Genomic DNA, 144,179 nt, shown 5'->3' with positions numbered 1-144,179 from the left:
GCAAAATCAAAGTTGGATTAAAAAAACTGCACTTTATTGAAATTTTCTGGCTCCCGGAATCTTATTTTAAAATGGGTTCAAGTGTATTAGAATACTTGAAAGAACAAAACGAAAACCAAGAAGAGCTTTGGAAATAAGTATTTTTTCAAGTTTTTCCACTGCAAGTGTTGAAAAATATCATTATATTAAAATATCTTTATTATTAAGATGCCATGGAGAAGGCATGATGATAAAATGGGTACCTTTCTAAATGCTTTTCTAAGATTTTGCTACTACTCATGCCCTGAATTGATGCACAAGGATCGGTTCGGCCAGTTGAGAGGCTCCACTTTTAGAATTCCACCACATGTTTTCACAAATGAATTTTCCAGTCTGTCAATTACTGGGGAGATAAAAATTGGTTCCAGAACAAAGGGTGACTCAGAGGCTCATTTGGAAATTTTGGATTTCTGGTTCTGCTTTGACAGATTTGGAAGAAGAGGCAAAACATTTCCTGTAAATACCATCACTGGGATGGATTCTCACTCTCCTGTTCCTCCATCAAACAGAAATCTATATTGTGCCTTGAGCTGAGCCCCAGAGAAATTATCAATATTCACACATCTGGCACAAATCTGTTGGAAGAAAAAAAGCCATCATGCCATCTGTATTTCTTCAATCGTTTTACAGCATGGCTCCAGTCTCTGGCCGTCATTTTGTCACTCAGTCTTGTTAAATATAAAGTTATATTACTTTTTGGCTTGTTTGAGGACACTGTTCATCATAAGGGGAGGATGAGGAGATGATGTCACTGCCAGGAAGAAGAAGAAGAAGAAAAAAAAAAAAAAAACTTTGCATTTCTCAATCCCCCACCTTCCCCAGAGTGTAGAGGAGCCAAATTTCATCGAGTTTGGCACAGTTGTAGGAATTAACATGACTGAAATGTATGCCAGATTTCAAAACAATTTCTAACAGTTTCTGTGAGACCGTGTAAGCAACTGAAAATTGACATGTTGTGTTGTGCCCGAGTCAGCCAACTGCTGTCACTGCATAATTAGATTTTCCTGCATGAGAGGAAAGAGTTTTCCCTTAAAAAATTATGAAATAAAGCAGAAGCTAATATAAAATAAAGTGGGCCCATTATTCGCAAAGAGGTAGCCTTCCGCCAAAGAATGACTTTGGACACACACACACACACGTGCATGCACACACACTCACACACACACACACCTCCAGGAGAGGCTGATGGCCCTAGTTTCTGCATCTCACATGCAACAAATGCTCTTTGCAAAGGGAAGAGGATTTACGGCACAGGCCAGATGGAAGTAGGCCCACTTGGCTGCCCAAGGAATGGCTGAAACCCAGAACCAGAACAGATTTGGAGCTAATGAATGTGCGGTTCCTTCCTTCTGATATGGAATAATAGATGTAGCAGAGTATGCTGGGTGCCCCCCAATACTTATTCTCCCCTTATTCAACAGTAACAGTTGTTTTTGTCTGGCACAAAGGCACCTAGCTAAAGGATATATTCTCCAGGCTCCCCTGCACCTCAGAATAACCATATAACTAGGTTCTGGCAAATGAGGTGTGAGAGGAAGTGGAAGTTTGCAGATTCCATGTCCTGTCTTTAACGGGAAAGGAGGGGGTTCCCTCTGCTTTCTCCCCTCTCATCTTCCTGAGGGTGGGAGCACAGGCATCTTTGTACCAGGAGGATGAGACCTATACCATGTGGACAAGAGCTGCACCCTAGAGGCGGCAGAGCCCTAGGCAGAAAGCTCGAAGTCCCTGGTAATTTTAAGTCACCTTACTGACATTGGACAATGTTCTGCACTGTTCCATGAGAGAAAAACCACTTACTGCTCATTTAAATCGTTGTATTTTGGGGTTTCATATGGCAGCAGCCTTCTCTGCATCCTAACTAATACTGCTCTCTTGAAAATGACCTTCAGAGTAGTCAGAGCTAGACCTTGCAGACGGGAGCGTTTACATCCAAGGACACATGTATCATTGTTTTCTAGTCATGCCTTTCAAGGTAAAGACCTTTTTGCAAACAATTGTATATGTTCAAAAGACAAATTATAACTCAAAATATCATTCTGTGTAATAAGGTGATTACAATTACTGTTACCATTTTACAAATGAAACTGTAGTTTAGAGAAATGAAAAAACTTACCCAAAATTACATGGCTAAAAATTTTGGGTTTTTTTTTTAAACATTACATGCTCAGGTGAAATTGGTCTGTAGTATATAGAAAGGCATTCAAAAAATATTGGCTAATTACCTGAATCAGTGACTACATTCTTAAAATAAAGCAGTAGAGCCAAACTAGAACTCAGGTCTCCTGCTTTAAAGACAGTGATTTTTAATTCTGCACTCTCTTTGCTCCCTGAGTATGTCTTAAATTAGGATACTTGGAGTTAAATTTGTGAGTAAACGTTTCAGTGCATCTGTTAAAAAAAGGATTAATTTAAAAATTTTTAATCTGTTTAAATCTTACATCAAGTTTTTCCCTCCCCCATGCCCTAGAGCCAATAACAGAAACCTTTAACTTAAACTAGCTTAATTATTAATGGGGTCTTGTTGACTGATGTCACTGAATCCCCAGAATATGATTTGTACCATCCCTCAGCACAGCGCCTCTCCAAGTTTGCTTCCCTCCCAGGTTCCATATGATATCAGCATGGCTGCCAGCCCCTCCAGGCCTACATCCCATCCCGTTTAATTCCAACAGAAAGGAGCCCTTCCTCCTTGGACTGATTGCTTTATAGGCCTGTTTGTCAACTAAAAATATGTCCTAGAACAGCAGTCCCCAATCTTCTTGGCATCAGAGCCTGGTTCTGAGGAAGACAATGTTTCCACAGACTGGAGGTTGGGGTTTGGTTTCAGGATGATTCAAGTGTATTACATTTATTGTGCACTTTAGTTCTATTATTACATTGTCATATTTAATGAAATAATTATACAACTCACCATAATGTAGAATCAGTGGGACCTCTGAGATTGTTTTCCTGAAACTAGATGGTCCCATCTGGGAGTGATGGGAGACAATGACAGATGACATCAGGCATTAGATTATCTTAAGGAGGGTGCAGCCTAGGTCCCTTTCATGCACAGTTCACAATAGGGTTTGCATTCCTATGAGAATCTAATGCTCTGGCTGATCTGACTTAGGTGGTAATGTGAGCGATGGGGAGGAGCTGTAAATACAGTTGAAGCTTCACTTGCTCACCCTTTGCTCACTGCCTGCTGTGCGGCTCTGTTCCTAACAGGCCATGGACGGTATGGGTCTGTGGCCCTGGGACTGGGGAACCATGTCGTAGAAGGTTCAGAACTCTGACTGGTCAGACCGCTAGCTCTAAGAGTGTAAGATATGTGGTTCCCAAGGGGTCAAACAGAGTGCTGTTCCCAAAAGGATAGGAAAAAGATACTGGATAAGCAACAATAACAAATGCCCGCTGCAAGACTCTTTATATATTCAGAGCTGCCCCATGATAGGAATCACTCATGTTTTACTATGCCCTTCCCCAACTTTGGCCTTGGCTGATTTCTAGTTCTAGACACATACTCATAAACATGTATACACTGATGTCTACACAATCAGTACACACATTCAGATACACACACACTGCTCATTCCTCTGCCCAGTGCTGTTGTAATTTCCCTGAATATCACTCATCTCTCGATGCAGCACTCTCCAGGGGCAATCCCACACCACAGTCCTGGGTTCCAACCACCAGTTGGTCTGTAAAAAATCTGTTGTGTAATCTTGAGCAAGTAACATATAACCTTTGTAAGTATTGATACCATCATGTGATAATGGGATCACAATCATCCCCACCTCATTGAGAGGATGAAACAAAGAATACACATAATACTCTAAGCCCAAGGCCTAAACTTACAGTGTATGCTAGTCAGTACAGGTGGTAGGCCACGGAGCCCCCCTCGCCAATCCCCCTCCTCTAGAGACTCCTAATTTCTGCAAACGATCTGGCCTGAACAATTCTTCTTTGAACTTCCATAACACTTACAATTGATGCAATGTTTATTGGCTCTGAGTCATAAACTATCTGCATTAGTTATTTGTCTTCCTAATAGATCAACTTCTGTGCCAGAGGTTGGCCCCATTCCCACACTGTGATTCTAACCTCTTTTTGAATGCTGAGCTTCATAGTAGATCTGGAGTAGGCTAGACCAAGGTCCAACACCCAGTTTTGCTGTTCATTAATGAGATCATAAGCAAGTTATTTGACTCATATAAACTTCAGTTTTCTCCCTGCAAAATACAGTTGATGTCAAAAATAAAGAAGACAATGTATATACAGTGCTTTAGTATGGTTCTACACACAGAGCAAGTACTTTAAATGACAGCCATAATTTTATATTACATCTATTTTAACCTGCTTCCTTGCTGCAATTTCCTACCTTAATCATCCTGAGAAATGGCCATAGAATGAGTTTAATTGACCTAAAATCCCACCTCTTCTGTGAATGATCAAATCAATCCCCTGACATGTTTGCAAATATCATTTGTCTACATGGTCACATCAGAGCAGAAGGTACACTCAGATTTTTGACTAAGGAAATTTTGCCAGCCAAGTTCAGAGCCAGAATAATGTCAGGGAACCGAGAAGAAATGAGTTCCTATTATGAACCGAAAATGCACTGGAGACTACTTTTGTTGTCTCATTGGGTCTTTCAATAATCCTGAATAACAAACCACCCATAATACATAGCGGCTTAAAACAATAATCATGTAATACTTTCACTGTTCAGTGGGTTGGCTGCATAGTTTCTCTGGCGTTTTATTTGGGCTCATTCATACAACTACATTCAACTAGATGAGCAGTTGTGCTATGATGTCCAAAGTAGCCACAATCATAAGTCTGGAAGTGGCTGCTGCCTATTAGTTAGACCACTTTGATTCTACTGTAAGTCATCTCTCACGTGAGCCAAATCATCTTCCTTGCAGCATAGTAGTCTCGGGGCAGAGTTCCAACAGATGGGTTCCAACAGGGCGAGCACCGGTGGGCTAGTGATAACAAGCCTCAGCTTGCATGGTTTATTCCAATGGAGAGTAATGTGCCACTGGCTAGAGCAGGTCACATAATCAAGCCCAAGGCTAATCTTGATAGGCACTTAGCCTCTACTATTGATTAAAGGTGTGGCAAAGAACCTTTTGGCCATTTTCAATCTATTACACAGAGTTTAAACAAGGTAACCAAAATGAAAACCAATTGACAGAGTTTAGAATCAAATTCAGGTTTGAATGTCCGTGTATTTCTTTCACTACACTGATATATAGTATCCGAATAGATGAAAAATGATAATTTGCATAATCACATAGATGTGTGTTTTATTTCTTGTAACACATATTAGGTCCCTACCATGTAATAGATACCATTCCTAGATCTGGGGATAGAGCAGTATACAAGACAACCAAAGACCCTGCCTTTTGTAGGATAAGAACATGTTGTAATGTAAGATTAATGGGATGACAGTAACCAAAGAAGGCAAGACTTTAGATTGATTGGTTAGGAAAGGCCTCTCTGGGGAAGCCTGAAAGAAGTGTGGAGAAAAGAAGGAAGGCAGCCATGGGAGAACTGTTTTTAAGCCAGTGCCTAGCAATTGCAAAATCCCCAAGGCAAGAAAGTGTGGTGTCCAAGGGACACAAATTTAACCAGCATGGCTAGAACAGAGAGGGCAAGAGTTTTGAAAAGTAGAAAGAGACTAGACCTTATGGGATCATTACAGGCACAGAAAAGTGCTTGAATGTTATTCTAACTGAAATGGAAAGCAACTGGAACATCCTAAGCAGGGGATTAATCTAGTTTACCTTTGACCTGGGTAACACTTGTTAAGGCACTACAGCTCTAGCTGCTAGGTAGTATGTAGATTACGAGGCAGGAGAGGAGAGGCGAACTCAATTGGAAGGTTAAGTGCTGACTGTGGCAGTGGGCATAGAGAGAGAGGCTATTCTGTGGCACACTTTGGCATAAAGGTTTATGAAACTTCATGATGGATTTCTTATGGGATGCTGGCCAGTAAAGATTGAATACCAGGAACAGATTTAAGAATGTCAGCAAATGCCACTCACCAGGGTCACAAATAATCAACAAAGGGCCTACCTAATTATAAAACAAAATGTCTTTTGTTTTACCTCGTTTTCAAATAACATGAATAAGAGTCTTTTTAGATTCTTTTCAAATTCTTACAGGTACAATAGGTGGAAAGGACAAAATGCTTTAGTGACGTGCAAAGATAGAAACAGGAATTCAGAAGTGCATACTTCCTGGTTGCTGAGAATGGTTTATATCCCAATCACCCTCTCTTATTAGAACATGAGCGTTCACCTATAAACCAAAAGGCAGTCAAATCTGATAATCAGAAAAGAAGAGATGACCATCACCTGGGTTGTATCCCATTGTCCATAAGGACAGTTAATCAATGATACATCCCAATACAGTGCAATAATCATAGCAAAAGTAATATTTCTCAATAAAATTGAAACACATTGCCTCTCCCTAATCTACATCCCAATCCCCATGGCTCCTCCAACCTCTATTCAGCCCTTTTCCAATTCACGAAATCTAAAATTGCCCTTGGCACATATATAAGTGGAGCAAACATCCAAGTTTTACATATACCTGTTAGCTTTGAAATACTTAAATCAACCCGTATGATTCAGGAGGCAGCTACACTGTGTCAAGGCAAAAGACCTAGATCCCCATCTTGTCTAATAAATTACATCTTGAGACTTAGTTCTCTGTTGTCTGCATATTTTTCCTGCATAAATCTTCCCCAAACAATAAATCATCTTTCTGCCTTACCCATCATGTATGGGCTCATTACTTCACACATCATAATTATAATCAACGAACAAAACTCAAGAAAAAAACTCTGAACAATGGAATGGTACTTTTTTTCTTACCATCAGTGCAACTTCACATGATCAAAGCCTGTAATAAGATAGATGAGTGCTTTGGATAATTTCATTGTAGGTCTTTTTACATTTTGCAGAAATTCTTAACAGGTCCAACCACCTAAGGAAAAAAAAGCTCCTTTTGCCTTTAAGACTTCTAACTCTGATTTTTTTAAGTGCACAGATAACTTTAATACCTAAATTGAAAAATGAGAAGAATATCCGTAGGGAAAAAGGAGCTTATTGCTGCCTCCCTGAAGTTCATCAAATGTTGTCACATATTTCTCTAACATTTTTGACTTGGTTAAGTGCAAATTTAGGTGAACACACTCTTTTCCCAGGGTTCATGGCAACAGGAATATAATATGTATTTTCTGATTAATGAGTGCAGCTCTACAGTCTGAGTGATCTTAGGCAAAAGGAACTTCCTAGAGGCAGAGGGCAGAACCAATGACCTCTCATTTCCATTATTTCATGACTTGGTTGTCCCTAACTTTTTGAACACTCTCTTCAAACTCCTTCTTAGGTATATTTGTGGGATATAAAGCCCCCAAATCCCCATTCTCAGAATTTAAATCATAAATGAGAGTATACATCAATTTCTGCTAAAACTATGGGAAAAAACTTGTTAGTTATTAATAGGTGAAAGGTTAAAAAAAAAAAGCTCACCTTTAGTCTCATCAATCAAGTTATTATACCACTTGGGAAACCAGTGAATTATAATTCATGCAATTAATGAAACACTGCCATACATATAAGTCCGAATCTTTATTTTAATGTGCGATTTTTTTTGCAGCAATGTATAATTCATTGATAATAGACAAGATTCCCTTGTCCATCTCACTTTTTATTTCATGGTTATTACTGACGCCATTTCATACGGCCTGTGGTTATCAAGGACAAACTGGAACTGACTCCTAGGTCATGAGAAATCCAGTCTTGGCTAGGAAGCTTATAAAACACTGACCCCACACAATAAGGCTGCCCCTGAGAAGATTGTATTTGCAAACCATGAACATCCCATTTTACGTTATAAAATATTTCTCTGAATCTTTCTCTCCTATTAGCTATGTTCCCGTGAGTATGAAGCTTAACCACTCTGTGCCTCAGTTTTTCCATTTATTGAATTTGGGGATTTTAGTTAGGATTCAATGAGTTAACACTTGCAAAATGCTTAGGATGGTATTTGGTGTTAGAGTATTGGTAGTGTTGTGACTATTGTTATCGTATTTCTTCATTTAGTAAACTTGTATTTGTTCTTCCTAACTTAACTGTTTACGCCCTTCTCTGAGATGGCTTCTTCACCTCCATAGGCAAGGTTAGTCATCTCTTCTTCTCTAGTTCCATATTTCTTTGATTCTTAAGAAATGTGATTATAATGTTTGTTCTTACATCTGTCTCCCACACTAATCTCTGTCTGCCACTTTAGTTGGTGCCTTTCCAGAGCAGACACAGTGTCTTCTGTGCTTCCACACCAGGTACCAGCATATCTCCTTGCATATGTAAATGAAGAAATGAATCTTACCAAGCGTATTGGTAAGTAATTTAGGCTGCATCTAGAAATAAATATAAACGTAATAAATCATCTTGCTTAGTTTTCACATTTTCAAAAGTTCGTTTGAATTAAAACATCACCATGTTGCAAGAATAAAGGAATCAAGTCAATGATCAAGGGCTGCTGTACCAGGAAAAATAGCTACAACTGGATAGTATGTACCTCCTGATGGAGAAACCAACACTACCTCTAACGTAGTTCTTTCTTCCCAAAAAAGAAGTGACCCTAAATTAGATTAAGCCCTTTCACCTGTTGATTTGACTTATAGAAAATACAGGGAACAGAGGAACATGTCATCAGACACAATGATGACAAAGTTAGTAAATTCCAAACTGTGACAAACTCTGCAGGGAAAACTGCAAAATAAATGATCAAATAAATTTCAGGTGAATAAAAGGAAAAAGAGAAAGCTGTAAATTGAAAGGGACTTAAGAGACATGTCACCCAATTGCAGTATGTGAAATGTACTTGGATCCTGATTTAAACAGGATCCAAATACTAAAATTCTAAAATAAATTAAATACTGCCTGAAGATTTGATAGTATTTCATTTTGGTCTATGTAAGGCTTAAAATGTTTTTGAATAAGTTGCCAATATTCAGAACTCATAAGATTTCATGTAAAAATCTATATTTGGGGCTTTCCTTTAAAAAAAATAGAAGATCTGGCAACACCGGGCTCATGTTTCTAGCAAGTCTTTAGAAACTGAAGTTCTGAAGCAGGAGAGAAATTTGCTGAAGGTAACATTTTAAGAAGTAGCATAGAGACTGCATTTAAGGGAAAAATACTAAAATCAGAAATGCTTTCAAAATCTGGTCTGATAATGAGGTCCCGGCCAACTCAGAGGCAGACAGAGTAGAAAGAAAGGAGGAAACATCCATGTACAGACATGTCAACAGGACTTGGGGACAGACGGACCAAGAAGTGAAGGGAGGAATGAATCATAATTAGCTCTAGGTCATATAACCTCCAAGACTAGAAGAATGAGGATTTGGGAGAAGGACCTTTGTCACACTGAGGTTCTTAGAAACCAGGAAGGATGTCAAATTTGTCTTGGCATATTCTGAGATATGGTGACACAAGAGGTCAATATACACAATTACTTAAACCAATTAATAGTGCAGTTTCCACCTGGACATCTTTTAGACACCGAAAAATATAGAAACAAGATTTATGTAAGAGGCAGGCAATGTAGATATTGGAGAACTGGTTAGCCCTCTGATGACTGCTTCAAAAGATACACGACCAAGGGATAATCAGCTCTCCAATCAAGAATGGTATTAAGATCAGAGGAAGGAGTATCCATGAATACTGGATGCACATGGCCAGTGTGCACCTGAGGAAGGCAAAGCAAAGGAATGTTTGTGTGCTCCAGAGAAATTTCTTGAAGGAATCACTTCTTCTTGAACCATCTCATGAAGAAATTGTAGACACAGAACAAGAATGTGGGATCAATAAGATAAAGTTTGCACTGACTCAACCAATATTTAATGAGTGTCTAAGTGAACAACACATACAACATACCTCTCCACTTGCTGTATTTTTCTTCACAGCACTTATCAATGGCAGACATCATATTCTATGTTACATATGCACTTACTTGCCTGATTCTCGCCTGTCTCCCCCAGTAGAATGCAAGCTCCGTGAGCACCAGGACGTCTTCAATTAATCAGCATATCTCCAAGGCTTTGAACAGTTCCTGAAACATAGCTGAGTTCTCAAGCAATATTATTTGGAAGTGTCCATCATCATGGAATCACAGCCAAAGTGAGGGGCAGAAAACTGAGCTGGCCACTACATGCAGTGTGAGCAGAGTGGAAAATTCACGAGATTGGGAAAGCACTCAGGCTTCCCCGAAGCATCACTGGAAGAAACACTTTTGTCCAATCCGGCAGACACTCTACCTCATGGAAAAAGAAACCCAGAGAGTCCATTCTCTTTGCATATTTATTAAATAGCAGGTGCTGAAAAACATACAGTCCAAAGCTACAGGGATGACAAAATCACACCAGTTATCAGCTTCTATATCCACACCTTATACAAATTAAAAATTTTGTGTGATTTTCTCACCAAATTGGTTGGTTTCTGGTAGCAGCACTTAAATGGGGGTGGGGACACACAAGCTGGAGATGAGTGTGTCCGTGCCATTTTATGAGATACACAAAATCAGCTTAACTTTGGTGGAATTAATTCAAAGCACTGGATGAGGAGTGTGTGTGTGTGTGTGTGTGTGTGTGTGTGTGTGTATGTTCCATTAGCTTGCATTTTCAGCCTTGTGAGGGAAATCAGGGAACACTCATCATGCACTACCCAGGGGGTTGGGAGACAGACGCTTCCCCTCTCACAGCAGCTAGCCAGTCTGAATATCAGGGTAAACACCACCGCCCATCTTATCGAAATGCTTCCGTTGCAAAGCAGCAAGAACTTGTCAGATACAGATGGTGATGCTGACTTCTCAATAGGGGAAAAAAAGGACCTAAATTAGACTTCTATAAAAAGAATATTGCATATTTATTTCCACAATAACACCCAGGAAAAACGTTAGTCAAGGAGCAAGCAATTGGGTGAATAAATAAGCTTGTCTTTGTTCTCATCAATTAAGTTATTACATCAGTTAGAAAACCAGTGAATTATAATACAGATGTTTAATGAAACACTGCTGAGCCTATAAGTCAAACTCCTATTTTGTGGTGTGATTTTGGCTGCATAGTTTTGTGTGTGTTAAACCGTATTTATTAGCTGATACCCATTATTATTTTGAGCAAGGTATAATTCAGTTGTCAGGCTCCATCGCAGGCAAGGAGATTTAATCAGTAAGAGGCGCTTTGCTACTGAGTATAAAACAATGTGGGTTTCATGAAGCAATCACGGCAGTGTGAAAAAATGGGATTAATTAGTATTGTACAAGAACAGGCAGCATGCTCATTAAAACCTTGTGAGGTGGCTCTTGATAAACTGCCACTTGATAGGACCGCATTAATGTGACAAGGCAAAGACTTCATTTCCAAATCCTTTCTGATTGTATCTCGCTTTTAAGTTACCTGAAATGACCTGCGTTGGTGTTTGGAATACAAAGATCAAAATGACTGCCAGGGATCCCCGAGTCACCTGGACCCAGGAAGGCAAGCATAGATGGGGAAGCTTCAAAGACAACTTTTTTTGAACTCGCAGTCAAACATGAATCAATAACTGCAAATGAGGCAGCGCCGGGGGTGGTGGATTTGCATTTGCACTCGGCAGGTTGGGCAGAAACTAATTTGACAATTGGCAACCCACCTTAACGAAGGCCACATACAAATCCTCTGTCTATTAGTTTACCCAGAGCTGGGGATGGATGGAAATGTACAGGCCCGAGAATCAATCGGGAGCTCCAGAGAGATATGGGGGATCTGGGAGGGGACCAGGAAGGTGGGAACTCAGAGGGCTGGTCTTTCACCTACCTCTCTCTTAGTGCTGGTGATAATTACAGTCATGTGTTGCTTAACAACAGGGGTAGGTTCTGAGAAATGCGTTGTTAGGCGATTTTATCATTGTGTGAATATCACAGAGTGCACTGACATAAATCTAGATGGCATACCTAAGCTATATGGGTTAGCCTCCTGCTCCTGGGCTACAAACTTGTGCAGTGCATGACTGTACTGAGTTCCGCAGGTAAATGTAACATCATGGTATTTGTGTAGCTAAACATGCCTAAATGTAGAAATATTATATATGCAATCCCTTGTAGACCAAAAAGTCGTTATGCAGCTCATGACGGTATTCGGATTTCCAGAATGCCTCTCCTGCTTCCTGAAATGTAGAGTCATTAATTATTTTGTGTTGTTTCCACAGGAAAAGCATCTGCACATGAAAAAAGCCCTGTGAGAACAATCTGCTTTGGGTAAGGAATATTTTTTGATGTGCTTTGGGCTCACTTTTCTCTTTGTGCATTCGATTTTATTCTCTTTCAGACGTGGAATGGTTTGGGTTGAATGTTCATGCTACAGTCATTTGGAGAGGGGTTCTGCTCTCAATTTAATGTCTGTGGAAATGCATTCTGAGCAGTTCACCAAATCCATACTTTCCTCAAAGGATCTTCTCTTACCTGTATCCCTCCAGCTTCTCACTTCCTTGGCGGCTTTAGTTAACATAACATGTAAGGCAATTGTACATATAGCACGACTATTTTTTGAGGGTATATCTAGGACTAGAAAATGCTGCTCAGAAACCTCAAAATCCCTGCACCCACCCAGCCCCAATCATTTTGCTAGAAAAAATTAAGCTTGTTACATCTCACTAGTATATTAAATTAATGCTTTCTACCATGAAGCTCAAGTCCTCAGCTTGCAATTACAGGTTGTTTGCAATTGAACTTGGGTAATTTCACTGCAATCTGCAGATTCAAGGCACTGGGCAGAAGTCAGGCTACCTGAGCAGGCTAGACGGGATTAAATGCACTGCTTTAGCAAGTGATGTGTTGCAATATTATTAATTTAAACCCTAACATCTCATTGTTGTGATCTGAGCTGCATGATGAAATGCAATATGACAGCCATTGAATTAATAGAAAATGGAATTCATCTCTCAAAATTTCACACAAAGTAAAGGCACAGAGACAGACAAAAATAAAGGGAGAAAGACAGACAGAGAAATATCTTGAATACCTTTTCTGTATTTGATTGAGTCTGTCTCTATCTGGTAGCATTTGGAGTATTTTGTAGCATCAGCCCATTTGCTGAGAGACCCTTGCCTTCTTATGTATTCCTCTGTAATGCAAAGGAGTGAATATGTTCCTATTTTGTTTCTTTTATTTTAGCCAGTGAATTGCATAGAGGTAATACGCTGTAAGTGGAGGTTCAAGCATTACCATTTATGCATGACACAGTAATAGGAAATTTTCTGCCCCTCTTAGCTTGATGAGAACCTTCTGCAAAGATCCTACAACTCCTTCAGGTAGTAGCCACCTACTTGATTTATAATCTTGCAGTGGCGGAAGAGGTTAGCTAGGTAATTTAAATCACTAGATTTCACTAATGAACTAAGGCCAGGGAGAAAGCACTTTATGTTGTAAAGGCTCCATTTCACCTTCCTTATGCCCCACATACTTTATCTCCAAATTTTTACATTATTTATATAAAAAGGGAAATGGCTCTCTCACAGGAAAATGAGTGAGCAAAGCATCTCTGCTGATGGGGTTATCTTCTACAATTCACTGCAAGTCAGATACCCTCTCCCAGGGCAATAGAAATTCACTGCAAGTCAGATACCCTCTCCCAGATTCAGTGACTCAAAATACAGGGGACCCAGTTAAACTTGAATATCAGAAAAACAGTAAAGAATGCAATATTGGAGATATTCATATTAAAAGTTATTTGTTGCTTATGTAAAATTTAAATTTAACTGGGCTTCCTGCATTTTATCTGGAGTCCTAAACTGGAAAGAAGGTAGAAAGGAGCCCTATTTAGCCCAGTGAGGACATTACATGAAATCTCAGAAGTAAATGCTCTGCAAAGGTTGGGAAACCGACTGTCCAAAGAAGCCTTCTGGCATCTCTTCCTCTCTGTGGAGCATTTTAATTCAGCAGATTACCAAAGGCTTCACTAAGTTTTGAAATAAACTGTTGCTCACTTTTTTCCAACATGGATAAGGAAGTTTGTTTGTTTGTTTTCTGTCATCCATGCTGAAGTGCAGTGACGCAATCTCAGCTCACTGCAACCTCCTCCAAGGTTCAAGTGATTCTCCTGCCTCAGCCTCCCGAGTAGCTGAGACTACAGGCATGTGCCACCACACCCAGCTAATTTTTGTGTTTTTAGTAGAAACAGCGTTTCACCATATTGGCCAGGCTGGTCTCGAACTCCAGACCTCATGATCCACCCTCCTCAGCCTCCCACAGTGCTTGGATTGTATAAAGAAAATATACAGTGGCTCTCAAAACTGAGAAATCCTAGAGCCTTCCACCATCACCACTCAAATATCAAATATCTTCACCTGTCTCCATAAACTTCAGTTCCAAAAACATCGATTTAATATGTACCCCAAAGAACTGAAACAGATACACAGACAAATCCATACAGATGCATGTCTATGGAAGCACCACTCACAATAACCAAAAGGGTTGTAGAAGCAACCCAAAGGGCCATCCACTGATGAATGGATAATCAAATTGTTGTCTATACCTACAGTGAAATATTATTCAGCCATAAAAAGGAATGAAGTACTAATCCATGCTGCAATGTGGATGAAGCTAGAAAACTATACTAAGTGGAATAAGCCAGACATGAAAGGTCACATATTCTGTGATTCATTTTACATGAAACATACAGAATAGGTAAATCTGTAGAAACATAAAGCACCTTAGGGGATTTCGGGAGCCTGGAAAGGTAGAGGGTGAAGGGTGGATGGGAGAGTGACTGCTAATGGATACAGGTGTCCTTTTTGGGAGATGAAAATGTTTTGGAACTAAGTAGAGGTGGTGGCTGCATGGCATTGTGCTAAATGTGTTAAATGATACTGAATTGCTCACTTTAAAATGATGAATTTTATGTAAATGTCATCTCAACAAAATAAATAAATAAATAACAAACAAGTTATCTGTCTTAATGCGAAAATGAGATTTGCTAGTCCGCTTTTAGAATCATTTTGAATTCTTTACCAGCTGTGAAAAGAACTTCTCATTTTCCATAAAGCTTATTAACTAAAAGACATTTCCATATAAGGTATTAACTAATATGAATTGAGCAGATATTAAAGAGTCACAGGTAGCCTTGCAGACCCTTCATGCAAATTATTAGAAAATGGTGCCCCACTGGGGGCCACTTGATGAGCCGAGGCTTTGAGGTTCATGTATAGTCTTTGTTGTATATTCTTCTTTGCTTTTTTAAAGAATAAGCTTCTAAAATGTAAAAAATCACTCTTTGCTCACAGTCCACACAGAAAACACTCCACAGGGTCTAACTGGCTCCCAGACAGCAATTTCCCAACTTCTTCTCTGTATCTTGATTCAGTGTTGGTTGCATGAATGGATATGTTTGTCAAAACTCATTAATCAACACATTTAAGACCTATGCTTTATACTACATGTATTCTCAATAAAATACAGAACAGTGCCTGACAGATGAGTTAATGCTCAAATGAATGTTAGCTAATGTTATTTCAGCTTCATATAAATGACATACTTTATTTTCAATTATAACAAATAAAATATTATTCTTCTGCATTATAAAACACATTCAAGCTATATATATGTGTGTGTGTATATATGTATATATACATATGAGATATATATGTACACACACATATAAATATGAGAGACAGAGAGAGAGATTGAGGAAGTGAGAGACTCACTCTGTCACCCACACCTAGGCTGGAATGCAATGTCATGATCTCCGCTTACTGTGACCTTTGCCTCCTGAGGAGCTAGGACCACAGGTGTGCACCGCCAAGCCCAGTTAATTTTTTGTATTTTGAGTAGAGATGGGGGTTCCACCATGTTTTCTAGGCTGGTCTCAAACTCCTGAGTCCAAGCCACCCACCCGCCTCACCCTCCCCAAATGCTGGGATTACAGGCCTGAGCTACTGCATCCGGCCTCTAGCAATATCTTTTAAGATCTCCATTGTGATTCCCTCAACAGCCTACCACTGCCCATACACACATTTCTGTTCCCTTCTCACAAAGAGAATTTGATTTATTAGGGCACTATCTTAAACCTGGGGGCACTCCAACACAGAAAAAATATTTTCAGACCTCAAGGGGTCCTTGAACCCTAGTCAGAGAAACAAGCATCTGTGATGGACCAGTCTGTTCCTCCTACCTGGTGCCTCAGTAAGAACTAACCATAAGACCACAAGGCTATCTTGCCTTTGATTAGCATGCTGGGCACCTCTTTTCCCAGTGAGAGCTCTTACTAGTGTCAGCATTGAGAGGAAGATGTTTCTGAAGAACGAGAATGTATTGCTTTTAGGATCTAACCAGATAACCATTTGAAACATTTCCAAAGGCTAAGACACTATTTTTGAGAATATTTTTCTGTGCATTCATATTTAATTATATACATGTTGGCATCACTTTTCACTCATGCTGAAGAATATTTCCTATGGAACCAGCAGTTCAAAACTGCTGAGCAAAACCGCATTAGAAAGTGTCATGAAGAAAACTCCATGTGGAGTGGAAAAGTTCTCATCTGTTTCCAACAATGGAAGCCCTGGTATAGGTGGCAAAAGGAAATGTGAAAGTCTTTTGCTAATTGAAGCTTATGAGAACACTGAGGCATGGCTGCCACAAACCAAATGATTGCAGTTTTTCTTAAAGTTCCATCAGAACTTTGAAGTTGAGAGATTGCTGGGAATATACTGTTCCTAGATTGGGCTTCTGATATGTACATTTCTTCTTTCCCTCTTTCTTTTTTTCTCTTTCTCTCTCTTTCTCTATATTTTTCCACCTCTCTTTCTTCCATATGCCATATAATTGGGATGGGGAACAAACTGCTTAATTAATGGAATACATTTAATTATACTGAACCATTTTTATCACTTTTCATGTCTATATGTATATGGTTGCCACACGTTATTTGGAAAGGGGAGAAAGAACAAAGAGGTGCTATCTACTGTCCTTGGGGAGCCCACAGACCCGTTGGGCAGATGAGATGACATTCTCACACCCTCATTACAGCAGATATAATGCCTGGCCTTGAACCTTAGGTGCCCTGATGCATTTAATCATCATGACACTGGTGGAAAATACATACTATTTTTACATGCTTCTCACAGATGCAACAACTGAAGCTAGTCAAGTAACCTGGCCAAGATTTGACCCGAGCAATAAAAACAGTAATGGAGCCAGCATCAGCACACAGTTCTACCTGATTCTAAATCCTACGTTCTTAAACCATATCTCTTTACTGAGTTCTTGAACATAACTGAAAACATAAGTAACTATGGGCCACATAGTAGCTAAAATTCCAGAAAAGAATCCAAGATGACTAAGGACTAAAATGGAAGAACAACAAATTAAGTAAGACTTTAGCTGCACCCAAAAATAGGAGTAACGTCTGAGTATGCAATGTTAGGAGAGAATGGTATTTCATAAGGAGATCCCAGCTTATCTGGGGTGGGTTCCTGGAACTGTCAATAAAAGAAATTAAATTCTCACAAGGGGACTTCATCCCAATTAAAACAGCTTCCATTCATTTGCTGTCAAGCATTATCTTTTTACAGATACCCTGATCTGTTAAAATTGATCAGGACATGAATATTGCAAAAAAAATCACTCTTGTTCATGGTTGGAACAGTGACAAGTCGTAGAATTTTGGGCAACTACTCACATTAGAATACTACAGGGAGCACTGCAATTTTGCCTCATAAATGTGGTTGGGTATCGTGTCTCAAATACAAGTTGATGCACAGTTTATGGTATATAGAGGTTGATGAAGAGAGAAAGGTGCAAAAGGAATGAAGAATTGCTAAATAATTCCAAAGGAATATCCATCTAAACTGTCGTTTCTCTCTTCTACGCTAGGTAATAGAGACTGAGTAACTTTTCTAAACTGTCAAAAGGGATATTGTTGGCAAACTAGCTGAGTGCCTGGGAAATGCTCTGCCAGCCCCACACCTGGGAGGACCATCTTGTTGCTATATCCTTGGCCAGAGGGATTCTGGAGAGCAGGAGGAGGAGCTCTCCTGGTGGCTTCTTGTGGCCTCTGTTACTATAGCAACCTTCCCCTTTGTTTCCCTGAATCCAGAGCTGTCGCCTCACTCAGCGACTGGCATTCAGGTGAGGCAGCTGTGTGACAGCATTAGGAAAATGAGGAAGTGGAAAAACAAACCTGCTTAAGCAAACACACACACATACACACACACACACACACATCCTGGCACTGAGAAGTCATGATTGGGATGAGTTTCCAGACCTCTTGCCATTTTCTCTTTAAGTCTCAGCATCACAGGTTTGCAATTGCTGTTGAATAATATGCTTGGGGAATTTTTGCTTTATTCTGGCTGTCATGTGGATGGTTACCTTTCACATGCTGTTCCGCTGCCTGCAATTCTTTGCTCTTCCTTACCCTGTTGAACGGTCACAACCTCTAAGAGGCTTTCCCTGGCTGCCACCTCCACCCTCCGCTCATATTCTCTCTCTCTCTTTCTCTCTCTCTCTCTCTCAACATCTGGTCTGTTCCTTCCTATCAGTGAGCACAATTTATGACTATTTTACTGACTGTCTTGTGTTCATCAGCTTTGGCTTCATCTTTCAAACTAGATTCCAAGCTCCATGAGGGGAGGAGCACTTACCACTTTTGCACAGTGATGTCAAACAAAATGTGCCATGCAAATGGAAAATGAATATGCATGGAATAAATAAATAACATGATAGTTTTGGAAACATAAGCTCGGGAGCTGGGATACTAAGTGCTATACCCGTTGCTTAGAGTCTCTCTCAATTCTCTTAAATGAACAATAAAATGAGAATGTGTATCATTCTCAAATATATGCAAAAACAACAGTATCAAACAAACAAAAGCCTAATTTTAAAACCTAAACAAAAGCTAGTGTAAAAAGATCTGTTAATTCCACAGCAGTGGCATACCAGAAGGTAAATCTAGAGATAAACTTCATGGAAAGGCAAAGTATCCTTCCTTCCTACCTCTAAAAATAGTTCTTGGAAGGGGAAGCCATGAGCCATCAGACCCCTGATAATTTGTCAGTGTTTATACTAGGGACAAAAGCAGAATTAGTTTGAGGAACTGAAGGCATATCTACCTTTTTTGAGAATCTAAAAATTATCTCCGATAAGATTTTCTAACTTACTGACTAATGCCATCATGGGTCTACATTGTTCCTTCTTTGCAACATTTCAGGCTTAATGGTCTCAAATAGGTATGAATGGCCCAAGTTTTGAGCTTATGTTACAAGCCTAGCTGCAAGAGAGCCAGGAAAATGAATATCTTGTCTTCAGGGTTTAAATGTGTATATGGGCTCTACCTTTCACCAACACTCATATTATGATATTATGGGAAATTCGTTAAGCCTACAAAAGAGATTAAGATTATGGTCAACCAAAATTAAGTACATATGTCCACTATACATATGGAAATGCATTAGGCTATGCAAGAACTGATGAGTCTCTTGACTTGAAACTGTTTAAGGAGAGGTTGGGTGATCCAAGGGGTTGTATGCAAATGTTTTTCTAGAAAAGCCCAATAGTAGATATTTTATGTTTTGGGGTCTCTGTCACAACTACTCAGCTCTGCCATTGTAACATGCCAATAGACATAGAAAATGCATAAACAAATGAGCATAGCTATGTTCTAATACAACTTTATTTACAAGCACAGGCAGCAAACTGGATTTCATCTGCAGGTGTAGTTTGCTGACCGTGGTTTAGAGCATGTGTTCTGGGATCTGGCTGCCTGGGCCTGACCTTCGTCACACTCATTACCAGTTATGTAATCTGGGGCAATTTCAATTAAATTTTCTTCTCAGTGTTCTCATCTGTATTGTGTAGCTCTTAATAGTGTAACTCACTTCACAAAGTTACTGTGAAAATTACATAATATCTGTACAATTAATGAAACTAAGCCTGATACATAGAAAGCACCAAAAAAAGTTCACAATATGCTGATATTTTAGAAGGAATTTAAGCATCAGATAGGATCATTATACACAAATTTACGTTGTCTCCTCATTATCCTTTCTTTGGAGGTAGCCCTCCTCTAATCAACAGATAGATCCTGCAAAAGTTATCTGGAGGGTGAGGTGGACCACATCATCTTCTTGATTTAAAGATGGGTGATCCCAATCACTTCAAATAGAGTTTCCTTCCTCTCCGGCCACAGTGAGTATTTTTTGGTCAGTACATGATCCAAGCTGAGTTATCCCTGAGACTTTTTTTTTTGAGACAAGGTCTCACTCTGTTGCCTAGGCTGGAGTGTAGTGACATGATCTCAGCTCACTGCAACCTCTGCCTCCTGGGCTCAAACAATCCTACCACCTCAGATCCTACCACCTGAGCAGCTGGGACTACCGGTATGCACCACCAGGCCTGGCTATTTTTTTAATATTCTTTGTAGGGACAGAGTATCACTGTGCTTCCCAGGCTGGACTTTAACTCCTCAGCTCAAGCAACCTGCCCTCTTCAACCTCCCAAAGTGCTGGAATTATAGGCATCTACCACCATGCCCAGCCCTCCCTGAGACATTTGTCTGTCAAAAATGACTTTAATAAAAGTAATATGAAAGGTCTAATCCGAGGAATAAGTAAAAACACGATAGATATGTAATAAATTACACAGAACCTATAAAGCTGTGATTCTCCGGGTGTGATACTTACCAGGCATACCTGGGCTTTTTTGTTTATTTGTTTCAAGCACACACTTGATCTGCTCCAAATAAATCTAATCAATTAGTATTCAAGAGAAGGGGATCCTGGCATATCTATCTAATTGTAAAGGAGTTTATAGAGATACTAGGTTGCTGTGAGTAATTGAACTATGCTTTACATTTTATTTGGATCCCCAAAAAATGATTATGTAGAATAAGATTATGGGAATTCATTCAACTGCAACTTAAAAAGCCTTACTTATAGTAAAAAGATTTATACCATAGAGCTATAGGATATATATTTATACCATAGAGCTATATGTATATAATTTAACAGATTAAAGTTAAGAATTATCAGAAATAAACAATCATATTAATCAGGATTCTTTTGGTTGCAAGTGACAGAAAACCCATATTAAAAATTTTAATTTAAAAAGGGATGCTTTATTGGCTCATGCAGCTGAGAAGTCCAGGGGTAGGGTTACCTTCATGTAAGGCTACATCTAGAAGGTCAGTATTATCCAAGCTGTCTCATTTCCTCTATTTTCAGTCCTGCTTACCTTTGCTTGGATGTATTCTTCAATGCTATGGGAGAGATGACCCCACAGACCCCACCCTCTAGGGTCCACTGTTAAAGCTCACCAACTCCAGTGGAAAGATTTCTTCTCTTCAAGGTCTATTTGTTAATCCCAGAGAAGACCCTAAAAAAGATGAACTGTTTAATAATTCACACCCGGAATAGCAAGGTGACAAAGAGAACGGGTCCTATTAGGAGAGGCCTATTTGGAGTCACAGTTCATAGAATGGAAGATCATAATTAAAATCCTCGCCAGATCACCTGGTATGAGGAAATAGAGATCAACTCCTTCCATCCCAACCCTGCAAAGGGGTGACAGGGAGATCAAAGCTAACGTATAACCACTACAATCACTCATAGGCTGGGTCCCACTGAAGACTTATCTTCATTCTTCATTCCCTATAACCTGCCAATGACTCCCAAATGGATTCGATACTTACCAAAAATAGAGAAACCTTATTACTGCTCAAGTGCAAATCAATGTGTACAGCACTGGCCTGGAGGGCTGTCAAGGAGAGCTCAGGTCTGCAAGAGCCATCCTCAATTAGAAGTGAGTCTTAGTGGACAGAAAAATCTGAGCATTTCAGATGACTGAGGCTTTACAGTATAGAAAGTTTCTCTTTTCTTCCAGTGAATGTAGTCTTCTTGGCGGTAAACTAACTCCAAGAAAAGGGAGGTATCTGAGTAAATCTCATGTCAGTTTTGATAGAAGCCAGTTCCAAACTGTTGAGTGCAGCTAGTTTAGGAATCCAATAAACTTGCTGTAAAACATGCCAAATATTGGTTTCTAAATCAGCTCCCAAGTGGAAATAACACCATCAGTGCAAATAGTTCAGTTTCCATGACGACTTTCAGCCAAAAAGTTTCACAAACAAAATTCTACAAAGTAATTCTGTTAGAATGATACCCCTTCAGATCACCTTCATCCACCACCAGCACCACCACACATACACTGCAAGCCCAACTGAGAAAGCACACGGTAAGAGTTCCAAATGCACCATGATTGGGAATCAAGGAATGTCTGAAACTCTGGGAAGAATTTTAATGTCTGAAGTGTCAGGAAACAGGTCCACTCCATCCGATTGGCCACATAAAGCCCACAAATGAAAGCATGGGTGGGCTAACGGGCTGTGAAGACAATGAACGAAGCAACAGAGAGTGACTACGTCCTCTGGGATTCATAACTCTCTACAGTGCAGAGCAGCCTTTTATTGTCCCATGGAGTAGAGATTCAGATGACAGAAAACTCAGTTCCAGGGACCATAATATTTGCATTATTTTTTATCAAACAGGGATATATTGTGAAGATTTTAAATCAGACTGAATCTAGGCTAAGTGAAATCTGAAGTAGAGGCTTGAGCTAAACTGTAAGGAAAACTCCTAATTAATTCCAGGTTTTTTTTTTTTTTTGGAGGCAAAGTCTCACTCTGCCAGGCTGGGGTGCAGTGGTGTGATCTCAACTCCCTGCAACCTTCACTTCCTGGGTTTAAGCAATTCTCCTGCCTCAGCCTCTTGAGTAGCTGAGACTATAGGTGCGTGCCACCACATGTGGCTAATTTTTTGTATTTTTGGTAGAGACAGGGTTTCATCATGTTAGCAGGATGGTCTCGATTCCCTGACCTTGTGATCCGCCTGCCTTGGACTCCCAAAGTGCTGAGATTGTAGGCATGAACCACCGCGCCCGGCCAACTCTAGGTTCTTTAACTCCAACATTTTTGTCTTACAAATAAACTAAAGATCTTCATTTAAAAAATTATTCTCCAAAGTTTCCAGTGAAACTATGGATTTTCTTTGCACTTCAAAACAGTAGAGTCCAATAGCACAACCACCACTTGGGAGAGACATTTTGGATCATTTATTTAGCCTATGTTTATGTAAGTTCCTAATATGCTATTATGTGTTTAGCATATAGTGGTCATTGACATCCATGATCTGCCATGGTAGGTTACTCAATAAATTACATTGCTGGCCTCATTCATCTCAAAATATAATGGAGAAAGATGCATAAAAATCCGGAAAGTAAATACATGCACACAAAAATTTAGGACACTACATTATCAGTCTCCTAAAGCAGGGGTTGGCAAACCATGTCCCCACAGCCTATAGAGTTGACCATTCTTGCTTGTTGACACATGGCTACTTTTGCACTAGAGTGGACAGACGAGCAATTGGAACAGAAACCATGTGGTTTAAAATATTTGCCATCTAGCCTTTTACGGAAAAAGTTTGTTGACCTCTTTTGTAAAGAAACAAAAAGGTCGACATATTGAAGTACCGGCAGTGGAAGTGAAGCAGAAGGTCTGGGAAGAACTCACTAAGGCGGTGGGTGGCATTCAAGTTGAGACCTGTGCAATAACAAGCTAGCCATGGGAAACCACGTGTTTTGGACAAACAGAGTGATATGATGATTTTGGTGTTTTTGGTTTGTTTCAGCAAAGTATGGTCTTAAAGCTGATGAACAAGTTTTCAAGCTGCCATACGCATTAGGCAAGCCTCAAGTGGTAAAAGAAACCTCAACCTTCAGCTTGTTTCCTGTGACGCGATAAATGCATTTTCTAGTCATCTCTGTATTCTCATTAAAAAGAGGGAGGTGAGCTCCTCACAGTTCAATAAGCAACTCTACAAAGAAGGAATGCTGTGGCCCACCCCTAAAGGAAAGCACTTATTTTTAAGGTCAAAGGTTAGAGCCAAACTCTACTTTCTTTAGGAAATCTTTCTCCTTGCTTTGCATGGGATGAACTCACCCTCCTCTATAGTTCTAACTCTCTTTCTCTCACCTTCATGCCTTTGTGCTGTTGTAACACACCTGCTTGAACCTTGCTGGGGATCTCTTTTCCCAGAAAAGGTATTCCAATATCATTTGGGAAGAAGCAGAAGGATCAAGACGAGGAGATCTAAGCGAACAAGATAATGAGGAAGTCCAGACTCTTGTCCATTTATTTGCACCTGCACCGTAAGTGGGCTTTGTTACCAGAGAAGGTGGCAGTCCTACCGGCCAGGGACTATTGTTCTTCTTCTGGAATGCTCCATGTCTTCAGGTGGCCCACTTCTCAGAAAAGGCTAAAAAACCACCTTGCCTTTTGTGCAGTATCTCACACCAATGTCCCTTTAACTCTCAATTCTAAAACCACGTTTGAAACTATTTCAGGTGGAAATCCACACTTAGCAAGCATGTCCTTGCCTCTATTAAAAATCTCATGCTCCAATTTCAGATATTTTCACCATACTTGTGGTGGTCTTGATGGATAAATTAAATCTGCTTCTCTCCTGATTGCCTTGCTGGCCCTCTTTGCAACTTCACTTTGTATTCCTTTCTGTTCAATACTTTTCAGAGTACTGAGAGTTTAAAGAGGTACAATAAATCCCAGATCAGTTTTTAATGACCACGGTAAGCCTGCTTGTAATATGTCAGTAAGCTGAACCTAAAAGCCAATGGGGAATAGGCCATTTCTGCCTTAGTAATTGCCTCCACAGAAAGATTTATAATGTCATTATCTGAATCTATAAGAAATAACTCATGGAGCTGAAATACCCTAAAAAAAATATTACAATTCTCTTAAAATCTAGTCATTCATAAATGCTAAATCATAAAACTTTTTTCAAGATGTTTTATGTTAAAAGTAAAACCCAGTAAAAATATAAATGCTCGTTTCTTAATCAGATTCCTCATTCTTTATGTATCTGTGTGTGGCTTTGCAGTTTTCTGGGATATATTTATAAACCTAACACCGGGCTGCCAGAATCTCCAACTACTACAAGAAGCTACTGCATCTGAAAAGGCATTTCTTCTTGCCTTTTTATCTCTGTGTGATACCAGGGAGTAAAGAGGAAGAGGGCTAGTTAGTATGGCAATAAAATTAATTTCAGCAATAAAAGTCACCCTTTTCCTTAATTTCTCCATGTAACACACACACACACACACACACACACATGCATGCACACACACTTCCTGCCAAAGGCTCTACAGAGATGTTTTAAGATATTTCTGCAGCGTCCCTTCCCCCTTAACATTTCCAAATCAAAAAAGAAACAAAAAAAGAAAAGGGGGGGGAAGATTAGTCACTTCTTTCAAATAGCCAAAAGCATCCTCCCCAATTTGTCCAGAATTTAATAAAGTCTTGATATTGCCATATCTTCTCACCTCCTTATAAAATATAGCAACATTTATTCGAATTTCTGTAGTTCTAAAATGTTGTTCGGAGTAGAGAATATATTACAATTTTTAAATGATCCTCAAGATGTTTTCCATAATTTGAGAAGTCCTACACTCTCCCTTTAAATATATTAACTTGCCACAAACTTGAACATTAAGTAGGTTTCTTTTCAAAATTACCCCCTTCCTTCATTTATGTACTCAAGGTTGGGAATTTTCTCACATTTTTAATATTTAGGATTGCAGCTAAGCCTTGTTGGGGGGTGGGTGTCTACAGAGTATTATTTGAAAGCATTTGGGAAAGAAGGGAAAGCTTGTGTCTTGTGTCCACTCCTATTGACACCTTGCTGAGCCAGCCATCATCACTTCATTCCTTGATTACTTTCCACTTTGACATCTCTATAAATGGTGACTTTCAAGTATCTTGAGGTGTCTTGAGTCAACATATCCAAAACTGAACTACCCTTCCAGGAGCCAGCTTACCTCCATGAATAATACCACCTGCCCATCTGTTCCTTAAAAACCAGAAAGCTGGGAAGAAAGCAAAGAAAACCCTTGTCTCCCTTTCTCCCACCATGTGCATGCAAAGAATCACCAAGAAAAATCCTACCTGCAAATGTCTTACACTTATAAATATTTTTTTCTTTCCCTACCCTAGCTTAGTAATTTCTCACACAGACTGTTGCAACTATCTCCCAACTGATTGCTGTATGTATGTGTAGATATATACATATATACTTCTTTAAATATATATATATCTGCCTATATTTTTGACTCCAATTAGCAACTCTATCTGTCCTGTTTGAATCTATATAATTTTATATATTTTATGTATAAATATATATTTATATATAACATAACTCCACACTAGCAACTCTACCTGTCCTGTTTGAATCTATATAAATTATTTTATATATTTTATATATAAATATATAATTATATGAAACATAATTATGTTATATATTATTTCCATATTTAGAGAAATAATATGTATACAATTTCTCTCTATATTTTTTAATACATATATATGATATATAATATATATTTATATGATATGTAAAGATAAGCAATATATAAATAACTTTATATATATGTTATATATAGAGAAATCATATATATATATATATCACAACAGATAGAGTTGCTAGTGTGGAAGCAAACAACAAAAAACTATATAAATAAGTTAGTTTTAATAGTGATAAGAGCTATGGAGAAAATACACCAGAATCATATGACAGTAATTCAAGGAGGTGGAATGAGCTTAGCCAGGAATGCAGAGAGGTAATGAATCACTGAAATATGCAGAGGAAGAGTGATCCAAGTCAGAGGCCAAGCAATAGAGGGTTCCCTTGATAGAAACAGGATTCCTGTATTCAAGAAAGAAGACAGTGTAGCTGGACATTGTGATTTGGGTGCAAAGATGCCTAAAATGAGGCTGAGACTGGATTGCAAAGGTTAATTTATGTATCAATTTGACTGGACTAAGGGATGTCCAGATATCTGGTAAAACATTTCTGAATATGTCTATGAGGGTGTTCCCAGAATAGATAAGACTTAGGAAAGAAAATCATCCTCCCCAATGTGGGCAGGCATCACCCAATCCATTGAGGGCCTGAATATAACAAAAAGGTAGAGAAAGGGCTAATTTGTTCTCTTTGAGTTGTAACATCCACCTTCTGTCCTCAGACATCAGAGCTCCTGGTTCTTGGGCCTTTGGACTCTGGGACTTACACTATTGGCCTCTCTGGTTCTCAAACCTTGAACTTGCACTGAATTACACCAGCGGCTTTCCTGGTTCTCAAGCTTGCAGATAGAAGATGGTGAGACTTCTCAGCTTCTATAATTCTGTGAAGCAATTCCCGAGGCAAATCCATTTATATCTTTGTTTTTACCTATACTTATACCTATGCCCATATCAATATCAATATACTATTGGTTCTATTTCCTTGGAGAATCCTGACTAATAAAACATGTAAGCCACACTGTGAGACACAGGTTGTATTTAAGAGCCATAGAAAATCATCTGACGGTTTTAAGTGAGGGACCAACATGATGAGATTTTTTGTTTTAAAGAGTCAGTCTGTCTGACTTGGGGAGAGGACATTAGATGGGGGCCATGAATGAAGGACGAGGTCCATTAGGAAGCTGTTTTAATTTGCATGCATGTTTCTTCAGTGACTATCCTTTAGTTTGCCTGTGAAACAAAGTTCCAGTTCCATGACATGACATTTAAAGTTCTCTAAATTCTGGTTCCTGCTACACAAATAGGCTTACCTTCTAACAGTCCATGATAGTCTCTCCAATACAGCTTGTCAACACAGCATCTTCAACCCATTGTAAATGATTTTCCTCCAGCCTTTGACATACAGAGTTCTCACTTTCTCCAGTTTCCCTGAGAATATATCCCTCTTTCAAATTCCGTCTGTTATATGAAGACTTCTGAACAAACCAGGTCATAGCAAACTTTATGTCTCCTAAACAATGGGCTGCATTTAAAAAAAAAAAAAAAAAGCAGCTATACCTCCTGCCGCCTCTTGGATAATTGCTTTGTATTTTCGTTTACCTTTTATTTAGTTATTTCATTTTCCATGTGTGTACATATGTCCCACTTTCCCAACCACAGTGTAAAACCCTTAAGGGCAAAGACCTTCCTTATGTTTCTGTGAATCCCCCGCAGTCCCTGGCACCATGCCATACCCAAAACATGGCACTGGGTATATGTTGATCTGCTGTGGAGGCAGCGCTAAAAGCCATTCTCAGAACTGAAACAACCATCACATTTTCTAATGACTAGGTAAGTAAAGGAGTTGAAATTTGGAGAGAGATTTTTTAAAGCCCTCTATTTTTTAATAGTTTTTTTTCCTGAAACTTGCTTTCTATAAAAACCTCCATGCTTTAAGTAGAACCGGATAGGAAATGTAGAATAAACTTGATGCACTGTTGAACATTCACTCTGTAATTCTAATCTGGATTGAGATCAAAGATTTAGAACTAAACTCCTCTGAAGGAGCAGTGCAGAGAAGCTTACTAAGGACAAGGCTGCATGCTAAAAGTGGCCCTGGATACATCCGACATTCATGCAATGCGAGGTTTAAAGGCAGACTGTAGATTACAGAATTGAGGCCAGAGAGAGGCAAACTCAGATGAAAAGGGAAAGATAACAACACAGCCTATTGCATTGTATGTGAGACCATCTACCTGTCAGAACCATCAATTTGGTTTGGGGAGAAGTGGGCTCTGGTTTCACATTTCTTTGCAGGTAACTTCATCTTTTATGGACAGGGAATTCTATTGACAGGTTAAGATTTTAATTGAGTGGCTCTCAGTAATGGTACATCTATTCTCTAAGGGCAGTTTTCTGTGTTGATCATGTGGAAAGTCATGAAAGGACAATGGGAACTCACACAGAGGAAGGGCAGGAGTTCTCTAGTCCCTTGCATGGAGAATGTGGAACTAGTGGCTACTGGAAAAATAACATTATTATCTAAGACTCTTTCTAAGAGGAAGAAAGAGGTCATTCAGGAGAGATGGATGGATGCAGTTACAAATTGCTTCCCTGAGATTTAGGAAGAAGGTAGAGGACTCTCTAACATCTTCTAAATCTAAAGACCTAAAAGCCTCTATTACTAGTGCAAGTTTTCGTACAGGATCCTTCAATCTTGGCACCATTGACATTAGGGGCCAGGTGATTCTTGGTTGTAGGGTACTGTCCTATACATCATAGGATGTTTATTAGCATCCTTGGGTAGCCATTAGATCGATCCCTTTAGCACTTACCTAACCCAGTTGCAACCTAAAAAGTCTTCAGATGTTGCTAAGTGTCCCCTGGGGTGGGGTGGGGTGGGAAGAGGAGGTCAAAAATGACCTCCAGTTAAAACCACTGGACTACAATCAGATAGATCTGAGTTTAGTCTTCAGATAGTCCATTTTCTCATCTGTAAAATGGGAATAAATATCAGTCACAAGTAGTTTGGGGAACTCTTTAATAGATAAGGCATGTAAACCACAAGCACAGTTCTGGCAAGTAGTAAGAACTCAATAAATGTTAGCTATCACTATTATTGTTATTATTATTTACTGACCAGGGCCAGGGCAGATCATTCTACACTCTGAATATTAGTTTTAACTGTTTAAACAATTTAAAGAAAGCCATTTTTCTCCATGTGACATTATTTCTCATCCTGCTAATGAGGAACAATGCATCTCTCACCATGTGATTTGTTACAGACAAGCTCAAGGCACCTGAATTCTCTTAAGCTCACATTACAAATAACTCAGGTGTGAGGGGAATCTTCTTATATTTGTCTCTTTTTTAAAAAAAGAGAGGGAATGCTCACTTTTTCTCATCTTTAAGTCAGTTTTTAAATGAAACAGTAGACAAATGTCACGCATACCAATTATCTAATTGTGAAACTGATCTTCACTTAAAGTGTCCATGTTTTTGACATAAATAGTCATGAAGTGGTAAGTTTTCAGCATGATCGTTAAGCTGATTGCAGAGTGCCAGATACCAGAGGCTGAAGGAGGAACGAGTTTAAGAGATGTATTGTACAGCATGGTGACTATAGTTAATGATGATCTATTGTTTTCTTGTAAAATGCTAACAGAGTAGATGTTCAGGGTTCTTACCACTAAATTGATAACTATATGAAGAAACACATCTGCTATTAGCTAGATTTAACCATTCCACATTGCATGTATACTTCAAAACATCGTGCTGTACATGATAAATACATATATGTCAATTAATGAATAAATAAATTTTAAAAATAAAGTGGTTTTAGCCTTGAAAATTACATTAGCATTTTTCAGTTGAAAGAAAATCACTTTAAGTCAATTAAAATAATGTCTTCAGTGTTGGCCCAAGGTAGTCACTGACCTATGTGTTAGAATCAGTAGTCTTGTGACAGATCAGAAAAGGATGCCCAAAAAAATCAATTATGTTTTAGTTCTTCCATGGCTGATTTTGTTTTGTTTTGTTTTTAAATTGAGGACGAGATATAAATAAAAGAGAATGAATGGGTCTCTAACTTGTGAACAAACATTTTCTCTTGTATGTGAACTCTGCAGCTAAGCTTGCCAATAAATGGTAAATGTGTGAAGCTAAAAAGAGTACTTTCATGCAAAACAATTAGATGTGTGGAAATCCCAAAAAGAACACCAAAAAATGCATCGAGGTTAAGGGTTGGCAAACTTTTTCTGCAAATGGCCAGATAATATGTATTTTAGGCATGTGAGCTGGTATCGTCTCTCTTGCAACACTCAGCTCTGCTGCTGTAGCACAAGAGCAGCCAAAATAATAAGTAAACAAGTAAGTGTGACTGTCTTTCAATAAAATTTTATTTATAAAAAGATGCAGCAGGCTGCATTTGACCCAAAGGCCCTAGCTTGCTGACCCCTGATTGAGGTAATGCCCCAATAAAGGCTTATCCTCAATATCACTGGTCTTTATTATGTGTATCTGTCCCCTTAGTGTGTCTAAGACCCTTTCTGGGCAAATACCCTTAGGGAAATAATAAATACATAGAGACCTTTTCATGTTCCTGTAACTCGACAGAGTGATCTTGAAGTGTGCTCATTTTATCAAAATTATTCCAACGTCTTTGCAGACTAAATAAGCTCAGCATAAAGCAGCACATTTAATTTAATTTTTGTCCTCCAAAATAAAAAATCAGTAGTATTAAGAAATTCCATCACTCAACGCTGAGAGGAAGCTCCTTCAAGTCTACGGTGCTGTAGTAATTACTGGCAAAGAACCCCTGATGAGAGATCCTTGAAAAATGGAAAATGTACCCTAAGAACTAATAAAAACCCAGTCAATTGCTGTTAGATATCTCCAAATAGGATACAGGGAGGAGATAAGGAGAATTACAGGGTTACAGCATGCACTCCTCTTAAAACAAAAGTAAGAGAGAAAGACATCAAGAGGGTGATTATGGGCAAAGGGACTTGTAAATATAGAGGGGGGGTTGAAATTTTTCCTGCGACATGGGTTTGGAATGTGGTTCATAGTTCTATTATATAAAGGTTAACTCTACCATCCAGATAGCAGGAAGAAAAAAAAAACTGAGAGAAAAAAATGCCATAATCTTAGAATCAATGACGCACATTGAAATAGCTTACAAATTAAAATTTTGCATGGAAGGAAAGAGAAGTATGAATGCAGGCAGTTTGATCCACTGGGGAGAATGACATCTTCCTTATTTGCTATTTACTATTACTTCCTTATTTACTATATCTCTAAGGTCTAGCAGAGGGCCTGGCCCTTTATAGGTGCCTGGTAAATTTTAGTCAAAGAAGGGAAGAAAGGAAGGTACAAGTAGCTGAGCAGCCCATGAAGTCACATGTTAAAGAATTCTATCCCATTAGTATGGAAGAATACTGGGATTTAGAGATGACTCTTCAGGTAATGAGTAGTAATTATGTGCTGGGCTAAATAAATCCTCATGTAACAAACCTTGAGAGAAGCTCTTTGTATGGTAGAAGATGGTGCCCATGAGTCATGCTCAGAGGGCTGAAGCCTTCTGCCTCTGAAGAGAAAATCTCTGGGTGGCATCATGGCCCAACTGACCATCAGAGAAGAGGAGAGATTCCTGCTTTATCTCTGAAGAGCACCTCTGGGTAAATTTGTGAGTTTCCGGATATAACAACCTTTATTCTGACTGGAGATTATAAACACCAGACTATCAATGTTTTCCAGAGGGTGGCTGTGCTCGCCAAACACCCATGTGAGCCCCACAGTTCTTAGCCTCCTTTGCAGCTAATCTGGGGCCACGTAACTAGAGAATTATCCTGGAAAGGATGTAACCTGGGCCAATGTCTGGCACCTAATAATAAACCAATCCACCCTCCAGTGTGCTGTCTCTTTGCCACAGCTCCTGCAAAGGATATGTGTTTCATATGCGAAACTAAAAAGTGGCTCAAATCTTGAGTCACTCTTGAGCCATGCAAGAGACTTGCTAACCCCCAATCAACTGTGACATGAGTGAGGAACACATCTTTTTGTTGTTATGCCACTGTATTTGCAGGGTTTATCTGTCACATCAGCATTGGCAAACTTTGCTCTGACATATCTAATCATCCCACTCTGGCTCTAACAATTAAAATCATTTCAGACTCAAGTGACAGAAAGCCTAACTCAAACAGGCTTAAAGAAAGAAAAGAATCCAGGCAGACCTGGATCCACAGTTTAAGCAATGTAAATTGGAATCACATTCTCTTCATCTCTTGGCTCTGCTTTGTGTTGGCTTCACTTTCAGGTTACACTGGGGACCTTCAGAAGCCTAGGCTCTTCCCAGGTAGATGAAATAACTGTAGCACCCCCAGACCCTACCTTCACATTAAAAAATCGGAGGGGGGCTAAGTGTCTATTTTCTAGTTGCTCCAGGATTTACTATGATCGGGTCAGATCAGCTCACCCTGAAATTGAGCTCATCTTTGTGGCTAAAGGAAAATAATGCCATGGTCAGCTTAGGCCTGCGTTCTATCCTCTGTCCCTGGAGCTGAGGACGAATCCTTATCCAGGACACATGGACTGAGACTGGGAAAGGAGAGAGTCTTCAAATGGAAACATGTCTGTTGCTGGAAGAAAAACAAAGGTGAGCCGGGGAGGTAAAGAAGTTGTCTCTAATGACATGAAGTGGGATGCCGTCACAACTGTTGTATTCAGTTAGTGCCCAGAAGTGTCATTTATCTAATTCTGAGGAGTGAGGAGTTCCAATGATTAAATCATGTTCTTATTTTTAGATGCAGTATGACTTACAGCAGTGAGATTAATTTATGCTTCAACTCTCCTGTTTATTCAAACATATCAGTTAATCCTCACAACCCAGGAAACTAATAAACCCTACTGGTTTATTTTAAGACAGCAAAGATGAGTTGAAGAGAGTTTTCTTCACCTTAGTTCCACCTTTACCCATCTCTATCTTTGTGATTGTGGGCACTTTATCTACCCTCTTAGACTCTCAGCTTCTTCTCTCTTTTGAATGGGATAAAGATGCTTATTTTGCAAGGTTGCTATGAGAATTAAAGAATAATATATGAAAAGAGCCCAACACAGTGCCTGATACAGATGGAGGAGGCATTCAATAAAAACTAGTTCTTCATTTTAGTACTATTGTTATTCTGCTTAGGTGGTGTCTGGTACATCATAATCTCTCAATAAATAATTGGCTATTATTATTGCAAGTCATATAAATGCTTGAAGAACAGAAAACAACTAGTGAATGAATAGAAGAATATAGAAGGAAGAAAGTCGGAGAAAGAGGAAAAGGAGAAGTGGATTTCATTCATTTAATGTGTATTATTCGAGGATTATTTTATGCCAGTCATCATGAAAGGTACATTGATAAAACAGATTTATCCCCTTTTCTTCTGGAGTTTCAGCCTAGTGAGAAAGACAGGTGATAAACAGTTATATGTAAAAATAAAAGTGCATGTATGGTGATAAATATCAAGGAACTAGAGGAATGCAGTATTATGTAACAATTAGTATACCTAAAAATAGAGTGGTCAAGAAAACCTCCCTAAAGAGGTGACAATTAAGTCAACACTTAAAGGTTAAATTGTAGCAGTTATTATTACTCATTCTGATATTACCGCTATTAACTAAGTGTAAGGTAAAATTACAAAGATGTAACTAAAACATATCTATAAAATTCAAGTATAGTATTTTGTATAAAAATTAAATTTGGAATACAAAAGAAAAAAATTAACTTGGTAAAATTTATGCATTTGATATACATTTACTGAGTACTCAATCAACTGTTGGCTTTACATCTTGAAAAGAACATGAAAAACGTTTGATCCAACCAAGATGAAACAATTCCTACAAATGTCCACAGAACAAATATCTATGCAAACAGAGCAAATCTCTCTATATCTCTATTACAAACCTTCTAATGTATTTCAATCAAACTTCTTTGTCAACATTAAAATCATTACTGTCTATCAATAAATGAAAATAAAATGATGTCTCTGTTTATTTTGTATATTTTCTAATTCCCAGTACTAGAATATAAGCTCTCAAAGGGCAGTGCCATTTTCTGCATGTTTCCCCACTATATCCCCAGTGCTCAAAAGAGCACTTGACACATGCTAGACACTCAATAAATTGTAGTTGAATGAATGAATTAATGAATGGATAAATGTGTTTGCATTTCACCAGGTATATTTGCATTACAGACTTGTAATTTCACACTGGATTTAGTCTATGCTTTTTAACAAACTGACACTATGATCAAGACTCAGAGTTTTACTTATCCTAACTTATGCTGATTCTCCCTAATATACAGCATTGCTTCTCCCAGCTCTGAATATTAGCTTCTCATTCAATTTTTATGACATGTATTTCTGAATAAATAAAAGAAGTCCCATGTGTTGTTGTGTGTATTATAAAACGGATCACTATCCTTTTATTTCATTAGGAGCTAGATGCAGGATTAGCAGCCTTCTGAGAAATAAAGAACCATGACAAGACCATGCAAATAATTATGAATGGATCTCTACGTGGTTAAAGTCCCTTGAAAAGGTCAAAAAAATGAGGAGGTCAAAAGTAGAAAGCATGGTCAATACCCTTGGACAAGGGGCTTTTGCAATGGAAAATACATTGGAAGGACTAATCATAGTTGAATTGGCATGTTTAAGTCATTTTGGCAACCAGAACTGCAATCCTATCTCCTGAATAAGATACTGCCGTTCTTGCAGAACAAAAGAATCATTAACGACACCAACTAACCCGTGTAATTCTCATTTATACCTTTTTATTACCTTCCATATACTCTGTGTGATACATTACCCATTCCATTAATTGTTAACATACATGCAAGTCAAGATCTTTTATTACGCTAGGTCATCAGTCAATGATAACAGAGATATTGATGAATTAGTCTCCTCATCAGAAGTTGAGCAACATTTCCATTCAAGATGATACATGGACCTTTAAAACATACTCAATAATATTGAGTCTCAGTCTCCTGTTGCTTTTTTCTGAATGTGCATTTAGACCTTTACCAATCTATTTAGTCACTCATTGATTAAACAGTCAGTATTAATTTTCTACTCATAGCACCAGAACCATGTTTGTCTTATTCACCATTGTACCCTTATTGCAAGGACCTAGAACATAGTAGGAGCTCAGTAAACTCTTAGGATTCAAACTAAATGAATGAGGATGTGGTAGGAAGAATTCTAATATAGCCCGCATGACCTTCATCCCCTGATGTTACTCTGTTGATAATGTTACTTTACATGGCAAAGGGATCTTGCAGATATAACTAATGCTAATAATTAGTCAACCTTAAGACAGGGAGAGTATGTGTATTAATTTTGTGTATTAATCAATTTTGTGTATTACTCTAATACACAAAAATTTTAAAATCAGAGAGATAAGCATGTAAACATCTCTAGATAAGAGCCCAGCCCAGCTGACATTTTGATTTCAACCCTATGAGACGCTAAGTACAGAACCCAGTCGAGCCTGAGCCCACCTGGACTTCTGACTTACAGAGCAGTGATATATTAAGTGTGTGTTCTTTTGCTAATAAGTTTGTGACAATTTGTTTCCCAGCAAGCATAGTTAACTAATACAAGGGGATTTGGGGAGGATGGTGGTAATGGTATAGTATTTTAATCTCCTAAACCCCTTACATTAAAAACAAACATAACAAATAAATGGAAAAAACAAAATTCTTGGACATCAAATTAAAAAAAGAAAAGTAAGTAACAAAGTATCTCTACAAACCTCATGTTTCAAGCCTGAGGTTGGGGATGAGAGCCCCAAATCCTCAATGAGTCAGACTCTGCCCAGAGGAAGCAGAGGTTAGAAATGGAGTGTCCAGATTTGAGAATAAGAGGTGCCCTAAATAGCCAACAGGAACTTGCTGGGAAGCAGTGGGGCAGCTGAGGTGGCAGGCAAAAATGGGGCTGCCATGACCACTGCAAGAGCCAGTGCAAGAGGCCAGTGTGAGTCCTGAAAGGAGCAGGAGCTCTCCAGGCCACAGGAGCCCTCAGTGACAACAGCCAAAGCCCCCTGCCAGGACCAGGCTCCGTACTGAGAAGAAACTCCTGGAAAGAGAATCTAAATTAAAGGTAATAAATAAAAGTGTGGAGTCGGAGGAGTTTGGAATAACACCCAGAGAAATCTTAGAAATCAAGCCACCATATTTGTGAATACTATATGAAAACAGAGGAGGAAGCTCTGTGTGATTAGAAAAATTACTCTGAACCACATTTCCCCTAAAAGTTCAGGACAACGAATTTCACATAGAAATGACAACAGAAATGTATTGAGGTCAGATCCCTCACAACATTACAAGAGAAAAAAGAGAAGTAAGAACCAATAACATGCTTATAGAGATGAAAGCACGCCAGAAAGATATGCCCACAAACAGATCAAAACTGTAGCATACTACATTATACAATAAAATTATACAAGATCTGAAAACACAGCACAAATCAGAATTCAATTGCCTAGAAATGAGGTGAAAGAACATGAGAAATATTTAGAAATAAAAAAATCATTTAAAGAATGAAATCTAAACTAGGAAAATATATTAGATTAAAAATGTAATAAATACAAGAGAGAAATAACACAGTATACAATTCCTGAACATAATGAGTTCAAAATTAAAAAATTAAAAATCAAAAAGAAGCAAGACAATAAGAAATCTGAGAGAAAGTGGAAAATACTGAAGATAGGCAGAGAAGATTCAAAAATAGATGGTAAAAAAGCAATGCAAGGGAACAGAACAAATACTGAGATATATAATTTAAGAAACTCTCCTGAAATTGAAAAAATATATTTGAAACTGCATAGGGAAAGGGCACACCAGGCACCTGAGAATAGTAACCTAGAATGACAATCTCCAAGAAATGTACAAATGAAATCTATGAGGCTTTAAAGCAAAAAGAATGTTAATTGGGCATTTAGGTTAAAAGAGATATTACTTATTTTTAAAATATTGGCATCAAACTTTCTGACAGCAACGCTGTATGCTGGTAGAACATGGAGTTCCACACTTAAGTCATTCAAGGGAAGAAATTGCGAGTTGAGGATTTTATAACTAGCAAAACTGACTTCCAGTTATACAGGGCACAAAGCGTAATCAGCATGCAAGAACTCAGGGCAAAAATCAGAACACCTATAAAACTCAAATTCAAAGTGAGGGGGTGGGGACAAGAGGCACAGATGCTGGGTGGGTAAGACTGTTTAAAAAATGCAAAGGAAAAATATTTGCATTGTTGTAATCTGAATGTTTGTGTCCCTCCACATAAAATTCATAAATTTGTGTGTGTGTGTGTAAACTTTTATTTTAGGTTCAGGGGTACATGTGCAAGTTTGTTATATAGGTAAATAACATGTTGCAGGGGTTTGGTGTACAGATTATTTCATCACCCAGGTAATAAGCATAGTACGTAATACCTAATAAGTAGTTTTTCTATCCGCTCCCTCCTCCTACCCTCCACCTTCAAGTAGGCCCCAGTGTCCATTGTTATCTTCTTTGTGTCCATATGTACTCAATGTTGAGCTCCATCTTGTAAGTGAGAACGTGCAGTATTTGGTTTTCTGTTCCTGTGTTAGTTTGCTTAGGATAATGCCCTCCAGCTCTATCCATGCTGCTGCTGCAAAGGTCAGAATCTCATTCTTCTTTATGGCTACGTAGTATTCTATTTGTAATACCACCGTAAAAGAGAGAAAGAAAGGCTTCCTCCAGACATGGAAGAGAAAATGTGGAAGATGAGTTTAGAATATCTTGTACCAAAAAGTGAAAGACCTGTCAGACTTCAGGGTCATCTCAAAAAGACTCAGGAGCCATATTGAAAAGGCTCTCTCTGGCAAAAGTGAGATAAACTGAGCTTCAATTAGGCTAATAAACACAATGGATTGAAATTTCTTACGTGTCTCATTATGTTATAACGATGCAAATAATAACAGCAATGATAGAGAATCAAGTCAATATCTCAAAAACCGATTAAAAAATAATGAAGCATTCACCTGTTTTTCCTATATGAACATCCAGGATCTCAAATGAAAGATGAGGCAAAGTATTTCTTTCTAAAAGTATTGCAAGTTATACATTAAAAAGAATTGATTCAATCACAATATCAACATTCTGAAAGTCATAATAAATGATCAGATCTAGGTATCATCCCCTGGCAGCTGTGACATCTCAGAAAGAAAGATGAACAGACATTCTATGCCTACTTCTGATTGAACACACAGTCAAGTCTTGCCAGAGAGATTGAATCCGAGTCTGATTAAGTCTCTGGGTTCAGTTGTCAAATTTGCAGGAGATACAGCATACAGCAGCGCCTGCTAAGCTGCACTAGAGGATGTAACCGCAAAACCTAGACAGTGCAAACTATAGGTTCAATGGCCTGTGTCTTCCACAAATACACTGCAAGGAAATAAAGGGCTAGAAGGAGAACCTATAGATTAAATGAGATTTAAAAGGCACACACAAAAAAGGTATGACTAAGAACTGTAACCGAAGAAAGTTCATGACTAAACACCATAGTGTTTAGGAGTGAACACTTGGGTAATGAAACTATTTTAAAACCCAAGGAAATTATGACTGTGAAAGTCAAGATCAGGAGTCAGCAAACTTTTTCTACAGTAAATATTTTTTAAGCCTTTGAGGGCCAGGCAGTCTCTGTTACAGCCACTCAACTCTGCCATTGCAGTGTGAAAGCAGCCACAGACCAGTCAAGGAATGCCTGGGTGTCACCATGTGCCAATAAAACTTTATTTGTAAAAACAGCTGTCAAGCTAATTCCTAGTCAAGATCACAGTTACGTTGGGAAAAGGAAGTGAAATGAACTTGGAATGGAGGATACGAAAGGGTTTCTTTGCCAGCAAACTCTTTTTTGAGCTGGGTGGCTGTTTTGGATGTTCAGCTTATATTGTACATTAAGCTATATAATTCTTTTATGTGACTTTATTTTAATTTATTATATAATTCTGTATCTGTGCTTTATTTTAAAATAAAAAGGTAAATTCAAGTTGATTTGTGTAGGGATAGAATCAAGATCTGCTATTCAGTGTTCTTATGAAGGATAATTGTCTTCCCTTCATGTAATGCTTTCTCTTCACAGAAGCTGAGTGAGTTGCATGAATGGTAGCAAATGAGAGAGCCTAGGTTGTGGAGACACCACAAGGATTTGATTCCCAGATTCTCTAAATTACCAACTGCCTGGCCCATTTAGCTTCAATTAGGCTAATAAATGCATTTAGGTGTTGACTTGACTGGGCCAATTACCCGGATATTTGGTCAATCAGTATAAATGTCACTAGGAACATATTTTCTAGAAGAGATAAACATTTGAATCAGTAGGCTTTGAGTAAAGCAGATGACCTTCTACAATGTACAAGGGCTCTCATCCAATCTGTTGAAGGCCTTAAGAGAAATAAGACTGAGGTTCTCTGAGGAAGAGAAAAGTCTGCCACTAGATGCCCTTCAGACTCCTGTCACAACATCACTTCTCCAGCTGGCCGGCCTGCCCTGCAAAGTTTGGACTTGCCAGCCCAACAACTGCATGGCCCAATTCCCTAAAGTAAATCTCCCTTTCTCTCTCCCCAACACATTATATTGGTTCTGTTTCTCTGGAACTTCCTCTCTCCTTCTCTATTATATTTATAGATAAATAGATAGATAGATAGACAGACAGACATATATAGAGATATATACGCACACATATATGGATATAGATATAGATGATATAGATATACTCTCAGACAGATTCTCTTCTGTCTATATATATGTGTGTGTAGATAGCTAGATAGATAGATATAATGTTGGTTCTGTTTCTCTGGAAAACCCTTACTAATATGCTAATTGTGTAATCTTGGAACAGTTACCTCCTCTGTGCCCCCAGGCCACCTTCAGACAGCCTTCAGACTCCAGTCACAGCATCAGTTCTTCCCTGGGACTCCGGCCTGGCCAGCCTGCTCTGCAAAGTTTGGATTTGCCAGTCCCGCAATTACATAGCCCAATTCCTTAAAATATTTCTCTTCTTTTCTCCCTCCCCCACACATTATCATTATACAGGTTGTTTTTCTAGAACTTTCTCTCTCTCTCTCTCTCTCTCTCTCTCCATACACACATACACACACAAAAACACACACACACATATCGATATGGATATAGATGATATAGATAGAGATATACTCTCAGATAGATCCTCTCTTCGTATATGGCATTCTACTGGTTCTAATTCCCTGGAAAACCCTTACTAATGCCCTAATTGCATAACCTTGGAACAAATCACCTGCTATCCCTGTGCTCCAGGTGCTTCATTGGTAAAGTGGGGCAATAATTGTAGCAATTATGAAAAAGTATGTCCCGATATACCAGGAAGGGCATCCTGAGTAGAAGATACAGTCTTCCTGGAGAAGGCCACTTAGCTCTTCCCCCTTGTCCTGACATGAGAAGAATACCTTGAAGAGCAGAAGCCACCTTGTGGCCATAAAGATGAGAACCTCATGCTAAGAATTGTGGGTGAGCAAAGGCAAAGAAGCTGGGGCCTCTGGGTGTCATCGCTAAGCCATCACACCTGGTCGTGAGAGAAAACTGCTAAATGGAGCCAGAAAATTGCTATGGGTCCACCTAGTAAATCTCACCCTTTCACCTTTAGAGTCAAACACAAGACTACAGACAGAATAATGAGCTAAAATTCTTTACTTGGAGCAGGACATAGAAAGTGCTGAATAACTATTGTTAGTATCATCATCATTACCATCATGTGCCGTCCTTCCATGCTAATCTGCCATGGCACAACGTGGCTACAGCACCAACCCCAGACCATGAGATCCTCAGTCTCAGATCCAGAGAAAGAAAATCCTGTTTCTCCCTCAGGCAGCCAACAAAACTTCTAGTATTGGCTCTCAATGGCCATAGAACTGTCGATCTAATAGGCCAGTGAGAGTCCAGGCCTGGTTCTGAAGGCTGTGCTCAGGTTGCCCAAGTCAGCAAATAAAGCTACAAGATGCCCACTTATATTTGAATTTCAGATAATGATACATTTTGAGGTTTTTTTTTTTTTTTTGAAATAGGTTGTCTTTCTGTTGCCTAGCCTGGAGTGCAGTGATGCAATCACCACTCACTGTAGCTATGACCTCCTGGGCTCAAGTGATCCTCCCACCTTAGCCTCTAGCCAGTAGCTGGACCCACAGGTGCAAAGCAAGATGCCCAGCTATCTTTTTTTTTTCAGTAGAGACAGGGTTTCACTATGTTGCCCAGGTTGGTCTCGAACTTCTGAGCTCAAGCGATCCTCCTGCTTCAGCCTCCCAAAGTGCTGAGATTACAAGCATGAGCTACCACATCTGGCTGAATTGTTTCTGATATAATATGTCCCATGCAATATTTGGGAAAGGGTAGTACTGTAAAAGTTGACGTTGTTTATCTGATATTCAAATTTAAGTGGGCATTCTATATTTTATCTGCCAACCCTATTTTGGGCCCATTACAACCAAATTACCTTAGCTGAGAGGGTGGTGGGAGCTATGATTCATTAAATAAAATTTTGGGGCTGTCTTATCAAAATCAGTTGAATGAAATGCTTGGAGCAGGGAAAACACACACACACACACACACACACACACACACACACACGTACATAGACCTCTTCTCGAAACATTTCATTTTCCAAAATAAAACAACTCAGAGACACTACAAACTGAATATATACGACAAATAGACATGAAGAGATGGTAGAGATCTAAAAAATTCAAAATTTAAAGTATGAAAAAAACTACTTGTACATAAGGTAATTGTAATCCAACCTCACTGATGTTTATGACAGACAAAAATTTCTATTTTTTTCCCTCCAGTCATTCAATTGCTGAATGAAACCCTCAATAAGACATAAAGGAAATCACAGCAGAGTATAAAGACTCAGAAAGAATATAATTATATGATAGGGGTGTGTGTGTGCTATAAGCTTGCACATATCTATCTCTTTCTTAAAAAAAGATTGCATAAGGAAAATCTCTGATTTCATTGAAAACAATAATTATGTCAGTTATACCAAGAAAAAGGATTATAATACTCAGAATTTGGAAGACTTGGTAACTCACAGTCTAGTATTCTGCATATTTGTTGCAAACTAGAATATGCTGAAATGATATATGCTACTATGTGTCTCTGCGTGTATAGAGATATACATATACACATATATGCCTTTGTTTTCATTTCTTCCTGGTCTTAGCCTGTAATCTACTTAGATCTAGTAAAAAATCCACTGTGGAGATATGATAGGAATTAACAATATTATGTGAATTTCAATGGTCTTAAATTAGACAGCTCTTAGAATGCCAGGATCCAAGTCCTTTGATTTTATATAACTGACAACTTCTGCACAGCACTTTAGTCAGGAAGACTCTACAACAATTAAATAAGAACAAAAGGCTTCTAGTACTGACATTACTGCAAGTATATATATGTGTATATATGTGCATATATATCATGTACAGTTAATTCTCTCTCTTTACAGATTCCACTAATAGCCTGAGCTGTATCCTCAATTCTCTCATCCTTTGTACAAACTCAAGCCTTGTCATAATGGAGGAGATGGATTTAGCTCTGTTTTTTTTTAGTGATTTTCCCAAATGGACAAAGGAGTTTGACATATAACAACAGCAGATTGTTTCATTTTCAACAGAAACTAATAAGAAATCTGTTTTTTAAAGTTATCAGCATTGAATAAGAAACACTGCATTTGTTCATTCGTTTTTTCTTTTTCTTTTTTTTTATTTTTTGAGACAGAGTCTTGCTCTGTCACCCAGGCTGGAATGCAGTGGCACGATCTTGGCTCACTGTAACCTCCACTTCCCAGGTTCAAGAGATTCTCCTGCCTCAGCCTCTCAAGTAGCTGGGATTACAGGTGCATACCACCATGCCTGGCTAATTTTTGTATTTTTAATATAGACGGGGTTTCACTATGGTGGCCAGGCTGGTCTTGAACTCCTGACCTTAGGTGATCCACCTGCCTCAGCCTCCCAAAGTGCTGGGATTACAGGTGTGAGCCACCGCGCCAGCCCTCATTCATTTTTTCATTCACTTATCCAGGCACTAAGCACGGAGGGCACAGCAGGGAATGAGGCACTCTCCCTACTTTCCTGGGAAGAGACTTTTGCTCCGGAGCAACAGGATTGCTCTGTTGCCAGAGCTCATGAAGTGCTTCATCTGTTTTTGTCTCTTGTCTACTGGGAGAATGCTAAGAAGAATAAGAGTCATTGGGATGAGTTGGAGATATTTTATACACACATTGTCCAAAGCCTGGTAAATGTATCCCTCTAAGACACAACACTGTTTAGGTGGTAAATACAGATGAATCCTTTCAAATTTTTATTATTTATTTATTTTCATCAATGCAGACCTTACGTGTGGATTTTTCATTACTAATTACTATTTTCTTTTAACATGGATTTTTTTTTTCTTTTGAGACGGAGTTTCGCTGTTGTTACCCAGACTGGAGTGCAATGGCATGATCTCGGCTCACCGCAAACTCAACCTTCTGGGTTCAAGAAATTCTCCTGCCTCAGCCTCCCAAGTAGCTGGGACTACAGGCGCGCACCACCATGCCCAGCTAACTTTTGTATTTTTAGTAGAGACAGGGTTTCACCTTGTTGACCAGGATGATCTCGATCTCTTGACCTCGTGATCCACCCACCTCGGCCTCCCAAAGTGCTGGGATTATAGGCGTGAGCCACCGTGCCCAGCCTAACATGGATTTTTAAGTTGGTTAAAATAGAGTTTGTAAAAAATAATTAGTTAAGAAATATATACAAGTGGTGCATGGACCAGCAATATTTACTGGAAGTGACTCAAGTGGCAAACACTATTCTATGTCCTTTCAGGGACCCCAAGAAGACTCTTGCCTCCCTGAACTCCTCCTGGCTTGTCTCTTTGGTGCTGAGATTTCTCTCATCACAAAATCCTTTGGCAGATGTTACAGAATAAGATATAAGAGCAAATAGTCCTGGGGAAAAGAGCACATTTGTTCATGGTTATACAGAAGCATAAGTCCACAACATGGGTCTTTCTGACATTTTGTTAGGGGACACCCATAGAGTGGGAAAAGTGTCTGCGAAGGGGTGAAAGCATGAGGAGAAGTGGTGGGCGGGGCTGTCTGAAGCTTCATGGATTTGGGTGCATTGAGCCAGATACCTGTCAGCACTGATTGCCAGGGGCCTCAGATCACATAGTAATGTTTAGAGCAGCAAAAAGAAACAAGAACCTTCTCAGTTCTCTGTGGAGGACAAAAGGCTTTCTGCATTTCATTGAGTCTTCCGAAGAAATAAAACCATGGGGTGGTATTGTCCTGATACACACTATACATTTGAGGGCATAAATGCTCAGAATTGTGAAATAACTTGCCCAAAGCTATTATTCCGCCAAGCCAAACTGGGACCCAAATCTAAGTCCTCTAGTTACTTGCCCATTCTGTCCTCTTTTCTATTTACATTCTGTTTTCCAGAAATACAGCAAGAAAAAGTATGAAAATAGAAGCAAAAGGTACCTCCTTTTAATCCCTTTCCTAGTGATCACTGCTGTTACCCTTTCAGTGTTATTTTTGTCAAGCGATTTTACCAGGCTAACAACAGAAAGCTTGACAGACAGACAAATGGACAACCCAACTTTAGCACATATTCTTTGTGGGTTTTTGTCTTCCTTTTTTTTTCTTTTTAAACATAACTACATTTATATTCAGGATATCTTTCTATGCTCGTACCTCAGTTGCACTTCATTTGGGGGTTTAAGCAACAGAATATCTCGCTCTATGGATGTGCCGTCACACACGGAGCCAGTCCCATTAAAGGACATTTAGGAGTTTTCAGGTTTTTTTCATCCAAGCAACAATGCAGCAACCCTCTTCATATATCTCTCTCTCCACATTTACATGAGGGTTTAGGTAGAATTCATTTCTGCCATGGATTTGCTAGATTGGAGTATGAGATCACTTTTAATTTTCAGTTCTGATGCATGTTGGCAAATTGCAATAAAACCAGCATGAATTGCATGAGCCAGCAACAACTCAAAAGGATGTTTTTAAATGAAATAAAATATCAGCAAATAAATGCAAACAGGAAAAAAATAATAATAGCAAGTAGCACTTATCCAACATTATAGTTTGCAAAATATTTCCAATACTTCCCAATGAATCTTTTTACTTGATCTTATTGATGAAGGAATTCTTCCTGAACCTCAGCTCCAATTAGATAAGTGGCCACATTGTTGAAATTTCTGTTGAGTATCAGGCCTCTATCCCCTGCTCTGCCTATGGCAAAACTGTTTAATGACATGGTTCTTTGTATCCTCTGGGGAAAATTATGAGGCGTCACATATATAGAAGAACAGGCAGCTCTGACTGGCAGCAGTGTGTGTGTGTGTGTGTGTGTGTGTGTGTGTGCATGTATGTGTGATCCACTTTAAAGGATCATTTCTTTGAACTCCAATTGCTTTACCAAAAACCAAGTTGTATTGCAAAAATATGACAAAATTTTCATTATACACATCCCTTACTCAGGAATGCCAAATCATCAAATTGAAGCAATGTGAATAATTAGGCTGTTTATATTTGTGTGTATGCTACAGTTTTTGTTTTTATTTATTCTTCTTTTATTTTTTCTATCTCCACTCTTCCCCCAGTCGGTCCATCCCTACCTTCTTTAAAGGAACTGGATAAATATGATTTAATTTAGGGACTACTAGAGCTCTTTGCTATTCTAGAACAGTCCACAGATAAGCAGCATTGACCTCCCCTGGGAGCTTCTCAGAAATGTGGAACCCCAGGCCCCATTCCCAGACCCACTAAATCAGAATCTACATTTTAACCAGATCCCAGGTGACTCATTTGTGCATTAATGTTTGAGAAGCCCTGCTGAAAACATTTCCTCCATTCATTCAAGATGGAAATTGATTTTTAAAATATTATAATAACAAAATAAGGAACCAAACCACAGCTAGGACCTGCACTAACCTGCATTGACAAAAGCAGGGGAAAACGAAGGAAGGGGACAGGAGAAGAAAATATCAAAAGGCTAACTATTTACTAATCTGAATATGTAGACCTTATTTCAGAGAACGCTGTGAAAATAATCTTTTCCTATTCCTGTTTTAAGCGCCCATGTTTTTTATTTCTTAGGGAAAGGGCTAAAAGCTAGAGCACCATATATTTTGTATAGGTAAGGTTTTAATATGCTTCAGAACCCCCAGTGCCTAATGAAAGCCTTTTAAGTAAATCTCACGAAGCTCTAATCTCGAAGAGCCTCCTATGTTCTTCTCTGCTGTTCTTATTTAATTTTTAATAAGAACAATTCCATGCAGCTCAAAAGCATGGCTCAATTAAGAAATATTCCTACCAGGCATCTTTGAAATCTTACAGCATTCTCTTCCTTCTGTTTCCTGATGACCCTCAATTTGGTTGTGTCAAGAGCTTTGTGGGGAGGAGGGGAAAAATGAAGCTTATTTTTTAATTGCAAGTTCAATTTCACACTGTTCTTTATAAGATGGCAACACCAGTTTTCAAAGACCGAAAGGCAACTCATGTAACTGCTGCCAGAAGGCTACAGTGGAATATCTTAGTATCCTATTTTGAAATTTCAAGTGGCATCTTTGATCTGATTCCTTAGGCATTAGATGTCCTTGAAGTTATATCGAGGTCATGAGAAATAATTTTGAGAGAAACAATCGTATCTAAATCATAGAGCCCCAACCACAAGTATTTTAAAGTAATCTAAACTTAACTCCCTTATCATGTTATATGGTTTATAACAGAAGAATTATTACTTAGTTCTTCCTAGTAAAATTTGCCTTGCATTAATGTGTGCTTTCGAAGGAACAGTTTCTAGAGATTTAAGTCTAGCCACAAATTTTCACTAGCTACTCCTATTTTTCAGCTGAGAATTCATGTTTACACCTGTATCTGCATATCTAATATATCAAAACACATACATGCTTGCCTAAGTATGTGTGTGTATGACAACCACCACCAATGGTATTGCCCATGTTGGCTAATTTCAAAAGCAGAAAAATATAATTGCAAATATATGAAATTACTCATTTATTATTTTTATTTGTAACCCATTCGCTGCCTAAATGTGAGGTAGTTCACTAAACTAAGCATAATACAAATGAGACAATTATATATAGAATCATGAGAGGGAAAGAAAAAGTAACAATAAGACATTATTGTACATCAGAACTTCAACAACACTGACCATTCGATGTCTAGTTGACTTTCCTAGCGGTCAAGACAAAAAGGAAAACATATTGAGCTACATGTCTTATGCTGGATCATGGGAGAAAACGTACAAATACACCAAAAGTAAAAGTTTCATGGTCACAAAGAGATTTCCACCTGAAATTGGAGGGATCTAAGGATCAAGTTTAATACAAAAAAAGCTTTTCCATCTGAAAGGGAGATTCACAAATTCTAAAGGTGGGGCTCATAGTTTACTCAAAAAGGACATTGGATTTGTTCAAATGCTTTGAGTGTCCCAAGTTCTCAGCCTGCAGATCATGTAGCCTACAAGGAAGGAATTAGAAAGAAGTTTTTGCAAATCATAAAATAATTTTCTGCATGGGATGAAAACAGTTTTCATGGAATGGAATCTAAGGGATATAATTTTGGGGATCTTAAGAAACCTAACAGCAGATGTCTTCAAATACGGCTATACAAAGGACAGAATACAGCAATATTGGTTTCTATTTGAACAATCTTGATGATAATACCTTAAAGAGGGAAATTTGACAGGTAGGGGAGATAATGCTGTCCAGAGTTTGCTCTAGGGATGGAAGTCAGAGATCTTGTTGGCTCAAAATGCTCCATGTCCCTCCCAACTATTGGACATTCCTAGCAAATTCATCAAGGTTATATCTCAGATTAGCTCAACTGCTAATATTCCATTTGACTTATGCGGAGACTCAATATCTTTAGAAACCAAATGCCTTAAAGTAAAAATTAACATCCTACCATACAAATGTAGGAGCTTGCAAGTTTATTTAACTCAGTCAAAAACAATCTTTTTAAAAAGAACTTTATTGGGATATAATGTATGTGACATAAAAATTTATTCATTTCAATGATATTTAGCAACTTTAAACTGTGCAACTATCACAATAATCTACTATAGAATATTTCATCACTCCAAAAAGATCATGCAGCTTATTTTTTTCACCCTCAAATCTAGGCACTCATCTACTTTCTGTTTTTAAGAATTTGTTTTTTTGCCATTTTATATAAATGAAATTAAACAGAACGTGGTCTTTTGTGTCTGGCTCCTTTCACTTAGCTTGATGTTTTGGAGATTTATTCAGTCCTTTTTATTGACAAATACTGTTCCGTTGTACGGGTATATCACATTTTATCTATCCATTCATCATTTCACAGACATTCGGGTTGTTTCTAATTTTAGCCACAAAAAAGCTTTCCCATCTGAAAGGGAGATTCACAAATTCTAAAGGTGGAACTCTTATTTTGCTCAAAAAGGACACTGGATTTGTTCAAATGCTCAGATGAACAAGGAGCATCCCAAGTTCTGAGTCTCTAGATGATGTAAACTTCAAGGGATGAACTAGAAACAAGTTTTGACATATGATAGAATAAGTTTGCGCATGCGCCTACTTTTTAGTAAATTTTTTTTTTTCCTTTTTGAGATGGAGTCTTGCTCTGTCACCAGGCTGGAGTGCAATGGCATGATCTTGACTCACTGCAACCCCCACCTCCTGGATTCAGGCTCTTCTCCTCCCTCAGATACCCGAGTAGCTGGGACCATAGTCACGCACCACAAAGCCCAGTTAACTTTTTTGTATTTTTAGTAGAGACAGGATTTCACCATGTTGGCCAGGATGGTCTCCATCTCTTGACCTCGTGATCTGCCTGCCTCAGCCTCCCAAAGTTCTAGAATTGCAAGTGTGAGCCACTGCACCCAGCTGTGAATTTTTAATAATTACAAATCTAACACTTCTTGAAGGCTTATAATATCTGAGGCTTACAGCAATTTTACATGTATTATCTCATTTAATATTCACACTAACCCTATGAAGTATTATTTTAATAAATAAGGTATCAAGCCTTTTGGCAATTAATTACTCAAGATCATGCATCTAAGAATAGGCAATAAGGGAATTTGAAAGCTCATAAGCTCACCTATAATCATAGCATTTTCTGAGACTGAGGCAGGAGAATTGCTTCAGGTCAGGAGTTCAAGACTAGACGGGGCAACATAGTGAGAACCCATCTCTACACTAAATTTTAAAATTAAAAAAGAAAAATTAGCCAGGTTTGGTGGTTCATGCCAGTGGTCCCAGCTACTCAAGAGGCTGAGACTGGAGGATGGCTTCAACCCAGGAGTTTGAGGCTGCAGTGAGATATGGTCCTGCCACCGTACTCCTGCCTGGGTGATAGAGGTCCTGTTTCAAACGAACAAAAACATCATAATCTTACCCCAGACCCTAATCTCCATAGTCTTATTCTGCCTCTTGGCATTCTAATTCAGGTCTCACTTTCTCAGAAAAGTCCTTTCCTGGTCTCATGAGTAGCTTAGAGACTCCCAGTAAGTGTTGTTTAGAACTCTGTGCTTCTTCATGACACTCACTGCCCTGGCACTTTCATATCCAGATTTCTTTTCAGTCTGTCACTTTTATAAGGACAGAGAACTGAACTTAGCTCTGTTTTCTTCTTGTTATACCCTACTCCCTGCCCTGTCTTGGACCTATCTTAAGCCTTCAACAAACATGCATTAAATATATAAGTAACTTTGAAAAACTTGTATTTTAGATTCAGGGGTACGTATGCAGGTTTGTCATATAGGTCGATTTGTGTCATGGGGGTTTGTTGTGCAGGTTCTTTAGTCATCCAAGTACTAAGGTTAGTACCCAATAGTTATTTTTTCTGCTCTTCTCTCTCCTCCCATCCTCCATCCTCAAATAAGCCCCAGTGTGAGTTGTTCCCCTCTTTGTGTCCACGTATTCTCATCATTTAACTCCTACTTACAAATGAGAATATGCAATATTTGGTTTTCTGTTCCTGAATTAGTTTGCTAAGGATAATGGCCTCCAGCTCCATCCATGTTCTTGCAAAGGACATGAACTCATCCTTTTTATGGCTGTATAGTATTCTATGGTGTATCTGTCCCACATTTTCTTTATCCAGCCTGTCACTGATGGACATTTAGGTTGATTCCATGTGTTTGTGATTGTGAATAGAGCTGTAATGAACATATGTGTGCATGTGTCTTTATGGTAGAAGGATCTATATTCCTTTGGGTATATATCCAGTAATAAGGTGGCTCAGTCCAATGGTAGTTCTGCTCTTAGCTCTTTGAGGAATCACCACACTGCTTTCCACAGTAGCTGAACTAATTTGCACTCCCAATAACAGTGCATAAGCACTCCCTTTTCTCTGCAATCTTGCCAGCATGTGATTTTTTTTTTTGCTTTTTAATCATAGCCACTCTGACTGGTGTGAGATAGTATCTCATTGTGGTTTTGATTTGCATTTCTCCAATGATCAGTGATATTGAGCTTTTTTTTCATAAGCTTATTGGCCGTATCTATGTCTTCTTTATATGAGTAATTTTGAAAATTAAAACAACTTCCTAGAGTTTATGCCAAGACAAGTTTGTTAGCTGCCAAGCACTTCCAAAAAGTGGTATGATATTTCCAGTTTTGTTAGAGCATTTAGTGTTGGCATTTAAATATTGGAGCATAGTTGCCAAATACAAAATAATTTGATTTCAGTGTATCTGACGATAAGCAGAGCCTTTTGAAGTGAACTAACCAATGGCGTTTTCTTCAGTGGGTTTGAGACACCAAATTTATGTCATAAACCCAAGAGAGGATGCTGTATTTTCTGCTTATTAATTATGAATGTTTTTGTCTGCATGTCACAGAAACCTATAAAATCGTGGCCTAACAAAGAGGGAGCAATTTTTTTATAGAATGAAAACCTTGGCATCAGGTAGTCCAGGCCAGTTCAGTGGCTGACAAGGTCATCAGAGACCCAGATTCCTTCCAGCCTTTGCCTCTTCCACCAGCATGTTGGGTACCTTAGTGGCAAATGGCTCCTGTAACCTCTTACCATGACTGAGACCAAAGTAGGAAGAAACCAGAGGAGGATGGGATAGTCATGCAAGCAAACATTTCCCAAGGGTCATTTTATCTATCATTCATTCATTTAACACATATTTACTGTGAAATGACTATGTATCAAGCAGCGATCTAAGCTCCAGGGATAGGGCGGGTGAAAAAGCAGTATCTCCCTGCTCTTTTGGAGGTTATTTTCTGGGCAGCCCTCAAGCAGCTCCCATTTTCTGAGTGTTTATTAATGTCCAGGCCAGTATTTCTCACTTTGTACGACTGACACGCAGGACCAGATTGTTCCTTGTTGTAGGATCTGTCCCGTACATTGTAGAATGCTTAACAGCATCCCTGGCCTCTAATCACTAAGTGCCAGAAGCAGCTGCCCCCACTCCCACCCTAGCTGTGATAACCACACGTGTCTCCTGACATTGCCAAATGTCTCCTGGGAGGCAGGCTTGTCTCAGTTGAGAAGAACTGATCAAGCATTTTTCTAAGTGTGTTGCACATGTTAGCTCATCTAACCTTTGCAACAACTCTGTGAGGTAAGTATTATTAACCCCATTTCAGAGATTTAGGAAAAGGAAAAAAAAACCTTAGTTATTGAGACATTAAATAAATTCTCCAAATTCTTCAAGGTTGCAAAGCTGGCAGCAGAGCCCACTTCTTCTGCAATTCACCTGCTGCATAGCCTCTTACTGGGCAGGAGAACATCATGACCACACTTAGCTGCCTGGAATTCAGGGTCAGTGACAGCACAACTGGCTGATCCTAATACCAATCCATGCCTTCATATATCAAATACATAAAATGCATGTTTCTGGCTTAGAAGAGCGCATAAAACATAGGAAAAAATCCTCAAGTTACAGCAACATTAGTGTTGCCTAGATCTGAGCACGCTGCCACCCAAAACAAAAACGAGGTTTATTTGCAAGAGAGAAGCTTGGGCTGGATGTCATGACAAAAATGACAAATAATGGTACATTATATAATAGCATATAACAGTGTCAGCAACATCCTGTTTCCTAATGCTGGGGGATCAATTTCATGTAATAGCTCTACTAAGATACTGAAATATAAGTAAAATAGGAAGGAAAGTAAGACACAGTCCTCTCTTATATCTTTGAAACTGGAAATTCATCCGTCATAAGAACTTAACTGCTTACTGTGAGTTTAGAAGTGATAATATGTTACAGGGTTTAACAAGCATTAAAAGCCAGTGTTTTGTTCAGAGACAATTCCATTTTCTTCATCTATTGTTTCTGTCCATGAAGTCAAAAATGGATGAGAGAATTATAAGACAGAGAGGAACAAATACCACCCATAACCATTCCCGCAAGAAAGGAAGGACTCATAACTGAAAACCATGCCCAAGCCAGCTTGTTATCCGTAAAGACATAAAAGGATTTCTTCACTCATTTCGCAAATATCTATACAGATATATGAAAATCAAAACAAATATTTTGAGATTGTACTCTGAGTTAGATACAGTTCAAAATACCGAGGATACAGCAGTACGAAAATCAGACAAAATTCCTTCCCCTTCTAGAGTTTTCATTCTAGTACTGAGAGGCAGAAAATAAATAGATGAAGATAATACAGAGACCATATTTGCGCTCAGGACAGTAAGACTCCATGGCAGTTTCCCCTCCTTCCTTAAACAGCTTTGCTCTATGGAAACAAAGGCTTAGATGAGATTGATGAAGGCTGAAAAATGTTTCAGGTAAGATTCAACCAACGAATGTTGATGAGCCCTTTATTTTACAGATAAGAAAATTGATCCCTAAAGAAACGATGTGTCTTGATCGATGTCATACTGTGTATTAATCAGGAATATTTCTGATGCCAAAACAAACAAACAAACAAAAGTGCTCACTCAAACTCAATCCCCTCAGAAGTGTAAATTTTGGGTCTTAGAATTGGCAAGTCCAGTGGGTAAAGCTTGGCATCAGGTAAGGTTTGATCTAGGACTTCAGATCCCGTTGCTGGAACACTGACTCTTTTGCATCTCTCAGTATTGCATTCCTCTCTGCTTTCATGCTCATTGAGGTTGACTCTGCAATCTTACAAAATGACTGCCAGCAGCTCCAGGCTTACACACTGCTAGGCAGTATAACCTAGTCTCCAAGAGCTCAGCTCTGCAGCCACATTGACAAGTTCAAATCCCAGCTCCACTACTTGCAAGATATGTGGTTTCAGGCATATCTCTTTAACCTCTCTGAGCCTTGGTTTCCCAATCTGTGAAATGAGGACAATAAAAGTACATACAAAACAGGATTGTTGGAGGATTAAAAGAGATAATTCATGTAAAAGCATGTTCTTAAAGCAGTGCCTGGTAAAGAGTAAACTCTCAGTAAGTGTTAGATACCATTACTGACAGTTTATCAATTCCAAGGGAAAGGGCTCCTTTTCCTAATAACTCAGGCTAGGCAGGTAATGTGCTCATTCCTCAGCCAATCACTGGAGCTGGGGTGATAGAATACCCTGATTGGCCAGCTTGGGCCTGTTCTCTACAGAAGCCATAGGTGCAGAAAGGTGAGTGCAGTCTGGTTTGAATCCCATGAGCTAAATGTGGGGATAGAATGGATCTTCAGAACAAAACAGGCTGATGTCAGAAGGGGAACAAATGGATGCTGGGCTGACAAAAGAGACAGCTCTCTACTCCAGAGAAGCTTTGAGGCACGTAAGGAGCTGGGAATGGAGAGAAAGAGGGTGAGATATGCTAAAAAAAACAAAGATGAAAAGTTACTAGTGGAGATGCGGTGGGTGCAAAGGATGGAAGAGGGGAATAGGGGAGCCACCGAGTCATCACTTCATGTCAACTCAAGCAAGGATACCCTGAGAAATGAAACTGAGTCTAACTCTGACATCCTTTTTTAGGCTAACATTGCTGGTGTGGGGACGGGGATGTTGACTTTGTGGTTAAATTTGTTCTGAGATCTTACCATTTCTTTGCCGATTTTCAAAGACTTCATATTACAACACCACAGATTTCTAGTGTCTCTTTTGACTAATCGAGACATTGGGGCCAGGCATGGAGGCTCACACCTGTAATGCCAACACTTTGGAGGTTGAGGTGTGCAGATCACTTGAGATCAGTAGTTCAAGACCAGCCTGGCCAACTTGGTGAAACCCCATCTCTAGTAAAAACACAAAAATTAGCCTGGTGTGGTGTCACACATTTGTAGTCCCAGCTACTCAGGAGGCTGAGGGATAAGAAGTGCTTGAGCCTAGGAGGCAAAGGCTGCAGTAAGCCAAGATCACGCCACTGCATTCCAGCCTGGGTGACAGAGCAAGATTCTGTCAAAAACAAAAACAAGCAGTGGGCACTCGGGACTGAATTCCCACATGGCAATGAACAAAGATGAGTTGCTTTTTGGACAAAGCTGGTCCATTCTAGTTCCTTGGCATGAAAAGTGTGGCTTGTGCACCAGAACAAGTATCAGCTGCGAGCTTGTTAGAAAGGCAGAATCTCAAGCCCCACACCAGACCTTCTGAATGAGAATGAGCAATATCCCCAGGGGATTCGAATGCATACTCCAATGCCAGATGCCCTGTACCAGTGCATCACAGCCCCCACATGGGTCATGCCCTCTTATCTCATTGAAGGTCCAGACCAGAACTGGGATATGGCAAGAGAATTATGGGGGGTGCATAAAATTCAAGGAGGCCCTCATTCCCACTGTCTTGCAAGTGCCTCCTTGTTAGGGTTATGCAAATGCAGGATGAAGACTTAGACTAGCCTGACAGTATACAGCTTCTGAAATGCTGTGACCTAGATGCTGCTCTTGCCTGACTCTAGTCCTGGTCCTGCTAAAGATGTTCAATTTACTGTCAATATCCCATTTATATAGTGTTAGGACTAGGCAGGAGCACAGAAAAATCTAGAACAACTCCTTAATTTTGCAATTGGAAATGTAAACTAAAAAAAAAGAGAATTTTTTTTTTTTTTTTAATTCTGGCCCAGAGTTGAGCTTCTGATTAGTAGCAGAACAAAGAAGGAAATTCAGTCTCCTATTGCTAGGGCCCAGGATGCTTTCCCCGGAAAATCACACCTGCCTCTCTTGCAAGTTGGCCATAGGTCCTGGATAAGCTTATACTAAAGGGCATGAGGTCTTTCAAGTACCTTAAGAATCATGCAAAGCAAGATTTTCTAATTCCTTTATTAACAAATCATTACAAATGATCACCTATTGATAAATAACTTGGTTGCCTAGGTAACATGGATATACTTAAAGGAACTTGAAAGTACATTTTCTTTTACTTGATGAGAAAATCAATTTTTAAAATAATCAAAAGCAAAGATTTCTTAGATGTAACACCAAAAGCACAATCTATAAAGGAGAGAAAAGATGAACTGGACTCAATCAAAATTAAGAACGTTAGAAGAATGAAAACACAAATCATTGATAGGGATAAAATATTCACAAACTGTCTATCTGATAAACTACTTACATCCAGATCATACCAAGAATACTCAAAACTTAATAAGGCTGGGTGCGGTGACTCAGACCTTTAATCCCAGCACTGTGGGAGGCCGAAGCAAGTGGATTGCTTCCGCGCAGGAGTTCCACACCAGCTTGGACAACATGGTGAAACATCATCTCTACAAAAAAAATACAAAACAAAAATAGCCGGGCATGGTGGTGTGTGCCTGTAGTCTCAGCTACTTGGGAGGCTGAGGTGGAGACTCGCTTGAGCTTGGGAGGCAGAGGTTGCAGTGAGCCGAGATCACACCATTACACAACAGCCTGGACAATGGGAGTAAAACCTGTCTGAAGGAGGAGGAGAAAAAGAAGAAGGAGAAGGGAGATCCCTAAAAAGGGAAAAGACTTGAACAGATATTATACCACAGAAGACATATGAATGGAATATAAGTTCATGAAAAATTGCAACATTGCTAACCACTAGGGAAATACAAATTAAAATCACCAAAATCACCATGAAAAGCTACTATGTAACTAACTATTTAAATATCTAAGGTTATAAAGCTAACCATACCAAGTGTTGATGATGATGCCAAGCAACTAGAATCCTCACATGCAGCTGGTGGAAGCATTTGGGAAAACAGTTTTCCAGTTTCTTAAAATGCTAAACACACATCTACCTTATGATTCCATCAGGCCAATCCAGGTACATAACCAGGAGAAATGAAAGCATCCGTTCACACAAAGACTTGTAGAGACGTGTTCATAGGGCTTTGTTTGCAAGAGTTCCATACCAAAAATGGCCCAAACGCCATCAACATATGAATAAACAAATAAATTGTAGAATGTCCACATAATCAAACAATACTTGGCAAGTAAAAGAAATGAGTTATTTACACACACAACATGCATGCATGAATTTCAAAATTATTATGCAGACTAAAAGAAGCCAGACCAAAAGATATATACTCCAAGATTCTGTGAATAAAATTCTCTAAAATGCCAACTAAGCTATAGTGAAAAAAAGAAGCAGATCAGGAGTGCCATGGAGGTGGGGCTGGGGAGATAATGGGGAAGAACGGAAGAGAATTACAGAGGGGATCCAGGAAACTTCTGCGGGTGATGGATATATTCATTATACTGATTGTGGTGGTGATTTCAGGAGTGTATACATATGTCTAACCTTATCAAATTGTGTATTTTAATATGTACAATTAATTGAATGTCAACTATTGCTCTGTCGCCAGGCTGGAGTGCAGTGGCATGATCTTGGCTCACTGCAATCTCTGCCTCCTGGGTTCAAGCGATTCTCCTGCCTCAGCCTCCCAAGTAGCTGAGACTACAGGCACCCACTACCATGCCCAGGTAATTTTTTGTATTTTTAGTAGAGACTGGGTTTCACTGTGTTAGCCAGAATGGTCTCTATCTCTGACCTTGTGATCCACCCACCTTGGCCTCCCAAAGTGCTAGGATTACAGACGAGAGTCCTCATGCCCAGCCCAATTTTTTTAAAGTACCATAAGAATATTAACACAAAAATAGTCAAACTTCTCATGCATTTGGCTTTTTTACAGTTCCTTAAACATAAAAACATATTTACTGCTTCAAGGTCTTAGCATTAGCTGTTCCCTCTACCCGGAATACTCTTCCCTACATATTCAAAAAGCTTGTTCTTCATATCTTTTGTTTTCATTCAAACATCACCCTCTCTACTTGATCCCTGCTTCCAGTGCTCCCTTCTGTCCTTTCCATCTTGATTTCACTGGCTCACACTTATAACCTGACGTGCTATATATCTCACTCATTTACTTAGTCAATCATCTGCTTGTGCCCTCTAAAATGTAAGCCCTCTTAGGGTAGGGAACTTTTAAACATTTTACTCACTTAAGTATTTTCAGCACGTGGAATAATGCTTAGCACACATTACAAGCTTAATAATATTTGCTGAATAAGTGAATGCACTTAAGTCTTTGCTGTTCAAGTGATAACGGCACCTTACAGTAGGTTTTGTGGTTATACTGCAGATATTTATCATTAAATTCAACTGTGGGAAAAAGAGCTCTTATCGAAATGCTTTTCTTTGTGAGTTATCAGTTCATATAACAGAATTGCTTGAAACCCAAAACTTAGTATGAGATAATGGATGTTAGAGCACTTTATAAGCGGCAAAGTACTGCATTATTCTTAGTAACTAGGCTTATGAATGCCCACAGGCCCATTTCCCGAGTCTGGGATAACCTAATTCTGAGCAAGTCACTTGGAAGTGTCTATACCTCAGTTTCTCCATCTGTCAAATAAGCAGTTGAAAACCGGTGACGTCTAGCATCTTTAGTGTGGAGCATAAGAATCTAGACTGTTAGCAGACAAACCTGGGCCCTAATCTTGGCTCTGCTCACACACACAGAGATCTTCAGCATTAACTTAATCTCTTTAAAACCTCAGTCTCTGCATCTATAAAATGGGGGGGAAATGTCCCTTTGTCTTTGGAATCCTTTAAGAGAAAAGTGAGATAACATCTGAAAACTGCCAAGCATATGGTATGCACTCTAAAAATGTTCATCTCTCCTTTCTTGAGTTTCTAATCCATTTTTAACTCATCATCAGATTCATCCAATATTTCAGTTCTTTCTACCTTGTAGAGAGATTTATGTTAGTTTTGATTCTAACATTTATAAATCTTCAAAGTAAAAAAAAACTAAAGCTGCTAGCCAGTAAAACTTAATTACTAAGTGTTCCCAGGTAGAAAGTTCCCCCCCAAAACTGAGTTCCACCCACCCATCTGGGCCTGGAGAGTCAGCAAGGGTAGCCGCATCACACATTGCTCTACTTTAAATGCCACAGTGAACAGCACAGGCTTAACTGCAATTAAATAGTCCCTGCTGACCACTGAATATACAGTACATCATGTCAGGAGAGGCAAAACTGTCAGATTAGTGGAAATTCATTTTGGGATTGCTGGGTAATTTTGAAAGCTGACAGCCAAAGAAAAATCCATGATCCCTGTGTGTGCCAGCATAGATCACTCCTGAACAGCAGCTGTTTGGGAACTCAAAAGGCAGCACTGCTCCAGATTCGAAAGTTCACTTCTAGAGCAAAGTTGTGAAAGAAAATGTGAGTGATTAGTTCGTTGTTTTAAATTCTAATACAGAGAAAGCACTAAGCACAGTGCCTGTACACATTGAGCAGTTAATTCATGTGAGTTATTGCTTTTGAGCTCTCCACAGAAGATCTACTTAGTACCATGGGTTTTTTTCCAAGAAGTTTTCATATAGAAAGCATTTTCATAGAGAAAGCAGATTCATATAGAATGCATTCATTGCTGGTTGGAGTGGAGAGATTGAAGACCTTCATCTAGGATCAAGCAACCCCAGAAAATAATTTTAAACATGCCCATTCAGACAAGGGAGTCCAAAACCACAAGGTCCTCTCGGCATCCTGAACTAATATCCAGCTGTTATCTGGGTGAGTAGCTCCCAATCCTTAGCTCAGAAGTGACTGACTACAAAAGCATAGTCGGTTTTTATGAGCACATCTCCTATTTGCTAGCTAAGGTTGATACTGCAAGGATCTCTTAGTCTCTGCTTGGATCTTATGAGGTTAACATTCCTGTACCCAGTGAATGAATGAAGAAGCCTAGAGAGGTACAGCTCTGTGACTGCAGTCATACCACTATGACACAAAGTGACGAGGATTCAATTCTAATCATCTCAGTCTACAGAAGTGGGTCTCGACCAGGAGTGGTTTGGCCCCACAGAGGACATTAGGCAATGTCTAGAGACATTTTTGACTGTCAAAACTGCTACCAGTATCTAGTGAACAGAGGCCAGAGATACTGCTAAACCCCAAACAGTATCCTCCACAGCCCAGGATGAGCCAGCCCTAAATATCAACAGTACTGCAGTGGAGCAATGCCGTTCCAAGACCATGATTCTGAAGTGCAGTCTTTGGAAGAGGTGCATCAGTATCAGCTGGGATCTTGTTAGAAATGCAAAATACAGGCTGGGCGTGGTGGCTCACGCCTGTAATCCCAGCACTTTGGAAGGTCGAGGAGGGTGGATCAACTGAGGTCAGGAGTTGGAGACCAGCCTGGCCAACATGGTGAAACCTGGTCTCTACTAAAAATACAAAAATTAGCCAGGCATGATGGTGGACACCTGTAATCCCAGATATTCAGGAGGCTGAGGCACAAGAATGGCTTGAACCTGGGAGGCGGTGGTTGCAGTGAGCCAAGATCATGCCACTGCACTCCAGCCTAAGTGACAGAGTAAGACTCAGTCTCAAAAAAACAATGCAAAATATAGGGCTTCACCCCAGGTCCCCAGAGGGTGTGGGGCCAACAGCCTGTGTTTTAACAATTCTCCAGGTGATCCTGATGCAGGCCAAAATTTGAGAACCACTGGTCTGGGATTATCAGAACATCTGACTGATTTTTGCTGCTCACTCTAAATGTTCACAGATCCTCTAAGGCTGATACAGTTTGGCTGTGTCCCCACCCAGATCTCATCTTGAATTGGTAGCTCCCATAATTCCCACGTGTTGTGGGAGGAACCCATTGGGAGATAACTGAATCATGGGGGCAGTTCCCCCATACTGTTCTCCTGATAGTGAATAATTCTCATGAGATCTGATGATTTTATAAGGGGAAACCCCTTACGCTTGGCATTCATTCTTTCTCTTGCCTGCTGCCATGTAAGACATACCTTTCACTGTCTGCCATGATCATGAGGCCTCCCCAGCCACATGGAACTGTGACTCCATTAAACTTCTTTTTCTCTAATTTATCCAATTTGGAGTATGTCTTTATCAGCAGCATAAAAACAGACTAATACAAAGACCAGAACAAAATTAGTATCAGGGCCTTTGGCTTGTATAATTCTACCCCTGTCAGAATTCTAGACTGTCAGACACCTCTTTTTGTTTCTGAACCTACAAAAGGATGCCACTGGCCTTCCCAGGTCCTCCCCTGGGATGTCCAGGAACAGACAATGTGATGGAGAATTCTTCAGGAAGACTTAGAGTCCCCACCAACGTTTCTTGGACCATTGAGGTACTGTTATCAGCAAACACACAAATGAATATATGTTGACTATCCCCCCAATTTATGTCAAATTCTGAGAGGGATCCATGTACAGACATCATCTCAATTACTACCATTAATAAGGATAATGATAATTACTGTTTCTGGAGGACTTTTTTTTTTTAACCACTCTCTGGGGTTATCAGACCACACTCATATGTAGTGGTATGTTTCTGGAGGACTTTTCATGGGCTAGGCATGCTTGCCAGACATTTGACCTTCATCATGACCCTGCAAGTTGGGTTTCATTATCATGTCCATTTCAGAGATGAAGAAACCGAGGCTTATGTCTGTATGTCAGAGACCTTCCGCCTGATGCAGCAATGCTCTAACTGCTGCCACATTAAACAAGTTAACTTTGTGGGGAGTGGAAAAAGGGCACCAACCAGCCTGGGGTTCACGAAAGTTTTGCTACTAAAGTCAGTTTCTTCCCTAATAAAATGGAAGGTTTAAACTAACGCAGATCTAATTATCTTCCATGTCTAACTGGCTATAATTATAGTGTGTAATAATGTTTCTATTTTATTAGGATCAGCACAATAAACACTATAGCTGTTTGCATTGATATTTACACTGATTTCATTATGTTTCACTGATATTGCATTTTTAAGTTTTCCAAGTATTTGTTTTCCAAGTATTTTCCCATCCATAATTTCATTTCAATTCCCAACTGTTCTTTGAGGTTCAAAGGGAAAATGTGTTGACTTCTCTTTATCTCTGAATACTGGAATGATCCATGCTCTATGCCTGGCAAGTGCTGAGTGCTTTATAATCCTTGTCTCTTGTGACCTTATGAAACAAGCATTACTATCCCTACTTTTTAGATGAGAAAACCAAGACTCAGCGAGAAGTCGGGGCCCAAGGGTACACACTGTAATTGCTGAACCTGCATCGAACTGATGACACCCAACTGACTCCCAAGCCCCAAGCTCTTGGCCCCAGTATGCACTGGTCTGAGAAACTGAGGTACGGAAAGAGCCAGGACTTCCATAATCATATTTGTTGAATAACTGCCTCTTCTCCTGCGGTCCTGCTACTAGAACACAACTGGACTTGATCCTCTCCTTTTGGGGAGTGGGAGTAGAGTGAGCATAGAATCAATGCGTGATGCATCCTCACCGTGACTGAAAAGCAGCTTACCTTCCCCCGCTGCACTTCGTCATGGGGGGGTTGATGGGGGCGGCCCTGCATAGCGCCTGCTCCTTTTAAACAGATGCACCAGCCTCTTGGGAGATGAAGCTCGTTGGTTCTGTCACTCGTGAGTAATGCACCATAGCTCCCTAGTGGGGAAAATGCCAGATTATACAATAGCATGCTTTGGTGTGCAACTGTCTTTAGAATAACAAATCTCCTCTTCTACTTGTGAGCATTATGCTTTGATAAAAACCAAAATAGTGGCCACAAATCCCAGCTCTAGCTAAAGGGCATGTCTTCTAAATTCATGGTACACCCCTCACCATACCCCACCCCTAACACACACACTTCACTCACAGGGAGTGGCCAGTCCTGGCTTTATTTACCTTTGCTTTATGGTGGGGGCAGACAGAGGGAAAAGAGTTTCTCAGCCTCAGCACTGTTCAATATTGACTTCTTGGGTGGAGTAATTCTTTGTTGGGATGTTGGGGTGAGGAGGCAGGGGCTGTCTTGTGCAATGTAAGACATTTCGCAGCATCCCTGACCTCCACCTGCAACCTACCACCCACAAATTTGAGAATTGCCCCCATTCCAGTTGTGACAATAGAAATATCTCCACATATTGCCAAATGTCCCTTGGGGTCTGCATATTCTTGTATGGAAAGTGTCCAGTCCCAATAGTGAACAATATAAATTAGATCTCAGCAGCATGGTCCTAGTTGCATGTTGCCCATTCCTCCCCCTTGGCCCTTTAGGGGAAAATGAGAGTGTTGCAAATACCACGCACAGTCGAGCCTGGAAGGCTGGAGGCGAGGGTGCTATGCAGAAAGCAGGCTCCTGGGGGGAGACGCAGCCCAAGCTGCTGCCCGCCCTCTCTCAGCTGTGCTGGCACCACCTTCACATGTTCCAAACTTAGAGGTGAGAGCTCACAAGTGAGAGAGGTGCAGGAACCCAGCGAAGCCACAGGTTGGAAATAGCACATTCTGGGAATGTAAAGGGAATGGGTTTCCATCCTGCCTGCATTCGAGCAGCGCAATATGGTAGAAACACATTTAGGCATTCTTGTTGCAAATGGGCACAGAATTAGTGTTGGCCTCTACGAACTTTCCGAGACTTGATATGCCTCTCAAAGGGTATTGTTTGCCGCCACAGAGTTTTTGAAATTTGGAATTGTTGCCAGCACTGGAATAGTGCTTTGTAAAAATGCAGATGTCAGATGTCAGGCTCCTTAAGAAAAATCAGAAGTTCTGGTTGGACGTTATTGAGTGATTGGCCTGCAAGCTCACATGGCAACCCTGAGGAGGGACTGGGCAATGGCACTGCTGTAGGCGAGGCAGGCTCTGGTGTTCCCCAGGGACCCACCTAGCCGCTTCACCAGTTTACACTGCCTGCCTGGACTCCCTAGACAGTTGAGCTGAATGCCCCTCCTCTCTACATTTTAAAATGCGTTGTATTAAGCAAGGTTGGATGTATTCAAAAATACATTTTACACATGCATTAATTAGAAAGCATACGAATGGAACTAGCATCCAGGAACCTACCAGCTAACTTTAATATTGTCACTTTATCTTGAATATCCTGTTATTTTTTCCTTCTCTCCCACTCAGGTATACATTATTCTGAATTTTGTGTATATCACTCTTATGACTTTTTTGTATTTAATTTGATTCCACATGTATGCATCCTGAAATAATATACTACTTGGTTTTGTTTGTGTTTGAGGTTTATAAAAATATCACATCGTATGCAGCCTTAGATGATTTTTTTTCACTCGACTGTATGTTTCTGAAATGCATGTACATGGCTGCATGTAGCTGCGGCTCTTTCATCTTCATTGCTGTATAATATTCCAACATCTCAGCATTTCATTTGGCTCCCCCCTTCCCAAGGATAAGTTTTCCAACTGTCTCAAGAAACTTTGGAAGTCATCAGTTCAAACAATATGCTTTCTCATTCTTTTCTCTTTAAGCATTCAGTTTGAGTTTTCTTTCCAAAACACTCGAGCAATTTGCAATTACTTTCGTTGTTGTTGTTGTTGTTGTTTTTGAGACAGGGTCTCACTTTGTTGCCCAGGCTGGCATGCAGAGGCATGAACGATGCTCACTGCAGCCTCAACCTTCTGGGCTCAAGTGATCTTCCTGCCCCAACCTCTCATACAGCTGGGACCACAGGCATGCATCACCATGCCGAAGGCACTGGATGACTGGTACCATGGGACTACAATACTATAGCAGCCCTAGGCTTAGAGAGAGAAAGAACTTCTCTTGTGGTTAAGCCAAGTGCATACTGGGTTCCTATGACAGCAGTCAACCTCTGTGCTAATGAATACAGTCTGTTGGCAGAACCGTGCTGGAAATGGAGGGAATTTGTTGCCCCTAAGAAGATGTACCCAACCACTAAGCAATCCACTGACTCACCCTCCTATCTACTGCCCCCATGAAGGTGATGAGTGGGCCCCCAAGGTCCAGGTACCCTCCCCCAAGCATCATTTTCTTTCCTTTCTCCAAGCTGCCTCACACTATGATATGCTTTTCCTGATTGACAATCCTTTAAAATCTCTCTCTCTTTCTTTCACCATTTGGTTCCATCTCACCAACACTGGTTACTGGACTTTGAGTATTAGATGATTGGAGACAGAGGCAGAAACAACAACAAAAGCTTGGATGGGAATCAGAGGATAACCCAGTTCCAAAGCCAAAGCCAGAATTTCCAGATTTTACCCAGAATCTCGTTCTGAATCTGCCCCAAGACACAGAATAGACTATCAAGACCCAAGAGAATGTAACATTCCCCAAAGAGCTATGGCCTGAAAATGTTTAAGGCAGGCGTAATCAGGTGTCCTCCTTAACCAAAATGAGTTCTTAATGAACCACCTGTAGCTATGATAAAGTGACTTCCTGGAGAACCTGCCAAAACAAACCATTTGTGAAACATACACCAAGGAAATATAAAGAAGTGACTTTCTGCATGGGATCATTATTTATACACCAGGAAAATGTTGAAGAATGTTTGCCAAAAACAATAGTTTTAGAAGCGTTGGTCGGCTGCCGATCCATCTGACAATAATTAACTAGCAAGAGCCATTGTCTGTCTCTTCAGGTCATGTCAGGGCTGATATCATGAAGCCAGACCATCTGAAAATAAAAGAAGGCTTATTTTTCACTCTCTGATATTACTGTCAGTCTTTAAAAGCATCAGCTCATGGGAGAACAAAATCTAAACAACAAATGGCAACCATTTTTTGAGTTATTTCTAGATGTCAAGTAATAAAGTATTCTACACATTTTACCTTATTAAAATAGTGTAACAAAACTATGATGTACAAATCATCCCCATTTCCATTTGAGGACAATCAAGGTCTGGAAAAGCTAAAGAACTTCCTGAAGGCAAAACTTCACACCCTTTAAGGACCTTGGAGGGCAAGTAATTTGTGGATCTAACATGGCTTGTGCCAATTTTTTTTCATCTTTGAGTATGAGTCAAGGCAACACAATGAAAAAAGTACAAGAGTGAAGTGGGTACCGAGGCAGAGAGGCAGTCCAGACTCGATTTTACTCCAACACCCGTCCATCTGAAATTTCCCTCCAAAGACACAGATAAAATGCAATTTGTTTCATAATAAGCCTCAGGAGTTTATTTTAAAGACATGATTACCCAGAGGCAATGAGAGCTGTCTACAGTTTCTTGTTTCAATAATATTTCTAACCTAAAGAAATACAGGATAGCTCCAATATTTCACTGGAAATGCCAGCCTGTGAACTATACAAAATATAGAAATTTGGCATATTTGCAAATTTGCAAACCCTTTCTCTCTGACCCTCTGATCTTCTTTGGTGCCCCCAATGGCAAAGCCCAACAGGAAGCTGGACGCAGTCAGAGGCAGTTTGACTCACCTCCATCCAGGTGAAAGGAAATGTGATCAGGAACCTAGGCTGCAAAGGAAGTACTGCCTACACTACTCAGCCGGAGAAGCCTCTTCATCTGGCTAAGGCTCAGTGTCTTCATCTGTAAAATGAAAATGCTAAGAGCATCCCCCTCATGGTGCTGATGGGAGGCCTGGGTGAGATGAGAGAAGCAAAGTGCCTGGTAAGGACACTGGTAATAGCAGCTATAATAATGGCTTGAGTATGTAATGCCCCAACTTGGTTCTGAAATAGTCACTGAACCCAACAGTGAAACCATGGTAGAATAAAGGCTGTCAGCTTACAGCTTGGCCTACTGCTGATCTGACAGATCATTGGGCTTCTGATGGGGCTTTATGCTCCACAGCTGAGCAACTCTAACTGGGGGAATGAGGTTCAATCCATGATCAATCACAGATATGCAAAATTTCTATTTCCTGTATAATTCACAAGCTGGAATTTCCAGTGAAACTTTGGTGCTATCCTGTCTTTCTTTAGGATAGAAATATTCTTGAAACAGAAGAAATTGTAGACAGCTCTCATTGCCTTAAGGGTAATGATGTCTTTAAAGTAAACTCCTGGGACTTATTACGAAACAAGTTGCATTATACTCATGCCCTTGGAGAGAAGTTTTAGATGGATGGGTGTTGGAATGAAAGCTTCTTGAAGCTGATCTTGTTTCAAAAGGAAATAATGTGCTTTCAATTTTTGATGGTGTACAGTGGATTATTTTTATACCCATTCCTGAGTCTTTCATTGGAACACATACTGGCTATCTGCTGCCATAACAGTGAGGGAATTTTCCACTCAATAACTATGATCCTGTTTTATCTTTATGATGTGCAAAGGAAATGAGTGTTTGGCTGGAACTAGTAACTTTTAACCTGTCTTCTCCTGGGAGCCCAAGATTCAACAATAGTTTTGGCCAACATTTGTTGGACTCCTTCTATGTGGGTGATGTACTGTGCCAGCATCTTGAGTTGTCATATTCTAGACGTAGTTGTAACTGGGATGAACTTGAGGAAGGGGCAAGGACTAGGGTTGGAAGTGATTATCAGAATCAGTGAGGCTCTCAGCAGGAAGGAAAATACACTTACACTAGGTAGTGGAAGGAACATTTAATACAGGGACAGCTTACACAGACGGAGGCAAGGTTTAAGGAGAGCAGCAAGGTACAGAGCTGGAAGTCTGTCATAGTGAAAGCAGGAACTGTTCACCAGCCCCGGGCATGAGGGACAAAAAGAAAAAGTGCCACCAGAACCAAAGTGGTGACTGAAGGAAGAGGGACACCTGAGAGCAGACCTAGAGCCTTAGTTAGGGGAGGGTGGGGAAGATGCTTATCTCAAACCCTTTCTCTCCCACCTGCCGACCTTCTTTGGTATCCCTAGTGGCCAAGCCCAATAGGAAGCTGGAGGGCAACAGGCCTATCAAGGCAGACCCCACGGTCAGCCTCCCAGTGCACCGTGGAAGTAAGTGACTGGTAGGTATATCTAGAGAGACATGAAAGAGATCTGACATGTGGCCTAGGAGGATGGCATTCTTTATCTGTGATATTTGGATTTCATGCAAGAAAAAATGCATTAAAATGAAGGAGGGGAAAAAGAAAGAGGAAAAGAAAGAAGCAAGAAAAGGCATAATAGGGAAGAAAGACAAGTAAACAAGCAATTAGGTACAGAGGAAGTGCCTTCCTGCAGCAAGCGCGGGTTGCTATGGGAACGCCCAAGCGAAGTCCCTCTTTCAGGCTTGGGGAGACAGGTGAGGTCTCCTGAAGTAGGAGCAACTATTTGAGTTGAAACCCAAAAGGTCAGCAGGAATCTGCCAGGTGAGAGGGCCAGGAATGACATTTACAAAGGCCCCGATGTGAACTGAGACATGGTTCTCAGAGGTGAAGGTAAGTTTGGGGAGAAGCAAGATCGGTGAAGGAAGCGGAGAGAGGACTAAAAGGAACCTCCTAATGTGACAACAAAGAGCTCAGATTTCATTCTATAGAAAATGAGGAGACATACAGTGATAGGAATAAATTGATACTTTTCATGTTTTTCTCCAACTTGACTCTCAGGAAGTACATTTGATGATGTCAACCCTTAGCAAACACATACCTATTTATCCCTGTACTTGACAAAAAAGAAAGAAAGAAAGAAAGAAAAAGTGTGTGGGGGAGATTGGTTTGTCTTTTGAATCCCTGGCAAAAATCCAAATGACAAAAAAAAAAGAAAAGAAAAAACACAGGTGGCTCCTTTGGTTAGGTGAATGTTTCCCTGACAAAGGAAAGAGCTGATGTACCTCTCCACTTTATTCATGCTGCATGCCTGAATAGAGATACCAGCATTTCAAAAGGCAACCTGACACACCTTTGGCATTTAAGAAATAGAAGTCTTAAGCCTCAGCATCATGAGCTGAGCCCAGATTAATGACCTTTCAGACTATAGGCTCAAGGAATTAGAAATAGGTCAGCCCTGCAAAGAATTTTAAGAAATCACTGAACCACCGCAAATTAGAAACTTCTCATTGGTTCCACCCACCCCTAAGAAAGTGACCCTCCCCACGTCCTGGTTGTCTCTGCTTCATCAGCTCCCTTCATGTTGGGTGTTGGGAGAACAAATACAGACGTCCTGCAAAAACATTACCTTTGGTGCAAAACAAAGGAAACATAAAAATAGAAGTATGCCAATTCTTCATTGGGCTCCTCTTTCACAGGCCACCAGTTCATGGGGGAGGGGTGATTTTCATAACCAAGTGTCCTTGGCGTATTTGTCTTTTGTTGTAAGACATGGGTATGCAATAAATTAATTCTGTAATATAGTGATCTGACTGACAAAATTCCCAGGTCATGGTTTTTACCTTTATCTTGATGAAATTTGTTCTGAAATTTTGAGTTTGGACACAGAGACTATCTTCTCATACCCTGGCACCGGATAACCACTGGTGGGAATCTCCAAAATCCTAATATATCAACATCACTCATTGGATTAGTCCCTGTGTCTCTCAGGAAAGCAGAATTCTACTGATTTGACCTTACTTTCTCTGGGTTCCCAAAATTTGCTATTGAGGTTTAAGCATCAGCACTCACCTGATGTCAGCTTCTAATAAACCACAGATTTTCTCAAACTGAAGCCTATTTCCTGACACTCACTGTTCTGCCTGTCCACATTCAGGTTTACATTTCTGCAAAGGTGTAGAAGAACCATGGCTTTGCCATATACATTCTGTCCAGAATAGTTACTCCTTTCTGGGGCAAATGGCTCCTCCTCCACTCTCCCATCTCACCGTGATGAGAGATGGTCATAGCACTCCTGCCCGCTTCCTGACCACTTGAGTGGGCACTATCTGAACCAGTAGTCCCGCCATTTCCCTTGGCCACAGCGATGAGTCCAGGGATGGCTCTGGGTCTGAAGTCAAGGCCAGTCAGAGAAACAGGGTAAGACTCTCACAGTGAGTGTCAGACTGGGCCAAAGCTCTAGATCCATTTACATCTAAAACCAGCCCAGCCTTCCATAGCTTGGTTAAGCAAGGCAGTCAGTGTCCCTCTTTGGTGTAAGATAAAACAGTTTGATTTCTCTATAACCTGACAAAGTCCTGATGACTATATCATGCTCTTTGTGCTTTTTAGAAAATATGGTTCTCAGTTCTTTCTACGTATTAAATTTACTTACTCACAGGATAGCAATGGAATATCTCAGGTCCTTGGTTCAGCCGTGAGGAGTGAGCACAGTATCTCATCTCCCAATGTCTCTCCAACGGGTCACAACCACAGATAGGCACAAAGGCTTGGTTTTGCTGCTGGAAGGAGAGAAAAGATGAGACAGCAGAAGGAGTGTCAAGGCATCAGTGCCTCCATCCCTGTGGACCCGATTTGATGGTATCTGGCTAGAGGACTAAAGACTAGAAGCTGCAGGACCCATTTTCACAAGAAAGTGTGTGAGGCCATGAGCTCCAGGTCCCTGCCTTCATGCCCAAAGGGGCCTAAGCTGTGACAAATTCAGAAAGGCCGTGGTGTTTCCCATCTCTGCAGAGAACTCAGCACCAGTTCCCCAGGCATGCTACTGATAGAGCACTTCACATGGAATCCTGTGCTTGATCAATGCTTTGCTGTTGCAGACTTTACATAATGTTTAAAGTTATTTAAATCACTGTTAAAGAAGAGGCCCCACATTTTCATCTTGCACTGGATCCTGCAAATTATATATCCAGTCTTGCTAGAACCAGCACTTGTTGGTGTCCCAGAGGTTATGAGGTAATAGCTTGTATATGAAGTGCATCATCAGGAAGGTGATGGAAAAAACCCTTCAATTGGTTTTGTAAGCAGTGGAAACCGGAGAGTGATTGGCATAGAGAAGAACGTGAAGGATGGCTGCAGATGGAATTGACTGCGGTTCCATGAGAGAGGTACTCTTTTGGAAGTTCCTAGAAAGTACCAGGGAGACTTGCTTGGGTTGAGTCAGAGGAATGGACTCTGATCCTACAGTCAAGTTAATGGGAGACTCAGAGCATTTAAATGGGGGAATAATACATAGAAAAAAAGTCTTTAGGGGCAAAATCTCTGGAATCAGACTGCCTGGGGTCTCATTTCTTCTAATTCATAGCTGTGTGACCTTGGTCAAATTACCTAATCTCTCTGTACTTCATTTCCCTCATCTATAAAATAAAGCTAACTTTATACCTATCTCATCACATTTTATTAAAAATTATGTAGGATAATACATGCAAAGCAAATAGCACAGTGTCTGGCACACACAAAATAAATCTTTAATAAAAGTTAACTGTTATTAAAATTATACATACTTTGGGAATAAATAATTCTAGGTATTTGAATAACTAGCTAATAAAAGTGTTAAGAATTATATGCCTTTTACTATGAGCTAAGCAATGTTCTAAATCAGTGACACTTAGACTTTTAGGTCTTAAGATGCCTTCACCCTCACAGAAATCATTGAGCTTCCCAAAGAGCTTTTGTTTCTATGGCTTATCACAATCAATATGTGCTATGTTAGAAATTAAAACTGGGAAGTTTTAATATATTTATTTATAAATTCATGCTAAAATAATAAATTAATAAATGACAGTGAATCCATTACATATTAATATAAACAACATATGCTTATAAAAATATAACTGTAATTTCCAAAACAAAAAATAGCGAGAAGTACATTTGTAATGCTTAGTTGTAGAAAACTACTACATTTTCATATATTTTCCCGTGATAAGTTTGTAATAATATATTCTTCTGGTTAAAGCAAGCATATGAGGATAATCCAGTCCCACACATATGTGTACTTAGAAAAGAGAAGAGTATTTTAAAAAGCTTTTCAGATAAGTAGGGATTTTCTTCTTTGATACTACACCAAAACTCAACAAGTAATAATTTTTAAAATATTACTACAGTGTGGAATGTGAAATCATATACAATAGGTTTTTCATACTCTGTTACATTAAAATCCATTTGGTCTATCTTGCAATTTGAATAGATCTTTAATGCATGCATGATTTCATAACATCATATATTGGTCATTTGGAAAATACCGACTTAGCAAGTTATGAAGATATTCCAGATACTGGCATATTTCATATCAACACCATTCTTATCAGAAAAGTATTTAAGCACGGGGAAACTGTCAAGCTCACAGTGGTGGGTTCAACTTTTACAAAATTCTCGTTTTTGCTTGAAAATAAGAATTTTTTCATTGGCAACAAATACCACTTGCTGTTTTCCTTGCAGTGATACTCATTTTGCTCATTTTCCAAAAAACAAAAACAAAAACAAAACTGCCAGATTCTGAGGACTGAATTACTATCATTTGTCAGTCATTCTTCCAAATAAAAATGGTGTTTTTGGAAACCACGTCTACTTCAGCTCCCAACTCAATCCTCCAAGCGTTTTCCTAGAAACCATCATGATGCCTGATACAGAAGTGCTTTCCATGTACTTCCCTGTTTATCACACAGAATATTAAAAATGTCAAGATTTAATAAAATTAAAGAGATGTTACTACTTCATCAAGGCTGTTCTTAAGCTTGATTTGTTTCCCCTTCATGTATGCATGGTGCAGAATACCATGACTGCCAGCAGAGTTGGTGCCACCACTTTGTCATACTAAGGCACCACAGTCTACCCAGCATCGATCTTGCACCATTATTTCAAAAGTCAACTCAGTGAAAAGGCAAATTACTTCTTAATATTTTTGTGAACATACTTTTGATTTTGTGGCTCCTAGGTCTCTGAGACCCTTAGGATTTCTCAAACCACACCTACTTTGAGGACTGCTATTCTAAACTACTCTATCATACTCAGTTAATCATCACAATAACTCTAAAACATGGGTGTTATTATCCCCATTTTATAAATAAGAAAATTGAGGCAAAGTGAGCCTACTTAAGATCATATAGCCACCGAGAAGAAGGACCAGGATTTAGCTGGAGTGTGTGCTCTTAACCACTATGATGAAATAGAGGTGTGGTTGTTTTCTGCATATTTTACAACCACAGTTTTTCGAGACATTTTGTATGGTGATGAGAAAAAAGAAAAAGGACCTGAAGCAAGACAGACAAAGGAATAAAGAGAAAGATCAAAAAGAGGAAATTATCTCTGATGAAAGATTACCATTTATCCATGAGATTAAAATACCTCCCTGGGCACAGTCAGAACACAGCACACTTAAAATCTCATTGATTTACAATACAATTTAGATTTTTTTCTGAAACCACGTAATATAAGAACAAGTGTAAACTAAAAGGCTTGGATGATAAACTTGGGTCAGCAACAGAGTTCAAGGAGAAGGTGGTTAGGACTGAGCCAGGTTCTCAACAAGCAGTACATTCCTTTCTCTTTAAAGGCAATTTATCAGGATTTATCCAGGCCTGTAAGAACAATCCCTTAAGACCATCCAATTTCCTTTCTTTCTAATTCCATACTTAGCAGAGCAACCTTCTGATAATTAATTTGGTTTCTCAGGTAAGTCAATACCAGGAAAGAGACTGATTGAGTTATCGTGCCGGCTGTATCACCCGCTGTAAAGGAATAAATTGGTTTGCGGATTTATCAATCTACTTGCCCAAAACTTTCCAGCAATCATTATGTATAGCAGAGAATGCTGCCCTGACCACCCCATTTAAAAGTACAACTCACGCCTGCCCACACCACCATGGACCCTACTTATTTCTCCTCCCCTGCCTTATTTTCTTTATGGAACTTATGAACATAAGATGCTGATGCAGGACAGACAATCCCAGACTGGCGCTTAGACCATAAGGGTTCTTGGCTTCACCCAGGAAACAATTCAAGGGTGAGCCAGTGGTAGGGTGGGTAGAAGAAAACAGCTTTACTGAAGTGGCAGTGTCATAGTTCAGGCAGTATTACAGCTCCGTGACTGCTCCTGCAGAGCCAGGCTACCCCATGGGTAGCGGGCTGAGAGTAGTAGCTCAGGGCAGCTTTGTACCCATATTTACACTTACTGTAAATGACTTATAGATCAAGGGCCAGTTGATGCAGAAATTTCCAGGGGAAGGGTGGTAATTTTTGGATCCTTGGATCATTGCCATGGAAAGGGGTGGTAACTCCCAAGTGTTGCCATGGCAATGGTAAACTGACATGGCAGACTGGTGAGGTGTCTTATGGAAAGCTGCTTCCATCAGGTTCCTGTTTTAGCTAGTCTTCAATGTGGTCTGGTGTCATCAGAACCTGACCTCCAGGGTCAAGTCCCACCTCCCACCTCAATACAACAGATGTAATTTATCTTTCCATAGATCTAATTGATCTTGTTTATTGTCTTTCTACTTTCACCATGAGGGCTAATATTTTTGTGTTTTATCTGCTACAGTAACCCTAGCACTTAGAACAGAATAGAACCTAGTAGATATCTAACATATATTGGTTGAATTAATAAACTCATTAATTTCAAGTTAATTTCTTATAGATTAAAATATTATTTTTTTTTTTAGTTTTTAGGTCTCAAATATTTTAGAGGTTCTCAAAATCTGTATAGACTGTAGGTACTCTGACTTGAGGTGGGGGTCCTCCCCCAGCTCCCACCTTGTAGGCACACAGCACTTGATACTTGTTACTGGAGACAGCAGACTCTGCTGTTCTCCTCTCACACCACCTTGAATCCTTCTTACAGTCTCTTGTGGGTCCTATCCCCACTTCCCCACCTTCTTTAGGCTTTTCCTATACCTTTGATTCTTTTTAAGGAGCTGCTGCAGGCTATGGGGGCTGCTTTGCTTCCAGGGAAGAGAACCAAAGTGCCTGGGAGTTTATGCACCTCTCAGTGACTCTTAACCAGGGACCAATTATAGGGGGAGTATGAAAGCCGACTTCTATTTCTGCCAGTTGAGAAAAAAATCTGGGGTGATATTTATACTCCTGAGCGCCCCAGAGTATCGGGCTGAGGCTGGAATTTGCCTGAAGTCATACCTTGCCTGGTTTCTTTCTCTCTCCTGGGCTGCTTCTCCCATCACCCTACACAATTCTAGGGGAACATTATCAGTAAAGCCTCGTCCATGAATCCTCATCTCAGGTTTTACCACTGGATAAACTGACCTGGCACCCCCACAAGAGACTCATGCAACGTCTGCATAACAGTTCCTTAGGATGAAATTCACTGTGGCTACTGCTGCTGCTTCCCGCATGCCCAAGAATCCAGGTAGGACCAGGTACCTCTGTCATGTTCTTCATGGAGCTAATGGTGTTCTGTATGCACAGCCATCCCCAGACAAATACCTGAGAGGAGAGAGAAACTGCTAGATGAAACAAGTTTTTAAAAATGACCACATGATGTTCGGAAGCACAAAGGTTGGAAAACAGTGCCAAAATATTGAGAAATGGGTTCAAGCTCAACTCACCTACAGATTTATTATGCGACCCTAAACGAGACTCCATTTGATCAACTCCAGCTATCTTGCCCTCTAAGTTCAAGTCTGTGTTGAGCTTTTGATTCTCCCAAAGAAAATTATACCACTGCAATAGCTCTTGTTTCCAGCCTGCTTGTTTGAATTAAAGCTCTGCAGCATTTTAGTTTATGGTATCTCTGGGGAGGAGTGAATATGTCAGTGTAATTAACTCATCTGATGAGAGAGGTCTTGTTTATTTCCCCTACAAAATAACAGGTGGTGGTTGAGCTCTGATACATTATGGTGATATGAAATGCATTTAGAATAAATCACATTAAATAAATAGGGAAACAAAATGATTTCGAGGTACATTTTTTATTGTTTTAAATTAAGTTTTGAAAGTGAACAGCTGCATACCAAGAAGCCACACAACTGCTACTCACCTCCAATCTGCTTCTTTGAGAAAGGGTTAATGGCATTTTTAGGTTCAACTGACTAGCACTACTAGAAATTTGAGTATTATCCTCAAATTATTATCCAGTCACTGGCTTTCTGAGCATCCTCTTTTTTCATGGGACACGGCAGTCTAATCAACTTGGGTGATCAGTTAAAACAACCATATGCATTTCATTTCACAAAATCCACAATGACATGCATTTCATAAACGTGTTAGAGTAACACCATGTGCAGGGCATTAAGTAAATAAAAAATATATAGAGAGTCTTTGCTATGGGAACTCAGTCTAAAGAAATATTGTAAATAAAGAGGGATTTCCAGGTATTAAAATTGTAAAGAATATTATTCCTTCCTCTAAACACTTTTTTTTTTTTTTTTTTTTTTTGAGATGGAATCTCACTCTGTCTCCCAAGCTGGAGTGCAGTGGTGTGATCTTGGCTCACTGCAACCTCTGCCTCCTGGGCTCAAGTGATTCTTGTGCCTCAGCCTCCTGTGTAGCTGGGACTACAGGCATGCACCACCATTTCTGGCTAATTTTTGTATTTTTTTAGAGAGAGGGTTTCACTATGTCAGCCAGACTGCTCTGGAACTCCTGAACTCAAGTCTGCTGCTTACTTCAGCCTCCCAAAATGCTGGGATTATGGGTGTGAGCCACCAGGCCCAGCCAACCTGAAAAAACTTAATCAAACTTCAGAAATTGATTTTTCTTTTTCATAATTAAATGAATCAAGATCCTAGAAAGCAAGAACAAAAAATAATGTCAGCGAACCAGAAATGATGAAGAATTCCCTGATGTGGTTCAAGGTGAGAATGTTTGATTGGAGCTGCAGAGATAGTAGGTAGAGAAAACCTGTGAGAAGAAGACTATGGTGTAAGGGAAGGGGAAGGAAGATGGGAAAGGAGGAAGGAGAAAGTGGAGGGGAAGGCACCAAGGAGATGAGGAGGGGTAGAGGGAAAGAGAATGCAGAAAGAAAAGAAGGAAGGGAAAGAAGGTAAAAGTGAGGAAAAAGAAGAAAATGGTGAAGAAAGGAGGACAGAAAGGGGGAATAGAAAAGAAAAGGAAAAAGAGGTAAGTACTTGAAAAAATGGATAGGGTAGAAAAAGGAAGCAAAAGGGCTGGGGAAAAGGAGAAAGAGTGGACAACGTAAGGAAGCAGAGCAAAGGTGGATCAGATGGATGAGGACAACGTTATGACTTCTGGCACATAATACAACTCCAGCCTCAGGGTATCGAATCAGAAGCAGCAAAGAGGGCCCTTATGAGACTGAATGAGGATCCTCGAAGATACTAGGTCCTTGTCCCCAGAACCTTTTGATGGAAAAAAGAGATCTTTGCATATATGATTTAGTTAGTGACCTTGGAATGAGGAGATGATCCTGGCTCACAGTGGTGCCAAAAAAAAAAAAACCACTTGAAGGCATAGAATAGGTCCAAAACTTCCACTATTTCGCAAGAAAGTTCTAGAAGAAAGAAGGAAATTATATAACAAGTAATTATAGAAACACATTCTCTCATTAAAATATTGTGAATATTTATTATGGAGTTAAAAAACAACAATTATAAAGATTTTTAAAACTTCCTAAAACACCATGTTCCAACTTCTTTTCACTGTTATTTTAATTAAAAAATGTTTCAATTATTCTTTTTTATGACCAGTGTTGCTAAATACTACCTGTTTTTGCTTTTTTTACATATGATCTTTCCATTGAACAACTAGGAATACAGCTTTTATGATGAAAAAGGAGCCATAATTTAATTTTAATAAATTTTAATTCTGCTCGATTACTTAAAAACATGAGTAGGAAAAAGTACGGCTGGGCACGGTGGCTCAAGCCTGTAATCTCAGCACTTTGGGAGGCCGAGGTGGGTGGATCACGAGGTCAAGAGATCGAGACCATCCTGGTCAACATGGTGAAACCCCGTCTCTACTAAAAAAATCAAAAAATTAGCTGGGCATGGTGGTGCGTGCCTGTAATCCCAGCTATGCAGGAGGCTGAGGCAGGAGAATTGCCTGAACCCAGGAGGCGGAGGTTGCGGTGAGCCGAGATCGCGCCATTGCACTCCAGCCTGGGTAACAAGAGCGAAACTCCGTCTCAAAAAAAAGAAAAAGTACATTTCCAGTTTAGCCCACATGGTCTTCCTCAATTTCTACAGACAACTCCCCGCTAACACATGGTTCTCTTTCCAAGGAGACAGACTATCTTTGAAATGGAGATAAGGGTAGACTCAAAGAGGTACAAGTCTAGAGGCAAGTCCTCACACCCTGTAAGTCTCATAAATGAACAGCAATGGTAGATAGTGATTGAGAATATGGACTCTGGAGCTAAACCTTCTGATTTTAAATTCAAGCTCTGCCATTTATGAGATCTGTGGTCTTAAACGACATAATTATCTTCTCTATGCCACAGTGTTCTCATCTGCAATATAGGGTCTGGGTGATAAAAAGACCCTGTAAATAATGGGGGTGTCTAGAGATTTTAGTGTATCGGTGAATATTAAGTGCTTGGTTACAAGAGTGTCTAACACAGAGCATAAGCATTATTTAAACATTAGCTTCCATCATAAACTTATTTCCTAACTGTTGGGTTTCCCTAAGCATACCAGGTCTTGATGAGCGTTCCTCGTGTGTGAAATTTCATGTTTATACCAGCAAAGATCTGAGTTTCTCCTCTATTCCAGATCCTGTACTAAGTTGATCATTCATGTAAGAACTATGAATATTTCTTCAGTTTCTTCCTTGAATTAAGAAACATTAGGTCCGGAAATATTATAGTGAATAAAACTAGGGATTATTTCTGGTCCACTTACAATATCCAAATAATTCCTCATTTAATTCTCACAGTGGTATCAGGAAGATACCATTATACCATTTTGCAAACCAGGAATGTGAGTATCACAAGGGCTCGAGGTCCCAGGCTAGTTAACAGCTGAGTCTGGCTCCAGAGCTCACTCTCTTCATCATCTTTTTACACTGTTTGGTGGTGGTGGGCTCTCCGTGTAGGTTGTGGATGGCAGAGAATCACATTTGTCTCATGCCTGGTTGGTGGAGGGCCTTTCAGCTGCCTCCCTAAATGCCCTGCCCTCAGGATCACCTGGACCCTTATTGCCAATGGTATTGACCTGACTCTACTTAGGAAACAGGCTGTTTAGCTAGAAGCCCATGCCAATGGCCAAATCCTCAACAAGAGTTTGATTATATTTTCTCCTCAATTCCTCAGCATGAGAGAATCCCAACAATTGGGCTATTTTTAAGTGGCATTTTGCATCTTTTGCAAGATTCAGAATAAGGAAATGCAATGTATGCATTTTTCTTTTGATTCCACATGCCTTTTGAGAAGCTCTTTTCAACTGTTCAGTCTCCTTCCTAGGTGGGGCTAAACTTCACCTGCTATAGCCTGTTGTGTGTGGTCCCTTCTGGTACCCAGATACCTGTCCAGTACTTTAAGGTATACAGTTATACAGAAAACTGGTTGAAGCAGGATGCTTTCTGGAAAACCCATCAACAAGAAAAGACCACAAGCCTTAGGGCTGATACCAACAAAACACTTCCCTCTGTCATTTTCATGAAGGACATGCTATACTCAGTCTGCATGGTGGCATGCCCCAAAATTCTAACAGGATTTGAAGTTTTGAATAATCCCAGGCATTGGTTGAATCCTGCCTCTACCATGTTCCTGCTTGTGGTCCTGGGCCAGTTCCTCAAAGTCTCTTGCCCTGTGTGTGTGTCATCTATAAACTTGAGATTGGTGCAACAGTGCCCAACCTATGTGGTTATCATGAGCAAAGAAATATATTAAGTTACACACTAATACAGTGCTTAACAAAGAATATGTCCAATCAGCATTATCATAATAAAAATAATATCATTATAATTATTATTTATGTTGGCCATTTTGATCTGGGATTATGCAAAGAATGGTCTCTAAGGTACTTTCATTCCTGGAAAAGCTACCCCTGCTTACACACACACAGAAAGCCATTTTAACTCATAGGAGAGCTAAAATGTAGTCACTTTTAAACAAAACAGAAAAATAAATATATTGAATAAAACATGATTTTTTATTTACTCTGAATGTTGATGTTTGAAGGAAAACATACAATGGAGGATGAAGAGAGAGAGGAAGAGAGAGATGAGGTACCAGTTTTATAGCATCTTGCTACTCAGTATGGTCCACAGATCTGCCTCATTAACATCACCAGGAGCTCCTAAGAAAAGAAGTCCAGGCCTCCTCCCATCCTACTGAATCAGAATCTGTATTTCAAATGATCTCAGCTAATGCCTACCTACTTTCAGGTATACAGTCAGCAACACTCTCCAGAGCTTAAAGCTGGTGGTGCTAGCTCTTCATGAAGTCAATTTTTACTTTGGAAAGTCTAGGTGACTTTTTCTAGATGTGTGTCTCATTATCATAACTTGTATACTTACCAGTAATTATTAAGCATATTTTAGAAGTTCAGACATTAAAATGGAGATCATGTTGGTGATGAGAAAGAGAGGGACAGAGACAGAGACAACATTTAAAGACGATTTTCCTAAATGACTGCAGGACAAGCCTCAGAGGCTATGGTGCCTGGGATCTAGTTGCCAGGCAGACTAGCTGCAGCACTGAGATTAGAAAACACTTGTTTCAGTTCAGATCCTGCATTTCTTCTAAATCCTATGGTGGCCATGAATAGATGATCCAAAGAGGATGTTTCCTTATAAACCGGTGGTGCTCCAGGCCTGACTCAAGTGAGTACTTGCACTGGATTTTGAAGAAAAGAAGGACCAGAAAAAAAAGGAAAGAAAACAGGATTTGGAGTCAGAGTCTTGAGTTCAAATGCTACTAACACCATCAACTCACTGGTGGGAAGTGTAGCACACAACCAAGAGCCTAAGGGTCAGTTCAGGCCAGGATTCAATACTCAGTCCTCCAGGGGCCAGTGTTAGAACATGGGTATGTTAGAAAACCACCCTACTGTGGTCTGAATGTCTGTGTCCCTCAAAATTTATCTGTTGAAATTCTAACCTCCAGGATGGTGGTATTAGAAGGTGGGGCCCTTTGGGAGGTGATTTAGTCATGAGGGCAGAGTCCTCATAACCGGGTTGAGTGTCCTTATAAAACAGGCCCAAGGGAGCTCATTTGTCCCTTCTGCCGTGTGAGGACAAAGCAAGAAGGCGCCATCTGTGAACCAGACACAGAGTCTGTTGATGGCTTGATCTTGGACCTTCCAGCCTGTAGAACTATGAAAAACCAATTTCTGTTGTTTATAAGCTACCTGGTCTATGGTATTTTATCACAGCAGAAGGAAAAATTATTTGGTTACTTTTCCTAAGTAAGATTCTTTGCTGTCAGTTATAGCAAGCTTTGACTATACAGAGTCCTATATGGTTGTCCTTATTGAAGCAGCATAATAAATACAGAAAGTGCAAAGGTATCTTTGTGAATAAGGAATTACAGGACAACTTGAATTGTGTCTGGTTCAAAGACCCATTTTGTTTCTCTAAAAGTGAAAAATAAGTAAATATCAGAGTATCCATAGTAATCCAGATTTCTGGCTTCTTTTAAGGAAATTTATTAATATTGAAACCACATTTAGGCAGGATAAGAAAAGAGTGCTGGTCTTGGCTTGTTCCTGTAGAGTTCAGTGAAACAGTACCCTCCAGTCTCTGTTTTCTTACATGTGCCTGATTCACCCAGTTACGTTGGCTGACAAGTCTTAAGAATGATTTCAATTTGTACCCCCTGCCATAAATGAGAGACCTCTGTTAACCAACTGGGGAATAGCTGGAGTGAGGTTTCTCCCCCATACTCAGTCTGGAACCCAGACTCAAGGGACAGAGGTCCTCATTTCATAATCGACACGTTATGTAATCACAATGCAACAGTTATCATTTCATTTAAAAGTAGTGACTGCTGGAATTACATTTCCCATGTAAAACAATAACATAATTCCCAGTTGATCAGCAAATAAATAAGAGAAAACAGCTTTGTAATTATTTCGACAGTGGCCGGGCTCAAAGAAACCCATCAAATCCCATTTCATGAGAGAGAGCGCTAAACAGAATTGAGCAAACACTTTACCTGAGTCTAGTCCAACACATCCTGCTCCAAAGATGACTCCTGTAATGAAAATCTGTCGTTCGCAAATGACTCATCATTTGAAAACTGTGCTGAAGATGCTGGAAATGCGGGTGATGCATGTGAAAATGAAATTAATCAATATGAAGATGAAGATCAGCAGTCTATCACAGCTGAGCTGTTTGATAATAATGAAACCAGGGGAACAGACAGGGCTCAAGAAACTCGTGAAAGTGCAGGAAATGTCAGCGGGAATCATGAATGTGTAACTATTGCTAGAAATGGAGAAACAAGGGTAAGCAGACAAAAGAACAGTATCGTGCCAGGAAACAACCCCATCCATTTCTGCCTCCCTGGTCTAAGTCACCAGTGTTACTGCTGTGTATTGTGACGCTGGACTCCTCACTTGCCTGACCCACATTATGTTATCCTCACAGCAGCCAGAATAATCCTGTTGGAATGAGACTCATGTCAAGGCACCTCTCTACTCAGAATCATCCGCTGGCCTCTATGTCACTTGTCATTAAAACCAACATCCCCACAATGACCTATGAGACCTGCATTACTAGGGCCCCATTTCCTCCCACTGCCCTTTCCCTTACTCCAGGTACACCAACCAGAAACACAATGTTTCCAAGACACAGCCATGGCTCCTTCTTGGAGCACTAACACGTGCTCTTCCAAGAACTTGGAAGCTGCCTCTCTTGGGCAACCTCAGAACTTGTTCCCTCACTTCTTTAGAGTCTCCCCTCAAATCTTGTCTCAGCCCAGCCCTCCCTAACCAACCTGTCTAAAGTTACAACCCTCTTCTTATCCTAGCCGGAGAAATTCCCTACTCTCCACCTTCCTTCATTTTGTTCTTTAACATATTATTATCTCAAATACACAGATTTTTAGCCAAGCATCTGGTTTATTGTCTGCCTCACCTGTTAGATTACAAGCTCCAGGAGATCAGGAAGTCTTGCTGATTTTGTTCTCTGTTGCATCTCTAGTACCCAGATATGTACCTGGAATACAGTAGATGCTTCGTAAATATTTGTCAAATACATAACTATAATTCAGAGATGTGCAGGAAAAGAATGATGATAACAACATGTAAAAGAGATTTGTTAAATTTGCCAGAAATATGTCCAGGTAACAGCCCCCCTCCCTCCCAGAGGATTTGTAAAGGGGGTGAGACAACATTAACCTTCTCCCAAGTGAACAGATTAAAACAAAGGTCTGGGACCACTAGAGCTGAACACTGCCTGCAATGGTGATATCCTGGCCCTTTTTTCTCCTCTGTGGTAGTTATATAGTGAATCCCAGCCTGAAATCACTAGCCAGTCTCTCTCTTCCCCACTTCTTTATCAAGAATCAAAATGGATTGATTTGCAATTCAATTCAACAAACATTTATTTACTGAATTGAATTTGCAAGTGCATTAAGGCTTCAATGTGACATAAAGGGAAAATTGTGAAGTTAGTCTTAAAATGAGTTTTACTTCCACTTATTTATGAAGATTAATGATAAATATTTGGCATCAATCTGATTGCTTTTTATTTGCACATGTCTTCTCTAAAAACCATTGATGGTAATTTGGCAGTATTTGGTGCCTATCTGCAAAACTACAGCAAAGGGTACAAACTAGGAAATGGTGCATTTACAAGATGTCCATTCCCAAAATGCATCAGCATCTGAGTGGGTCCTCTTCCTCCATGTAGAAAACTGATCCTCTTATAAGGTCATTCACTGCTTCAAGATAGACCCATGGACCAGAGAGGAGAGGCCACCTATACATCTAATATATATATATTAGATGGAGTCTCACTCTATTGTCACTCTAATATGTATATGTGTATATATATTAGACAGAGTCTCACTCTATTGCCTGGGCTGGAGCGCGGTGGCATGATCTCCACTCACTGCAACCTGCACCTTCTGGGTTCAAGCGATTTTCCTGCCTCAACCTCCAGAGTAGCTGGAATTACAGGTGTATGCCACCACACCCAGCTAATTTTTGTATTTTTAGTAGAGACAAAGTTTCACTATGTTGGCCAGGCTGGCCTCAAACTCCTGACTTCAAGTGATCCACCCACCTTGACCTCTCAAAGTGCTGGGATTACAGGTGTGAGTCACTGAGCCCAGCCAGTAAGTATATTTTTCACTATCCTTTCTCCTTCCTTCAACTTCAAGAAGCTATCTTAAAGGTCCAAGAAGCCCCACTGACAAATCATGCTTGTGTCTGAGTGCATTCTGTTTGCTCCCAAAATATTTAAGAGAAGCGTTTCTCATCCTCATCACTGTTGACCTTTGGGGATGAAAATTTCTCTGTTGTAAGAGGCTGTCCTGGGCATTGCTGGATAGTTAGCAGCATCTTTGGCCTCTACCCACTAGATGCCAGTAGTACTCTCCTCCCAATCAAAACAGGTCTCCAGACATTGCCAAATGTTTTCTGGAGGGCAAAATTGTCCTCAGTTGACAACTGTTGTAGAATGAGTCTTTCCATAAATTGAATTATGTTTTCACCACCCAGTTAAAAATAGTACATAATTAGGCCCTATGAATGTATCACCATGTTATGTCATACATTCCATATAGTCATCCCTTCCTCTCCACCATACTTCAGCCTCTTGGGAGTATCCTAATCAGGGAGCAATTTGGCTGTGGAAAAAAAAAATCCACTTAATTTAACCAAGTAAGAAGTATATGTCCTAAGTATGCACAAGAACTTCTCAGACCAAATAAGACAAGAGTGAAGACTTATAGGACTTAAAAAGTAGACAAGTAGTCAACTCTTTCTTCTCTCTCCTTCCTCCTTTCTTTCATACCCCACCCCCCATCAGTTGCCCTTCACATAATAGCAAGAGTGATACCTTTAAAATATAAATTTAGGCCAGGCACGATGGCTCACACCTGCAGTCCCAGCACTTTGGGAGGTTGAGGCAAGCAGATAACTTGAGGTCAGGAGTTCAAGACCAGCCTGACCATCATGGTGAAACCCCACCTCTAATTTAAAAAAAAAATACAAAAATTAGCTAGGCATGGTGGCATGCACCTGTAATCTCAGCTACTCAGAAGAATCACTTGAACCTGGGAAGGAGAGGATACAGTGAGACGAGATCGTCCAGCTTGACAGAGCAAGACTCTGTCTCAAGAAAAACAAACATCACATCTATATAAATCTGGTCATGTTATTCCATCGTTTTCCATCATGCTTTAAATAAAATCACCGTGATGACAGTGACCTTCTGATCTAGCCACTGCTTGTGTCTCAGACCTTATAACTCTTTCCCTTCCTCTCACTTCTATAGCCACATAAACTTTCTTGCCCTGCTATATATGCCCACATCTCATGGCTCTTGCACCCACTCCCTTTGCCTGCAATGTCTTTTCCCCAGATAGCCCTGTGGCTTACGCCCTCATTTTATTCAAGTTCCTATTCGACTAGTACCTTCTAATAGATACCTTCTGCAGCTACTCTAGTAGCAAGATCCCCGCCCCCATTTCTATCCATTCTCTATCTTGTTATTCTCTTACTCTTTCTTCATTGCCTTTAACTCTGTAACATAATTTCAGATGGTGTTATTTGTTTATTTTCTTTCTCTCACCTCAGTTAAGCACATTCTGGGAGGTTAGGCCATTCCATTATCATAATTTCAAAGCCTAAAATAGACACTGGCATTTTAGTAGGTTCTCAGTCAATATTAGTCAAGTGAATGAATATACATCTCATTCTTTATCCTTTGAAGAGGGACCCATAAGTTCAACATACAGGTAACCCATCATAGACAGTCCAAAATGGCAGCCTTAAACCTTGAGTCTGTGATAATCTCTAGTTTGGGCTTCACTCCAGCTAATTAATCCAGTCTCAGTAACATTCTAAATTTGGAGAAAGATACTGTCTTTTATGATCAGTCTTCACTGCGTGTCCATTCTTTGTTCAAACAGCTGACATCAGAGATCAGGCTTCAAGGGCTACAGCTCTTAAGCCATGAATAGGGCAGATTCTCTAAGAAAAATGAATAGAATAGACTAAGATGCTCAAATCTTCCCTATTGGGTATTTTAACTCCCCATCCTCCACTATCAATACTTGTCTGAATGCTAATTGTCAGGGAGCCAGGAAATAAAATTCCTTCACAGAGCAAAAACTCAACAGTTACACTGTCAAGAAAAAAATGGCTATGGTAATACATAAGCCAGAAACCATGGCAAGTAGATGCTAACCCCAACCTGTAATTGGCTCATGACTAAGAGTTTTCATCTTGAGATCAAAGCAAAATGCCAAAATCAAAGTTGAAGGAGTCTGACTGAGGAGGAGAATGTAAAGTAGTCTCACAGACCATGAAGGCAAGAAGAAAGTATGCCCCAGTTAGAAATCAGACGCAGTCCAGGTTGCAGTGTGGTTGGGTATACATATTGGAATGGATTTTGGGGGAGAAAAGGGAATACTGACACTCAAAGATTTAAGACAGACAGGAAGACATAAGCATATGGGTTTCTATGGTTGGAATATGTCCCTCTACCGCACACTTGGCTCATGTCTGTAATCCCACGACTTTGGGAGGCCAAAGTGGGCGGATCACTTGAGATCAGGAATTCAAGACCAGTCTGGCCAACGTGGTGAAACCCTGTCTCTACTAAAAAAGTACAAAAACTAGTTGGGTGTGGTGGTGTGTGCCTGTAGCCCCAGCTACTCAGGAAGCTGAGGCACGAGAACTGCTTGAACCCAGGAGGCAGAGGTTGCTGTGAGCTGAGATCACATTACTGCACTCCAGCCTAGGTGACAGAGTGAGACTCCATCTCTAAATAAATACATAAATAAAAGAATGTGTCCTTCAAAGTTCATGTGTTGGAAATTTAATTCCTAATGTGACAGTTTTGAAAGGTGGGGCCTTTAAGAGCTGATTAGGTCATGAGGGCTCTTCCTTCATGAAGGGATTAATGTTATTTTCTTTTTTTAAAATAATTATTTTTTGATATGGAGTTTCATTCTTGTTGCCAGGCTGAGTGCAATGGCATGATCTCACCACATTGAACCGGGAATGCCTCCCGGGTTCAAGCAATTCTCCTGCCTCAGCCTCCTGAGTAGCTGGGATTACAGACATGCGCCACCACACCTAGCTAATTTTGTATTTTTTAGTAGTGATGGGGTTTCTCCATGTTGGTCAGGTTGGTCTCGAACTCCTGACCTCAGATGATCCACCCACCTCGGCCTCCCAATGTGTTAGGATTACAGGCATAAGCCACCATGCCCAGCTGGGATTAACATTATTTTCATGGGCGTGGGTTTAGAATCACAAGAGTGAGCTTGTTACAAAAGCAAGTTTGACTCCCTTTCACTCCCTCAAACACTCTCTCTCACCCTTGTGGATACTTTCCACCACATCATGATGCTGCAAGAAGGCTCTCAGCAGATGCCAGCACCATGCTCTTAGACTTCAAAACCTCAAGAACCACGAGCCACATCAATTTCTGTTTATTATAAATTATCTGGCTTGTGGTATTCTGTTATAGTAGCACAAAACAGACTAAGACATGGACTGAACATGAAGAAATAATTAAGAAATGAAATTCTTACCTATTATTTGATAAGAAAGTCTTTCACAAGAGGGTAGACAGAGCAGGATGTCTGCTTACTGCCTTAGGATTACAGGACTTTCTGGTGTGGGAAGATGTGTGTTCTGTCCCAGACAAAAGGCTGAGCTCAGCAGCAGGCAGTGACTGTAGTTGGGCCCTAGGCCCAGGAGATTTCTCACGGTCCTAATAACCAGCTTCCATCATGAGCCAATCCATCATGTGCACTACTATTTCCATGTTAATGTTATTAAAATGACACTAACGGCATGTCACTTCTTTGTCCAGAAGCCATCAGTGACTCATTGATACCTAGTGGATGAAGTACAAATGTCTCAATTTTGCGTTTACAACTTTCCATAATTTACACTAAAGAGTTCATTGTACAAGACCAAAGAATGCAGGACTCGGCGTTATGTGTTAAATTGTGTCCTCCAAAAGAGATATGCTAAATTTCTAACACCTAGAATCTCAGAATGTGACCTTATTTGGAAATAGGATCTTTGCAAATTCAACTAAGTTAAGATGAGGTTATTAGAATGGGTTCTAATCCAATACTACTGGTGTCCTCATAAAAAGGGGAAATTTGGGCCTGGCACAGTGGCTTACGCCTGTCATCCCAGCACTTTGAGAGGCTGAGGTGGGTGAATCACAAGGTTAAGAGATCAAGACCATCCTGGCCAACATGGTGAAACCCTGTCTCTACTTTAAAAATACAAAAAATTAGCTGGGCATGGGGACAGGCGCCTGTAGTCCCATGCTACTCAGGAGGCTGAGGCAGGAGACTCACTTGAACCCAGGAGGTGGAGGTTGCTGTGAGCCAAGATCACGCCACTGCACTCCAGCTTGGTGACTGAGCAAGACTCTATCTCAAAAAAAAGGGTGGGGGGAAATTTGGACATAGACAGCACAGAGGAAAGATTACATGAAGACACACCGAGAGAGATGGCTATGTGACAATGGAGGCAAAGAGTGCAGTGATGCATCTACCAACCCAAGGAACACCAAGGATTGCTGGCCCTGGCATCGGAAACTTCTTAGAGGAGTCAAGGAGGATTATTTCCTAGAGCTGTGAGAGAGAACATGGTGCTGCTGACACCTTGACTTCGTACTTGCAGCTTCCAGAACTACGGTAGAATTAATTGTTGTTGTTTTAAGCCACCTGATTTATAATACTTTGTTAAAAACTAATATATTGAAAAAGGGGCACAGCAGCATCTTCTGTTTAATTTCACATGGGAGTAAAGTGACCAGTCTCAGTTTGCCTGGGTTTTCCTAGGGGTTTTCACTGATAAAACTGGGAAAGTCCCAAGCACACTAAGTCAAGTTGAACACCTTGTGTGGCAGCCTCCCCCTTGAGTAGGCAGAGTTCCAGGTAGGAAGTAAAGCAGCTTTTACAAAGTTCCTCTTTCAAGAGTAAGGTTAGGAAAACCTGTTAAGTAGGATATGGTAGCCACAACCAATGTGCAGGGGCAAGGAAAGGTCAAGAGACCCTAAATATAAATTTAACATGAAGGTCCTAGAAATTGTGATTGGTGAACTAGTCTCCACAGGAGCTAAATCAGGAGAGAGATACAGCAAAGGGTACTTCCATCTTGGGGAGATAATGAGACATAAAAACGGCCTCTATTTGGCCCTCCTGGAGCAGATTCACCAAACGTTCCCCAGCACTGGTATTTTTTAAAGTGTGTACTTGTTTATAGAATAGGTAGAAAGATACCTTTTTAGCATGAATTTATTTCTTGTTAGTGTCGAGCACTTTCAAATGTTTACTGTTTGTATTTCTTATGTGAAAGCAGTGTTTGCCCATTTTTATCCCATAAGTTTTAGTTTTTAAAAATTGTTCACATGAGTTCAATGGTAAATATGTTTACAATGCATGTGCCACATACATTGCACACATCTATCCATGTTTATACTATGCTTCTTTATGCAATCTATGTGCTTTCAAAGTAGAGAAAATTTATTTAAAGTGTCGAAGTTTCCTTTGCGATTTTTAATCATTGTTTTTACTTTTAATTTTGCTCTTAGGTAGTCCTTACCCGCAACTTAAACTTGTTTTTAATTTTTAATAGATGATGTTAATATTTTATCCTTGGAAAGAGAGGGTCTTAAGGTTAAAACACTCATCATTCCATTTCATTATAAAAAGTCATGTCATTTGACTTACCATAGTAAATGACTCTTGTTCTTTCCTATGGCTGGCACAGCATAAACCGGTGCCTGGACTAGGGTGAGGGGAATAAGGTGCCAAGGTCACCAAGTGGAAGGATTAAATAGTAATTAACTAATTAGCACGTTTGAAAACAGAAATACAACACTGAAACTCCGAAGAGTGACAGAGGGTGATGGGGAAACAATGTTAGAAAAATAAGGAGAGAATAAGAAGAGAATGAAACAACGTTAAAAATTGGTATCAGAAAAATAACAGAGAGGAAATTTCACTAAGGTGGGGTTGTGAGGGTGAACTGAAAGTTATTGGCCGGGCGCGGTGGCTCAACCTATAATCCCAGCACTTTGGGAGGCTGAGGCGGGTGGATCACGAGGTCAAGAGATCAAGACCATCCTGGTCAACATGGTGAAACCCCGTCTCTACTAAAAATACAAAAAAAAAAAAAAAAAAATTAGCTGGGCATGGTGGTGCGTGCCTGTAATCCCAGCTACTCAGGAGGCTGAGGCAGGAGAATTGCCTGAACCCAGGAGGCGGAGATTGCGGTGAGCTGAGATCGCGCCATTGCACTCCAGCCTGGGTAACAAGAATGAAACTCCGTCTCAAAAAAAAAAAAAAAAAAAACGAAAGTTATTATTTCCTTGTTAACGAATGCAATAGATACTGGAGAACCATGTTAATTATTCCTCATTTTTATGTCATTTTGTACTTATAGAACTTACCCGTTTAAGCCCTTTCTCACAGTTTTGGTATGTAATATCTTTGGCTAGAAGAAGGGAAATAAAGGTGTTTTGAAAAACCAAAGTCAAGATTCTTTTTTTTTTTTGAGATGGAGTTTCGCTCTTGTTACCCAGGCTGGAGTGCAATGGCACGATCTCGGCTCACCGCAACCTCCGCCTCCTGGGTTCAGGCAATTCTCCTGCCTCAGCCTCCTGAGTAGCTGGGATTACAGGCACACGCCACCATGCCCAGCTAATTTTTTGTATTTTTAGTAGAGACGGGGTTTCACCATGTTGACCAGGATGGTCTCGATCTCTTGACCTCGTGATCCACCGGCCTCGGCCTCCCGAAGTGCTGGGATTACAGGCGTGAGCCACCACGCCCGGCCCTCCTTGCATCATTTCTGCCTTTGATAGCAGAGCTTAATGGTTCTCTTGAGCTCATCATCCAGAACTACAAAGTTCAACTTTGAAAGGAGAAATGATTATATAAAATATTTCATTGTTTTTTCTTATTTATGTAATTTCTCTTAAGTATGATATAACATGTACAGGGCAATATTAGTTGATTTAATATGGCTCACCTTTTGTTTTAAATTCCCCTAAAATAATTTTCATGTATAAATTCCTTATAAGTTGTGTTTTCTTTTTATGTACTCTTAACATTTATCGAAGATTAAATAATTCCCATTGATAAACGGTGTTTTTACTCTAAGTTGCTCTTTCCTATAATGTGATTTCAACATATAGAGAAAAACAAATCACTCCATCTTTTTTTCTATATACATAACCTTGACGTGTATAGAATCTAGGTGCTTGGAATTTGGGTTAACAAGGTAGACATGGCCTTTTACATTAGGAAGCTTAGTATGGAGAGTGTATAAAGCAATGACTTCCCTCTTCTGGCATAGAAGTTCTGCCTCTCTGTACTGCAGCACTTAGCTGGTGGACAGGAACGGTCAACAGGTTTTTAGAAAATTTGTTGGTGTGTAGCAAACAAGCTCACCTCTATTAGTTCCTGGCAGGAAGGAGGAATGCAGCAGCGACTCTGCAATTGTGAGCAATAATTTCCAAGAGAGATGTAAGACTGTGCTAATATTGTCAACACCTTGTTGATTAACTTTCTTTGGAAGAGCATGTATAGCAACTAATCAATAACAAGTCCAAGTCTTCTCTTCTCCTACTACTGACTCTTTGGTTGATGAAGTTCGAAAAAAACACTTATGTTTATGTAATTTTTAACAACTACCAGAACAAATCCTGAGTCAGTGTTTGACAATCTAAATCCCTTTAAAGTCCTCCTAGGGATTGAAAGTTGTTTATTGATCAATCCTCATGTTTAGAAAATGAATTCCTCTATGAAATTGCGGGAAGAAATTCCAGTCGTATGAATGAGTTGGTCTTTTCTTCCAAGGCCAATAGTGAAATAATTTATAGAGAATTATAAGTGAATTAGCAATTGAGACACTGGGACTTATCTTCAGAGGAGAAAATCTAAATATTTGTCCAATTGAAAATAATCACCCTTGTCTTCTGCCTGTTAAGAAAAAAGTAAACAAGAGACAACACAGTATTTAAGTCTTAAGAAGAGTGGCTAGAAAATGAGGATTTAAAATTTTATCCAAGTAAAAAATGAAATAAGCTATTTCTCCTTTAAACTAGTTACATCTGCTGAAATTACACATTTGTAGACATGAACAATTTGGATAGCTGAGCAATTCTTTATTGCATATTACTTCTTAACTATTGCTTTTAGGCAGGAGTGATACTAAAATAATCAGCAATCTACATAGCACTGGCATGGCACTAACCAATCAGAACAGACATTCCCTTGTGAAGGCTTTATTCTTTACTCTATAGCTGCTTAATCAATAAGGAATCTTAGAGTAGGACCTTAGGTGAGTAGAATGAGGTAGATTCCCTCATTCTACTCACCTAAGGTCCTATTCTAATCATCCTTGCGGAGTATCAACTGTTATTTTAAGTCCAAAGTCAAATTCCATTATAGAAGACATCACAAGCCAGGCGTGGTGGCTCACGCCTATAATCACAGCACTTTGGGAGGCTGAGGCGGGTGGATCACGAGGTCAAGAGGTCGAGACTGGTCAACAAGGTGAAACCCCGTTTCTACTAAAAATACAAACCTTAGCTGGGCATGGTGGCGCATGCCTGTAATCCGCTACTCGGGAGGCTGAGGCAGGAGAATTGCTTGAACCCAGGAAGCGGAGATTGCGGTGAGCCGAGATTGTGCCATTGCACTCCAGCCTAGGTAACAGCAGCAAAACTCTGTCTCAAAAAAAGAAAGAAAAAAAAAAAAAAAAAGACGTCACAGTACTATCCCAGTTTTCTTTTGCTGGGATAATATTTTGTCTTAAGCAATTGTGTTATTACCATAATCCCAATTATACATTTTTGAGTTAAAACTGAAAGAAAAAAACCTGAGGTGCAGTCCTTTTAAATGTCAAGGAGGAAATTCAACGTTCTTAACAACATAGGAAGTTTTAATAATAGGTGCCTGTCATCCCTACCTCTTCCTTTTTCATGCTCTTAAAATTTTTTGGTATGTTGCATTTAGTTTGGATGCTGTGTTAATCAGGGTATGCAGGAGGAAAAGAGAACCAATGAGATGGAGAGAGAGAAAGAAAGAAGACTATTTTTTAAAATTTGCTCATGCAATTGTGGGGGCTGGCAAGTCCAAAATCTGTAGGGCAGACACTCAGACTGGAAATTCAAGTACAGGTTGATGTTGCAGGCTAGTGTCTGAATCTGTGGGGTAGGTCAGCAAGTAGAAAATTCAGGCAGGGTTTCCATGTTCCAGTCTTGAGACATAATGGTGTCTTCATCTGGAAACTTCAGTCTTTGCTCTTCAAGCCTTCAACAAATGAAATAAATACCATCCATATTATGAAGAGGGCAATCTGTTTTACTTAAAATCAGTTGCTTTGAAAGCTAATCCCATTCACAAATACCTTCACAGTAACATCTAGACCACTGTTTGACCTAACAACTGGGCATCATAGCCTTGCCAAATTGACACATACAATTAACCATCAAAGACAAGTATTTTTGAGACTTAATAATAGGAAGAATGCTGGAGCGGCTAAGGTATGGCAAAATAAAAAACCCATGACCAATCCAGTACCCATAAATATGTACTTTATGCTGGGTGCAGCGCCAAGGGCCTCTCTTCTATACCTCACAATAGCTTGAGGGGGTAAATATTGTTATTATTCCACTTCACACACCACCAAACAATGGTTAGGAGAGATTGCATCACTTTGCTGTATTAGTTTCCTATTGTTGCTATAACAAATTAGCACAGATGTTGTGGCTTAAAACATACAAATTCATGATCTTACAGTTGTGGAGGTCAACAGTCAAAACTGGGTCATACTGGGCTAAAATCAGGGTGTCAGCAGGGCTGTGTTTTTTCTGGAGGCTCTAGGTCTAGGGGAGAGTCAATTTTCTTACTTTTTCCAGCATGTAAAGGCTTCTTATGTTCTTTGGCTTATGATCTCTTCTATTTTCAAAGTCGACAGTCTAGCAGTTTCTAACCTCCCTGATTCTGACCTCCTTTTGGGGATGACATCAGTTCCATTCAGATGATTCAGGATAATCTCCCACCTCAAGATTCTTAACATAATCATATCTGCAAGGTCCCTTTTGCCAGGGAAGGCAACATATTCACAGGTTTCAAGGATTGAAACACTAGCATCTTCAGGGATCCATCACTCCATCTGTCACACTCGCTTAGTCTCACATAGCTAGTAGCAGTGAAGCCAGGATTCAAACCCAGTCCCATCTGACTCTAGAGCTGACAATCTTGACCATAGTGGCTTTCACCGCCTACAAATAGCATGCAAAAGGAATTTAAGTCATTAGGGTAACCACGTATTTCATGAGTGTGAGCGGGGATCATCAAAAGCATTGGTCACAGAGAAGCAAGCAGATTCACAAAGCACTGCTTACTAGGTTATCCACAGGCACATGGAAATGCTTTGCTATAAAAAATGCTTAAACCTCTGGGATTTTACTTCCAAGACCAACTGAAAAAGTGAATTCTTCAGGATTCCAACACTGAAATGATGCTTCTCTGATCACATAGATTACCTACAAAGCCAAATTTGACTGAATTTTTAAAGAGTATCCTGGAAGACAAAAGAAAGGAGACAAACAAGGACACTTTAATGCCAAAGTTAGGGCTACTGATCTCACACAGAACACCCCAAAATCTCAAGGATCAGTTTGCAGACTTGATCAGCTCCAAGAAGCCACATGGATAAAATAGGACTGGGAGGATTTGGAAAATAAAGCTTGGAATCCCCCAGCTTGTGACAGAAGGAAGAAGGATGTATTTACTTGGATGAGAGTTCGAAGCAAAACTCGGAAAACATCACAAATAAAATCGCCCAAGGAAAATGAAAACTTTATTAGTTTTAAAACAACATTTTAAAAATGACCATGGAAACAGCCTGTTAGAAGGGCTGGTAGCAGAGCACAGTGGGCAAGGATGCCCTGTTTACAAGGCAGATGCACATCACACACACACACACACACACACACACACACACACACACACACACAACTTAACTTGATTTTTCAATAACTTGATTTCTACTTCCATTTTCTCTGCCCTGGGAGATATTTGGCTGTTGATTTAGAGATGTGATCAGCTCTGAAATACAACTTTTCTCCTTATTTTTATGAGAAGGAAGATTAAGCAAAAAGAAAAGAAATTTCCGTTTGCCATCTGTAAACACTTCCTTAGGAAAAATTGATTGCCCTATAATAGGCAGCAGTGGTCCTCAGTTGGGGCTTTCTGTGCCCCAGTGGGCATTTGGCAATGTCTGGAGACATTTTGGTTGTCAGAACAGGATGTAGGGAGGAAGGTACTACTGGTACCTGCCTAGTGGTAGAGGGGATACTGCCAAGCCAAGCATGCTACAATGCACAGGGCAGCCCGCTAACCAAGAATTACTCAGTGTAGAATGGCGATAATAGTAAAGGTTGGGAAGACCTGACCTATAGCCTAGTGAATAAGAACAGGGCTCTCGAAATAGCCTGTGTTCAAATCCTGACTTCATTACAGACTAGTGGAACACCTTAATGTTTCTATACCTCCACTTTCTTATCTCTAAAAGAAATAACAAATGTACCCACTTTAGAGGGTTCTTGTGGGCATCAAATAAGTTAATCAAGGTAAATGCTTAGAGTATAGCCTGATAAATAATATGCATATCACAAATGATGCACAGATTGTTAAATATATCATTGTAGAATACTAACCTCACGGGCTCAAAATCGCCTACCTGTCTAGCTAGCTTCCTCAATGGCCTCACTAAAGTGTGACCATTCTAAGGACAGCACTGAATCTTAATTGTCTGCTTCACCTTGGCACCAAGAACAGAGGTTAAGGAGACTTGGAAGAAATTAGAAGCCAAAGATTCAATACACTGATTGTATCCATTGTCATTGGCCATTGCCCACATCCACCCAGCCCTTGGACTCCGGGCACCATGGCCTGATGTTCTCTATGACCACCGAGGGCCTTCTCTGACTGGAATTGCCAGGGACTTAATACCCCCAGTACACAGCCCTCAACTTATAACAGCTAGAATTGGTGTATTAATACCCTGGCTCCCCTACCCTTCACAAATGTTTCTTTGAGGTGCATGTCCCCCACTGTCCCAGGCTCCCCTGGCAGGTGTAAGCTCCAATTGCCCACAACAGTGCCTTGCTTGATCACATGCCCTTTCCTGATTGCCTTCCCATCCTTGTCTCATTTTCCCCCTGTTCCGCCACTGTTTCGTGGCTTTACCTCCCACATAAGCAACTGTACTCTGACCCTGATCTTCGAGCTGGCACGTGGAGAAACTACAACTAACGCAACACTCCAGGAGTAGGATGGACAATTTCTCCAGGAAGATGATCTCCCTGACTAAATATTTCTGCACATTTGTGGGAGATAAGAAATCGCAGTGCCTGGGCTCAGGCTTCACTCCAGGCCATTTCTCACCTCTTGGAAAGCAGGTCCCTTTCCACAAGATGGCAGGGGCTGAAATGGGAAGTAGAAGGGGAAAAATTCATTCTCGGAGTGATGAACTAAATAATTTGCCTCCAGGTCTGAGTCGGGTATTAAATGAAACTTGAGGTAACCTTCCCAGCAGAGCTTGGGGGCACCTGTGACTTTTCAATGGAGCTACTCTGTTTCTAGGGAAATACATACTTTTAAAAATTACACTTGAGGCTAAAAGCTTCTAACAATAAATCTCCCTGAGGCGCGCTCCTCTAGGGACAAATATACTGGGAAATCTTCAAAAAGGGTGCTTGGTTTATCACTCGGTGTCTCTTTCCCACTGAGGAAGGAAATCCCTTTGTTTCCACTGAGAAATCAAGTCCACTGGGACCTCTTCGAAGGATCAAGAGTTCTTCAGCTCCTCCCGCCCTCACCCCTTAAAGACTACAGATCATTTCATTCTGAAAATAATCCTTCAGGGTTTGAAAGCAGACAGCATATTACCAATCAATGCTATTCCCCTTGACCCGAAGGGGAAAAAAAATCAGACATATAAATAACAACAACATCCTGCTGTGAAATAAAAATATGACCTCACATCTGTTCCTTTATTGTTCATGGAAACTGGTTGATAAGATTACTCATTATGTGTTGAGCACTTACTATGTGTCTTCGTCTGTTTTCTGTTGCTTATAACAGAATACATGAAACTGAGTAATTTATAAAGAAATTTGTTTTTTACAGTTATGGAGTCTGAGAAGTCCAAGGTCAAGGGGGTGCAGCTAGTGACAGCCTTCTTGCTAATGGGGACTACAGAGTCCTGAAATGGCACAGGGCATAGCATGGGAAGGGAGCTGAGTGTGTTAGCTCAGGTCTCTCTCGCTCTTATAAAACCACCAGTCCCACTCCTATGTTAACCCATTATCCACTAATCTATGAATGGATTAATTCATTCATAAAGTCAGAGCCCTCATGACCCAGTCACCTCTTAAAGGACTCACCTCTCAGTACTGCCACATTAGAGATTAAGTTCCAACAGTAGTTTCAGAGAAGACGAACATTCAAACCATAGCACTATGTACAGGTATTTATCTCACTTAAAAACTCCACAAGATAAACAACAGAATGTCCATTTTACAGATGGAGAGCTTCAGAGGCAAAGCTTTAAAAACTTCATGAAGATCATGCCATTAGTTCATAAATAGCAAAGCTGGGATTTTTTTTTTTAACCAAAGAGAGTCTGACTTTAGAATTCTGCACTCAGTGATTACCTTACATGAAATTTAAGTAAATTTAACTAATAACTATCATCTGAGTAAAGCTGATTAATTATTCCACTACATATCAGGCATGGAAACAGGGAGCATATAAAAACTGACAGTCATCAGAGGGAAAAGCCAAATGCATGGGGAATAATTGCTGTAGATGGCTAGCAAAGTCTTCCATCTAAGATTCCATAATCATCATAAACTTATTTCTCATCTGTATATGAAACATGCAGGCAACTACAACACAGTTGTTGAAGAATCTAATTTGCAGGAAAATGAAATTAAATCTAGGAGTAATAGAATTAATAGAAAACTGAGACTTAAAGATGAATCTACCCTCACTAAAGAAAATGAGGAAAAAGGACCCACGTTCTACCACACTGACACCAACACTGCGACTGTAAAACCTCACAGTTTCCTCCAAACTGAATGTGCTAAACTCTCTTCACATTCCCCGTCTGCCTCACACTTAGAGCCTGGTGTCAGACTGCCCTGGTCCAATTCTGAGCTCCAACACTCACTAGCTATAGGGGCTTGAGAAGTTCCCTCATCTTTTATGGGCCTCTGTTTTCTCACTAAAATGCAACTAGGACTAATGCCTTCCTCAAAGGATTATGGTGAAGATGAAATGAGACATGCATGCAAAGGCATGACTCCATGACCAGCAAATAATAAGCACTCAAGACATATTTCTTGGTCTCTCTCTGCCCTCACCTGAATCCTGAGTGTGCCAGGCAGCGCATACAGACACCACTGGCCGCATGCTCTACATAGTAGCCTTTGAGCTTGGCTTTCTTTGCTGGAAACCTTGGTTAGGTGAAATAGGCTCTGCATTGAGTTCCTGGAGGGACTCTTACATTGGTGATTCGACCATTTATAGAACTCCAAGTTCAGGGCAGGGCCCTCTGTCACTTCCAGCTCCTCTGGAATGAGATCTTACAGGGACGAGCCTAGAGAAAAATCCAGCTGTAGGTGCATGGATTATCATGGTGCTTTGGGATGCCCTAAGCAGAAAAAAGATGCTTATAACCAGGGACAGATGCATAAACAGGTGGGTGTTAGGAAGACTGATGGGTGGCCCAGAACATACTCTTTCTTCAGAGGTTCATTAAAATAGCCCTTATTGACTAAAATTACTTTAAGGAAATTATTCCTAGTCCTCATCATAAATCATTAAAATTGTTCCATTAACTGCAGTTTACAGGTTGGATTGATCTCAAAGTTCAAGTATCTCACCATAAAACCCTAGCTGGGAAGAGGCTGGTTTAGAATACAGACTCAGACATCCTGGTTCTGCCCCCTGTAATCTTTTCACTCTCCCTTCTGTGTCTCTCTTGAGTGATTAGTGTTTCTATAGATACCTGGAAATGGTGGGTTATAGACACAGAGATGAGCTGCTCAGCTCAGATTTCCCTTCGGGAAAGGCCTTGCCATCCAGCTGAGGGGTGTGGGTCAGCACACTGTACCCCCTCCCCACCCCTTGCCATCTGTTCTTGAATGCAGGGGCTGCCACAGCTGCCAAGTTCCAGCGGAGCCCAGAAGCAGCTCCCATAGTGATAGAGCAAGGTGGGGGTATACAGCCCAGTCATTTCTGTCCAAAGCAGGATGCTCTGATGGGCAATACCAGACCCAGAGCTCCCCAGAGGGTTAGCAGAGGCTTTATCGGGGTTGCATGTCAGTTCAACATCTGCCTCTGCCCAATCTTGCTTTCTCCCCTTCTTTTTATAGGTGTTATTCCCAATAAACACCTTAAACTCCCAGTTCTGCCTCCAAAGAATCCAACCTGCAGGACAAAATGAGGTACAGAGTGTGGTCTACGGAGCCACTCAGATCCTAAAATCACAATCACTCCCATTTGGAGGGCCCAGGAAGCTCAAGTTTTTTAAGCCACAGAAAGGTAGGCTCTGGTAGGGAAAAACAGAAGTTGAGTTTTGGAGTCAAGAGACCTCTATTGGACCCTTAGCTCATCCACTTTCTACCTCTGTGTTAAGCAATCCAGGTGACCTCACTGAACCTTATGGGAAAATTAGAACTAATAGTACTTCATGGTATCAATCAAGACAATGCAAATAAAAATAAAAGTACATTTTATAACGCTCATCACTGTCCTCCTGACATACCCCCCTCATTTCATTATAGATTAATGGGCATGGTTATTTGTGGCATGGGAGAAATGCTTCTCTCTTCCCCAATAACTCAATTCCCTTCTCACTAAAAGAAAGTAAATGCTATTCTTTTCCAAAAGTCTCTAAAGTCAGCAGCCCCAGCAGCAAGAAAGCAAGGAACATTGTTATTCTTGTGCAGCAGAGCTCTAGCATATAATTAAATCATTAAGAGGCAAATTAACTCCTCTAGCAATACTCTTCTAAGTATTTGTGGGCAAACCCATTAGCATTGTGCCAGTAAATTCAAACATTTCCTTGCATGCAGAATGAGTACCTATGGCCTCAAAGGCAAGGGGTGGGGTGGGCAATGCAGTGTACCACGAATTGACCTACCGTGGAGATATACAGGAGTGTAAGGGTGTGGAGTAGATAGGATGCTAATGATGGATTGTGACTGTATTTCATAAACCCTTGGAAATATAGCTGCCAGCAAAACACACTGCCATGTGAGTACCTATGCAACTATCTTGCATGATCTGCACATGTACCCCAAAACCTAAAATGCAATGCAATGCAATAAAATAAAATGTTTAAAAAGTAACCATGAAAAAAAAAAGAAAGAAAATATAGCTGCCAAATTTCTTCAACATAGAGCCAACAATTACTCTATTTGTTTCCCAGGAAAACCATTCAAGAGTTTTTGGTTTCCCATTCACTTAGTCCTCATCAACTGCCCCCAGTTTTGTTGAATTCACTCAGCCTGGATTCTTTGGTTTTGGAAAGGACATATCTAGGCAGGGTTACTGAGTCAGTAGAATAGGCATCTTCCAGTGGAACATTTTGGAGCTGTTTATTTTGCAAGGTTTTCAGCATAATGAATATAAAGTTGGCTTTGATTCTGTAGCCAAATATATGTTTACGCTATTGACTCAAATTCAAGCTGACCAATCTGGTTGGCTGTCTGCGGCCTTCAATTCTTCACAGCCTGAGTGTTTTAGTCAATATGTTGATCATTTATATGATGACCCTGCTTAAACCATTTAATAAAATGTAAACAACATGAAAGGTATTGGAAGTCAACATAACTCATATTGTTGCTTATACACTCATTGAAATCCTGAGCAGGGCATCTGACCTGATTGGAGATTTCCTCCAGAGTCATACAATAATTTCAGCTGTGAAAAACAATTTTATGGCATGTAAGATTAGCCCACACTAATGCAAGGTCAAAAATAATAGAATCAATAGGCAAACTCAATACTGTTAACGTTTTGAGAAAATTACTACCAGAAAACAATGTCAACAACAGATTGAAATGGGTCTCCAAAGTCGTCCCATTGATTTCCTTTCACTTTGGTGACAATCTAACTCTTTCTTTTATGCAATATGGAATGTTTTAGCCTTTTTCCCCCCAGCTCTGCTTTAAACATGGACTATTTCTGTTGTACTCTTTTAGACTGATGTCAAACATTACATGTGTCAGAAAAACGTATGTGGTTGTCCATACATAAGACAACTGAATATGAAAATTTGTTCCATCATGTAGAGCCTTTCATGGGTCTTTAATTGGCCTCAGTTGATAAATTCAAGAGTTATTTTAATTATAGCAAGGCATCTAAGTGCAAATATAAACAATGTCATTAATAAATGATCAACTAAATAAAAACCTAATACTGGAAACACATGGACTTGAACACGGTTGTGTATCAACTATATTGCAAGCACTGTCATCATCCTTGAAGAGCTTACTGATTGGCAGATTCACATTCTTTAGTAGTGAGAGATCAGACAGCAGCCATGCAAGAGCAATGGAGTTAGCAACCCCAACCCACCGAAGACTTTTCTGCCCCAGGTTTCCCATTTTAGTCAAAGGCTCTATCACTCCCAACTCCAACCAATGATTTATTCAAGCCGAAACCTTATATCCATCAGCAAGTTGTAGCAATTTTAACTCCAAATTATATTCTGAATCCATTCACTGAACTCCATCTCTGATTATTCACTGCAGTAGCCTCTTTCCTGCTCTCCTTCTTCCTGTTTTCTATTTAACAGGGCATAACGATCACTTAAAACACAAATCAAGTCCTTAAAACTCTTTCATGGGTTCCGTTGCCCTTAGTTTAAAATCCAGACCTCCATATTACTACCTACCGGGCCCTATATAACCTGGGCCTTGTCCACCTCTCCTTCCTCATCCTTGGTCACTCCACTTCCAACTTCCTGAGCTCCAGCCACACTGTTCTTTTGTAACTCAGAATATACCAAACTCGATAATACCTCAAGGCCTTTTCCTGGGCTATTTCTTCTTCCCGGCACATTTTTCTCGCAAGCTTATTCATCACTAGTCTCTCCTCTTTGGCTAGGTCTCAGTTCTCCTGGAAGAACCCTCTCTGAACATGTCATCAAAGGATGCCCTTAACCTCACTTTCACACCTCTTGGTAACTTTTATCATCTTCATCATTTCTAGTTAACATGGGATTCCTTAAAGAACTAAAAGTAGAACTACCATTTGATCCAGCAACCCCACTAGCAGGTATCTACCCAGCGGAAAAGAAGTCATTAAAAGAAAAAGATACTTGCACACGTGTGTTTATAGCAGCACAATTTGCAATTGCAAAAACATGAAACCAGCCCATCAATGAATGAGTGAATAAAGAAACTGTGATATATATAAATACACATATATACATGATGCAGTACTACTCAGCCATAAAAAAGGAATGAATTAATGGCATTTGCAGCCACCTGGATGGGATTGGAGACTATTAATCTAAGCGAGGTAACTCAGGAATGGAAAACAAAACATTGTATGTTCTCACTCATAAGTGGGAGCTAAGCTATAAGGATGCAAAGGCATAAGAATGACACCGTGGACTTTGGAGACTCAGGGAAAAAGGGTGGGACGTGGGTGAGGGATAAAAGACCACAAATTGGGTGCAGCATATACTGCTCGGGTGATGAGTGCACCAAAATCTCACAAACCACCACTAAAGAACTTACTCATGTAACCAAACACCACCTGTTCCCAATAACCTATGGAAATAAAAAATAATAACAAACAAATAAATGCAATCACAAAATGTGGGGTCTTTTGTGACTAACGTTTTTCACTTAGCATAACTTATTCAGGTATCACCCACATTACAACACATATCAATACTTCATTTTTAAAAAGTTAACATTTATAACTCTCACCCCAGTGTATAAAAAAAAGGGGGGGAGGGGAAAAGCTGAATTGTTTTCTCTAACATATGCCCCTTTGTTCTCAAGCTGCATTTGCACGGACAGCCAAAATCTCTCCATTTATTAATTAAGGGCATTAATACTCATCTTGTTAATTTTCTTTGGAGTAATTTTTTGACCTTTCAGAGTTTCTCCCTAATTTCCAGGTTCTTGTCCCCTTCCCACAATGCACTTGGGTATCAGAAAAAGGTCAGTTCCTCATGATGCCAGGATGGCATTTCTGGCCTATGAGCTCCCCTTTCTTGACGGTTCCTTCTGTTCATGGTCTTCAGGCATTGCCCTCCACACCTACTGCAATTACTGTTACGTAGTGTGGCCTCCCTGCTCAATAGGCATTCCAGGCTGGTGTCCACCAAGATGCAATTGAGCCCAACCAATCCTTTTGGCTCTGTGTTGGCCTCTGGTGTTAATGACTCTGGATCTCACCATTGCTTCTGGGCATGAAGTCCCAGTCCCCTAAACTTCCTGTACCTGAACCCAGTCTTCTTGAGGCAAAGAGTTCATACCACATTTCCATATCCCCATGGTTGCAAAGAGCTGCTTGCTTTCCCACCATGCTAAGGTATGTGCAGTCCTGTGATGCTGCCCAGGCTGGCCAATATTACTCTCTTATTTGAAACTAAGTAAGAAGCTTCCTTGTGTCAAACATGATGCTTCTCTATGAGGCCTCATTCTCCTCAGTCTTCAAACTACAAATTTGTGTTCCAGAGTTAAATTCATGATGACCTGAAACCTAGAATCACTAGGATGCTTCTCTGAGGATTTTTTGCCTCCTCTCTCCTCATCACATTTCTGGCTCCTCCTTCTGGCCTCTGAAAACGTTTCCCTTTCTATGTGATCAGAAATTCATTTTAATACATAACCTCACGTTTGCCACTCTGAGTTTCTTTTTGTGGTCTGCCTACCGAGCCGTGACTGTGGCATATAAAAACCCAGTTTGGAGAATACTCAGGATAATTGTACTTTCTTGTAGAAGCCTGTCTTATAAAGCTATCGTCTTATTACATATCTATTTTGAAACTCAAAGCTAAAAGTTATAATTAAGATATATTTTATTTCCATGAGTGTCGGTTGAAAATTTTAAAATGTTTTTTAAAATTCTGAAGTCATTTTAAAATTGCAGACAAGTCTCACGTATAGAAAAGGAAACTTTTTGCCCCAGCACTGTAAAAGCAAGTTGCTAACCTGATGCCCAAACACCTTAGTGTGTATTTTCTATAAACAAGAACATTCTTTGACACAAGCAACCATCAAAATCAGGAAACTGACATGAATCACAGGATATGTTCCTGTTATCACACTCATGGTTCTCTAATTTTCCTAGTAGTGTCCTTTGTAGTCAAAGGCAAGTTCAAAATCAACTGTTGCTTCTATCCTCTTCAATCCGGAACACTATCTTGGTCTTTTCTTGACTCTGTCCTTAACCTGACGCTTTGGAGGATCACAAGCCAGTCATTTTGTAGCTGTTCTCTGGCACTTCTGTGGCTGCCCACCCTTAGTGATCGTGAGATAACCACAGCATAATCTAAAGCCGTGGTTAAGAAGATAGATTCTAAAACAAACATCCAGGGTCACATTCTGTCTCTACCACACCTGCATCTATGTTGCTGTAAAAATATGATTTCCTTGTCAGTAGAATGAAAGTGATCATTGTGCTTATTTCCTGGGGCTATTAGGAGAATACTCTTCCTCCTGCACACTCAGAGCCTGGGTTATCTGGGAATTGATGATCTCTGGCTACAGCCCTTACAAATGACTGGCAGGCACAAGAAATATAAATATCCCTTACTCCTAAATGGGACAATCTGATGCACGGCCTACACTTGGAAGTTCCCCCGTGGGATAGAGCTAGAACCCAAGTTACCTTCCCCAGAACTTGTAGATATTATATATTTGCTTGGCCTCCTTCTCCTGGATTCATTTCCCCACTTCCTTTCTGGTCTTTCTAGGGGTTACTTCCTAATAAATTACTTTCACACAGATCCTTCTTTCAAGACCTGCTTCTGGGGAACATAACTTAGGACAATTTCCATATTTTAAGAAAGCAGTTTGCCTACCATATACAGAACAGATCAGTTCAGAAGCTGCTAGAGTGTGTGTATGTATGTATGCATATATATATATTATTCTACCCAAAAGACAGATGTTTATCACAGCACTATTCACAATAGAAAAGACATAGAATGAACCCAGGTGCCCATCAATGGTGGACTAAATAAAGAAAAGGTGGTACATATATACCATGGAATACTAGGCAGCCATAAAAAAGAACAAAATCATATTTTTACAGCAACGTGGATGCAGCTGGAGGCCATTAGCCTACATGAATTAATGCAGGGACAGAAAAACAAATATTGCATGTTCCTACTTGTAAGTGGAAACTAAATCCTGGGTACCTATGAACATGAAGATGGCAGCAGTGGACAATGGGACCTATAAGAGATATGAGGGAGAGATGGGGGCAAGGGTTGAAAACTTACTGGATACCATGCTCACTACCTGGGCAATGGCATCAATGGTACCCAAACCTCAGCATCATGTAATATACCCATGTAACAAACCTGTACATGTACCCTCTGAATCTAAAATAAAAGTTGAAATTATTTTAAAAGATGTCTTAATTTTATTGTAATGAGAGAAATACAAACTTGAAATGAAAAACCATTTTATATCCTGCACATGAGCGAAAAATGTTTAAAAGTCTAAATACCATAAATAGGCAAGGATGTAACAGAGAAAAATTCCTATATACTGCTAGCAGGAGTGTAAATTGGTACAACTACCTTGGAGGTCAGATTAGCACTGTCCAGGAAAGCTGAAGTGAATATCCACAACCATGTAGTAAACTCAAGCATCAAGCCTTCCCATGTACCCCTGTACATGAATCTAAAATAAAAGTTGAAGTTACATTTTTTAAAACATAGACCCTGCCAGAGTTGCCCAGATGTGAACCATGTGGGCAGAGAAAGGAACATATACAGAATATATTTGGAGACAGAGTCTACAGGACTGGCTTCTAAATGGCACATAGGGAATGAGGATGGAAAGAGGCATATCAAGGGTGAATCCAAGATATATGCAAATTGTTTCACATGAAGAACAGAACAGCACTCCAGCTATGGAGAGTTGATATTCTTAGAATCTCAGTTAATAATACTAAACATCATTGGTAACAAGGACTGTAGACACACAATAGAATTTAATCGCTGGTACCACAGTCTCACAATGGAAATTACAATGCCCTGAATTTAATAGGTTTCATTTTTCAAAGTGAATATTTCGCTTTTACAGTCTCTCACTGCCAAAGATGCTCTCGGATTAGAGCTGATTAGAGAGTTTTCTTTTATCTAGAAACAAGGCCCTTGGTTATTCACACAGACTGGTTAGCTTTGTCCAACTGAAACAAAGGCTGCTTGCCTTCCTCTTCCTCCTTTATGTTCCAACTTTTTTGATTACCTCAGACAGGCCTTCAATTATTTTTTCCATTTTAACACAGCAGTGACAGTATTAAAAAAAAATACTGGGTAGGTGTCTGAAGACCTGACTTCCAGGCCACCAACCCCAGCACCTGGAGGGGCACCCATCATTTGATCCCTAGGTTCCTCAACCAAGTTAATTATTACATTCTGCACATATTTATCAGGTAGCTAGTGTTGCAGGCTCTGTTATATATGGTGATAAAATCTTCCTAGTCCCTGACCTCACAGAGTTTACAGAATACCCCATTGCCACCCACAAATAAAATGTTTAGTAAGATCAATGGGGCAGACATTAGAATTTTGTAATTTCTCTATTTACAGTCGTTTAAATGGCTCCACCTACCATAATTGATAATATTATCAATTATGATTCAAATGCCTGCTTTGCATATTTGGAAGAAATGAGCACATACAGTTGTGGAGGTCTATAATCCCCCATCTGGAATGTTCAGGCCAAATACATTTCAAAATTCATGTTTTATTTGGATTTTAGGTAAATAAGTTCAGATATATTAAATCATAATATCAAAGAAAACTGAGGCAGAACCCTGTAATCAAAACCAATATTTCTGCAGTGTCACCTAGCCTCAAATTTCACTATATATGCATCTATATATATAGATAGACATAGATATAGATATAGATATAGATATAGGTTAGATATATAGTCTTTATTCATCTTGCTGTGTGGAGATATCCCTTTGTTCAATTTTGGCCATCAGATGAATCATAAAAAAAATGTAAAATAACCAACTTTGGTCTTCAGGTGGGTTTTTTTTTATTTCAGAATTGCATGTAAGAAATTGCAGGCCTACAGCTCATAATTTTGAAATAGGTAGGACCTGGGTTGAGGCTTAAAAACCAAAGTTATCAAAGATATTCATTACAATTGCATTTGCTATAATGGTATTTGACCTATAGATGACCCAGCTTTATAAATAAACTTAAAGCCCCTCCAGGTCCATTAATATTTCATTGATCCATAAAATACTTTCAAGTACTTATATTTATCTGCCTCATAGAAAGACTGTATCTGATGTAGAAACCACATGCACAAAGAAAAGCAGCCTCATTCTGGCGTCCTGGGTCATAACTCACATGAACAGTAGAAGTCAGCTATAATATAATTTTTAAGGCCCCAGGAGGAACTAATGAAAGTTGGCATGACAGAATTGGACCATGCCATATGGTAGGTCAGCTTTTCCCATGCTCAAGATAGCAATATTAGAGTGCTCTCTTTAAAATGCACATTGGAGCCAATGTCTTCCACTTAAAACCCTCCAGTGACTTCCCACAGCACCTGGAAGAAAGGCCAAATTCCTTAACTTGGTCTGGCACCATATGACCTCATCTTTCTCCATCTCTCCTGATGTTCCAGCCACCTGGCCTTCTAATTTACAAAGCTCCCACCCACCTCAACACCTTTGCCCAGCTATTCCTCCTGCCTAAAAAGACGTGAACTGGCTCCATTCTTATATCTAATGGTTTCTCTCCATCACTGCCGTTGCAGCTTAAAGATCACCCACCCAAAAAGATCCCTGATCACGACTTTATCTAGGGAAGGCACACAGCACAGCCTTTATCTGGTTTTCTGCAGGCAAGTTGAGGCAGGGCAGGGTGAACAGCTTAGGACTGGCTAGTTTAAATAATTCTAGTGGGCTCTAGGGACTGAAGGCTGGTCCTAGTTGTCTGGTACCTTGCCCCAGGTTGATTTAGGGTAGGGGAAATATTGGGCTGATGTGTGAGAGCAGGCTACAAGAGAGGGCTCCAAGTATGAAATATGGATCACACAATAAATGGAAACAACTTTGGTCACTACTTTGGACTCGTAATTAATGGATGCCAAATAGACAAATTCAGAAGCTATGAAAACACAGACCAGTGGCACACAACACCAAACCAAAACTAAGCCTGTTTTAAATAACATAGAAGTTTATTTCTTTCATGCATAAAAGAAGTCCAAAAGTAACAAATCTAAGCCCAACATGGTCACCCAATGGTGTCATCAGGGAACCTATGTCCTTGCCTTTTCTGTTCCCTAACCCAGCACAAGATTCCCTTCTCAAGATCACTTTGCACTCATTTCCCATTGCTGTTGTAACAAACGATCGTGAATTTAGTGGCTTAAAGTGACATATATTTATTACTGTACCATTCTGAAGGTCACAAGCCAAAATGAGTATTACAGGGCTAAGAAAAAGATATCTAGCAAGACTGTGGTCCTTCTCAGGGCTCTAGGGGAAAATCGATTCCCCACCTTTTCCAGCTCCTATGGGCTGTCCACATTCCTTGAGTCACGGCCCCTTCCTCCATCTTCAAAGCACATCTCTCCAACCTCTGCTTCCATCAACACACCTCCTTTTTCAGTCTTTGAGCCACGTGCATCCTTCATCTAAGAACCTTTCTGATGACAGTGGGCCCACCTGGATAATGCCCCATCTCAAGATGCTTAACTTAATCACATCTGTACTGTTCCTTTTGCCAACTAAGGGGAGGTACCCACACATTTTGAGAATTAAGACATGTACATCTTTGGGGAACCATTATTCTGTCTACCATGCATTGCATTCTCCAGGGTGGCAGCTAGAGTTCCAGGCATCAAACACATTCCAGGCAGCAGAAAGAGAAAGGAATGGAAAGTGTCACTATCCACCTGCTTTAAGGAGCCTTCCCTGAAGTCCTCATAGCCCTGTCTCTTGTGTCTCCTTAGCTAGATTTAGTCACAATGCATATGTTCCAAGGGAATGCAGGAGAGGCAAGGAAATATAGATTGTATTCTGGGGGTTATGTGCCCAGCTCAAAATGAAGGTTTTTTACTAAGGAAGCGGTAAAAATAAATAGATGGAAGCCCCCAGCAGTCAATACTATAACCTCCAATGGCAATATAGGTGTCATAATTACAGAAACCTTCTCTCTCTTCTGGCTGTTCTCTCCCACAGAGCTTGGACAGCATCTGGGACCCAGCTGGCCCAGCCACAGACTGTGGAAATGTGACATGAAGCCATTCTGCCGGAAAACCTGAGTCCTTTGAAGGCAGCACCTTGTCTTTCATGCTCACTTATCATTCTCAGTGCCTAAAACAGTGCCTGGTACCCAACAGGCTTGCAGTAGCTGTAGATTGCAGAATGAGTCTAATCTCCTTCAGGTCTAGTATAGAGGTTTACAGCTGGAGATAACTGTGGTTCCCAGGGGACATTTGCCAATGTCTGGAGATATTTTTGGTTGCCACACTAATGAGAGGGTGACTGGCATCTAGTGGGTAGAAGCCGGGGATGCTGCTAAACACCCCACAATGCCCAGAACAGCCCTCAGCAACAGGCGATGACCTCGCCTCAAATGTCAATAGTGCCAAGATTGAGACACTCTGTTCTATGATAGAGTGTCAAAAATTCTTTGACCCAAAAATTCTAAAATTTGTTCAAAAATGACCAAGATGAACTGGCTGCTAGGACTTGGGGTGGAAAGAGCCCCGTTGCCCTCATGACCGAGCTCCATTGCCAGCCTGTTAAAATTTAAATTCCATGGGTGAACGGTAAAGTGCCTTGTGACTCCACCTCCACTTGCCCGTCTTGTGTCATACCTTGGGGAACCTTCACAGCCATTCTTGCTGGGGAAACAGCCCTCTCCTTGCAGGTCACCAAAGACATTTCTATATCCACAAGCATCTTTTTCAAGACACTCCTCTCTCCTTTTTCACCCATTTAATTTTTATGTATCATCCAAGTACTAGTGCAAGAGCCATTTCCCTTTTAAACCCCTTTTCTGAAATCTTTGTCATCTTCCCGCCAGGGTGAGTCAGGTTCTTGCCTCAACTCCCTTAGTACCCTCATTGTGGCAGATCACTTCTTACTGATGTGTTAATTTCCCAGGGCTGCTATTGCAAAGCACCACAAGCGGGGTGGCTTAAAACCACGGAAACCTTGCCACAGCTCTGGAGGCTAAGAGCCCCAAATCGAGTTGTCATCTAGATAAGGCTCTAGGGGAGGTTCCGTCTCTACCTCTTTCTAGCTTTTGGTAGCTCCAGGGATTCTTGACTTGTGGCAATATAACTTTAGTCTCTGCCTCCACTTCACATGGCCATCTTATCCCTGGGTCTTCCTTCTTATAAGGACACCAGTCATGTGGCCTTAAAGGCCTACCTGAAATAGCTACCTCATCTTCACTAATTATATCTACAACTATCCTACTTCCAAATAAGTTTATATTCTAAGTTAGGTGTTAGGACTTCAACATATCTTTTTGGAGGACAAAATTCAACCTGTAACAACTATTATAATTGTAATTAAGTGCATTGGTCTTTGAAAATAATATGAGAAAAATTCAAACAAATAGGTTTAAGTTAAAGAGGAGAATGTATTGGACATACCAAGGAGGTAAATGTAGCTTCAGGCATAGCCGGATCCAGGAGCTCAACTACCAATCAAAGGGCTTGATACCTGTCAGCCTTTAAATTCCACTTTGCACTGTGCTCACGTCATGTTCAGTAAGATTTCCTTATGTGGTAACTCCCAGAAATTGTGAGTTTACATCACTCTTACACTTAGAGTCCCTATCAAGTGCAAGTACAGCAGATAAGAACTTGTCTTCTTCTGGGTTTTGCCAAGTGTATGATTGAATATGATAGCAAAACTTGGACCAGGTGGCTAGCTAAATCTATTGCTGTGTTAATTGGCTCAGCCTGGTCCCATGTCCACCCCGGGGGTTGGGAATAGACATAGGGTCAGCCCTCTCTATAACTCAAAGCCTGAGAATAAGGAAGAACGATACTGAGGAAAATCAGAGAGAGGAGTGGCTACATGGCTGGAAAAGTCAGCAAATCCTTACCAGAGATAATTTTTTGTCCCCTTTTCCCGGGAGATGCCAAACAAGCTAATGTAAATGTCACATCCATCTTGTTTGATTCTGTGAGAAACACCAGACAGAGCATTTGGCACATAGTAGTTGGTCAATAAATGTTTCTCAAACTGAATTTAGATTTTCTTTTATCTGATATTTTTCTGGCTCTCTCTGGGCATCTGTTCCTTTCCTTTGATCTAAGTGTCATGCATTTCTCCTCAAGTGCATCTGTCTTTTCTCATCAGTGAAAGTTGTAACCTACTTTAAATATAATTTGACTTTTCCTCTTCTTTCCCAAAAGTGTGATCATACTACTGGTGGACAAAGAATTACTATGTAAAGCTGCATGACTGTTATGATGGTGATGACAATGTGTTTGAATGCCACCTTTCTCCCCAGGTTCCCACCAAAGTCCTCAGAAGATGTGTGATTTATAAGAAAGAATATTATGCACAAAAAATCCCAACCATTCATTTTCTGCCATTCTCATGTCACCTGGTAAATAGATATTGGTCAGAGAATAAGTCAACAGCAATTGGGTTCACCAGCTTTCACCAACAGATCATAAAAGAGTTCATGATTTTAATCAAAGTTTGTCATCCACCCATAACTTAAGAAATGAATTTTCACCAAAAGGAAATTTAAGCTTCTGAAAGTTACTTAGCCCAAGAGTAACAGTGTAAACTGTGGGTCCAGAAAGAAAATAAAAATCAATCATGACAATTATTTTACTAAATTATCTTAAACTGCAGTGTATGAAGAAGACACAGGTAAATGTCTACTGTCACACCAACAAGCAGTGCTGTTCCCATCACTGACCTTTTTCTTGTTAAAATGCATGTCAATATGCAAAATAGAAGTGTTCCATATCAGAACTGAATGCATTCTCCATTTCGAGAATTCCCCGAAATAATCTGCAGAAAATGGAATTCAAGCGACAATTCAGTTTATCTAAAGACATGTACAAACAACCTTTAAAAATTGTCTGGTCTGAAGATTCACTCCTTCAGTATGTCAGCTCCTGCTTCAATGGATTCAGACCTGAGCTTGCTTCAAAATAAGATGCGGTGGAGTGAGATGTCCTGATGGCAAAACATTCTGAAATATCTCATTTATACACAGGTCACTTCTCTGCCAACTTCCATCATCTAGAATATAACTGAAAACCCAGTGAAAAACAAGAGAAATGGTCCTTTGAACAGCCCATGTAGATGTGGTCAAACTCAAGCACTTTGCTAATATGAGAGAGCTACAGTCAGATCCTGTGGACTCTGAACTCTTCCTAAAAATCTAAAGATCTCGGTATAACAGTGAAGGGGGTATCAGAAATCAAATGGCTCATCTAGACTGGGATAATTTGAGGGGCAGTTTAGTAAAGGCACTATTTACAAAGGGGTTTGGCATAGGAAATTTGAAGGAGCTCTTACCATCCCGAGGTCTGAAGCGAAAGAGAAGGAAGTTGCTCCCAGAATCAGGAATGAGGAAGAACTCTGTGAATAAAGTCTATTTGAAGTGGAATGATGACCACAAAGAGAATGAACAGCCAAGGCAATCCCAGAAAAATTGAGTCTAGGAAACAAATATCTCAGCCTCTCTTCCCTCTTATTTCTTGCCAGTTTGCCCAGCTGAAAGGCAGTGAGTTAGGGTGCCAGTTGATGTATCCCCTAAAGTTCAGCTTTGCAGCTAGAAAGCTGGGTAGGAAAGGGTGGCAAGCTGCCCTGCCAGGGCAAATAGAGCATGACATATATACTTGGTTGATCTCTGTGAATTTTTCAGCCCACAGTAGATTTGGGGACACCAGAAGCAACTGTTGCTAAATGCAGTACATGGTCATGCCCAGAAGGGAGCATCTAACAACAAAGAAGAAATCAGTTTTTCCCTCAAATACTGATATTCTAATATGTGAATAGGAACTTTTTCAAGTTTCATTCAAAGAATACAGATTCTCTCTCCAAAGAAATTCAAATAGAAATCATAAAGAATGGGACCATTTAGGATTGAGCCCCAATTCTCCATGGTGCCACAGGACATCCCTGTAGTATGGGTGCCTCAATAATTTAATAGCAAGCATCCCCAAAAAAGGTTTTAAAAATCCATAAACTTATCTTAAGCAGGTAGAGACATTTGGGAATTTTCTATAGGACTCTTTTTCCATAGTAGTTAAGATGTATTGGCTAATTTGTGAAACACACAATAGCTAACATGTTATTGAGTTCTCACTATATACTCTATATACTAGGCACTTTACACACAAAAGTCATCTCATCTTCACCCCAGCCTTACAAGCAAGCATGATTCTTTCATTCCTGTTTTACAAATGGCAGCTAAATAAGGTGCCCAGAGTCCCACAGCTGGTAAGACAAAGTGCCAGGTTTAAACCCAGGCAGTCTTGCTCCAGAGCCTGTCCTCCTAACTAGACTCACAACCTGTCTAGCTCACATTTACAGCACCTGCTATGTGTAAGCACAATGCAAATGAGATAATTAAAAAGAGAAAGAAAAGACAAAAACAAAAAAAATATTCATGGTACTTCAATGAGTCTATGGTGCAGAAGTACATGGAAATCCACGGTATATTATTTTTTCTATTGTCATGTAACAAATTATTACCAATTTAGAAGCTTAACATAATGAGATCTCTCCATTCATGAGCTCTCACTTCAGTTGATAAGAAGCCCAGGCATGTCATGGCTGGGTTCTCTTTTCAGAATCCAACAAGACTGAAATCAAGCTGTCAGTTAAGCAGCATTCATATCTGAAGGGTCTGGGAAAGGATCCATTTCCAAGCTCATGCAAGTTATCAACAGAATTCAGTTCCTTACAGTTGTAAGACTGAAGTCCCCATTTTCTTGCTGGCTCACAGCTTATAGAGGCCACCCATACTCCCTGCCATATGACCCCTTCCATATTCATAGCCAGCACTGGAGATCCTTCCTCATACCAAATCCTACTCATTCTCTGACTCTCTCTACAGGAAGAGCATGATCTCCTTCAAGGGCTCACCTGATTAGATCAGGCCCACCCAAAATAATCCCCTCATCCTAATGTCAACTAATTATGCATCATGATTACAATGGTAAAAAACCCTTTTACCATGGGAGTGATAACTCATCATATTCACACGTTCCTCCCACACTCAAGGGGAGGGGATTGCACAAGGGTGAGGGTCACTGAAGGTCATCTTAGAATTCTGCCACCAACACCTGGCAATGCTTTACAAGAGGCATTGACATGAGACGGTCATGAAGCAGTGTAGAGCTGGCCCACATAACCTTCTAACAAATTATATACTTAGCATATTATATTGATGGGTAATTATAATAATATATTATATATAGTATCACATATATTTATATATTATATAAATATCTATATAGTTTATATAATATACAAAATGTTTATGTTTATAAATTATCTATAATACATATTTATATATTGTATTAGTCCATTTTCATGGTTCTATAAGGATATACCCAAGACTGGAAAATTTATAAAGAGAAAGAGTTTAATGGCCTCACAGTCTCACATGGCTGGGGAGGCCTCACAATTATGGCAGAAAATGAGGCAGGCACAAAGTCATGTCTTACACAGTGGCAGGCAAGGCAGCATGTGCAGGGGAACTGCCCTTTATAAAACCATCAGATCTCATGAGGCTTATTCAGTAGCACTAGAACAGCACGAGAAAAACCCACCTCCACGATTCAATTACTTCTCACTGGGTCCCTCCCACAACAAGTGGGGATTATGGGAGCTAAAATGTAAGATGAGATTTGGGTGGGGACACAGCCAACCATATCATATATATAGGAACTTGAGTTGCAAGTTTTCCATAGTGGTTAAAATTTATTTGTTATAACTTACATATAAGTTATATACATATAGATATATATAATACAATAGCTATTTATATTATTATTATACAATAGATATTTATGTTATATATATATATATCACTTATATATATATATATATATTAGGAGATAGAAAGTAATTAATTAAACTTGCAACTCTGGAGTCAGACTATGGGGATCCTCCTTGGACTCAGTCTTTATTGTTCCAGTTGTTTAATTCCTCCAAACTTTGGAAAAGTTTCCTGCTCTGATGTCCAATAAATGACAGTATATTTCTCATAAGGTTACTGTAAGGAGTAACAATTAAATCCATGTGGCTTCCTAGCAAAGCATCTGGCAAGGAGTAGGCACTGGGTACTCTTAGCTATTAGAATTAATATTAGCATTGCTGTTAATATCTTTATTACTATTCATATTTGAGTGATTTAGCCAGAATTGAAATAAGCCTAGACTGAGTTCACAGCATAGCTGAGAAAATTTCCATTGCTTGTGTGGTTTAACATGAATTCTGGGAGCAATAACCCTGGTCACTGATGCATCAACTATGGAATAAATGCCAGTGGCCGCTGGCAAGAAAGGAACAAGAGCATCCCATATTCCAGCTCCATTTACAAGATGGCTTATTGCTTTTATAGATCCTTCAGACAAGGGCATAAAGGCTTCCAGAGAGAAAAGCCTGAGATATTCTAATATGTATATGGACAGAAACATTTGTAAGATTCTTCAAAGCATATGGTCTCCACCCAAAGCAGACAAGCAATTGGAAACAGAAAAAGTTCTCCCCCTATCTATTTAAGCTCTAACAAGCTTCTCTTTTGCATTCACTTTAATTTAAACAACATTGTATGTCAGGCTACTTCCTGCAAGTTGCAACTCATTTCAGCTCCTTTGGCATCATCACTCAAGAGAAGGCACTTACAGAGGCAAGGCATGGAGTTGTTTCCATTACTGGGGACTGTGTCCTTTCCAGAAGCATCACCCCTCTTTAACCAGTGAGAAGCGTTTTCTCATTTTGTGTAGAGCAGTGGCCTCCAAAGAGGGAAATAAGCAGAAAAAAGACATTAGACCTTCTATTTATACTTACTTCAAACTAAAAATAAGAAAGAAATTAAACTGTGTTATATTTTAATAAGCAGCTTGACACTTGCCTCACTCCCTCTGCGTCAGTTACATATGGTATTGCAGAAATTCTGAGACAAGGTGGGAATTCTACAACTCAGAGGAACTGGGGATGGGGGAGATGATGGCATTCTTTTTTTATTATGATGATGCTTTAAGTTCTGGGATACATGTGCAGAACGTGCAGTTTTGTTACATAGATATACATGTGCCATGGTGGTTTGCTGCATCCATCACCCTGTCGTCTACATTAGGTATTTCTCCTAATGCTCTCCCTCCCCTTGCCTCCCACCCCATGACAGGCCCTGGTGTGTGATATTCCCTCCCTGTGTCCAGGTGTTCTCATTGTTCAACTCCCACTTATGAGTGAGAACATGCAGTGTTTGGTTTTCTGTTCCTGTATTAGTTTGCTGAGAATGATGGTTTCCAAGTGCTCATCCTTTTTATAGCTGCATAGTATTCCATGGTGTATATGCGCCACATATTCTTTACCTAGTCTATCATTGATGGGCATTTGGGTTTGTTCCAAGTCTTAGCTATCATGGGCAGTGCTGCAATAAACATATGTGTACATGTGTCTTTATAGTAGAACGCTAATCAATAAATGTAATCCATCACATAAACAGAACCCATGACAAAAACCACATGATTATCTCAATAGATGCAGAAAAGGCCTTTGATAAAATTCAACACCCCTTCATGCTAAAAACTCTCAATAAACTACATATTACTGGAACATATCTCAAAATAATAAGAACTATTTATGACAAACTCACAGCCAATATCATTCTGAATGTGCAAAAGTTGGAAGTATTCCCTTTGAAAACTGGCACAAAACAAGTATGCCCTCTCACACCACTCCTATTCAACATAGTATTGGAAGTTTTGGCCAGCAAGACAAAGAAATAAATGGTGTTTAAACAGGAAGAGAGGAAGTCAAATTGCCTCTGTTTGCAGTTGACAATGGCATTCTGACTGCCTCTCACCTACAGTCTATTGAGGTTCCTTGCAATTTATACATGCCTAGTAATGTGGATTCACAAACTGCATTACCTCCTCTTAACTGTAGCAGCTCTCACTAAAAGGACTAGTGGCTTAGAAATTCCTATAAGTAATCTGAATTGAAGGAAATATTAACAATGCAAGCATCTGCATGCAAGGAGAAAATGGCTGTAACCTCTGCCGTCATTAATAGAAGCTTATTATCAGTTATATTGTGATGAGCAGAAAACCAAACATCGAATGTTCTCACTCACAAGTGAGTGTTGAACAATGAGAACACATGGACACAGAGAGGGGAACAACACACACCGGTGCCTGTGGGGGATGGGGTGCTAGGGGAGGAATAGCAGGGGGTGGGGGGATTGGGGAGGGAGAGCATTAGGAGAAACAGCTAATGTAGATGACAGGGCGATTGCTGCGCAAACCACCATGGCATGCGGACTCCTATGCAACAAACCTGCATGTTCTGCACATGTACTCCAGAACTTAAAGAATAATACATTTTTTATAAAATGATGATGAGCAAGGCAGATCTGTCAAAACAAACAAACAAAAAAATGAAGTTATCAAGCAGATTATGTAACATATAGATTTATATTGAAAACCATGACCTGATATTTTCTGGACTAGAATATAGGCTCCAGAATAGCAGGGATCTTGTGTTTTTCCATGCTTTTTACTCATATTCTTAGCTTGGCACATAGCAGGCATTCCATAAATATCTATTAATAAATGGCTTAATCTGTAATGATGAGGTATGCCTTCTCCAGAGATAGCCTCAACCATCTCTCTCACTCGTTAGGCTAGCTTACAATGTGATCTTGCTATTCCCTCATCAAGAAGTATAGTCTAATTCCCCAGCCCTTGAGTCAAGCCAGGCTTATAACAGCTTTGATGGATAGATTATGGCATATGGAATGTTACATGACTTCCAAGGCTGCCAAGAAAAGCCTCATAGCTTCCCTATCTTGTTTCTTCTGAGATGCTTATTCTGAAGGAAGCAAGAGCTGCTATTCAAGAAGTCCAGCTACACTGAGATCATAGTGGTAAAGGATCACATGAATGCTCTGACCAACAACCCCAGTTGAGTTCCCAAAGCTGCCAGCCATGGCAATGACACAACTTGGACATCCTTCAAATGACCATAGCCTCAGATTCATCCAATATCACACTGCACTACACAAGGGTCTCCAAGTGAGAACCGGTCGGCTGAGCCCTTTCCTAATTCCTGACCCAGAAATCATGAGCAAAACAAACTTGTGAGTTTAAATCACTGAATTTGGGCATCATTTGTTACATGTTACTAGATAACTAAAACAATAAACCTTCTCCCAAATACATATGATGGCTTAATATTTTTTTGTTTTTTGTTTTTTTGAGATGGAGTTTTGCTCTGTCATCCAGGCTGGAGTGCAGTGGTGTGATCTCGGCACACTACAATCTCTGCCTCCCGGGTTCAAGCAATTCTCCTGCCTCAGTCTCTGAGTAGCTGGGATTACTGGTGCCCACTACCACACATGGCTAATTTTTGTATTTTTAGCCAATTTTTATAAATTTTGTAATTTTGGGAGATCTAGGCAGGTGGATCACCTGAGATCAGGAGCTCGAGACCAGCCTGGCCAACATGATGAAACCCTGTCTCTACTAAAAATAAAAAAAATTAGCCAGGTGTGATGGTAGACACCTGTAATCCCACATACTCAGGAGGCTGAAGCATGAGAATCACTTGAACCTGGGAAGTGGAGGTTGTAGTGAGCAGAGATCATGCCAGTGCACTGCAGCCTGGGCAACAAGAGTGAAACTCTGTCTCAAAAGCAAAAGAGAAGTGTAGCCTAATTTCCCAGCCCATAAGCCAAGGCAGGCTTATAACTGCATTGATGGGTAGATCCTGTTCACAAGGATTCCACTCTCAGGGCCCAATTACCCACTAACGGTCTCTTATGTCATGTGAGGATACAATGAAAAGTCAGTAATCTGCAGTCTAGAAGAGGACCCTCACCAGAACCTAACAATGCTGGCACCCTAATTTCGGACTTCCAGCCTCCAGAACCGTAATAAATGTTAGCCATTTAAACCGTCCAGTCTATGGTATTTTTTCTATGATGGCTCAAACTGAGACACCATTTAAAATTATAACCACTTAGGTATGCTTTACAGTGGACGTAATATATCAATACTTCAGTGCAAGTATGTAATTTATAAATAAGGATACAAATATTGGGAATGCATGTTTAAAATATTGTAAATCAGAGCATAAAATTAAATTGCTAGCTTGGGAAATGAAGAAAATAAATCAAGCCTCTCCCAGCCTTCTGCACATTTCAGGGGGTTCTTGGACTTTTGTTATCAGGTCTGGCCTCACTTTAATGGATCCCATCTTGTGTATCTAGGAGGCAATGTGCAGTGCTCACGTGCCATCTGTGCTGTATTTGCCAGACCTCTTGGATTCATCCCTGTTCTGCTTCTCACTCCCTCTGCACATCTTGGATTCATCCCTGTTCTGCTTCTCACTCCCTCTGCACATTTAGACAAATTACTCTAACCTTCCCCTCCACCCTTTTTCTTGAAACAAGAGGGAGTGCAGTGGTGTGATCACAGCTCATTGCATGCTCAACTTCCCAAGCTCCAGTGATTCTCCCACCTCAGCCTCACAAGTAGCTGGGACTACAGGTGTGCACCATCACACTCAGCTAATTTATTTTATCTTATTGTTATTATTAATATTATTATTTTTAGAGACAGGGGTTTCACTAGTTTCCCAGGGTAGCCTCTAACTCCTGGGCTTAAGTGATCCTCCCACCTCAGCCTCCCATAGTGCTGGGATTACAGACATGAGCCACCACACCCAACTTCTAACCTTCTTCTGAGCCTCAATTCCTAATCTGTAAAAGGATACTTACAAGACTAGATAGCTCATAAGGTTATTGTGAAGATCGAAGGGAAAAGCTTTCACTAAAGAACCTATTCAGCATTGTATGTGGGTAGCAGAATCAGCCCAGATAGTCAACACTCAACAGACATCAGCTGCATCTTCATTCTCATTAATAGTGGGGGGAACCTCCCAAAGAACACAGGAAAGGCAGGAAAGGCAAGCACAATGGGGCCATAGAGCAGATTCTAAGCAGTGGTCCAAAGGACTCGAATGGGCAAGATGATCAGTCTTATAAATAGAAAAAAGAATTAACATCATAACTTCTCAGTAAAAGGTCTCTGGACATATTAGCTGTCACAAGATTCCATATCAGATACTGAAGCAACTTGATGATAGAACAAAGAGGGAAAATAAGAAAGGCCTTATTCTAAGCTTTGGATACATTCAACGATGTTCATATTTTATTTCTAAAGGACATGAAAAAGATTCTTTTCTAGACTATTTGAATAGGAAACATAAACTCACAGACAGGAACTCTTAATTCACCCCTGAAGCTGTATATTTCATTCTTTCCTGCCCTTCGAAGCCCTGCCCACCATGGCGAACCTGTAGCCATCTCTTGGACAGAGCAATTATGCTATTGATTTGAAAGATTAAATACCATGCTGGGGAGAGGAGTGTAACTGCCAAGAGGGAGACTTTAATTTGGGGAAAAAAGGATTGGTTTCATGAATTTTCTCTTTAAAGATATTTGAAGCTGATAATTAAGGAGAAAGCACTATAATCATAAGTCATCTCGGGGTTGTATCTTCTTATTTTTAACAGAAGGGTTGGTTTGAATATGTCCAACTAGCTAATGAAGAAGGTGCAGAAATAAAACTGGATGGTCACATCTCATTGGGATAGACTGAGTATCTTGATTTTGTGGTCGTTTTCTCTCTAACCACAATGACTATTTTCTAGACCTTTCAATGAGACACTTGAATGCAGATGGCCTGACCAAAGGTGGTCTCCTCATAGATCTGGTTGTCATCTAAAATTCTCATCAAGTTCTTTCTTTTCTAACTGACAGGAATGTAAAATGACCTCATTTTAATAAGATCTTAAATCATATAAAAATGAAATATGTTTCTTAGCAAAAGGTACCATAAATGAAGTAAGAAGACAAACAATAGACTAGGAAATATATTTAAAACACATAATACAGACTTACAGTTAATCTTTAAAATATAAAGAGTTTCTACAAATAAATAAGGAAAAAAACAATGATCCATTAGCTAGACGATCAATTACTGAAGTGGAATTCCAAATGATCCCAAAGCATCAATAAAAAACAAAACCAAACAAACAAAAAAACCCACACGTATGTTTTGCTCATTAAGCTGACAGTATCAAGGGCAAAAAAAAAAAAATCTGGGATAGCAGTGATTTGGAGAAATATACTGGTGAGAAAGTGAATTTCTATAAACTTTCTGGAAAGTAATCATCTGTGTTCATTTAAATTAAAATTCTACATACCCTTTGACCCAGCAATCCTACCTTTGGAAATATATCCAAAGGTAACAGTGTACAAAAATATGTTTTAAAAAATGATGTGTTTATGTGCCTAGCCATACACATGCACCTGTTTCTGGTTATAATACAATAAAAAAATGACTAGAAGGATATGCACTAAGCTGTTAAAATTAGTCTTAAAAGAGAGATAGAGCGGGAGAGGAATAGAGAAAACAATACCTTATGTACTAAATTGCTATCCCTGCTATGATTCACTGATATTTATTTTTTAACTTTTTTTAAATAAAGAAAATAGAGAACTTGAAACTTCACCATGTTTTCTTACATCAAGCCACATATAAATCACACCCTTCCTTCTCATGAAGAAGAGTTTCTGGTCTTTAAAAGATTAAGTTCCAAATGGTGGATCCTTGTACTTTGGACCACTGGGGTTGGGTGGTGTAAGTGTGGGGGGAAAAGGACATGGCAGAGAGAGGAAAATCATGGAAAAAGTCAAAATCTTGAAATTTTGCATTTCACAGTCATGTAAAGTAAACTAAACAGGCAAAAAGCAATGATGAGAACTTTTCTCACATAAAATATCTGCTATTATACTCCCCAAATTATAAATATATTTGAGATTTGCCAAGTACAAATATTCTAGTACTTAAAAAATGAAATGTAATATTTAGATAGACTCAGGATATTTTTTAAGTACCTACCGACTGTCAGTTACCCTCCAGTTGCTTTCAAATATCGATTTCATCTCCAGAACATTCCAGTGGTTGAGTCAGCAAGCACTCCTAGTCATTGGCACTTTAGTGTGAAATACTATCATGAGCCACTCCAGTTTCTGAGGGAGATTCTTCTGGAGTACAAGAAAATTTGGCCTAAAGGAGATTTTTGGGGGGATTCTTTTGGCAGCAAGTGTCAACATCTAATTTAATCTGACTTAAGCATAAAAGGGCCTTTATTGTCTTAACTTATCACAGAATTTTTTGCAATAAGCCTACTCCCAGGGCAAGATCCAGCCATTCCAAGATTTCGTCAGGATTCTTTCTCTAATTTTCATCTCTGCTTACCCTAATGCTGGCTTTATTCTCTGGCAGACTCTCCCTTCATAGTAACAGAGCATCCAGCATGCATTCTATGCACTTTGCAGCCCTAGTGAAAAGATGGTTTCTTGTTCCCCATAGGGTCCACCAAAGTACCTTGTCACATGGAGAACCATGGGGGAGTAGTCAAATCTATTCAAATCCTGTGAGTTGGGATGAGGGAGACATGGTTCCTCCAAAGGAAATTTGAGATGTTATTATCAGAAGAAGGTCTGGACCTGGCTAAGCGAAATAACATATGTCCGTTTCAGAGACTAAGAGGAAGGAGTGATTTAGGCCATGATGTCCTGCAGATTCCAAGGAGCCCTGTAGCACAAAGCCCGCCATGTGGTGAATATGGCTATGAGTGAGAAATTAGGGAGCCCCAGAAGGTCACACGAGGATAGTGGAAACATCTGGCCTGCTGATTCAAAGTCTATGTTTAAAATCCCCTCATGAATCTTGCACTCCTTTAGAGTCTGAGAACCTTGGGATCTGAGCTCTGTTAAAAAAGGATACCCCCTGCTATATCTGCCCACAAACCTATAGACTTGAGAAGGGCATAAATTTAGGGCTTAAGAACATGGGCTCTGACACCAAACCAGGGCCATCTCCCTCCTGCCCTACCTGCCACCCATTAGCTTGTGATGTGTGAAAGTGATTTAACTTTCCTGAGTTTCATTTCATCAGAAAAATGCAGCCAATTGCCAACTACATGGACTTCTGGCCAGCATTACATGAGATAGTGTTTTCTTCAAGAGTTGCATAAGGGAGACGCTAAGAGGGTAGGAAATGGAACCCCATGTTTGGGAGGAGTTTGCTCTCCTGCTTACCCATGAGGTGAACTTGCTCTGAAGTTGTTTCCACACCTGGGAAGAAGTAAAGTTGATGATAGCACCTGCCTTCTACAACGCTCTGTAGGATTCACATCACAGGTGTTCTCCACTGTGCCGGCAGATAGCAAGAACTCAACATATGGCAGCTGCTGGGACTCTCACTCCGATGCAAGTCTCATGAGCTCAAGGCTTTGTGTCTGTCTTAGCTGAGCTAAAACTTAGAACTGTGCCTGGCACATAATGGAGGTCCGACAGATGTTTGGTAGAGAAACTGTTGAATCCATTCAGTATCACCTCAACTCAGCCTTCTCTTCTACAACTTCTCATACTTCCCTAATTTGCTGATTCAGATTTTATATTCCATGCATAGTTATCAAGCACCTATGTTGTTGCAAGCACGCATCTGCACTCTGGGAACAGCTGTGAATGAGAAATGCAAAGCAGTTGCTCCTGGGAGTTGATATTCCCCTAGAGAGAGGGAGGGGAATTGTATATCTGGTGGTGATAAAGTCTAAGAAAGAAACAAAGTACAGTGATGACAAGGAGCTGAGGGGTGGGAAGTTCAAAACATGTGATCTGGGAAGCTTCCAGACAAGACAGCTTTTGAGCTCACCCTCAAAAGATGCAAGGAGCCAGCCATGAAAAGGGCTAGTAGAAGGAAATTCAAGGTGGAAGTTGTGAGGTGGCATTATGGGTTGAGTTGTGTCCCCAAAAATATATGCTGAAGTGATAACTGCTAGTACCTGTAAATATGGCCCCATTTGGAAATAGAGCCTTTGCAAATATGGTCAAGTTGAGTCTTACTCAATTCAGGTGAGCCCAAATCCAATGACCGTTGTCTTCATAAGAAGAGGAGAAGAGATGTAGAAACACACAGGGAGGCAGAGATGGGGACAAAGCATCCACAAGCCAAGGTATGCTGGGAATTGTCAACCATCAGGAACTCAGAGAAAGGAATGAAATAGACTCCCCTAGAGCCTTCAGCGAGAATACAGCCATTTAGACACCTTGACTGCGGACTCCAAGCCTCCAGAACTATGGGAGAATACGTTTCTGTTGTTTTTCACCATCTGGTTTGTGGGGCTTTGTTATGGCAACTCCAGGAAACTACTGCAAGTGGGAATAAGCTTGGCATGTTCAAGGGACAGAAAGGAAGAGTGGTGACAGTGGACTGCAGGGGGAGAGTGTCAAGAAATGAGGGCAGAGAGTTAGGAAGAGGCGGACTCAGCAGGACCTGGTGGGCCATGGTGAAAAAAACCACCTGCTGCTCAGCCTGCAGGGAAGCCAGGGGAGGAGCTATAAGTGGTAGAAGGACATGATCTATGTCTTTTCAGAATCACTTGGGCACCTACACTATGGGGGCACATGGCAAAACAGAGGGACCGGTTGGCCTGGAGATAGTCATTGCTAAGAGCATGGGGTGGTTTATTTTACCCTGGCAGTAGCATCCCTTACATACTTACAGGAAGGACCATTGACTAGGTGAAGCGAGTCTGGAAGTACCTTTCAACCCAGCAGTTGCTCAAGGAAGAAGGGTAGATGCTCATTTTTTGTGTGTGTGCCTCCAGATCTTTCCACCCGAAACCATAACCTGCCATCTTTCTCCCATTCTAAATTCACTAATAATGTTCCAGACGTGAGGCACATATTTTCTGTGCATGTGGAGAGGTGCAAACGTGTGCACATAGGCATTTGCACATGGCTGTAAATTAATGGCTCATACTTAAGGGAGAAGCAAGTACCAGCTCCTGCTATGTATGGTCAGCCTGTGTTTTCTCTTTCTTTCCCTAGGCATGAAAATGCTGCATTTTGTATTTTTCCCTCACTGTGATCATTCTGTTTTTGTGACTGTGTATTAGTTACCCTGGCAACGTGCTAGACTTGAATTTGATTGGCCAGGTTGCCAGGTTCATTGTGAGAGCCAGGGGCCCATTTTTGAGCGCTAGACCTGCACACAGCTTACCACAGCTATACAGACAAGCTTGGTCAGGAAAACCTGACTGAGCAGAGCTTCTGCACCCGCTTTGTCTGCCAGAGGGACCCTTCCAGCACCTGCTGTGTGGATGTCTTTGCATTGCTGTTGAAAAGATGCAAGAGCTCATCTGTATCTTTGAAATGTCTGTCAGAAAATGTGCTTAGCATTGGTATGTTCAGACCATGGTGCAGAATATATTTATTTGCAATGAGAAATTAATTCTCCAAGAAGCTTAGAGAGAATGGTCCAATTGCTGGACCATGGGATTAGAACCTGTTGCACAAATTTAATTCAGACTTGCTGTGCAATCTTGAGTAAGTCACAAACTCATCCAAATGCTTTATTTTCTGTAAATAAATTTCATTCATACAGAAAGAGCCTTATCTTAAGAATGAAGTCCTAAGAGCACTGAAAATTTAAACTGGGATAAAATTCTGGTTTCATTCTTCCAACAATATTGAATCATTTATTTAACCAATTTATCAGATACCTCATTTACTGATTGGAGTCTGGTTCTATTCATTTATGGATTACCTAGGAAAAAAACGAACTCCCATCTATGGCTGAAAATCTTTATTAGCCAATGAATAAATAAATCCAGAAAAGTAAAGGTAAATATACAACAATGCCTAAAAATGTAAGAACTATGCTTTTCTTATTTGCACAAATTCTTAAGTAGCCATACCTGGCTCACATTTTGCAATCCTTTGGTTTTCAAAAAAAAAAAAAAAAAGCATATCATTGATGCCTGGATCTATCACACTCTCTATTATATCTAACTGTGCTATATAAACAGCATAGTCTTAATATAGATGTTAAATTCATTGGCAAGCAGTCATTTTTCACCTGGGTTAAGTGTTTCAGTATGTTCAGCTCCAGTAAAACTAATATTCAGGCTGTCCAATTCAAAGAAGAAAAAGAAAAAAGTCTGAAGGGAAAAGGAACAAGAAGCATATTCCAAATCTCCCTCCAAAAAAGATGATTGCACTGTAACAATTAATTCCTCTGCTGAAGTTATTAAGGAAAAGACATGAATCACCTAAAACTCAGACCACCCCCAAACACCCCATTCAGGAAAAAAAAATTGCCTTGTTAATTGTGCACAGAGTGGCAAGAGAATCAGAGCATAATAGGGAACTAACTCCTTCAGGGTTGAGCTGATAAACCAAGTAATATTAGCTTTTGAACTTCGGTTGCTTTCTAAATACCTGACGTGGTTGGCTTTTGTTAGTGAACCTTGTTTGCAAGGCTATCAGTAGTGCATTCAGATTAAACATTGTTTCTAAATCTGCTACTTTGCTGGCACAGGACACAACGACATAGCCTTAGATTTGTATAAGGAGTGTTAATTTGTTAGGCATAAATATTTCAAATATACCACAATTTTTATAACTCTTTTTTTATAGTCCATCTTCATTGTCTAACACATCAGTAATCCCCCAAAATGGAAGTGGTAGGACTCCTGACCCTCGAGAGGACTGCTTGTGCTCAGATGTGTGTGCAAGGAAGGTTCTTCTGGAAATATCCCTCTCCTGACCAGGAGTCACTTGGTAAGAGGCTTCCCTGTAAGCTCTAGCTCAAAGCTCCTCCTTCCTGCTCCTCTTGCGCCCTACCTGCTTGCAAGCCACCCTCCCCGACCTCTCCCTTCCTAGAACTCTGAGCCATAGACATGTGCCCAGAACATTACCCTGAGATTTTTCAAAGAAGACAGAGAACAATAAGAAAATGAAAACACACAAATATAAGTCTGTGGGGATGGAATTAATTAAAAGGAAAAAATAATACTGATGGAATTAATTAAAAGGAAAAAATAATACCAAGGCCAAGGAAGGAAGAGAGGGTAAGAAACAAAAACTCACTTGGAGCCAACAGAGATCATCTGAGGGAAAGCAAAGAATGGAACCCAAATGAAAGATTCTGTGCAAGTCTAGGGAGAAGACTTGGTGATGAGCAGGGAGATAAAAGGACGCAGTGATGAATAAAACAGAGGGGAAAATGAAAATGCAACGCAAAGCCCCCTGGTTCTACATACAAGCCAAGGTACATCTGCCAATAAAAGCAGGGAAATGGGGAACAAAGGATGTCATAGCAACCTCAACGAACCCTGTTGTGCTACCGACTGCAGCGTCCCGGACATCCACCAGGAAGCCTCCAGTGCCAAACCAGGTACTTATGAGTGGAGTGCTATGACCCCAATCAGGGAGATCTGGGTCCCTGCAAGACACTCTTGTCTCCCTTTTTACTTTCCTCCCTCCCAAAAAATCCAAACCAGTTCTGTGCCAACCCTCTCCCTTCTTTTTCCAGCATCTGTTTTTCTGAAATGCAGGAAAGCAAACCTGGACCAAGCATCCTGATGCTTTCACATCCCCTACCCGCAATTATGTTTCCCAAGTTGTTACAACCCTGAGTAACGTGGTAGCATTCCCCTGTGCTCTCAAAAAGCTCCCTGCTCCTTTAAAACAAAGACAATGATAGTAACAAAAGAAAAACACATAAATGTTTTGCTTGCTGTTGCAAAATCAGGCATCCCACTGTTCTAATCCGTTTGGGGATCTGGACGTCCAATGGGATATATAGCTCATTTACCTGTGCCTAATTCAAAAGAGATATGCTCATTTTCTTCCACCTGTATCTTCTACTTGAATTACAGGTCTCTTCTTTATTAATAGACCATCATTTCTTTCTACTTTCTTGTGGTTTGAGTGGGGGAAATACTGTGACATTCAGAACGTAACAGGAAAGATGAGTGTTTCACCATCAAGACTTGGAACGCAGTGGAAAATAAAAGAGAACTTTTGCAGGAAGCTAATGGAGATATTGACATGTGTGTCTGGAAATCTAAACTTAGTAAAGTGTAAGGCAAGAACAGGCTTTCTCACTTTATTTCTGTATCTGAAAAGTTTCAGCGGCTGGTACCATATGAATATTTATTAATGCATTGTGAATCAGAACCTGTGATTATTACTCAAACTATCTTTTTACCTTGCAAGCTTCAACTCAGAAGAATAAAAACACATCTGCTTTTGCTCTTCCCATATTTTATTCAATGTTTTAACAGCTTTGCTGTAAATATCTCATCCATTACGATTTAGTTGTGACTATATCGGCTTCACGTCTCCTGTTTTATTACTGTCATCACAGTGAAACAACATACTGTTAATTCTGTTAACTAACAAGTTCATTGTTTGAGCTAGTCAGCGATCTCTCATTTGTTGGGTCCACATGTTAAAAGAGAATTGGTTATAAATCAAAGAAGGGCCTGAGTGAGGCGTGTTCCCTTTGTTCAGATGAGTGGGTCTCTATTTGAGATTGTCATTTAATATGCTGTCATGGAAGAAATGACTAAATCTGAAGATAGGGCCAAATCCAATCGTATTAGATGAAGAGGCTGCACAACCCTCAAGGAATTCAGCTCTAAAATATGCAAGCGTACTTAGAGCTGCAGATTCTCTGCATGAAACCTGTACTTCCTTTATAATTCCCATTCAATTTAGACCTTCCAAGCCTACCTTCTTCTAGATCCTTACAGAGGAAACTTGCTAATATTTTTCCCTCTCAATGTGAAAACTGAGTCAGTGAGGTCTGATGGTTAAGAATGTGGACTTCAAATCCAGCATGCTGGTTTGCTTTCCACTCTGCCATTTCTGAGTTGTAGGGATTTGAATGATTTAGTTAGCAACCTGATCTGTAAAACGGGAGAGCAACAACACCTACCTCACTGGGTGGTTGTGACAATTAAATGAGGAAATGTCTATATACTTCAGTATCAGTCAGGACTCAGTATAGGACATCAGAATCACTCCAGATATTTCAACCCTATAATGAGTTAATTCAGGTATCAGGTATGTACCAGTTACCTACTACTATGATAATACTGGGAAACACATGCCTGAATACACACACAAATATACAGCGGCTTAAAATAATGAGTTTGTATTTAAATCACAGACCTGCAAGTCAGAGACTTGGGCTACGCTGGGCTGTGCTGGGCTGGGCTGGGCAGTTCTTCTGGTGATGCTATGTTCGCTCTATGTCTTGTTGGCTGTTGGCTGATTACACCTGAGTTAAATGTGTAATTCTCCATCGGGACAGCCTGGACTTTTTTGTGGCAGAGACAGAGGAACAAAAGGACCTCTTCTTGTGTGCGTGTGGTTGGTTAACATCCCACTGGCCAAAGTGGGTTACATGCTAGGTCCACAAGCCGTGGTTGGGATAGATATAATACCCCACACAGAGTGCCTGGTTCTTAGAATTACCAACCATCCTGGATTTCCAGGGCTAGAGGAGTTTTCCAGGAAGCAGGAATTTCAGTACAAAAACTGGGAACATCATAGACAAACTGGGACCAATTGATCACCCTGCTGGTGCTGCAAATTTATGCTGCAAGGGCACAGAGGCACTGATGGCTGAAGAGTTGGGGCCTTATAAAATGGGCTGAGAAATTACCTACCCAATTGTTGGAAAAATTGAAAGGGGGACTGTTTGTTTGCAGGTCATGGCACTGTTGTTGTTGCTATAATGCTTCTCTTATCATTTTCACTGCCTCTCACCCACGAAACCAGCCACCAGACACTGGAACATGGTGTCAGGCTGACAGGGAATCTTTCTGTGAGTGCTTGCTTGCTCATCTACTATCAGTCACAAATAACTCTCACCTTCCCAATCTCCTATGAGAATAGTTAATGAAGAGTCTAACTCCAACCCAGAACGCTGGCTACAGTGAATCTGGAAAACATGGTACCATATTAATACGTCCAAAAAAGAGGGGAAAATGAAGTGTGAGAAACTGGGTCCAAGCATCTAATGCAAAGATTTATGTGAACACCTGACTCATGGAAGGCGCTAACAGTTGGGGTGGTATTCAAATTCATTGATATCACCTGGTACTAATTCTATAGGTATATAGTAGCCATGTCCCTGGCTCAGCTAAAAGTATAGATGGGAAGGTTACACTCTAAGATATCTGATTCCTTAAAGGCTACTCTCAAAAGGAAAGAATTATTACAAAGAAAATGATTTTTTATACATTTCAACTACCAAGGACAATTGGGAAATTTTTTAAAAGGAACAAACCTTTTTGTACCTTGTCTTGCTTTAGATATCTAAATATCTAAAAACAATTTTCCTTGTTTCAATTCCTCTTGTTCTTCTGAAAATTATCTAGGTATTCTTGGCCTCTGAAAGGTTTTGCTTAAATTCTGGGTGAAGATTTTTGTCAGTCTGCATCACTGTAGCCCAGCTGACTTCCTATTATCACACACTTTATGAAATAAACAAGGAAGAAGAATGAGTTCTGAGGGCATTTGAAATGGGTACCATAGATCTTGACCTATATCAGAAAGGGAAGGGAAGGCGAGGGAAGGGGAAGGGAGGGGAGGGGAGGGGAAAGGAAGACAGAGGGAGGGAGGGAGGAAAGAAGGGAGGAAAGGAAGGAAGGAAGGAAGGAAGGAAGGAAGGAAGGAAGGAAGGAAGGAAGGAAGGAAGGAAGGAAGGAACCTCATCTTAAGAAGGTCATTTGGGTCTACTGATTTCAAAATACAAATGAGCTGAATTTATTAGAAACAAATTCTGGTTCATTAGAACTAATTTTTCTAAGATACATTCCTTAAGGAAACATACCTTAGTTGTGATTCTAAATCTGTCTCCTGAGAAATCTCGGATGCCTGCTGATCATTTTGAATTCCTTGCCGCCCTCAACTTTCTGGCTGCATGTAAGAAATCATTTTAAATGAATTGAATAAAATTCACAAGTGTTATATGCCAGCAAATGATGAACTCACAGGAAATATGACTCAAATCCACTTTTTTCATTTTGTTTTTTCTCATAATAAATAGAAATGAACAAATGTGGCTTTAATGACATCTTGGAGTGAGAGCTTTTATTGATATATTATCAGTTGGAAATGTGTAACACTTTGGTAAATAAACTCCATTCTGCATATTTATAACCAGATTGAAAAAGGTGTATTTGTTATTTTGTGTGACATTTTCTAATGATAGTGAAGTTTTGTGTATGAAGATATACACATACCATCATAAAAATGAACAGTATTTCAGCTTACAAAATGTTTCTTTGATTGAAGATGTTTTTTTACTTACTTAGTTTCCAATTACTTTTTTAACCTGTGCTCACACACTTAAAAATACCTTCTCCCTTTTCCTGTAAAGCTGTAAACAGATGCTCCAAATTGTGCCAGTTGAGAAGACGTGGAGCATCTGTTTTAGGGTGACGAGTCCTTCCTTGGACAGGAGAAGTTTTTATCATTAGCTAATTACAGTTTGTATCAGGTCAAACTCTGGGTTACAAAAAATGGAAACTGGCTTAAGAAAAAAAGGGAATCTTGTGATTCACATCCACTGGCTTCAGACACAGCATGATGAACGTATTTAAATGATGCCTTAGAATCTGGTATCTCCCTATCTCTCAGCCATGCCTTCTGATTTGTGTTAGCTTTCTTTTAAGACAGGTACCTCTACAAAGTCACAAGATGACAACAGCTGTAGAACAGCTTATTTGTTTCACAGATGATAAAGAACAGTCTCTCTCTCTCTCTCTCTCTCTCTCTCTCTCTCTCTCTCTCTCTCTCTCTCTCTCTCTCCACCCCCCCCCACTTTCTTTCTCCTTCCGTCCTCTCTCCCCCCACCAGTTGAAAAGTCAAGGGTCAGCCTACCTATCATTGGCTCAGTTGCTCACATGTACATATCTGAACCAACTTTTGTAACTAGAAGTGTATCAGTCATCTACTGCTGTATAATAAATTACACCCCCCTTCCTCCATCAAACTTAGCAACTTAAAATAACATACACTTATTACCTCACAGTTTCTATGGGTCAGAGATCCAAATAGAGCTTCACGAGGTCCTCCAGCTCAGTCTTTTGTAAGCTGCAATTGTGGTGTCAGCCAGGGCTCCAGTTATTTCAAGGTTCAACGGGATTCTCTCCCAAACCTACTCAGTGGTTGCTGGCAGAATTTGGTTCATTGTGGGCTATTGGACTGAGAGCCTCAGGTCCTCACTGGCTGTTAGGCAGAGACCATGCTCAGCTTTTTCCCATGTGGCCTCTGTGGGACAGTTCACAACAAGGTAGCTGGCTTCATCAGAGCAAGCAAACGAGAGAGAGATGGAAGTCACAGTCTGATAACCTAATTCTGGAAGGGATAACTCATCACTTCTGCAATATTTTAGTCATTATTAGTGTATTAGTCCATTTTCATGTTGCTGATAAAAACATACCTGAGACTGGGTAATTTACAGAAGAAAGATGTTTAATTGGACTTACAGTTCCACATGGCTGGGGAGGCCTCACAATCAAGGCAGAAGACAAGGAGGAGCAAGTCATACCTTCTAGGGATGGCAGCAGGCAAAGAGAGTGAGCTTGTGCAGGGGAATTTCTCTTTTTAAAACCATCAGATCTCATGAGACTTATTCACTATCATGAGAACAACACGGGAAAGACTTGCCCCCATGATTCACTTACCTCCCATGGGGTTCCTCCCACAACATATCGGAATTCAAGATGAAAATTGGGTGGGGACACAGCCAAACTATATCAATTAGCAAGCAATAAGTCCATCCACACTCAAAAAGCAAAGATTACACAAGAGTGTGAATACCAGGAGGTGGGGACACCACGAAGCCATTTCCAAAGCTGCCTGCTACCACGGGTAATGAAATATGCTGATTGGTTTAACTGAATCTCACCCCACTGCTAGAGCTGAGAGAGAACCAACCACAATACTTTCTAACTATGAGTGAAGGTGACCATCACAAATGGGAATTTGCATATGGTCAGAAAGTTTGCCTGTGGTTTGAATATGGTTGAGTGGCCAAATTTAGGAGCATTATTTACAACAGTCTACAATGATAGTTTATCATCGTTAAGTGCTGAGAATAATACATGAAGTCACATTCCTGACATTGACACTGTTTCATGAGTCCCAAAGACAACATATTTGGAGGGAGTAAGTAACTACAGAAACCATGGTTGCATGGCAAAGCTGACTTTAACATACTCGAATGTGGGTTTAAACAGAACAGACTCATGTCCCACTGACTCCATACTTTCTGCATAGAATGTCCAATGTTGAGATTTCCGGACATACAAGGCCTAAAGCACATTGTACTATTTTTCAGTACTTGAAAACAATAAGTGTTTATTTTCATTTGTGAGAAGAAAGGGAACAGAGTATTTCCAGCAACTTACTGCAGTCATTTTTCTTTTTTTTTTTTAATTTTTTATTGGATTTTAGGTTTTGGGGTACATGAGCAGAGCATGCAAGACAGTTGCATAGGAACACACATGGCAGTGTGCTTTTCTTTCCTTCTCCCCTTCACCCACATTTGGCATTTCTCCCCAGGCTATCCCTCCCCACCTCCCCCTCCCACTGGCCCTCCCCTTTTCCCCCCAATAGACCCCAGTGTTTAGTACTCCCCTCCCTGTGTCCATGTGTTCTCATTTTTCATCACCCGCCTATGAGTGAGAATATGCGGTGTTTCATTTTCTGTTCTTGTGTCAGTTTGCTGAGGATGACATTCTCCAGATTCATCCATGTCCCTACAAACGACACAAACTCATCATTTCTGATTGCTGCATAATATTCCATGGTGTAGCAGTCATTTTTCTATTCTAGGGGATAGTTGCCTAATCCATATACATGTTGATAGCTCTTTGCTTAGGAAACCTTGATGGCTTCTTTGGATATGAAAGGTGAGTTCAGAGACTGATGTTGCAAAAGAGTTGAATGGGTCTGTATAAGAAAGAAGGAGCTGGGCACCATGGCTCATTACTGTAATCCCAGCATTTTGGGAGGCTGAGACAGGAGGACTGCTTGAGCCCAGGAGTTCAAGAGCAGCCTGGGCAACATAGGGAGACCCCCATACCTACAAAAAAATTAGCTAGGTGTAGTGTTGTGCACCTGTAGTCCCCGTTACCCAGAAAGCTGAATCAAGAGGAACTCTTGAGCCTGGGAAGTTGAGGCTGCAATGAGCAGCAATCCCACCATTGCACTGCAGCCTGGGAGACAGAGTGACATACTGACTCAAAAAAGGAAAGAAAAAAAAAAGAGAAGAAAACAGAAAAAAAGAAGAGAGAAAGAGGGAAAGAGAGAAAGGAAGGGAGGGAGGGAGGCAGGAAGGCAGGAAGGAAGGAGAAGAAGGAAGAGGAGTAAAAGGAGGAGAATTAGAAAGGGAGGGAGGGAGAAAGGGAGAGAGGGAGGAAGGAAGGAAGGAAGGAGAAGGAAGGAAGGAAGGAAGGAAGGAAGGAAGGAAGGAAGGAAGGAAGGAAGGGAAAGGAAAGGAGGGAGGGACAGAGAGAGGGAGGGAGGGATGAAGGAAGGAAGGAGAAGAAGAAGGAGGAGGAGGAAAAGGAAGAGAATTAGAAAGGGAGGGAGGGAGAAAGGGAGAGAGAAAGGAAGGGAAGAGAGGGAAGGAAGGAAGGAAGGAAGGAAGGAAGGAAGGAAGGAAGGAAGGAAGGAAGGAAGGAAGGACAGAAGGGAAAGGAAAGGAGGGAGGGACAGAGGGAGGGAGGGAGGGAGGGAGGAGAGGGAAGTTTTCAGATGCTCAACATGGAGGGAAAAAAAGAACCATTAGACTGAATGAAGGCCCAGAGAATACTATTGTAATTGAGCCTTAAAAGAAAGGATAACCCCAGACTGGCTGAAGTTAGAGACCCCTGACATTGGAGTTAAATGGCAGTGACAGATTCTATTACCTGTTTAATAACCATTCTCTTTTATTTCATGAAATAAAATAAATAATGATTTTATTTTCAGAATAGAAAAACATTCCGTGAAATACTCCGTTTCAAAGGTTCCCTTTTGGCCATGCATAGCCATGTGAAACAACATGGGCATGAAACAGAGTCTGCCAGTGGCCTCCTAGGAAACACATTTGCTCTCCTGATAAAGGAGGATGGATACAGTTGCAGAAATACCTGTGCCTGTTTATTTTTATTTTTATTTTTTATTTTTTTTGAGACTGAGTTTCGCTCTTGTTACCCAGGCTGGAGTGCAAAGGCACAATCTGGGCTCACTGCAACCTCCGCCTCCTAGGTTCAGGCAATTCTCCTGCCTCTGCCGCCTGAGTAGCTGGGATTACAGGCACACACCACCATGCCCAGCTAATTTTTTGTATTTTTAGTAGAGACAGGGTTTCACCATGTTGACCAGGATGGTCTCGATCTCTTGACCTCATGATCCACCCGCCTTGGCCTCCCAAAGTGCTGGGATTACAGGCTTGAACCACCATGCCCGGCCCGCCTCTTTATTTTTTTTAACCCTTTAAATGCAGAATTCGAAATGGCACTGAAGCAGCCATATTGTGACCATAAAGAAAAAGCCAAGAACATCAGAAACAGTGGCCTGGCCATTGCACAGTCATCTAAACACACCTCTGGACTTTTATGTAAAAAAATAAATTAATTAACATCTGCTCTTGTTATCTGCAATTCAACATAATCCTAACTTATGTAATATTTATCAAATTGATACAAATAAGAAATAAATTACTTGGAAATAAAATTTTCAGTGGTTTATCAAGCATCTTCTGATTTCTTTATGGACTTTATTTTACCATTGCATTTTTCCCCAATAAATATTAATCTTCAATACTCAAGAGTCTTTGTTGTGTCAGAGGGAAGCTTCTCTGAAGCTAAAATCACAATAGAAAAATATATCCAGGGGCATATCCCTGTATCCCCCAGCAGTTTCCTTCCACAATTATGTCATCTATTGTCAGGGCATATCGACAAAACACAACGAATGGCCCCATGTCACTGTCCTTGGTCATGATCTCTTTCATTCTTGAAACCCTACTCATCACTTACAGTTCTGCCTTAGTTCACTGTGTAGAAGCCACTTGTCACAGAACATCCAAATTGAGTCATTTAGAACTTAACTTCCCTCCATCTCTTTATGCTAAGATGTGGGGTTGGGAGATTTCCATTTCTTCTTTTAAATATTGTTTATATACATATTTCAGGCATAAACTTTGTCGGAAACAAAAATGAATGATGAATCAAACTGCTCTCAACAGCATCTTGTAGACATAAACTTTTACGAGAAGAAAAACTCAAAGTCTTGTAGAAGAGATAAGTCATCACCCAACCACCTAAAACATAAAGTGAAAAAGTAGCAATGGCCATACCAGGGGCAGAAATTAAGGCCATGGGCATTCATAAGGGATTAGTATTTCTGCAGCGTGAGAGAGAAGATCACATTTTAAATGAACCTTGAGAGATGGGAACAATTAAATGGGTGAAGTCCGGGTGGGAGGAGCTAATGAATGCTCCCAGAGAGAGCATTGCAAAGACTGTAGGGAGCCATCAAAGGTGGTGGAACAGAGCAATGGTCATCTGCATGTAAGCTTTCAGAGTAATTATAGAAAGAAAGCTTTTCTAAAATGTATAGTTGCTACTGTGCAGTGTGAAGATGAAACAAGAAGCAAAAGCACAAAACCCCATACCATCTGTGGATACTAAACTTCTCACTACGTAATAGCTCAGGGAAGAACCCACCTTTTGAAAAGGTGGAAGAGAATAGCTTGAGCCAAAGCACTTTTCAATGCTCCACAAACTTAGGGTAGTTCATTATTACAGAAGAAATTCCCACACATCTGTCTACCAGTTTGTTGAGACATCTTAAATTCCTTGGAAATAAGTGTGAACTATAAATGAAAATATAAAACAGCAAATATAACTATGGTTCTTTTGTCTTTAAAAATCATTTGCTAATCATATCTACTGCTCACGGAGGATGTGAATGCTGTCTCTCTAAAGGGGTGGTAGCTATACAGGTCTGGCTTCTCGCTGACATATGAAAACACCTGGTGTCAACAGATCTCCCGATATTTTTCAAGGAAATTCAGACTTGTAGGTAAACTGTGCTAACTACTGGCTCTGTTACTATCTATATGTATATATAAACAAATGTGCTGGCCAGGCCAAATTTGTCTGCAGGCTAGATTTTTTCGATACATTGACAGACTTTGGACCTAATGGCTGTACTTCTGAAATCGACCCTATGAAAAGAAAGCAAAATACCAAAGGAAAAACTGTAAACAAGTGAAAACCTGTAACAACTCAGTTTAATCCACTTAAAAGTTAAATAAGCTATTATGCATCCACTCAATGGATTATTATGCAGATTAATTATGAAAGCCTACATATTAACATCAAAAATATATATAGAAAATAAAATAGCAAAACTATGGAGAGAGTAAAAAGACCAGTGGTTACCAGGAATTGGGGTGTGAGAATGATGAATAAATTCAGAGCACAGAGGATTTTTAGGGCAGTAAAATGATTCTATGTGACACAATAATAGTGAATAGACATGATACATTGGTTAGCAACCCAGAGAATGTATATCACTAAGAGGAAACCCTAATGTAAACCATGGACTTTGGGTGATGATGTGTCAATGTAGGTTCACTGACTGTAACAAATGTACCACTCTGGTGCATGATGTTGTAGGTAGGGGAGCCTGTGTCATGTGGGGGTATGAGGTATAATGGGAGCTCTCTGTACCTACCACTCAATTTTGCTGTGAACCTAAAACTGCTCTAAAAATTAAAGGCTATCTTTAATAGGGAAATAAAATTCTTTAAGCAGCATGATTAGAAGTATGTAAAATCAATAGGTATAAAATTATGCCAATCAACATGACAATTAGAAAGAAATATATTTTAATACTCACAAGTGCCTTTGCGGGATGGGGTTATATATAAATTTTTTCTCTTGCTCTATTTTCCACGTGTTCTTCAATGAGAAAATTATATTGCTGTCCTCACTTGGCAGAGTAGTGTAGTACCATAAAAATCATTGTGCAGGCTGTAACTGTGCAAAAGCATCTGATTATCAATAATCAGTAAAAATTACAGTTGTTTCATGACCTTTAAAAATGTCAAAACATTAAAAAGTCACTTATTCTCACTTATAGAGAAATATAAAAATAGTAAAACTAATATTTTAGTACACCATAATTTTTAAAATTAGAAACATTGAAAATGGAAGTACTTTCTTTATTAAAACTTATCAAGAGCAGTTTGAATAGCTTGCCTTCTTCTCATTGTAGAACTTATGATACAAAGCAAGCATCTTCTCCATGCCTTCGTGAATTGTTATACTTAATTCTAAGTTTGAATCAGCTTCCAAACCTTGAGTGTAATGCTTTCAATGTTGTCAGTTATCTCTAAGAATCTCTTTAATGTGAAGTTTTTGCCAACATCCTTTCCTCTGGGACATCTTCATCCTTTTCATCACAACCACTTTACGTGCTTATTTTGATAAGCCCGCTTCCACAAAGTTCCTCCAGCTGCACAGTACAGTCTCAAACCACAGCATCATCAATATTCCCATGATCAGCTATTTATTCAGTCACTCCATTTAGGTTCAATGCAAGTTTCACTTCCAGCATTACCATTTTTTGTTTCTTTAATGCACATTTATCTTTGTTGCTAATCCTCTCTTAGGATTATTCACTTTTATAAAATGTCATGTGGTTTAATCACGGGAAGACAAGGAAACAACACAACTGCATGCTTTGCTGTCTGTGTGGGAACTGAATACAGATGCGCAGTGACCAGTCATTGACTTTGAAGAAATGACATGATCAGTCATAGATCATTATATGCCTGTGTTATTCATGTAGTGATTTATGAACTGAAAAGCTAGCAGGGAAATTTGCACTTTATGCAATTGCAGGTAATATACCATGGTAACTAAAAATTGACCCATATTGTTGGGGAACTGGAGTTATTTAATTAAAACACAATAACTGAAATTTGTGCATATTAGAAGCAAGGACCCCTGGTATTTCAATACTGGAAAAATAAACTTCATTATACAATATCCTTGTTTCTTTTATTGGTCATGGGCAGTCTCAAAGACTAAAGATAGACTTCTGAAGAAGATACTCTGCTGGCTGAGTTCAGTTGATTTATGGCCCTGGAGACCTCATGGAGCATTTCATAATGCTGTTTTGTTCTGACTCCCTGTGAATAGGTACATCTGGAGACATATATATTTATGGAAAATGCTAAATATTCTTTCTCTCCTACCTTATGTCTAAGTAGGTCATGTTAGCAATATTTTGAGTAGTCATTACATTCTAGCCAATGTATTTCCAAGAGCATATTGAATGTAGCTGTAGGACGCCCATGGGTGGTGACAGTGAATGCCTCCTACTTCAAAGTCCTTTAAATATGATTGTTCTCTGGGAAACCACAACATCACGGATAAAAGCAGAAAAATGCAAAGTCAACTTAGAAATAAAATTTTAAAAGTCATCTGATATCCCTGGTAGATGCAAAATGGATAAAATTTAATAATTTTTAAATGATGTTTTATATTAATAGGGAATTAGCAATATAGCAGAGGAAAGAAAAAATTTTAGTAGGAAAAGCACCTAAGACAAACATTATTTTAAGTGGTGGTCTTAGTATATTCAGGCTGCTATAATAAACTATCATAGATTGGGTGACTGATAAACTACAAATGTTTATTTCTCACAGTTCTGGAGGTTGGGAAGTCCTAAATCAAGGTTGAGGCAGATTTGGCGCCTGGTGAGGTCTTGCATCTCTTTTGTAGATGATCATCTTATCATATGTCCTCACATGATGGAAGGGAGAAGGAAGCTCTGGAATTTTTTTTTCAACAGGGCCTCCTCTGTTGCCCCAAGATGAAGTGCATCTGTGCAACTCTGGCTCACTGTAACCTCCACCACCTGGGTTCAAGCAATTCTCCCACCTCAGCCTCCCTAGCAGCTGGGACCACAGGCATGCACCACCACACCCAGCTAAATTTTTTTGTATTTTTGATAGGGATAGAGTTTCACCATGTTGGCCAGGCTGGTCTCAAACTGCTGGGCTCAAGTGATCTGCCCACCTTGGCCTCCCAAAGTACTGGGATTACAGGCATAAGCTACCATGCCCAGCCTGGATCTCTTTTTTAAAGGCAATAATCTCATTCATGAAAACTCTGCTCTCATGACCTAATTACCTACCAAGTCTCCACCTCCTTATACCATCACCTTGGGGGTTAGGATTTCAACACATGAACTTTGGAGAGATATAAATATTCAGTTTATAGCAATTGTGAAAATTTAGAATATGTGCTGTCAAAGCTAGCAATAAAACAAGCATCAGTGTTATTTACAACACTGTTCTGAAGGTCCCAGCCAATATACTAAAAAAAGAAAAGCTAATTAGAGGGCTAAGGATTTGAAAGGAAACAAATATATCATCATTTGCAGCCGAAAAGATTATCAATAAGGAAAACAGAGTCAACAAATGATTGCTACCAAAGTGAATGTTTACTAAAGTTGATAGAAAAGAGATGGATGTTAAAAAAATATATTCTAGATGCTAAACATAATCAATTATAATATTTAAGCATCAACGTGATTCCTAAACCATCAAAGCTGGAGGTAACAATATTGAAGGTGTTAACACAAATAAGCAAATATGTAAAGTTGTAGGGGACTAGGTGAACCGCAAATTCAGGGACAGTGAGAATCACAGAGGACAGTATCACCAACACTCAGGCAAATGGTCCTGTGACATGGATAGGTCAATACTGTGAAACTGTTAGTACCTGAAGCCATCATATTGCCTAATCATATAAATAAATCACCTAAGGTTGCCCCATTTCTTAAGGTATTTATTAAGTTTGCTTTGTGCCCTTTGTTTAACAGTCCTTGGAAGTTCAGAGTTGCGGAATGATTTATCAAGTTTAAACAATGATGGTTCATAGCCTGGTCAGAATTTTTGAGCCCACTAGCAAAGAATGCCACCTTTGCAGAAAGGCAGCCTAATCCAGGGCCCAAAACCTCTCCTTTCCTGAAAGTCAAGAGCAAGCCGTTCACTTAGATTATCCCCTCTCTTTCCACCTTCCGTCACCTTCAGTGACACAAGTAACATGCTAACGCACCATTCAGTTGCAAAGTGACATATTTATGCAATAAAAATAAATGCAAGGCAGAGGAGAACCACATTATTCAAGTGTTTTTAGTCTGTTTGGTCCTCGCTTGAGCACACTGACATGAGGTGAATTCAGCACTCCAAACTCCCATGCAGTGGAAGCCTCGAGAGAGGACAGCAGAGGAGCCAAGAGAACAAGTGTTCAAGACTGACCACTGGGTTTTTAAGTCCTCACTCTGTAGCTGTGCAGCCCTGGGGCAAGTGAGGGAGAAGTGCAGTGGTCTTCTGCATCATCAGTTTATCTCACAGTGATTTAAACCAATCTATAAAAGAATATTTCTTGAATAACTACTATGTGCTGCACTATATGCTAGATATTCCCATATAAATTATTTTTACTTACACTGACATTTAAACAAAAAAAAAATCTTCTGAAACTGGCCTCACTATCCTCATTGTTCAGAGAAAATCAAGGTAACTCAGTCATTGGGGAAGGGAGCTAATACTCAGACCAAGCTAGATCTGACCCCAAATCTAAGAATTTTTTAAATCAGATAGAAACAAACATGTTAAAACCAAGGATCCTATGTTCTGATATCTTTTCCCTGTCTCCAAAATTTCTGCCATGTGTGACCAATTAGCACAGTCAGCTAGAACATGGTGCTAATAAGGCCAAGGTCAGGGGTTCAATTCCCTTACGGCCTGAAACTCGATCCTTCCTTTCCACAGACACAGACCATCTAAATCACATCTGGGCCCCTCCCAAGAGCATCATATTGGTCATAAGTGCAGTTGAGGAAGTCTTACTAAATCACAGTAACTCCATCTGCACTATTGGAATAATTCAAACACATGCCATACTGATGGTGTGACTATAGGCATGAATAAAAAGCAACATTGTTATTAGAAGAATAAATTAGTAATTTTTGCTTACACTGTAAATTTTAAATGTATTCTTTGTGGTCCAATAGAGCCATGACTTTATTTTTGAAAGCTCATGTGTATAGAGATACTAAAATTTCAAGATGTTGAATGACATATGCAATAATACCTCAATTACTTATACTCATCGGGAAATGAGTTATTTTGTATATGCAAGTTATGTTCAGATAATGGAAGTGTCTGCTTAGCATCAAGTCATATTCATATTAGATATTTTGATGAAAATATTTCTAAATAAAATTCACATTTTTATGCCTCTCAAATAGGAGAGATAAAACATAATTTACCTTAGATATTTGTTATTCTGTTATTTACCAAAAAACACAATTTAAACAAACGGATTTTTTGCAAAAATTGAGAAATAAAGGTATGGGCAAATATATACAAAACAAGAACTAATGTTAACATTGGACAAGACAGAATTTAAAACTAAAGTAATAATAGGATAAGGAGGAGTATAATACAATAGTAAAGACATATTTTCCAAAGAAGACCCTATAATCATGAACCTATATGCACCAAATAATATAACAACTTTATTGAATTCCAGCTACTTTGGCCTTCTTGATATTCCTTAAACAAGCCAAAATAGTTCCAGAGTAGTTTGTGGCTACAGTCTCCTCTGCCTGAAACTCACTTCCTCTAAGTTTGCTTTCTCATCTTATTTGGTTCTCTGCCCAAATATCACTTCCCCCACCCCACTCACCATAGTGAGGACTGAACATTCTATCTGATTTGTCACCTATGATTCTAAAATTTGGAGTTGTTCAATAACTGACTCTCTATGTACAGGAGATTTTATTGATATGGGAAACATTAAAGATACCCAGGGTCCTGAATCCATCTACCCTGAATTGTATTAGTTTCTCAAGTAGTGTTTACCAGCATCAGAATCCTCTAAGCAAATGTACTCTTTTTTCAAGACTTTAGACCCAAAACCCCACAGCAAAATAAACCCACAGCTTCTCTCAGTCCCTTTCCTCAAGAGCCAATCCTAATCTAGACCATTAATTTTTTACCATCATAAAGGTTAGAAGAATCACCGAGAAATACATGCAATGAAAAAGATATGACTTCTTTCTGTATTTGTTGCCTATGGCTGCTGTAACAATTTACCACACACTTGGTGTCTTAAACCAAAATAAAATAAATTTAGTCTCCCATAGTTCTGGAGAACGAAGGCTGAAATGAAAGTGTTGGCAGGGCCTCACTCCCTCCAGAGACCTCAGGTGAGCATATATTCCCTACCTGTTGACAGTTTCAGAGTTTGTGGCCAGATAACAAATCTCTGCCTCCATCAAATCTCTGCCTCCATCTTCACACTGCCTTCTCGTGTGTGTGTGTATGTGTCAGAGAGAGAGAGAGAGAAATTCCCTCTATCACTCTTTCATAAAGGCACTTGTGATGGCATTTAGAACACACCTGGTTAATCCAGGGTTATCTCCTCATCTCATGATTCTTAATCACATGTGAAAAGACTTTTTCCAAATAAAATAACATTTACAGGTCCCACATATTAGGACCTGATGTCTTTGGGGCAAGTGCCTTAGTCTTCTCAGGCTGCCATAAAAAAAAAAAAATAACATACATTGTGGGGCTTACACAACAGGAGTATACTTTCTGAAGGCTGGAAAGCTCAAGATCAAGGATCCAAAATGATTTCTGGTGAGGCCTCCCTTTCAGATGGTTACCTTCTTGCTCTGTCTTCATATGGTAGAGAGAGAGGTATCTTTTGTGCCTCTTTCTTTTCTTATATGGGCACCAGCCCTATCAGATTAGGAACCCACACTTACAACCTTTTTTGAAGTCTATTATGTCCTGGGTGAGGCAGGGGTATTTTATGACAAGGTTCACTTTGGGCATACGGAGATGTCTCTGAGGTATACCGGAGCTGATGTGAAGGTGATTTAATACGAGTCTAAGATTCAAAGGAGCTTGTAGGGAAGGTCTAGTCTAGCGATCAAAGTGCGTGAGTCATCTAGAGGATACTGGGATGCAGATCCTGGTGCTTATACAAGTTGGAAACTAATTAAGCACAATAACACAATAATATAAAATTCAATACAGAAGCATATATTTATTTGAGTTAAAATCTCAACAAATTACAAGAACTAAAACTGAATATACCACTAGCATCACAAGATTCAGAATAACATAACAGTTTGTATTATTTAACTGCTTATATAAGTCCATAAGAGATCTCTTTTCCCCATTTTAGGCCATCCACAATTTGATAATGTTTTTGTATAT

At 39.9% G+C, this 144,179-nt stretch overlaps 2 long non-coding RNA genes across 6 annotated transcripts; one reads left to right on the top strand and one right to left on the bottom strand.

The window, feature by feature from the left end:
• Positions 1–56,524: 56,524 nt before the first annotated feature.
• LOC118153637 (uncharacterized) lies at positions 56,525–124,895 on the bottom strand. Of its 5 annotated transcripts, XR_013536372.1 has the most exons (11): positions 124,561–124,895; positions 123,095–123,517; positions 121,890–122,057; positions 115,600–115,709; positions 92,027–92,168; positions 90,889–91,419; positions 86,998–87,305; positions 82,362–82,442; positions 74,628–74,807; positions 69,748–69,874; positions 56,525–62,338 (listed from the first exon to the last, which is right to left on the bottom strand). It is a non-coding gene; the product is annotated as an uncharacterized LOC118153637 (long non-coding RNA). The 5 variants fall into 5 exon arrangements; XR_013536370.1 differs by having other exon boundaries at positions 121,890–123,517; XR_013536373.1 differs by having other exon boundaries at positions 69,752–69,874; positions 121,890–123,517.
• A 139-nt stretch (positions 124,896–125,034) lies between these two features.
• On the top strand, positions 125,035–129,984 carry LOC118154063 (uncharacterized). The gene is made up of 3 exons (XR_004743996.3): positions 125,035–125,241; positions 126,479–127,238; positions 127,723–129,984. It is a non-coding gene; the product is annotated as an uncharacterized LOC118154063 (long non-coding RNA).
• Positions 129,985–144,179: the final 14,195 nt, after the last annotated feature.

Source organism: Callithrix jacchus, chromosome 5 (genome assembly GCF_049354715.1).
Source record: "Callithrix jacchus isolate 240 chromosome 5, calJac240_pri, whole genome shotgun sequence".
In the NCBI taxonomy this organism is placed as follows: Eukaryota; Metazoa; Chordata; class Mammalia; order Primates; family Cebidae; genus Callithrix; species Callithrix jacchus.
Note: the sequence above shows the minus strand (reverse complement) of the source record. Positions and strands in the feature narration are given on the sequence as shown.